This window comes from Oryza sativa, chromosome 10 (genome assembly GCF_034140825.1).
Source record: "Oryza sativa Japonica Group chromosome 10, ASM3414082v1".
NCBI lineage: Eukaryota > Viridiplantae > Streptophyta > Magnoliopsida > Poales > Poaceae > Oryza > Oryza sativa.
The window spans coordinates 19010375-19128168 of record NC_089044.1 but is presented as its reverse complement, the minus strand read 5'-3'; the positions used below and the strand labels follow the sequence as shown (position 1 = coordinate 19128168).

The following is a 117794-nucleotide window of genomic DNA, read 5'->3' as shown; positions in this document are numbered from 1 at the left end:
CTTGTCGGGGTTGGCACTAGAGAGTGGAACGATCTTGATGGCGCCGTCTGGTTTCGGCGTCTTGTTTGTTTTGGTCACTTTCTTGGGTGGCTCAGTCGTGGCGGGTGGGCTGGGCGTTTGCTCGACCATGTCGAGGCTCCGCTTGTCGCATTGCACCGCCAGCTTTGCGTTCCCCTGAATAGTGATTGTTCCCTTCGATCCCGGCATCTTAAGCACTTGATATGCGTAGTGAGATGCGGCTATGAACTTCGCAAGTGCAGTTCTCCTGATGATGGTGTTGTAAGCTGTATCGAATTCAGCAACATCAAAGGTGATCTGTTCTGTTCGGAAGTTGTTGGCTTGGCCGAAAGTCACGGGCAACGTAATCTTGCCCAAAGGTCTGGACGATGATTGGGGAGTAATTCCATGGAAGGGTTGATCAGTTGGTGTCAACTCGCTTTGCGGAATTCCCATCGCGTCCAAAGTGCTGGCGAAAAGAAGATTAATTGAGCTGCCACCGTCAATGAGAACTTGCACTACCTTGATGTTCCGAATAGTGGGTTCGACCATGATCGGATATCATCCTGGGATAACGGCGGTCTTGGGGTGGTCTTCTTCCGAGAACTCTATCTTCTGCTCAGACCACTTCATCTTGGGTGCAGCCCCCTGCCATGTCAAGTAGACTTCACGTTCCACTTTCTTGTATTCTCGCTTGGAGGAATACGTTGTGGAACCGCTGAAGATGTGTGAGACGTGGAAGTCGTAGTCTGGATACGCTGAGTCCAGTTCGTGAGGAGCCGTCTCTTCGTTCTTCTCGACAACGCGTACTCGCTTGCCTTTTTCAAATGCCATGTGCTTCTCGAGCGACTTTTTGAAAACAAGGCAATCTTCCAGAGAATGTCTGTCCGTCTTATGTATGGGACACCATGATTTCTTTGTGTTGCTGCTTTGTGGGTCTGGGCGTTTGGGAGGGTTCGCGTATTCTGCTGCGAGGACTTCCGCTTGAGCTTTCCTTTTCCCATTTTTGCGATTTTTCTTCTTGCTTGACTCAGATGTGTCCGTGGCTGGTTTCTTCTCTCCCCCGGTCTTCGGCTTATCGTTCTTGCGTCTTAGCGCATCATTAGCATGGGCGCATTGCTCAACGATCTCGAATAATCTCCGAGTGGTTGTGATGCGTCTTGTCGCCAACTCCTGGGTAGTGTAGCGATCTCTGACACCGGATTTGAAGGCGCGAATTACAGAAGCGTCGGTGATTTCGGGAATTGTGTTTCTGCACTCGTTGAAATGTCGAACATATTCCCTCAATGATTCACCCGAGTTCTGTGTCAATGCGTGTAGGTCGTCTTCGATCGCGTGGCGCTTGTATGTTCCTTGGAAATTGGCGATGAATTGTTGCCACAGGTCTGCCCACGAAGAGATTGAGTAGGGAGGAAGATGCATCAGCCATGAACGCGCAGAACCCTTCAACGCGGTTGGTAAATAGTTCGCTAACGCGTTGTCGTCTGCTCCGGCAGCATAGAGTACTGTGGAGTAGACTTGAAGGAACTCCTCTGGGTCGGTGCTCCCATCATACTTTTTTATTGCTCCGGGTCGGAATCTCTCAGGCCATCGGACATCACGTAGGGAACGACCGAAAGCCCTACACCCAGTGTTGGGGGCGGTGGGTTGTCGGCGGTCGTGTGTCCTTCGTGGATGTCTGTCTGACGATGAGGAGGACGCGGATGATGACGATGACGATGGGTCGCTTGGTTCCGGCGTACGATTACGAGGATGACGACCTGGATCTCGAGAATCCTGTCGTCGTCTTCCGCTGTTGTCTCGGCGCCGGTCTCCATCATCGTCGTCGATACGGCGGCAGCCATGACCAGTATTGTCTGGCACCCGTCGTTCGCGATCGTTGTGATCATGGTGGTTGTCGTGGTCCCAGTCCTCGTTTGAGCGGTCTCCTCGATTGCCGTTATCATGGCGCCGTGAAGAGACATGATGCCGAGAGCGATTCACATTGTCTCATGTGCGTCGTGCTTCTCGACGGCCGTTGATTTGATCTTGAAGATCGCCAGTGCCGCGAGGTGGAGGGGTAGCTCGTTGAGGTGATTCCCTCCGTTCCGGATCTTCACCATTGGCCTCGCCAGTTGGTGGCTGCTCCTGGTGTGCTGCGGTAGCGGCTTCTTCAAACGCGTTGCTGAGGTTAGTCACCGATTCTCGTAGTCATTCTGTCCAACGCTCGAGGTCATCGTTCAGAACGGGATCGTAAGGAGTTTCCCTTAGTATCGCTTGAACGGCCCTGATGTGCTGGGCTGGAGTAGTCGATTGATTCCCCGCTTCTGCGTTGGCGTGCGCTGACGTGCCAACGTCATCGATAGCCAATACCTCCCGCGGCGCGCTCGTTGTCGATGACCCATAGTCCTCGAGGAGATGTAAGACCGATGGTTCGTGAGGATCGATATCGATTACCCCAACGAATCGATCTGAAGTTGGAGTCGCTCCTTGTTCCTTGCCGTTATCCCTGATGGGGACATATGACTTAGGAGACGGAGCTTTCATGGCGCCGAGAAAGACTTTGCAGCTCGAGAGGTCGTGATTCTTTGTCTTGTGAATAGGACAATAGACATCCCGAGTTGGAGAAGTACGCTGAATTCCACGTTCTTTGCAGGTGCGAATTTCAGCACGGACGTTGAGGAAAACCCAGCAATCTTGCAGAGTGTGTTTCTTGGTTTTGTGGATAGGACACCAAGACCTTGTGGCTTCGGAAGTCATCTTTGTCGGCTCGTGGTTCATGTCGGAAGGACAAGGTTTGGCCGTATCAGAATCCTTCTCGAGCTTGGATGTCGTCGATATTCCGTTCTCCGTCTCGACGGGAGGATTTTTCGACATGGAATCGCCTTGGTTCGTAGCCACTGCGTTCTCGTCTCCGGTCATTGGAGGACTGGTTGAGATCGGCATCGTGGTGTAAACCGGGAAGACGATTTCGCCGACTTGAGTCGATGCCAGCATTGTTGAAGCAGGGAGTACTTGGCTGAGGCTGGTGCTGACGTTGTTGTCGACGAAGCTGGATGACATAGTAGTAGAACCTTGAGTACCAAGGCCCCCTACCTGGCGCGCCACTGTCGACGGGTGATACCCGTAGACCGGATATAGAGGGTATTGGGGTACGTTGGTACAAGGATCTACGTAGTACGACATCAAGCAAACAAAAGACAAGAATTATACTGGTTCAGGCCCCTTGATAGGTAATAGCCCTAATCCAGTTGATGTGGGATTATATGGTAGAAAACACAGGTTATAAAGGGAACAAGGGAACTTGTCGGATCCGGCGAGATTGTAATCGAGTTGTTTCGACTAGCTCTCGATGACTTGGCTCCTCATAAGCTCTGGCTTCATAGGCTGTGTAGGTTGTGTTGGCTCTGAGATTCGATACCTAAACCCTCCCCGGGGGGTCCCTTTTATATCGCAGATCTGGAGGTCTCCACGTAGAACTCGGAGGTATCAGACCCTATACAATACGCCAACAACCCAGTTCTGCCCGAGTAGGATTCTTCCTGTCTGTAGATTCCGTGAAAGGTTTCCTTAGAATATACAGGAAATATCCGCATGCGCGTGGGTATGCCATATCGATATGTAACATATATCGAAGGGTAAAGGGTATGCCTAACCCGTAACCCTGACATATTTGTCTTGTGTTGAAAATGTTATTACTTTTTTCTGTAGTTTGACTTTGACCAAAATTAAAACAACTTATAATCTGAAACAGAGAGAGTACATACAAACATATATATTAGCAGATCCAATAGGTTTATTGTACTTCAAATATTTTTGTTACAAATTTATCCTCTCATATCTTCACATCACTAATTTTTTTGCACGGGATAAATCTAAAAAAAAGTAAAGCATGAAAACCTATTCATATGCTAGCATATATAGTATAGAATTGATCAAATATTGTATTTTTATGTTATTGGCGTATTCAATATACACTGAGGTCAAACCAGGGGCAAATGGGTCATTTTCATGCCTATGTCCACGTTGGCAAGGTGACATATCCTTCCAGATATGCAAAATGGCAATTTGTAAAGATTCTCTCTCTCTCTCTCTAATGGCGTTTCTGTAGGTTCATTTGGAAGAATGACATCTCACAAGTGGTAGTCCGTAAAAGTGCCAAATAGTTAAATTTCCCGTTGGAAATCAGGATAACTCACAAAGGGGTCAAGAATTCAGAATCCCATAGGGCTAGGCCATTAAGACGATGGATTTTTATTTTATTTTTTATAGGGTTGAGACGGTGGATTAAAAGATACGTTTGTCCATGACCCGATTAGGCACGGCTATGACCTGATTAGGCACGGTTCACAGAATGGGTCGTGTTGTGCCGACCCACATGCTGAGGCTGGAGCCCAGGCACGGTCCAATGAGATGTAAGGTCGTGTCGTGTCAACCTAGTATAGTTGGGGTACGTGGGTTGTGTGGTGGCCCGTAACCCAAATTCGATATATACTAAGAAAAAATAACATGAATAGAATTTGTTGCATCCTGCCGCACAAACTTCAGTGAAGCTCTAGCGAGGTCCTTCGCTCACCATTATCGCATTCCTCTTCCACCTCATCAAGCACTGTTGTGGCCCTTCGTTTTTTACTTCCTCCACTCCAAAGCCAGTGAGCCCTCAACGACCGACACACTCAGAATGGGGCGCCACTACGCCGCCGTGCAGGCCTACATCGATGAGCGCCCATCATTGCTTCCCCTGCCCCCAAGGCCCTAGCTTCCTCGATTCTTCCCTTCTTCTTTCCTCCTAGCTCTTGCTCGGATGGTAGTTGCTCAACGGGCAGTTGTTGGCCGGTGCCGGTCAACGGTTGCCACCATGCCACACGGGGTAGGCCGTGTTGTGCCATTCCATGGCTATGTCATGCACTTGTTGTGTTGGCACACGATGCTAAGGTGGCGGCCCAAGAACCACTTGCCACTCCTGTGTCATGAACTGTACCATACATGCCAAGGTCGATAAGAAAGACTTGGCCCATTTGACAACCTATACGAGGATTTAGCAAACTCATATCCATTCTTTTGTTTGTACAGATGAGATCAATCAAGATACCCCATCGTATCTAATTAACTTGATTAGTATAGAATTAAAGGGGAACTACTTTTTTTAATATGTTCCCTTCCATAACAAGGATTACACTCCAGCCAACCAAAAAAAGAATGCACTCTTTTACTAAAAAATGTGCAAGCACAACATAATCTAGACAACATATGCATTTTCCTTTTGTTTTTATTAGATCAATTTCAAGTAGGGTTGGCCGAGACAAAAATTTTCAATATGCAAAATGAGGATAAACTGATCTCATGGATATACACATCTATGTTACTTATCTCATTGTTGAAAATAAAAATATTTTCTCACTAAATCAACACTGATTAGGAGAAATTAATCTCAGCTGGTAGAAACAAAGGGATGGTTGACATTTTTCAACTACGTCGGGTGGTTTTAGCATCAACTTTAGGGGATCCACATCCCACGAGGAGTCGGAATTGACCTCGAGCAGATGAGGAAATATCCTCGTTTCACCCTCTTTTTGGTCATGTTGAGCCCATGGATGCGCCTTACCGCGTATAGCGAAGCCTTAACAACCACAACAGGTAAAGTACTACCCCCAAATCATCGACATGATAAAGAAAGACATGACCAGGCAACAGTGATCTCCATTTTACAAAAGCCAACATCAAGCTCAACACAGCTTTCACCGACCTCCTCAGGCACGAACCTTATCTCAGCTTCCATCTTACTACAAATATTACTACCATCAAATGTCACCACAGAAACTTCCAGCTCCCCCTCAAACTCAACAGAAACCACACGCCGCGAGAGCCCTACCACGCCATCGGCATCAACACGCATCTTCCTCCTCTTATCTCCAGAATCAAGCAACAAAACTCCATTGTGTTTCAGGCTGGAGGTACAGGCAGTAAACCGAGCTGAAGAACCATCTTCTTCTGGCCATGACCCATCAACGATACGCGCCTTGATCGTGGCCTCCACGGAGCGAACGACATAGCCAAACGTCAGCTCCAGCGTGCTAAGCTTGCTGGTGTACTCTCTAGTAATCAGGCATGTTTCCCTAGGGCGGTTGACATCGGTGAGCGGTACAGTGAAAAAGCTTAAATCTTCATCCTCTGATTCAGTAGAGCCCTTGACTCTTAGCACAGCCTCAAGGTAGACAGGATCACACACCACAACAGCACGGGTAGGGCCTGTCAGTAGTAGATATGGATCCTACAACATGCAGAACCACTAGTTTACTGCTGTAAAATATTGTGTAAAATATTCATTGAAGTAGCATGAGTTGCATATCCGAATGGTGGGAAATGCGAAGAAATTAACTGGTGGCAAATGAAAAGAAATTAACTTGTGGTGAGCACAGTTTGCCAAGGGCCAATAAATTGAAATGGGCCAGCAAAAGTGTGGGAAATATTTCAGAGACCTTGAAGCTGAGAAACCAATGTACATTACATTCAGAAATCTGAAGAAGATGTGGTAAACATTGAGCGGTGTAATGAAGAAAACCGCAAAACTGAATACAAGTACTAAGTGTAACTAATAAATGGTGTGAGCTGCATAATAGAAATGAGACAAACAGGAGGTCTGCCTGACCTGTGCCTCGTGTCTATGCCCTATGGGGGGAAACGCTAAAGGCCTAGAATTCTAAAGGCCACATTCAGAGTTTAGCAAAAGTTGGGAATTCCAAGCCCAGTTAGCTCTTGATTCTCTTGTGCGGACATGGTACTAAAAAGATGAATAAAATCACTAAGTTGACAAATTCAAATTCAACTTGTACATTGACAAATAGAATACAACACTACAGTTTATGAATGAACCACTCAACTGCAATTGACAGATGCTTGTACGGGATGTTATTTCCACATTGATTTCTTCTATATATATGCTACTTCCTCGTACTCAGAAATGTTTGTTGAAATTTTATATATAAACCAAAAATATGCATTCATGTAAGTACCTTCAAAAACTCTAGTTATTTACATGCTTTTGATTTGTTATGGCATGTTTTCCATGGGTGCTAGGGATAAACTTGTTCATCAAGCTGAATTTCAGATCTAATTATTCAGATATGTAATGAACGTGACAGTTCTTCACCTAGGCACCACGGCAATGGCAATATAAAGGAAATACAGAACATGGTCACCATGTATAATACACTACTCCGTATCTTCTAAAAGCCTATTAAGGTGGTAACCAATAAACCTACATGGAGTAACTAGTGTCATTTGATCTGGAGAAACAAGGGCAGTAATAATATTTTTTTTTACCAAGAGATAGCACCAAGTAAGGACATACATAACTTAGATGGTAATGATGATTAATGAATAACGGGAATCAAGTGGATGAACCTCTTGGGTGAGGGTTTGGCAGTCATCCCTAGTGCGGTCGAAGACCATATTGCGATTGTGATCAATTGTGTCCCGTGCAGCAATGAGACCAAACACATGGATCGGCCACTGTAAGCCCCGCCTTAATTCTTTGATTTTTACACAGAAGATCTGCAGCGTATATTGTTCAGATGCATCGAATGGCACAGGCTCAGCCGTATATCGCATAGGTGGGATAGACGCTACATACATGTAAAAAATCAAAATTTGAGTATTTATATGAATATAAAGATTGCACTTAATTGTTCATACAGTACGAAGAACAAAAATTCCACAGGCCAGTACAATGCACTAGATTATGCAATCAATTTGATAATGGAGTATCAATCAATATCAGTACAATTGAATCGAAACATTCCTACATAGTCATAAGGATCTAGGAGGTGGTCCTGGCCTCCTGGGACCACCCAAATAATCTTAACCCGATGTATATATATACATACGTAAGAAAAACTTTTGAAAAAAGAAAAACAAAACCCCTTTATTAATATAAGATGCACATTTGATCAATTTATACTTCTAACTTTGTTATATTTAGAATATTTTTAAAAACTATACAAGTGGATTATCTATATATAAAAATCCTAGATACGTGACATAGATATAGACGCGATGGAAATCAAGATCGAATAGTGAGTTAGTGACTGACTGGATTTGTCGAAGGGGCCGTAGGCTCTTGCATAGATGCGTTCCCAGCTCTCGCGATAGTGGCGGGCGTCGACGGCCAGCTCGTCGGACCAGTCGACGTCGGGATGCTCCGCGACCTTCCTCTCGTACTCCTCCTTGAACCTGGCGAACCACTCCGCCCTCACCTTCTGCCAATCCGACGCCGCATCGGCAGCGGCGGATGCGGATCTAACATGGGACATGGGGATCCGATTGAACCCCCCAAACTTTTGGGGGAGAACACACAAACTGTTGTTAGTATTAATGTTAATGGCAAATTTCTACTACAACAGACGCTAGGGTTAAGATTAACACAATCAAATTCGCAAAAAAAAAAAAAGTGCGTGGGTAGAGAGAGAGATGAGGAAGAGGATGTCCGAAACGAGGGATGGGGATGCTCACCAGGATTCGGCGGAAGCAGCAGCAGGACGAGCGACGGCGCCCCGGATCGCTCGCGGGGAGGATGGGATCGGCGACGAGCGAGCCGGCGAACTCACGATGAGGAGTCGGAGTTGGCGGGGAGGGGACGGGGAGATACTATACCCGAACGAGGGACGTGGGTCCTCTCTGCACCGATTTTTTTTTTTACTATTTGACCTTTTTTAAACAATTTTTTCCATTATATTTATACTTATTAGCTAAATTTTGAATTTTCAACCTTAAATTTAAAAATGATTTTAAGGTTTTTTCAGACTTTGCTTTTAGATCACTAAGAACACGTATATAAAAGTTTTATTCACAAATTATTTTTTCGTTCACAAATATGTCGTTTGGCTTATTTCACGATGGTGGCTTTATTTTAAAAATAAATCCCATCGAGAACTTTGATAAAAAATTGGCACTGACAATGACACTATTGAGTCTAAGGTAAACCCTTCCTTTGCTATATGGTGAATCATAAGTGTTGCTGCACTAACATGGTGAATGAGGTCAGGGCGATGGTATTTGACGTTGGCCTTGTATTCTTCAAGAAAATCATAATAGTCAATAATAAAAATGTGTTGAGAGTGGTGGGACGGTGTTGTTGCCATGCTAAGGACTTGGATTTGATCCCTGCAAACAACAATGCTGCATATGTTAGAGCTCTAACCATTGAAAAATGCAAAAAGAGAAAAGAAAGGGATAAAAAAAAAACTCACCTAGTATTTGAACTCAAGGTTGTTGGGCCAACCAATACAAATTTGGTTGTGTTTAGTTGGATCCAAAGTTTGGATTTTGGTTGAAATTGAAGATGATGTGACTGAAAAGTTGTGTGTGTATGATAGGTTGATGTGATGGAAAAGTACTGAAATTTGGATCCAAACTTTAGATCAGCCAAAGTTATTTCTCGGCATATATGGGGTCAGCACCAATGGTTGTGGCGTTGACCTCCTTGCCATGTTAGCGCACCAACACTCTTCATCGTGGCAACGGTCCGTGCTGAAGTGGATGGCATTGAGGTGGCAGGTCTTGTGCTAAGGTCTAGGTCCATTTTTCTAAAGATTGTGATGGTATAAATTTCTAAAATACGTTTGTAAGAATGGCCAAATAGTTAAAATTTTCCCTCTGTGTGCTAAGGTCTTAGTCCTAACGCGAGGTGCTAACATCAACATGCTAGTGATGCAGTATTATACATTTGTCATTTGTAGAGTGAATATATCACGGTGCACATCTAATTATTCTTTTCTTTTTTTAAGTATGGATAGAAATCCGGTCTTATACATGGTTAAAAGTTACGAGAGCTAGGTTTCATAACTAAGGACCATAAGAAAAAGAAAAAAATCAAATAACCCCCTATAAGCCACTAATCTTTAAAATCTCCCCTTACAACTTATCTCCGTGCAAAACATCTCTTATTCCATTTTCTCTTCCAACTAACCCCTGTCTACTTTTTAGTGATTTCTATCGCTTTAGTCTTCATCGATACATGATGCACTACCGTAAACATATCCGAATCTTTACCATATGTAAATAAACAAAACAAATTAATTCAGAAGCAACCACCAAATTAATTACCCTCGTCAATAAACTTACTAAGCAGAATATATACAGTAGTGAGGTCGCAAAATACATCACATGCTCAAATCAGGATTCAAGGACATGAGTGACCAGAAGACAGTGACTTCCAGTTTACGAAAGCCAACATCAAGCTCGGCCTTGCTTTCACCATCGTCCTAGGTGTGAACTTTTCCTCAGCTTCCATATAATTACAATTAGATCCAAATGCCGCAACAGAAACCTCCAATTCCCCCTCAAATTCAACAGAAACAACACGCCTTGACAGCTCTATCATGCCATCGGCAGTGACAGACATCTTCTTCATCTCATCTCCAGAATCAAGCAGTAAGACTCTATAATCCTTCAGGCTGGAGGTATGTGCAGTAATCCGAGCTGAAAAACCTTCTTCTGGCCATGACCCGTCAATGACTCGCACGTTGATCGTCGCCTCCACGGAGCGTACAATGTAGCCAAATGTCAGCTCCAGTGTGCTAAGCTTGCTTGTGTACTCTTTGTTAATCAAGTGTGTTCCACTAATGTTAGAGATACGAGTGAGCTGCACGGCAAGAAAGCTTAAATCTTTATCCTCGGATTCGATCGAACCCTTCACTTTCAGCGCAACCTCAAAGTCCACAGGATCAACCACCACAACCGCCCGGGTAGGACCTGTCAACAGTAAATATGGAACCTGCAGAATGCAATGATGTAACATTGTCCAGTAAGACATGAGTATGTAAAATAGTAGTATTAGTAAGGGGATTCATGCTATCAATCTATGTTGATAAAAGGGGAGTTTGTAAATCAATATGTTATCCGAATTTCATTAAGGGGAACTGCATAGAAGTAGCATGAATTGCACAATACAATTATTTCTCTCTTTATTTGTTCCCGATACATCATAACATACTTTCACAAACTCCAATGCAATCTATTTTCACAAACTCCAATGCAATCTATTTTTATGTTTGAACATATATATTAATAATAGACATGATCTAAGAAACAACATGATCTCGTTGTATATGGATGTCTCTAATCAAAACACAGCTATAAATTTTGGTTATACGCCATGTTCAGGCGTAATTAACCTCATGTTTCACGATTTACAAGTTGATTACTTGATTAGTATCTGGACAAAAAGTAAGTACCGCCACCAAACATAGGCAACCTTTGTTTCAAAGTTAGTATTTATGTTTTATCTGGATTACATTTTTTATCGAATATATTCTGCTTTCAAATTTAATACTCCGGGCACACACACACGACACATCCAACATCTTGTAGTACTAGTAGTACTAATTCAGTTGAATTTTGAAATGTGCCCTCACGCCACTTGATTTAGCTGAGCAACTGCAGGGTTTTTTTTTTTTGTTTTTTTTAGAGGGGGGGGGGCTCTTGTATAAGCACAATTTTACAAAGAGCCAAAAATTTGAGTTAGACCAGCAAGAGCGTTATAATATTTCAGAAACCTTGAGATTGAAGAAACCAATGTAGATAACATTTAGAAATCTAAAGACAGTGTGGTAAACATTGAGCGGTGTCATAAGAAAAACAGTACTATGAAAAATAAGTACTAAATGCAACTAATAAATGGTGGGAGGTGCATAACAGAAATGAAAGGCAAAGCAGACTCACAACGTGAGCCTGACACGTCTCTGTCTATTTAGGGCCTCATCGGTTGGCCAAAAACTGATTATAAGCCGTAAGAGTTTATTAGCGATCAAAAAATAATTTATGTGGAAAACTTTTATATATGTGTACTTGGCGACTTAAAAGCCAATGCTGAAAAAGAAACTACATTGAAAACATCTTAAAATCAACTTTGAAATTAAGTTTTAAAATTTAAATTTTGGCTTGGTTTAATCTTTTTAGGGCAACCGATGGGCTCTTATCGTGCGGCACACACAAAGGGCACAATAAGAGTTCAGTAGAAGTTGGAAACTCTCCCAGACCCAGTTATCTTGATTACCTTTTTGCTGACATGGCAGTCGATAATCTAAATAAATTCAACTTGTACATTGACAAATAAAAGACAAACACAGTTTCTGACTACACCAATCATTTGCATTTAGCAGATGCTTGTACAGAATGTTTTTTTATACGCCGTCAGAAATATTCACTGAAATTTCATATAAAGGGAAAAAAATGCCTAATGTACATACCTATGAAAATTCTAGTTATTTATATGCCTTTGATTTGTTATGGCATGTTTTCCATGGCTAAAGGTTAGGGATAAACTTGGTCGTCGTCAAGCTGAATTACAACAGAACAAATTATTCTCATATTGTGACATGTAATGAACATGACAATTCTTCACTCAGGGACCATGGCAATGGCATTGCGAGAGGAAAAAAAAAACAGTCAGATCACAATATATACTGCACTATCTTCAAGAAGCTTATTATGGTGATAATCGATAAACAGCTATAACTAATATCATTTGATATGGAGAAATTAATAAGAGGACACACCACCTACTTGCATTGATGATGAATGAATAACGGGGATCAAACAAGTGAAGGAATGAACCTCTTGGGTGAGGAGTTGGCAGTCATCCCTCGTGCGGTTGAAGATAATATTGCGGTTGTGGTCAATTACGTCCCGTGCAGCAACGAGACCAAACACATGGATCGGCCACTGTAAGCCCCGTCTTAATTCTCTGATTTTTACACAAAAGATCTGCACTGCATCATGTTCGGATGCGTAATCCGGCCCAGGATCAGCCGTAGTATAGCGCATCGGTGGGATAGGCGCTGCATATATATGTAACAATCGTAAGCATCAATATTTCTAAAAGAAAAAAACAATTGTAACCATCAAGAATTCATATCACATATAGAAAAGATTGCGATTGTACAGTGCAGTAGAGGATACAATTAACAACTAATGGAGCATGGATCAACAATTGAATTCCACTGAGATAGATTTTCGACACAATTAAACAGATGATAAAGGGGATTAATGGAGATCGATCAATAACTGAATTCAACTGAGATAGATTTTCGACACAATTAAACAGATGAAAAGGGATGAAAAGGGGATTAATGGAGCATCGATCAATAACTGAATTCAACTGAGATAGATTTTCGACACAATTAAACAGATGAAAAGGGGATCAAGATCGACTAGTGACTGACTGATTTTGTCGAAGGAGCCGTAGGCTTGGCTCCAGACGTAGTCCCAATCCTTGCGATACGAGCTCGCGTCGATGGCCAGCGAGTCGGACCAGTCGACGTCGGGATGCTCCGCGACCTTCCTCTCGAACTCCTCCTTGAGCTTGGCGAACCACGCCGCCGACCGCTGCTTGAAGCGCGACACCGCCTCGGGGTCTCGCTTCTTCCGGCTCGGCTCTCCTCCGCCTCCTTCGATCTCCCCTGATTCGCGCTCTCTCTTCGTCCCGGACTCGTCGTCGTCCTCCTCCCTCGTCTCGATCCCCGCCTCCTCCTGCACCTTGTCCTTCTCCATCTAGCACGGCGAGATGCCGCCGCCGCCGCCGCCGTCACACCAAATCGAACGCGAGGGAAGTTTTTGCGGGGAGTGCCTTTTCGTTTCCTTTTCTTTTTTCCTTTTTTTTAAGAGGAGAGCCCATTGGTTCATGGGAATTTTGAGAATACAGTACCACCCAATACACACTGCTTCAAGGATTAATCGTCCAATTCGCACTGCTTTCAGAATATACTACTGGAGTACGAATTTTCTTCGTTCCATACCACTCCGTCCACCGAAGACGCGTCGTCAGTTCACCCCTCTCGCACCGTTTGCCCGCACACATCTGGCCGCCAACGAGCTCGTCCTTCCCCATGCCGGCGAGCTCGTCCTCCCCACACCAGCGAGCTCCTCCTACCCCAGCTCGTCCTTCCTGCCAGCGAGCTTGTCCTCCCCCACACCAGCGAGCTTTTCTTTGCGAACGACGGCGAGCTCTTCCTTCCCCATGCCGCCCCGAGCCGTCGCCACACCGGGCTGCCGCCACCGTGCCCCGAGCCGTCGCCGGTCCAACCTCCGCCACCGCGGCCTCGAGCTCATATAGAGCTCAGCCGCCGGAGCTCGACGCCCTCCATCCTTCACCGCCGCTCCTCTCACCTCCAGCCCTCCATCGCATGCGCTGATGGCGGCGACGGACGGTCGACAGCGCGGCTGACGCGGGCAGCGACGAACGGTCGACGGCGGGGCTGACGCGGGCGGCGACGGACGGGCGACGGCAGGGCTGACGCGGGCGCGAGCGGTGGCGGACTGACGGCGGCGGCGCCGGGAGGACGGAGAGAACGACGGCGTGACTGACGCTAGGGGACGGAGTGGCGTGGAACGAAGAAAATTCACACTCCATTAGTGTATTCTGAAAGTAGTATGAATTGGGTGATAAATCCTAGAAGCAGTGTATATTCGGTGTTATATTCTGGAAATTCTCATTGGTTCATTGGTAGTAGTTTTAGTGCCGGTTTGTCAAATTTTTTTGTATTCCCTCGTTCTAGCTCAATTGCTCAGAAGTGCCATCGAAGTTAACGAAATCAAAACAAGAGAATGGGAATGGTTAATAGGTACTTCCTCCATTTCATATTATAAGATTTTTTAGCATTGTCTATATTCATATATATGTTAATGAATCTAGGCATGTATGAATGTAGACAATGCTAGAAAGTCTTATAACCTGAAACGGAGGGAGTACTCGAGAGAAAATTAGGATCAATATTTTGCAAATTACCCACGACCCAGCTTTTTCTTCTCCAACTTCGAAGACCTCAACTAACGGTAATGTAGTTATGGTTTAGGTTCTAGAGGGGGGGGGAGAGAAAACAGGGAGGAGATCGTCAAGTTTAGATTAATGGTTGTGTGAAGTGGTGGCCCATCAGTGGACGGTGAACATAGACGGGTGGCGAGGCGGTGCCGAAGCCATGGGGTGGAGGCCTCGCTGGCGCCAATGACGTCTTTCACCACACCAACGAGGTCGGGTGGCAGCGATCCCGTCGTGATGACGATGGGAGTGAGGAGGGATGGGTTAGGTTTAGGTGTGTATATTGCATAAATCTTAAAGAAATGTAATGCTTTAAAATTATGTAGACTTTCTGTCAAATGCTATATATAGACCGTATATTAAAGAATACTCCATGTATGAATTAGGAGCAAAGAAAAATACTCATATTCCTATATGACGATGACATGTGGGTTTTTTTTTCTATTTTTCTATAGTTTTGTTATTATTTACTATTATTAATCATTATCCATGTACATTAATATTTCCTATTTTATTTTTATAATTTTTATTATGCCTATGATTTTAATTTTCAAAATCATTATCCATGTAATGATTTTGAAAGTAAAAATATTATATTGAACTATGGATGAAAATCAAATCATTTTTTTTGGACAACTGTACCAAACAGGACCTAAATAGTTTTTTTTTATTTTTTTATATGTGTCATTCGTTTTGCAATAAATAGATCTACCAAATTTAAGAATTGTATTGTATAACCTTATTTCATAGGGTGTCAACGATTGGAAAAATTCCTAAAAAGGTAGAGCCTGTTTGTAAGAGCTCCGACTCCTGCATTTAGCTATAGGAGTTAGGTCTGGAATAAAGTTGTGGAGTATCCTAAACACAGTTCCACCTCTCTAATTTATTTTGTGAGAGTGCTCCACCCAGCTCCGCTTCTATTTTAAGTATAAGTGAAACTGTTTGGTTGAGCTCCAGCTCCAGAAAAGGTGGAGGTAGAGCTAGAGCTGTGCCAAATAGGCACTTAGAGTGCCTATGACATCCCATCATCTTCTTTTCACATTCCTATAATTTGGAAATCTTATGACTGAATAAAACCCTAAGTAGTTTTGCAATAAACAGAATTAATATCACTTGAATTCAATTCAACATAGAACTAATATCACTTGAGATTTTTGGTTGTACTAAACAGCTAACACGTAAAACGAGAAAACTCAGTACGTCATGATTATTTAAGTATTAATTATTATAAATTATAAAATAGATTTATTTATTTTTTAAAGGAACTTCACATCATATAGTAGTTCGGGAAGCATGCTCACATAATACATTGAAGCCAAAACGCTCAAAAGAACTCAATCTAAGCCGAATTTGTTCTAAATAAATTTAAGTTTAAGTAGTTCTTAACTTGCAATGCATAAAGTTAACAAAGATTGTTTTGTGATAATATTAAATATCATAGCTCATTATGTTACTTCTGGTGATACATGTTCATCTAAGTTCAAGTTCTACACTTGGCACCTGCTCGTATTTATGACTACTCCCTCTATCCCACAAAATGTCCAACCCTAGCTTCCCAAGATGAATATAAGGGGATAGATAAAAAACCAAAATACCTCCAATTAATAGCAAAGTTATATTAATGGGTGGGTAGATGAGAGGTATTGAAGAGATAAAACTTATCGATTTATGGACCGATAGTAAGTAAGAAGGTAGAAGTTGGCTTTTTAAACAAATTTTAAACTCTAGAGGTTGATTTATTTTGGGATGGATGGTACTTATTAGTGGTGGACGCTTATTCGTAGACAACGAGATATCGTGGTGACTTTATCAATTTTAAGTTATTTCAGTTTATGTTTTTGTGTACATTTATATAAATGAGTGCGCGTGTGTATATTTTATATTGTACTGGAAAAATTGCCCGTGCATTGCAACGGGTGGAGACTATTTTAATCTTATTATTATTCAGTGTGAGAATTCGCTTGGATATATATTTTTCAAGAAAATCATGTCAAGTTAGCATGCGGGTTTTTTTTCCAGGAGATTTCTTATACGACTCCTTCTGTATTTCCAAAAGCGAATGAACTTAAAACCCGACTCAAATACGGATTTGTATTTCTAAAAGCGAACGAATTGTATTTTCCAATATGGTTAAAAGTTGATTCATACACGGATGACGTACAAAAGTACCGGTAAAAACATCTTTAATTTTTATAATAGTATATAGAAGAGATAGATATTAGTAAAAAAAAAAGTATCAATATTGAGTCGTGTGATAACAAGGCTTCTTCTACTAGTTGCCGTAGTACAAGTGTACAATGGTGAATCCCAAATGGAGCAGTGTTCTAGACTTATCCCAGCAACAATTACCAAACCTCCACGCGTATTAGTATTACTCCCGAGCTTAATCCCGATTTGCCCCCATAGTCCCGGCGCTTAATAAAAGCGTGGAGAAACTAAAGGGGAAAAAAAAAAAGAGGAGGCGAGACCTAATTTCCCAAAGAAAAAAAAAGAAAAACAAAATCCCATCTCCCACCGCCGCCGCAGCCCACCACCAGCCGCCGCCTCGGCCGCGAGATCGCCGGCCGCCGCCATGTCGAATCCGGCCGCCTACTACGCCGCCGTCGCGCGGAAGCAGTACTTCTGCTACCAATGCAACCGCACCGTCCTCCTCCCGGCCTCCGCCGCCGCCGCCGGGGCGCTCTCCTGCCCGGAGTGCCGCGGGGATTTCATCGAGGAGGTCAACGTCCCCGCCCCCGCCATCATCCCCTTCCCCTTCGCCTTCCCCCCGATGATGCCCACCGCCACCTCCGCCTCCGCCGCCGCCGCCGCCGCGGCCTCGCCGACCCAGTCCTCCTCCTCGTCCGCCGCCACGTCGCCATCCAGCGACCTCTCCGCCTTCCTCAACAGCATGCTCGGCCCGCTCAACCTCCGCACCGACGAGCGGATGCCGGGAACCACCTCCGCCGCGGGCACGGCGACCCCCGAGGACGAGCCCGACGGGTTCGACGCGGTCACGTTCTTCCAGAACTACCTCCAGAATCTCATGGACGGCGGCGCCAACATCCAGGTCCTCCTCGACGACGCCAGCGTCGGCCTCGCCCCCGGCATCGGCCGCGTCGGCGGCGCCAGCTTCGGGGACTACTTCGTCGGCCCGGGCCTGGAGCAGCTCATCGAGCAGCTCACCGAGAACGACCCGAACCGCTACGGCACGCCGCCGGCGGCCAAGTCGGCTCTCTCCACGCTCCCCGATGTCGTCGTGACCGACGCCATGGTCGCCGCGGCGGATGGCGCCGAGTGCGCCGTCTGCAAGGAGGATTTCTCGCCTGGGGAAGGGGCCAAGCAGATGCCCTGCAAGCACATTTACCACGCCGACTGCATCATGCCATGGCTGGATCTCCACAATTCATGCCCCATATGCCGCTTTGAGCTGCCTACTGATGACCCTGATTACGAGGGGCGTAAGAAATCAAACCCACAGCCAACTGCTGGCGTTGATGCCGGAGCTGCATCTGGGAGTTCTACTGCTGCTGAGGAGCGAGAGGAGAGTGGGGAGAGTGCGAGGTTGGTCGAACGGCGGTTTAACGTGTCGCTGCCATGGCCTTTTAGTGGATTGGGATCGCAAACGCCGCAGCAGGATGGGAGCAATGGGGGCGCTGGTGCCAGTGGCTCGAAGGATGGAGGCGCATCCAGTGACAAAAAATAAGCATAAATGTGCGATTGATTGGAGGTATTCACAGTTATTTGTATTTTACACAACTTATTTAGTAGATTTGAACCTTCTCTGAACTGTTCATTATTGCCTTTCAAGCTCATGCTATCAATCTCTGCTTGGACCATAGAAACTAGTGAATTTTTTCTTAACACATGAAGGGAAGGAATCATCCAAAATTGTTGAAACTGTGGTAAAACGCTATGGCATTTTGTTATCCTAAATGGTTCAGTATTGGCAGCTTGATTGTTCACTACCAATTTTAGGCATATCTCATTTGCGTCTGATCTAGTTATCTTCCATTGTTGTGAATGACAAGCTTTTTCAGATTTATGCGAAGTTTGAGCAATTCATATTCAACATTAGATAGTTTCAACTATTAAATGGATGCATTTCTGGGATATGTTTGTCATGAGACACCAATACAACTTGTGGAGGTTTATTATTTAGGCTGAAACATTCGATAACATATTTCCCAAGAAAAAATAGGAATGCAACAGTGAAAAAAAACACGTATCACCTGCATACCTAATTCCACTAGTTTCGTGGAAGCTAACATGGTGGCTATCTGAGCAAGGATCCTGTCATTGTGAATAGCTAACAGAACGCAGGGCCTTAAATTTTTGGTTGATATTTTTATCCTCAAATTACATTATCATGTCTGGTCCTTCATTTTAAGCACTGAACACAGAAGAACTTACATATAGATCTAACTTGCTGAACAATCTAATAGATATCCATCTGCTTCCAATTATCTCTTGTTAATCTCTTTGGTTTACTATGGTTTATGCTTCACCATGTTCTTTAATTTGGCGTGCAATGCCATTTCAAGTTAAGACTAAAGAATGCTAACAAGTGTTAAGCTTTTGCTAGTTTCGTTGGCTAAATTTTACCTGAGCAATTAGTTCCATTCATGATTCTTAAACTTGATAAATTTGTTAAGTATCCTGCAGCTGTTACTTTTATTGCTAAAATTAAAAAGTCCAATTTGCGAAAGTTCATAGCCTATTGATAGACTTGTTTGGAGCAGTAAATGGATTATCCATCTATGAGCACCCAACTTGCATTTTTCATAGCTCTGGCATACCCATATGATCAACATGTTTGTATAGCTGAATATTACCTCCTTTCCTAGTATTGAATCTACATTTGGATCGACTTACATCCCTGTTTCGATGTAAGTCCTTGCACTCTTGGTTTCACTTCTGTTATGTTTCCAGTTGTAAATCTTATTTTCGCTAAGACAATAAGATGGTAAATAGATTAACGTGCCTTTATTTTCAACAAAGGGTGGTTATATGTTCAAATTAGTTTCTCCAAGGTTTCTCTATTATTCTGTTGTGTCTGATCCATCGTCTAGCTCTTCATAATTGCTCTTGTTTTGTTCCTTAGATTAAAGGAATAAGTGGTGCTTTAATTGTTGAAAAACAGTTGCATATTTTGTGTCATCTCTGCTGCATATTTCATCAAGTTCCAGTAATAAATGGCAACTTCTGAACTTCAAACTGCATGACACAACTTCATTCTCCTTGGGCCGGATTTTTGTGGGAATTATTTGTTTGACTCTATTATTTTTCTACTGGTTCTAGTTTTGTTTATTTGTTGATGGCACTGATGGTTGGTTCTGAACCAAAGTTCATCTTTTTTAATTCTTGGTGTGCATTGATGGTTGATTCTGGAAACGAAAGTTCATGCTTTGTTAGTCTTGTTTACTTCTTGATGTGCACTGATGGTTAATTCTGAACCAAAGTCCATGCAGTTTGGTGAGACTAGTCAGACATTTTGCTTTCTTCAACTATCTTGTTCCCTCATCCTTTCTGCATGCTGTACCCAATAAATTATCTGATGATATAGCTTTTGGCCTAACCTTATGCTTTTAAAATTTTGAGGATGTTTACTGTCTTCTAGTACTTCACAAATTTGAGGATGTTCCTCAAACCATGTTGATAATTACAACAACAAAAAAAACCTATAGATTTCTGGAGCAACACTCTACATCTGGTTTTCTCCGATAGACTATTTTAGAATAAGCAAACCAGTGAAAGGTTCAACTTATGTTACCTCCTGCAGTTCACCATTTGTTCAATATCTGCTTTCATGGTGTGTACCAACCACTAACAGAAGTACTCATTTATCTGCAGGTTTTCCTCTTGGATCTGGCGTTCAAAGGTCTACAATATTTATGTGTCGCTGCCACTTATATACTATAGACATCAAAAGACCAAAGAAATTTACAGTCTTTTTATCCGCTGGAACAATTGTTCATTCTTGTTCTCGCTGCCCGTTAGGTCATGTACACAAGGCACGGAAACTGCCGAGGCAGGAAACGTGCGTTGGGAGTTTGAGACTTTTATGTGTAGATTTGTTAATTAAATTCATCAAAGTACCAAACTTGGAGCATTCCTGCGTCTGCTGTATGTTGTCTCTTCAGGAGCCTTCTCATCTGCTGTTCTGGATGCGTTGACAGGGTACCACTGTTTCTGCTGAGGTACATGTACACTAGGTTTCAGGTAATTCACCTTATGGATTAGTGGTGAGCTTTTTTGCTGCCAATGCAGCTGAGTAGAAGCTGCAGGGCCTTCTCCACAGGCATGAGCAGTGTGGATCCCATGGATGTGTGTATGTTAGGTCTTCTCTTTGATCTCTGGGTAATTGAATTGATTCTTCTGAAAATACTATAAAATTCTAGGTTTTAGGGACAGAAGGTCGACCTGACCTTAGCGCTCTCGTGGGTAAAACTTGAAGACCTTTTTGACAGGTAGGAATTTGACAGGATTTTTACATCAGCTAGTTGAATTTCTACAAAAAGCATTCAAAATAATTCGTTCCGAAAGAGGAGCCTGAGATCGTTACAAGGCACTAATATTCCCTGAATCCTGTTAAAACCGAACTAATTTTTGTGTAATCCATGCAAAATTTGGGCTCTTATAACCGGTGTATCAGTGTGAAAATTGCTCGGATTCTGGGCTTGTACGCAAGCTCATCCAACATGTGGTAGTAACTCCAAAATTTGGGCAGGAAAAGAACTGCCTATGATACACGATTCACATCTCACACCCCCCTTCCATGTCAACCAACTTACAGTCATCGACTCCAGAAAACGTTTACATAGATGATAGAAGGCAATCATCCAGAAGATAGCCAAAAATGCAGCATATGCGATTGATTTCTCTGGTCTTCCAACAAAGGGTCAGGTAGAGGACATGTTCTGTGGTGATTTTCCTGGGTTTCATCTGCGGCCGGTAAGCATGGTGTGAATCGAACTACCAGCAGCTGCCTTCTTCTTTGGCTGAAACTCCAATCATCACAAGGTTAAATAAAACATACACATGACAAATGGAGATTGGGTATGCAGGGTGACAGTAAACAAGGCACCTTTGCATTGTTGAAGAGGTCCTCTGCAATGGCTTCCATTTGCCTCCGCTTCTTCTCCTCTCGCATGAAGTCAGTTACCGTTCCACGCTCGTAATCAGATTCTCTGAAGAAAGGGGACCAAACTCAGTGAGCTTTCAGTGGCAAACTAGTGATAAAAGCTTTGAATTTTTTTTTACCTGTATGGTTCTCGTGAATACGGGATTAGGTCCTTGAAGCTGTTTCCAGACACTGCTCCTCTCTAAAAAGTTGGAAGGCCCCATAGTTAATGTTCTGCCATTCAGTTGTTTGTGCATAAAGGATATTGCACGAAAAAGGTATATAGAATATTACCTTTCTAAAGCGTTTGAAGTTAATGCCACCAGTTTCTATGGATTCGGCACGAGCTGACTGAAGGATGCTTTTCACAACCAGATTCTGGGTATATATAACATGACAAGTCTCATCTCTGCTGTCCAAAGTTTCATCCTTTGGCACCTTGGTCATAACAGGAATGTCCTCGCCTTCAACTTTGAAACCACGCATTGTTGCTGTTTTCTCTATGACCTTGACATCCTCCTCCATAGGTTTCACAATCTCATCTTTCTCCTGGTCACTGTGAAGATTAATGCTGGTCTTTGCTTCCACCAAATTTACAGCATCTTCTTCAGATATAGCAACGACTTCCTTTTTATCATCAGAAATATGCTCAATGTGATGTTCAGACTTGCTAGCAGCAACAGTATGATCAGAAGTTGCAGTATCAATTTCTACATCAGAGTCCACCACAATAGTCTCATCCGTCGAATTTGAGGATGCAACAATGTCTGTCAGAAACAAAATTGAAGGAACATAAATTAATATACTTGGTGTTACACATGTAGTCATAAAGCAAAGACACCAAAGAACTCTTAAGGTCAAAGAAAATGTAAATCTGGTAGCAAATATATATCATGATTGTTAGTACTTACAAGCTGGCGGTTCAATGGCAGTTGCTTCTAAGTGACCAGATAAAATAGCAGCAAAGAGCTTTACATCGGTGATCTTGGACAAAGGAAATAGCCCGCGTATCTTACTGAATTCCAAAGGAGATTTTGCAGGAACAAGAAGAATATCTTTATCATTTTCACCAGCTCCAGAGTCCTGTCAATTTCTTGTTTTAAGTATTGCATCCATCCATCTATACCTCCTATAAAATAATTGTGCACAACTACTTCTAACAAGATAAAACTATCATGTTAAAGGTAGCATTGGATACTACACTAAACTCTGTAAGCATAGCCTATTAGGAAGAGCTGACTGCACATTTTCCAAGCATTCTAGAGACCACATTCACAACATAAATTTCAGCAGAATTTACCTGGCTGTTTGCACAAAACTCATCAACGTGCAGATATTTTGCTCCAGTAGATTCCAGTAAAGCATGTAGTTTGTCTCCAAATTTATACTGCACTCAAATAGTTTTATTCAACAGTGAAACCTAATCACATCACTTCATTTTATTATATTCTATAAACACGCATCACCTTTTCTGATGACCCCAAGATAAAAGTATAGCCTGCAAGGCAGCTCTCTATGAGCTTGATCTCCACCACCTGTATCTCCATCCCATCAAGGGTCAACTTTGGAATATACCTGTGTTATGGAGCAACCAAAACTTCATCAAAAAATCTACAGAAACTGCAATATCAGGTTTGAAAAGTTGTTCGCAACTTACTGTGTAGAAGAAGGCATTTCGGTGTGTATGTTCTTTTCAGCCATCACCTAAAACAGCTCAAAATAATCAGAATTCAAACTGACATGAAATAAGTGTTTGATGGCATATCTTATCAAGAATTAAAAGTGCATTGGAGCTAACAGGCACAACTACAATAAGGAAAAAGAATACCTTAAACCAGTCTCCCAGGACGATCTGCTTTTTCGCCAAAACCGCATCTAGGAGCTCAGGTGTCAATGAACATGACTCGTCAACAAGGACATGAGTGCATTCATCACTCCACTTCCGAGTAGCATATGCACCTTTGGAAGAAAAAAGAGAAAATCATTAAATTGGCAGAGATCACCAGATTATGAGAACTCAGTAGCCACTCTCAGTAAAAACGCTTCAGACAAAAAACTACATTTGAGTGGACCAACAACACTAACCAATATTAGAATAGAAGTACAGATTGCCACTAACCAATGGATGTCATTACTGCCTGCAAACATGGACTAATCCTCCCTGACTTTTTTCCATGAAAAAAGACTACTATGGGGACAAATGACAACCTGCCAAACATACAAATAGAAATAAGCACTATTTATGCATCTAACTTTCCAACTGCAGGATTACAAAGATACATACGAATTAAACAGAAATGCCAGTTCAAAAATAATGACATGTATTGATAAAATGACAAGCATCTATTACACAGCGATATGTTTGATAAACAATTATGCAATTAGCATACGGATGCCATATTTCCTTTTATGCTGACCTGAAGGTTGCATTGCCAGTTCCAAAAGTTACAGTATCCCCATCAGCAAGCATTGCATCTTCATCTTTATGAAGGCGACTACCCTGTGTTCCCTGTACCTTGTTGAAAAATGTCCCATACTTTGAGCGGTCAACTACACGGACATAGGAAGGGTTAGCTGGTGCGCCAGATTGTGGATCCCAGGCCACCATCTTTTCAACCACAATCTCTGCATGGACTCGCGATATCGATGTGTCCGTTTGAACAATGACATCGCAATCTACCACAGAAAAATCAGCACCATCAATCTATAACTCCATAGACACACAAAGGGCAATCAATCACAAAGCCATAAACTTGCTAGTGAAATATTTGCCATCATATTATTGCACTATCAATTATAGGACATGTCCAAATCGAGGAACTACGGAATTTACTGAAATGAAGTTCTTGACATTTTGCTGGTTCAGGAAACAGCAAACATAAACAGCCTTTTGCCTAGTACCGGTTTCAGACAAGTGGAGAACAAATATAACACTAACTAAAACTATAGGGATCAGCTTTTCTCAGCACTAAAACAGATTACAGAACTAACCCTCCCCACTACCACATTAACTGATTAAACGGCACAAGAAACTCAGGGAGGGGAGGAAAGAGATGGACCTTTGCGGCCGACCTTGTACGTCCCGGCGGCGAAGATGTAGCACCTCTGCGCCCCTGCAAAAAATCCAAAGAAAGCACTCAACCAACCAACCAACCAACGACGCGAAACCTTCGAGAGACATCGGCGGCGGAGTGAGGGGGTGGGTGGCGCACCGCGCACTGTGTCGACGGGGGTCAGCGCCCACACCATCTCGTACACTTCCTCCCCTTCCTCTCCTCTCCTCTCCCGAGGCCTCCTCGCTCTCGCTTCCCCGTCCGCCGGAGCGAGGCGAAGCGGCGGTGGTGCGGCTCGACGGCGAGGGTGGAACGGCGAGGGAGTAGACGAGGAGGAGTCACCGCTGCCAGGTGGGCCAGGTAGCCCAGCTTTACTCTTGGGCTCGGCCCATTAGGATGTCATTTTCTTTCTTTCTTTGCCACTTGCCATAGATTGAGCAGTTTAAGATTTTGGGATAAAACAAGTTGAAATTATAAATTTGTAAAGTTTGTGATATTGTATATATTTTTTTAGGGATACACAGAAAAATCATTTATATTTAGGGACGGACGTGATAAGTATTTATAGGTATTGATTCTAATGCACAGTAATTTTATCATTTTTAGCTAATCAGGTGCTTAGAAAGAAACCCAGCCTATTCAAAATTTAAAATTTAACCAATAATGTTACTGAAAACGAATTTTTTTTCTTTACCTTTGATATTTGCTAAACAATCTAAATTCTCTTTATCTAGTATTCTAGTTGAACCTACTCACCTAGGTTAAAGTCATAGAGACTTGACATAATTGCTCGCATTTACGGTTAATTATTCTTTCAGATGTAGGTATTGATAATGAGGTGTTTATTGTGATTTCGTCAATCTCAAAATATATCAGCCTAATATTTCAGAGATATGTTTATATGGGAAGGTGTACAGACGTTATGAGCATGTATGTTTATATTGTATCTTTTTTTTTTAAAAAAAAGAGTGATTGTATTTACCGATGAAGTGAGTAGAGTATAGCCGTACATTGTGTTTGATCATGAAAATTCGTAAAGTAAAACCACCCAAGCGACAAAAGATACCCGCTTTAATCCCATTTTTCAAAGAAAATAATACTCCATACTGTACAACAAAAAGGTAATCCATAAAGCCAATATATTTCATTTCTCATTTCCCATCCACTACGTGGCTACGTCATCATCTGCCATTTTTCTTCCAGCTTTTTTTTTGCTTCAAAGTTTTTTTTTTTTTTTGTTGCTTGGTTTAATCGGAGAAGCCAAGCAAGCTGGCCTTGAAGGCGCGAATCCTCCTGAGGCACCTCTCCGCCCGCTCGATGGCCATCTCCGCGCTGTCCTTCCCCGCTGCCGCCGCCGCGCTCCTCCTCCGCTTCCCCTCCTGCTCGCCGCCGGCGCCGCCGTTGCCGCCGCACCTCCTCTTCTTCCGGCTCGACGACTCTGCACGCCGCAGCAAGAAACGGTCTCATCGTCATGTCGTGACCTGATGGTGGTCGATCATGTCGTCGAACACCTAGAAGAAGAGGCAGACCTTGGGTGGAGACGATGCGAAGAACCGAATCGGATTGGGAGGAGGAGGAGGTGACGGTGGCGTCGCTGTGCGGCGAGACGAACGGCGTGGCGGCGGCGGCGGCGGCGGGGTCGGCGATGAGGCGCTTGAGCTCGGCCTTGAGCGGGCCGAAGCGCCCCGGGTGCGCCGCTTCCAGCTTCTCCAGCTCCTCCCCCGCCACCTCCGCCATCCACCCCCACTCTCCCTCCCCCTCCGCCGCCGCCGCCATCGCCACCGCCCTCCTCGCCTCGCCTGGCTCTGCAGGCTGCAGCGCTGGGCTGGGCTGGGCTGGGAGGCTGGGAAGCGCGCGGGTTCTTGTGTTGGGCGCGGCGCGGCGCGGCGCGGAGCGGGAGAGGAGAGGGAAAGACCGGAGCCGAGGCGCGCGCACTGCGCACTGGCGGTGGCGGCCTCGATTCCCGCGGCTTTTGGTCTGTGTCGTGTTGCTTCTTTCGTGGCATGGCAATGGCATTTGCATGGGTGTCGCGCGAGGCGAGGGTTGCATTGCTCTCAGGTTTCCTTTACCGCCGGGGTACGTTAATATAAATACCGCGGTAACCTCCTTAAATTTAAATAAATTTAAAAAATAATTTAATTTTTTGATAAATTTTACACGGTTTTTTACGGTTACCGTGGTTGGTATCCGCGCTTACCGTCAGGACGCGGTAACCCTGCTCCGACGGTTTTGGAAACCCTGGGTGCTGCACCGCACTACTCCAGTGTAGTGCGCCACCACACTGCACATCTGCACCAAGCTCGGGAAACGGTATCGAGATTGGCTCGCCGCTGCACCCAAGATCATTTACTCCTCTGTCCCGGAAAGAAGCAGCAGCAGAAGGGTGTGGTGAGCTATACTGGCTCTGTAGTACTACTGGATACTGTATCGCTTGGTCAAAGACAACTCACGAGATGTCAAGTTAAAGATGTGCCATACCACTTTTTTTAAAAAAATTTAAATAATACTTTTTTTTTGTTTCATAATGTAAAATTTTCTAGTATTATTTATATTCATATAGATATTAATAAAGCTAAAAAGTATAAAATGGAGGGGTAGATGTGATGGTTTGATTTCAAGTCAATTTTCGGTAATACTACCTCCGTTCTAATATAATGCTACAAATCTGGATAGTATATGATGCGTTCACAACTTGACATCCAATACTTGAGACGGAGGGGTACTTGGGTGAATGCATGCTGCAGGTGCAAGCCACGTCAATCACAACCACCGTCAATTCCATCCCTGATTCATTCACGGAATGGTACGACGCAAGTTTTAAAAAAATTTTGAAACAAATTTCAGAAGTTCCTTTTTTACGAAAACCAATTTTATATTTTTTTTGGTAGTATATTTCAGTTACTCCATCTGTTTTGAAATATTTTAATGGGAATTGAGAAAGTATGTGTATTTGAATTCTTGAATTTTGTGATTACTGTTGATAGAGAAGGTAGATTGAGAAATTAAATAGGAAATTGTTGTGATTTCTTAGGATGAGAGGTAGCTAAAGAAATAGCTACATTTAAGATAATTTAAAATTTTAGGACTGATTGAGGGAGTACGCTACTTCAGATAGGTGAGTCTAATGTGCGCACGTACTGCACGATAGGATCTAATATGAGTGTAACCTACCGGAGATTACAAAAAAGAAAGTAGTTGTGCGAGACAGCAGCTTACAAACGTTGTAGCCCATATGTATAATCACAATCCGAGTCTAAAATCAGTCCACGTGTTGATGTGTAGGCCGACGAACGCCTGGCCGGATCATTTATATGCAAACATTCAGTCCGTGTAAAGTTGCAACCACTAGCTTCAAGCATAATGAGCAATTTATTGTCCCAGATATTTATATGTAGTAATTTTATACATACAAACTCTACACATAAAAACTTTATACACATGAATTTTATACATAAAAAATATACACACAAACTTTATACAAATAAATTTTATAATTTAAACCTTTATACTAGCTTTATTTTTAAAACTTTATGCATATAAACTTCCTATGTAGAAATATTCCAGTACCTAAACTTTGTGCAAAATGAATTTGGAGTATATTTTAAAAATAATATGTTAACAAAACAATATAGCGTCTATACTATTGTTTAAGCTGTTTTTAAGAGAGGATTGAAGAATAGTGAGATATTACCTAAAATAAGGTGTGACGTTTGCGCATGATTTATTAAGTATAAATTATTTCATTTTTTTAAAAAAAGAGCGAATATGACTTTTTAAAATAATTTCATGTGCTAATTCGGTCCCAAAAGTCCTAAAATAAATTAATCTATTATGAGATATAACATATCATATCATAGTATTACGAATTTAAATAGATATACTTGCTTAGATTCATGTGATATATCATTTGTCTAAATTTATAGTATTAAACTTATAATATTAAGATATACATATCTCGTATTAAATTAACTTATTTTATAATGGAGGGAGATTAATGGGAAACGCACGCGCGAAAAACGTCTACGAAGGGAAAGAGTGATTTTGAATGCTTTACTAGTTCTTATCCGGTGATCCGTGATTGTAGAGAAAAAAAAACCGAGGTATGTGTGACAGGAAGTTAAGAGCACCCGCAGTGGTAAAGTAAGGTGCTCTCTATAATAAAACATGTACATCTCAGCAATAGACTGGATTAATAGTAAACCATCTCAATAGTATGTCTACATGGGTATCTACAGTTCTCTAATCCATTGCCTCGTTTTTCTCTATAGACTATCTCTTAGTAGATAGTTTTGCTCTCTTTCTTCATTTAATCTCTTCCAAGTAGAAAAATATGTTAACATGTATTTTTGTAGAGAGCCTATAGATAATCATTATGGGTGCCCTAAGAACAGTACAACCGGTTGCCCTAAACTTATATACTGATCGTGTCACGACTCACGACGACCGCGTCTCTGCCGCTGCCATACGACAACTCGCCATGTCCGGCGGCGGCTGCACGCGCGGCGCGAAGCCGCCGCGTCGCGTCGACCCCAACATCAGCCGGCCACCAGCCCGCGCCGCCGTCCTCCCCACGCACACCGTCTCGCCCGGCGACGGCGCGACCGCATCAAGCCACCTCTCCATGGCGCCGGTCGTAGCGATCGTGCTGTGTACCCTGGTCACCATCGCCGCCATCCTCTTCCTCAGCTTCTTCGGCTCATGGATGGGCCCCGTCGTCTCCATCGACGGCGTCACCGCCACGGGGCTCGACGCCGCCGGCGCCGCTGGGAACGCCACCACCACCACCATCTCCCCGTCCTTCGACGTCGCCGTGCGGGTCAAGATGCAGCGTTTCCACCTCGCGCCCGGAGGCGTACGCGAGGGGCTCCGTCGCCGTGTCGTGCGCGGGGGGCGCGGTCACCGCGCGCGGCGAGCTCCCGGACTTCCTGCTCTACGTCACCTCGCCGTCCGTGGTGTCGGCGACGGCGCGCGCCGCGCCGCCCACCACCGCGCTGTCCGCCGGCGCGCGCGGCCGCCTCGCCGGCGAGCTGCGGCGCGGGGAGGTGTGGCTGGACGTGTCCGTGTCGTACCGGAGATCGGAAGACGACCCTGGCTCGATGCTGAGCAACGGGTTTCGCGCAATGTGCGCCGCCACGGCGTCGCTCGGCCATGGGAATTCAACGGCGACAGCGGTGGCGGCGGCGGCGGCGGCGGCGTGCACCGTCGTGAAGCAGTAGCCAAACCTAGTCATTACTACAAATCTAGATGATGCCTGTAGATACTGTGATATTAATCGGGTAGATTAGCCATACTTATCGGTAGCAATAGCATCGTGTACATAATTTTTTTGTGAGAATTCGGCAATGTAGCAATAGCATTATGTCGAATTGTCGATGAATCTTTGGTGAGAATTCGGCAATGTGCGATTTGCTCGTGGACATTAGTTCATGCTTATTTTTTCTTGTGTCATCGAAGAAGCTTTCTCTATCAATTTAGGAGATAAAACATAGTATACCTGAAGGACGCGACTATAACGAGAGTGCTAGCTGGATAGTGCTAAAAAGATACACCATTCTTTCAAAAAAAAAGCTACTAGTACACTCAATATCTATGTATTTTTTTTCCTTCTTAGAGAAGTTTCTCTTAAATTACTTATCTGATTATGCCGTTGTGTTCGTTACAATTAAATCTTTGCAACAAGATCTCACATGATTATATTTTGATGAAAAATCACAAATTACTTTTATGATATGTCTAAATTATTTTTAGATTTCACTAAATTACTTCTTAAACTATAAAAGTAAATTCAGTAAGTCTAAAAGTAATATATATATATATATATATATATATATATATATATATATATATATATATATATATATATATATATATATATATATATATATATATATATATATATATATATATATATATATATATATATATATATTATAGAAGTAACTTAGAACAAAATGAAAGTAACTTTGGCATGTTATTTAAAGTAAATCCGTTGTAGAGATAAAAACATGACTCTATCTGGAAATTAAATTAATCAGCACAAATTATGGAATTAACTAAAAAGTCATATTTATCCCTACAACGAATTTACTTCTAATATCATGATAAAGTTACTTCCGTTTTGTGTTAAGTTACTTTTATAATATATGTAAATTACTTTTAGACTTTATTGAATTTAATTTTATATATCTAAGAAGTAATTTAGTCAAATCTAAAAGTAACTTTTATATATATATATATATATATATATATATATATATATATATATATATATATATATATATATGATAAAAGTAATTTACAAATATAAATATTTTTTCATCGTAACATAATCATGTAAGATCTTGTTGTGAAGATTTAATTGTAACGAACACAATGGTGTAATCGGATTGTAGATCGGATAAGTAATTTGAGAGGAAACTTTATTTGAATAGGAAAAAGACACCCACATGAACTTTATTTGAAAGGAAAAAGACACCCACGTGGATGGACATCATGACGACGTGCACAGTTAGATGGCTCTGAGATGCGTCGCGCTATAGAGCTAAACCGAGAGCGATCTCGAAATAGATTTCGCGATACCTAAAGGATGACAACAATATATCATGTGTACACAAGTTTTGCGTGCATACAAACGGTACACACAAATCAAACAAATATCACCAAAATTCTATAAAAAGGGCGCATACTTCCAATAGTTCTCTTAGCTATTATGTAAGTAAATTTGGTGACATAGAAGAGAGAGAGGGGAGGAAAGGAAAACATCAAATTTAGTGTACTCTTAGCATTTACTAAAGGTTCTCCTCCTATACTCTGTTCCATTCGCTTTGTCTTTTTGCTATCTTTGTACATACATTTATTCCTTCTTAATACAAAGATGCGCTCCTTACGTATTCCCATATTTTATTGCAGGGAAGGAAGAAGAAAAGAAAATAGGTGTAAAACGAAATTATTTTGGTGCATTTATAGTTATAAGAAACCTCGTTGTCTCAATTGTATAAGGATGGTTTTTAAGTCACATTACTATTACTAACATATCCTACCAGGACTCTATTTTATGATATATCTTACTAGAAAACTCTTATATAGAATATGCATAGCGTCGTAGGAAAAGCACAGCCGGTAGCCCTAAGCAAGCCGATCGTGTCAGGACGTGCGCGTACTTCTCCGTCGCTGTTACGCCGATTAGCGCCATGACCGTCAGCGGCGGCGGCGGGCGGCACCGACAGCATGCGCGGCGCGAATCCGCCTCGCGTCGACCCCAACGTCCGGCCAGCCAAGGCCAGCCAAGGCGAATCCAATTCTGCCACATGCTACACTGCTGACTTCAAACGACCGCCGAATCTGCATACGACCTCCGTTTTCGGCACATGAGTACTTGATGGAAAGCTCTCGGAGCCCTCTTTCCAACGGATCCAGCCTCATCTCCGAATTCCATCTCGTGTGGCCGGAATCACACGCACAAGGTGCTGCGTCATCTATAATGGGCCTATGGGCTTGTAACTTCATTTGGGATCCCGGCCTAGGTGGGGCCCATGTGGGGTGCGCCCCAACCAGGTGGAGCACGACCCTAGTCACCCCTAGGTCATCCTCCCACCCCTATTTATATAGCTAGGTACCCCGATCAACGAAAGCTCTGATACCACCTGATGAACTCTGAGTTCCTCTCGACACTCAAGGCTGTTGTTGGCCCGATTTTTCGGTGAGTTGTGATAACTACGATTTGAGAGAAACGTTGACGATCCGACTACAACCGTACATGGGCCCATTGGGTGGGAGGACGATCTAGGGGTACCTAGGGTCGTGCTCCACTTGGCTGGGGAGCACCCCACATGGGCCCCACCTGGGCCGGGATCCCAAATGAAGTTACAAGCCCATAGGCCCATTATAGGTGACGCAGCACCTTGTGCGTGTGATTCCGGCCAAGTGTAGCAGGTGGCCAAATTGGATTCGGTACTTGGAGGACTCGAACTTGATATCTTGTTGTTCATCCATGATGTGAGCAACGGATGTATCCGTAGTAGCCATGGTCACATCATGCCGGCGACGTCGCGGCCGCGCCAAACACGAGCTCCGTGGAACGCGGGGTGACCGTGCTGTTGTCCGTGGCCTTCGTCGTCGCCGTCTTCGGCGTCTTGCTGTTCGGGGTCTGGATGAACCCCATCGTTTCCATCGACGGCGTCTCCGCCACGGGGCTCGACGCCGCCGCCGGGAAGAACGCCTCCGCCGCCACCACCGTCTCCCCGTCGTTCGACGTCGCCGTGCGGCTCAGGCGGAGGTGGTTCCGCCTCCTCCCGGACACGTACACGAACGGCACCGTCTCCGTGTCGTTCGCCGGCGCCGGGGGCGCGGCCGTCGCGCGCGGCGCGCTCCGGGACGTCACGCTGACCGCGTTCTCCCCGTCCGTGGTGTCGGCGACGGCGCGCGCCCCGCCCACCGCCCTTCTCGCCGCCGGCGAGCTGCGGCGCGGCGGGGAGGTTCGCCTCGACGTGACGGTGTCGTACGACAGATCGCAAGTGCACGAGCCCTACTCGCCGCTCAGCCATGGGTTCCGTGCCATGTGCGCCGCGACGGCGCTCGGCGGAGGGAACTCGACGGCGGCGGCGTCGTGCACCGTCGTGAGGATACCCAGCCCTAACGACCTCTCGTGGTTCCAATAACGACTATAATTACAATGTAATTATAACTACTAGTTACAGTATAATCATAATGTAATCACACAATTATAGTTGCAAGTGATCTGGTAGATTAGCCATGCATACTAATCAGTAGCGATAGCATCATCTGGATGAATTTTTGGCGAGAATTCGGTAACATGCGCGGTTTGCTCATGGAGATGTTCGTCCAATTCTTAGTTAAAGTAAATTTCACAATTCTTAGTCCATATCATTAATTCATCATCTTTGGATTTTACTTCGGATTCGTCGTACACTTCAGCGTCAGCTCCGGCGAACCACCGATGCCTGAGCGCGGCGGCGGCGGTCAGCCTCTCGCCGGGATCGAACGTGAGAAGCCCCCTCAGGACGTCGAACCCGTCCCGCGACAGCAACTTCTTCCAAACCACTCGTTTTCTCAGTCAAGTACTCACGTTCCATAAAAATAAACTAAAATTTAAAATTTTGACAATCTATCCAGATTTTATCAGTTTACCGGCGTATCCAGATTTTATCAGTTTACTCGGTTTATCAGTCAAGATAAAGAAATAAGGTAAAATTTAAAATTTTGACAAAATTTATCCAGAGTTTTCTTGTCTTTTATGGGTCTACCGGAGATACTAACTCGTGAGTGGTATCGGGATTGTGAACCTTGTTATTACATTCCAATTCCTCGAGGACAAAACAGTACAAACAATGAGTGAGACAGGCAGAGATATGAGAGCGCCTGAAGATGAATTCTGTCGACGACGAAAAAATCGACATATGTTCAAGCAAACAAGAATTGCTATGATAAAATGAAGAGAATCACAGCGTGGCAAACGCCTATAATACAAGTTCACTCATCTAAACCACCTCTCTCAGAACATAACTGCAAACGTCCATGCACCATCTTCAGATTTAACTGCGGGCGATGGTAACAAACCTATTGATACAAAAGGGCCAAAGTTTTTGAACCAAATGACATTAGCATTCCAGGATTTACAGTGACTGCATGTGTACTTGTCCATATTCATTTAAACAACTCGTTACTACCCCATGTCGTCACTGCTGGAACGAAATGGAGTACGAGCCTGTGTTTGGGTCTTTAACAGCTTTGAAATTGTCGACGCTCATCCCAAAGCGCCCGAGCACAGAATTCCCCAGATCTTTGAGCTTTCCTGCAACAGAGAAAGATATTCACAAATTGAGATACAGAAAAGGTTTTTCACTAGGTCAAGAGTTATACAGAAGCTTTGCATGGCTCAGGATATCATAACACATCTTTTCTGACCAAACGTTATATAAACAATTTAGAACTTCATTATGTTGCTTGCACATACTATACCAGTGCACTCCATATAATCAACCAGGTAAAACTAGTTTGGATGAACTGGAACTAACTAGCACAATTAGAAAAAGAAAATGAAAGATGGATTTACATAAAGGTTGCCTGAGTACAGCAACACAGACTACACCGAAATCATAGGAGTAAATGCACACAGTACTCTGAAATTTGAGAAGAAACTATTACCGATCATCTCTTCCTTCATCTTTTCCCTTTTCTCAGCTGCCAGTGGCTCCAGTCGGAACAGTGATCTCTTAGCTTGTTCATTTGAAGGATCCAGCTCAATAATTTTTTTCATATCTGAGATGAGGATTACACCCAGCACAAGAGGACTTAAACAATATGGCATCGGAGCTAAATACTCACAGGTAATAGTAATAATAATAGTGTGAAATAGTCTCTAAATCTAAAGCACGTTATGAGAATAATATCTAACCAGCAATAGCTTCATCATAGTGTTCAAGCTTTTCATGTGCTTCTCCCCTCCGGAGCAAGGCTTTCAAGTATGAAGGATTCAGCTCAAGTGCTTTGGTGCATTCTTTGATTGTTTCATCATATTTGCCCTAAATTACAGGGTGTTAGCATTGTGGTTTTATTATAATATGATATTACTCAAACAAAACAACTGGAGAAAAATAATCTGCTGATAAAGAAAATAAAATGCCATTAAAGTAAAACTAAAGAAATAATGGTTGATTTCAACTACCAAACACCAGAAAAAAAAAAGGCCTAGCCTAGCATTTTATCCAGGCATAACTCTCTATTATACTTTGGAAGCAAGTTTATACAAGGAATAAAGAAATAGGCATGTAGCCACTGTACATTAAGAAGGATAACTGGTTTTTAGGAGAAATCTATAGTTAAAGGGGTAAATATACTGATGGTAGGGGACTAGGGGTAACATATTAATGAAATAAGCACATCTACCATGATCCTGTTGCGAATTCACATAAGGAAAATTATTACTGATGACAACCAAATGGAAATCATCTATTTCCTCCATATTTAAAGACCAATAGAAAGGCTTACCAACTTCAAGAAGCATACAGCACGATTTGAATGACATGCGGAGCGTATGTCTTCGGCAGATTCCAGCTCAGCAGCAATTTGCAAAGCTGTCTCATATTGCGACAATGCCCTCTCATATTCTCCAGCACCAAAAAACTTGTTCCCTTCTGCCTTTGCATCATTTGCTTGGCTTCTAGCTTTCTACAGGAAGTAGGAAGCACAATCATTTATCAGAATGCAATAAGCTTATAAATCTCTTCACCAACATACAAGTTATATCTAATCCCAACCATGTCAACAAGGTCCAAACAATAACGTCCATTTAGAAACTATAAACTGGTGAATCTAATTACTGTTTAGCATGTAGCGGCTAGCAGCTAGAACTAGACTGCTAATCTATCATAACAACAAATTTTAGTTGTCGGTTTGGTGCTAGTACCTAGCTTTGTATTTGTCAAGGGTCAGAACCAGGTGATACTTGTGTTGCAAAAAGGATAACTGCTATGGAAACTGGGACAGCAAGTGAAGCATCAAGCACTAGTTCTACCTAGCACATAATACTACCACACGACTTCTTAAGCACCAACTTTGTGTTATCTCATATGCATATGAACAATTGCAGTTAAACCGCCCTGATTGCAACTGTTCCAAACTAGAGAATGAGAGAACAAAATAATCACCTAATAAGACCTTAAGATCACAGAATCACGCCATCGTAGAAACAAGGAGGTTTTTACCTGTGTGCCATTAAAAAAGATAACCCCTGCCCCTGTGCCACTAAAAAGTTCGAGCCTCCCTCTATGCCATCGTCGAACTTTATCGCGCCCTTCACACCACTCCGTTCGTTTTTGGTCCTAACGGTGTGTGACCGCGCAGCCAAATGACTTATTTGCCCTTAGAGAGATAGGGGAGAGTGTGAAATGGGGCTAGATGAGAATCGGATTCCTCCTCCACCGCCATGGATTCGCCGTCGCCGGCTCGCCGCCGCAGCCAACGGCGAGCGCTTCGAGCTTCGCCGCAACGGGGGCGACCCCAGGGAGTCCCTCCTCGAGTTCCTCCGCTCCCGCACCCGGTTCACCGGTGCCAAGCTCGGCTGTGGCGAAGGCAAGGCAACACAAACCATCTCCCCTTCCTCCTCGGCTGCTTTGCTTCCGTTCGATCGGCTTCGGCGAGCGAGCTTGATGGTTTCTCGGTTTTGGTATTTTTACAGGTGGTTGCGGGCGTGCGTGGTGGTGGTCTCAGCGTACGACGCGGAGGTCGACGAGGTGACGCACGCGGCGGTCAACTCGTGCCTCACGCTGGTGCACGGCCTCCACCACTGCGCGGTGACAACCACCGAGGGGCTCGGGAGCAGCCGGCGTGGGAAACAAATTGCTTCGATTAGTACTTCATCACGCATGAAATCGACAGGAAACTGGATGGATTAATTGGATTGAAACAAACAACAATCAAACTCTGAATGGATGTTCAATCCAAGCTGAACGAGCGGGAGGAAGAGCTAATAGGGAAGAAGAACGAAATATCTTCAATTCGATTCGATTCGAACCGCAATGCAATGGAGGGAGATTGATTGTTGTTTGGGGCCGCCGCGGAGGGCTTCTCGAGGCTCACGGCGGCCGAGGCGGAGCGCGCGGTGGCCGGGAACCTGTGCCGCTGCACGAGGTCAACGGGAGAGCTTCACGGTGACCGCCGCGAGCAAGAGCTTCGCCGCCATCGTCGCCCGTCGCCGCAAATCGGGAGCAGCCGCGGTGGCAATGTTGGTGAAGTGGAGGCGAGGAAGAGGGCGTGCAGCCGTTGCCAACCCGTACCCCTCCACGCCCTCTTTCGGCGGCTGCGACGGCGCCGTGGGTCCGATGCTCGGCGGCTGCGACGGCGCCGTTCTCTCTCTGCGCGGCTTGACCGCCGTGCTGGCTCGCCTTTCATCCTGTGCGCACGACCGTGCTGCCATGCCGCCGCACTCAACTGCGTCGGCCGCCGCCGCGTCGCCTTCGCGCTCTCTCTCTGTGGCGCACTTGAGGCAAGCAGAGACTAGAAGGGCAAGAGCGACATTTTTTCTGCATGGGCCCACATGTCAAAGCTGCCAAACGGTTAAACCCAAACAGAATAGCGACGGAGTGGTGTGGAGGGCGCGATAAAGTTCGACGATGACATAGAGGGAGGCTCGAACTTTTTAGTGGCACAGAGGCAGGGGTCATCTTTTTTAATGGCACGCAGGTAAAAACCTCATAAACAAGAGAGCCAGCTACGAAAATGCATATTAATAACTGCACAAAGTAACAGATTGGCCGAAAATAGAAATTCTCTCCGCAAGGATATGAAAGGAATTAGCACTAAACAACCTCATTAGACCATAGCCCATTTACTAACCCTTGCACCGTACTCTAGTAGTCTAGTTGTTCACATCATTAACTCTAAAGAAGCTAAAATGAAGAAGTGGGGGTACATCCCTATCCACAACCAAACCTGCCCTAAACCCAAGTGTACCAGTGGAATTCTCGGCAGTAATCAGAAATTTTCCAATCTATTCTTCCATCTCAACTCCCCCAGATAGAGGGAAAAAAATCGATCCCCACAAAACCCTCGGTGACTAATAGAAGTTACTGCTGCTACCATCGGAACCCCAGATTTCCCTAAGATTTAGGTACAGCAGTTCGGGGCAACAGCGAGAACGGAGATAGGGAGGGGGATCGAGTGGACGGGACGCCCCAAGGCACTACCTCCCGGAGCTGCTCGTCGGTCAGCGCGTCCTCGAAGGCCTCCTCCTCGTCTTCCCCATCCGCCCTCGCCGCCTCCCCTCCGGCCGCACCACCCGCCGCCTGCTCCTCGGCAGCCGGCTCCTCTGCCGCCGCCGGCGTCTCCTCGACCTCCGGCTCCTGCTCGATCACCACCATCACAGCCCCTGCTCGCCGCCTCGCGGGGTTTAACGCGGCGAGCACCAAGACAAGCTCCCTCAGCGACCGACGCGTCGCCGGGGGAGGAGGAGGAGAGGGGGGCAACGCGGCGGCGCGGTCGAGCTCGACGGCGAGGAGGCGGCGGCGGCGGGGGATTCGATTCGATCGATCGATCGGCTCGGGGTCCCACCGACACGAGGAGGCTTCTGGAGAAGTAGGCCAGTCTAGAAGGACGGACACTGACAGGTGGGGCCCAAGTGTAAAACCGTCTTTGCAAGTGGACCAGGCCCAGGAAGCGAATGATAGAGAGATAATAGTTTACTTGGGCCTTTCCACACAAGTCAGCTCGGCCTATTACTGTGAGGAAAAAGTACACCCAAGGTCCCTTAACTTGTCCTCGAGATACAAAATCGTCCTCAAATCGCAAAACCAGATATCCCGCGTCCCTTAACTAATCAAAACCGGTCATAAAAAGTCCCTCGGTGGTTTTGACACTGGTTTTAGCCTACGTGGCGGCTGAGTCAGCGTGGGACCCACGTGAGCCCCACATGTCAGCGTAATCCACGTTTCACCCTCCTCTTTCTCCTCTTCTCTCTTTCTAGGCGAGGCAAAGCGGCGGGAGGCCAGCAGGTGAGGCGGGAGAGAGGAGGGCGGCAGCGCCGCAATGGGGGCCGGCGGTGCAACGGCGGCCGGCGCCTGGCGGCGGAAGCTGCAGCTGGGAAACACGACGACGAGGGAGAAGGGGAGCACGGCGGCAGCCTCGATTCGTTCCGACTCCCTCCCATCGCCGTCTTTTCCTTTTCCTCCAAATCCAACCCCCTCCTACCCCTTCTCCGGCGCGGCGGCGGCGGTGACGACACCAGAGGGCGGAGGCGCCGACGCTCCCTCGGCTCGCCAAATGGTAACCCAGCCATTCCTCTCTTCCTCCCTCCTGCTTCTGTTCTGAATGAAAAAAAAATCAAAAAACACGATCAATCTGCAGCTATGGGCAACCTGGGGGGCGGCGCCGAAGCGCACGCGCGTCTTCTCGCTCACCGACGACGTCCTTGTTTAAGGTGGAAAATAACGTCTACGAGGTCGGTGCCGCGCCGCACACCGCGCGTCCGCCGTTGCGATATGCCGGAGTGACCTCCTCCAATTTTCCTGCATATAAGAAGCAATCGATAGAGATAAACTTGATTTATTATTGTTCGTTTTGTTGCTGGGCCATAGTCCAGTGACAATAATTTAACTTGTTCCTATATTGCCGGGTTTGGAACTGCCTTTGCATGGTGCATGCACGCATGAAGTGACAAGCTAGCTAGCCTCCACACCGTCGCTGCCGCCGCCAGCAGCTCACTCGATTCCTCGCGCGCAATCCTGATGCCGCAGTGGTCAACCCCGCCGTGGTGCTCGTCCTTTCCGCCGCCGACCTCCGCGCTATCGGCATCTCTGCCCTGTGAGGAGGTCGCCGCCGGCCTCCCCGCCCCCCTTGCTTGCCCTACCTCCTCCCTCGACAGCGGCCTGCCTTCGCGCCTGCGGCCTCTGCAACGGCAGGCGAGAGCGGTGGCGGAGCGGCGGCGGCAGCGCGTCGCCAGTCGCTAGCCGCCGCCGTCGTGTCGCCCGTCGCCGGCCGCTGACGCCCTCGTCCTCTCCTACCTCGCCCCGCCGAAGGCAGTAGCCACCGACGTCCTCCCCAGCTGCCTAGTGCCTACCCAGACGAGAAGAGTGAGAGAGGGAGGAGAAAGGGAGAGGAGGGGAGAGGATATGACGTGGCCAGCTGACATGTGGGGCCCACATGGGTCCCACGCTGACTCAGCCGCCACGTCGGATAAAATTGGGTTGAAAACCACCAAGGGACCTTGGGTGACTGATTTTATATAGCTGAGGGACCCCACATATCTGGTTTTACGGTTCGAGGATGTTTTTTTATCCCGATGACAAGTTGAGGGACCTTTGGTGTACTTTTTCCTTACCGTGAAATTGTGAATGATCCTGAAAAATAAACAGGAAGTGCAGTTCACTTTAGGTACCTCAAACGGGTGATACCCCTCTTCATTTAGTTCAAGCTACGCCCTGGACACCCTGACAAGAATGGTCGTCTTCTTCGTTTTGGTCGTCTCCCTTCGCCATCCTCCACGGCTCAAGCGTGTCCTTTCCCACCAGCGCGTGCACGCGGCACAGAGCATGCTCTGGAGCTCAACGATGCAAGTCTGCGCGGCACAACTTCCTCCAGTTTCATAATTCAGCAGACTCCCTCCGTACTCAAATGAAGTAATTTAGGATAATATTTAAGTCAAGCATTGAAAATATAAATCATGAATAACTCTCAAGTTGTTAAGTTTGAAAATATAAAACTTATATGAATAGATTTGTCTTGAAAAAAACTTTCATAAAAGTTTTCATAAAACTTTTCATATATCACTTTTCAATAAATATTTTTGGAAAAAGTACGAATTATCTCCCCGAACTATCGCGGTTGAGTGAATTACCCCCTGAACTCGAAAACCAGATATTACTCACCCCGAACTTTTTATAACGGCCGAATTACCCCCTCGACCAAATCCAGAGCGGTTTTATCCTACGTATGGCGTACGCGTGACAATCCAGTCAGTCTTTCCTTTTAAAATAATAGTGGGACCCACATGCCGCGCAACCGGAAAAAAATTTGGTGCAGACCTGATGCAAAGGTCCTCGTCTACAGCCCCGTCCCCGATGGCCAACACGTGTACACGTTGCGGATCCAACGATAGGCCTGGGAATTGGGCCTAAGCTGAGCGAGCCGTGCGCGATCCTCGTCGCAGTTGTTTGGAGCCGAGCTGTCTCCCGTCGGCTTCATGATCCCCTTCCTCATTGTCTCTGCCGCATGTCCCTCCGTCTCTCGTCACCAAGCGCCGCCGTATTCCTTGTTCTCCGCCGTCTTTGCCTCCCTCGGATGCCGTGTCCGTCCGCTGCGAAGAGGGGTTGGCCGCGTTGGGGAGGAGGATCGCTGTAGTCGGGGACCTCGGTCTAAGTCTAACATTCAGTTGTCGAGCGTCTGAGTTAAATTCTTGATCTCGAATTCTCGATGTCCGTCAAGCCAGTCAACCGCGCGCCCGCGCCGCCCTCTATGACCATATAAGCAAATCATGCATGGAAATTAAAACCGAAACATTCGAACTCATCGATCATCAACATTCAACAACCGTACGCCTAAATCAAAGTGGCCACTCTGCTTGCGTCGATTACTAACAGCCGGCCGGCCAGATCACCGGTGATTAGCTTAAATACTTGTTGCCAAGGATGATGTGGAACTAGACAATGGTTGCTCCTCCTCAAAGGAGCAGCAGCCAAGCTTGAATGTTTGATTTCCGGCCTGAGGTCCATTGTAGCCGGCAGCTAGCTCTCACCACACCGCGTTAGTGCTGCATAAAGAGGAAGAAAGTTCGCGATGGCATTCTTTGGAAAGAGCTTCTCACCCTCCTCCAGCGGCCATGATCTTCAGCGCTCCTCCCCAATACGAGGAAAGCCTCCCGGCAGCTGGATCACGAGGAAGGCGGGTCGAGGCCATAGAAAACAAGGAAGTCGGGAGGAACGCGGCTGTTACGGCGGGAGCAGCGGCAGCAGTAGCTGACGCGGAAGGGGATCGTGGAGCCAACGAGAAGCGGCTCGGCTCCAGCCGGGTGTGAGTGCGATGAGGACCTCACGGGCCTCACACCTAGGTCTATCGTTAGATCCGTAACATGCACACGTGTCGTCCATCGAGGACGGGGCTGCAGAGGAGGACTTTTGCATCAGGTCTGCACCAATTTTTTTTCCGGCGCAACCGCGCAAGGCGTGCACGGCGAAGGCGGACCGGACCGGCCGGTGGCGGATGCGGATGCGGAGCTCGCCTGGGTGGTCGATGGCGGAGACGGGGCTCTCCTGGGCGTTAGGCGGCCAGTGGCGGAGCAGGCGGCGGCGGCAGCTGAGGCGGAGCTCGCTCGGGCGGCTACGGTGGCGGCGTCCCCATGGCAGCCACGGCGGCCGTGGCGTTGAGGAGACAGAGCTCACCCGGGCAGCCATGGCGCGGCATCCCCATGGCAGCCACGGCAGTGTTGAGGAGATGGAGCTCGAGCTCGCCCGGGCAGCCACGGCGCGGCGTCCCCATGGCTAATAAGTAACAATCACCTTAGGAGTCGTGGTGCGGGAGATGATGAGGATGACGGTGACCAGTAGCTAGCCAGCCATTTTTCTATTTAAAACGGAAATCTCAGAGAGCTAATAAAAGTGTAAAATATCAATCAAGCATTAGAATCCATTCGATTAGTTTGCTTTGTTTAATTTTACAGCACATTCAGGCAACAGGGGTGGACGACGATGGTGGATGACGATCGAAGATGCGTGGAGATGGAGACAGGCAGGAAACAGGGGTGGTCGATCGATATGATGAAGAATTAATTAGTAGAGCTTGACGCCGACGTAGTTGCCGGGCGGCCAGTAGCTGCAGACCATGATGGTGTCGCCGGAGGTGCAGACGACGCGACCGCCGCCGCCGCCGGTGGTGTTCTTCCAGACGACGGCGGTGTAGTGGGTGCACATCGTGCCGCCCTTGTAGCTGTTGGATTTGTAGTCGTAGCTGCGGACAACTCTGGATCTGAGGCCGCCCGGTCCGCCTCAGCCACATCACTGCCATGGGGACGCCGCGCCGTGGCTGCCTGGGCGAGCTCCGTCTCCTCAACGCCGCCGTGGTTTCCGTGGGGATGCCGCGCGCCATGGCTGCCCGGGTGAGCTCTGTCTCCTCAACGCCGCCATGGGGACGCCGCCGCCGTACCCGCCCGAGCGAGCTCCGCCACAGCTGCTGCCGCCGCCCGCTCCGCCACTGGCCGCCTGCCGCCCGGGAGAGCCCCGTCTCCGCCGTCGACCGCCCAGGCGAGCTCCACCTCCGCATCCGCCACGGGGCGCCTTGCGCAGTTGCGCCCGAGAGTGAGAGAGAGCGAGAGAAGAGAGAGAGAGAGGAAAAGGGGAAGAGAAGGCATGACATGTGGGTCCCACCATTATTTTAAAAGGATATGCTGGCTGAATTACCACGCGTGCGCCACGTAGGACAAAACCGCTCTGGATTCGGTTGAGGGGGGTAATTCGTCCGGTATAAAAAGTTCGGGGTGAATGATATCTGGTTTCGAGTTCAGGGGGTAATTCGGTCGACCGCAATAGTTTGGGGGGATAATTCGTACTTTTTCCAATATTTTTATAGAAACAAGAAGTCAAAGTTGTGTTTTGGAGACCGTGTCGCTGTCCAAAACAACTTCCTTTACAAGTATGGAGGGAATATCTTTGATTGATTTCTTATTATAATATAAAACTAGCAAAAGTGCCCGTGCGTTACACCGGGTGATTACAGAGTGTGTATATTGACCAAAAGTGTTGTTTGGTTTAGCAAAAGTGCCCGTGCGTTGCACGGGAAGCTTACATATCAGAAAAATATGCAATTAATTAAAATACAAATTCGCTGAAATATTTGGTACTTTTAAGTAGATATATGTGTGTAATTAATAAATTTACAAATAAAGCAAGTGTGAGAAATAAAATGACATGGTTAAATTTAATTTTATTAAATTCTCCATGATTAGTTATGCTCTTTGGAATTTTATTGGAATTTTCAGAGCTTAATTGCTAATTTTATTAATACAAACATCATTTAACAATTATTTAATTGAAAAAAGAAAGAAAATACTTCCTTTTATGTTTGCTTCGAAATAAACATATTCAATATAACTATAATTGTAATGCTTCTGAAAAAATGAGCACTAAAAATGAACTTATTCTCTTTTTTTCGGCCCAAAGGATCTAAAATAGACTTATTTCCGACCGTTGCCATCGGCCCACGGTCTTTTGCGCACGCGCGGGCGCACTTTTACTCCCCAGGCCGCAACCTGGGCTTGGGCCGGAAAAGTGGCCTCACTCTCGATCCCTCTTGGGTCGATTTCGGTTCGGACGACACCAGCCGTCCGATCTCTAGGGTTTTGATTGGATGGCCAAGCGTCGATATCGGGGAAACAAAACCCCCTCCCTCTCAGCCGCCGAAACCCTAGCCCATTTCCCTTCCTCCCGTCTCACTTCGCCGCCTTCCCCTCCGCGCCCCGAGCGGCGGCGGCGCTGCCCCTACCACCGACGGCGGCACCCTCCCCCACCACCGGCGGCGGATCTAGCGGGAGGGGAGGCACCCCACGAGCGGCGGCGACGGCGCCCCTCCTCCCGCGAGCGGCGGAGCCCTCCCCCACCACCGGAGAGCGCCCTCCGCCACTGCCGCCGGCGGATCTAGTGGGAGGGGAGGCGGCGGCGGCGGCGACCCCCTTCGATCTAATTTTTTATTTTTATTTATATATATGTGTGTGTACATGCATCATGCTATCTTTAATTATATTTGTGTGATTGAACTCCAATTGTGATTTTTTTCCGGGGTTTGATTGGATTCGGATTGGGATTTTGGGGGGAGAGGGGGGGGGCCGACGAAGCGGGACGAAAATAGATGTGACGACCAGAAAAATACGAATATTTATATTAGTTATAGATAAGTAAATATTTAATTTTATTAAATTATTTTTTAGACTAACCTATACATCATGTTGTAGTGTCTTTAAAGTCTTTAAACTAAATACTTTAGAAAATACTTTACAAATATTGATATTTAAAGGTATAATTATTAGACCTCAACCTTATCCAAAATGTTAAAACTTATAAGACTGGAAAGAGTATTGATAATTAATGGATGATTGGTATCCACACCAATCAACTTGTCATTGATGTACCAATTGACATGTAAATTATGTTCCGACACTCGAGTTTCGAACAATATTACAGTTTTTAGTCAACAACACCCCACCACAACTCCATAAGCTTACAGCTCTTGTACTAAGGGCCACTCAACGGCAGCGTGGGGCAAAATATAGCTTAGTAACGGTATTTAGTGGAGTAGTCCTTGGGAGCAATCACCAAACCACGCCCTTTGCGAGCACCTCTGTAGACGGTCTCCACAATGTCGATGAACTCCTGCTTGTCCTTCAAGGCCCAGTTGATCTTGTTGTTGTTTCCTGTCCCCAGATCAATCATGATGTGCTTGTTGCGGAAGAAGAACATCACCGTCGACGGATCATACAGCTCGTACATGGTGTTGAAGTCTGGAACCTCGGTGATGTCGACCAGGTAGATGACCGCAAAGTTCTTTATGGTCTCAGCTACTGCCGCTAGCACCTCATCCATCTAAAACATACACAAGTAGGGATTCAGAATCAGTTTAAATTGATGAAGCAAAACATGTTCATGATGTGGAAATATTTTGCATAAAGTATTGAAAATTTTAAAACTAAAGCTACTGTATCGGAAAGGAAAAATAGCATACATTACGCGAAGGTGCAATACCTAATGGCAACCTTTACTTCAATTTCATCGCTCAACTTCCTCAATAGAATGGTGAGCAAAGGTGCCATACCTAATGGCTACCTTTACTTCAATTTCAACAATCAATTCATGCTATCTTCACCTGTTGATCAGGTTGTAAGTAATCTAGCCCTTGTATTTGATCTATGAAATCAAAAGCTTTACACTCCCAAAAAAACAGCCAGTTCTGTTCCAACTTCAGACGGACATCATCATAAGGATATGGCAATCAGATTGTAAGTTATCAAGGTATCTTGTATTAAATGAAAAAGTTTCATACTCCAAGATAACAGAATCATAATATACTCTACTTCTGTTCCAACTTTGGACAGATTATCATCATAAGAAATTTAGGATATGACATTCCGAAGACAAAATAACGGTAGTTTCATCACCACGCTATTAGAACAGATTATCATCATAAGGAATTTCGGATATGTTCCCATTATTACTTGGCAAAACAACTAGCCTGCCCCTAAACTTGTGGTGTGGTGTCACTTAGGTCCGTGAACTTAAAAATTGCATGTTTAGGTCCGTGAATTTGGTTTAATGTACCACTCCCGGTCCAATCGTTCTTTCACCATGTTTGACCGCCAACGTAGCATGCCACGTAGGCAACACTTTTATACTCAGCTCCCTCCACATATACCTTCGCACATAACTTGCCCTGACCAGTGCATTTCAACCCAAATCCCCCCAAATATCCCTAAATCTGCTAGGGTTTCGACGGTGAGGTTAGCGGAAGGTGATCGAGAGGTAGCGGCTGTGGCGGCCTCGGCGGTGAGATTAGCGGCAGGAGGCAGCACAGTGCAGCGGGGTTAGCGGTGGCACAGTGCGGCCGGATTAGCGGCGGGAGGCAGCGCAATGCGTCTTGCCGTCTTGCATGCTACGCATCCCATGGATTCTCCAAGCTCGTCCCCATCTTGAAGTCGCCACAAGAAGGTGTTGTTGATCAAGTGCCCGTTGCGCAAGGATAAGGTCAATTTGGAGCGCAAAGTAATGGCAATTGCTAATCGGAATTACATTTTCTATACATGCAAGGAGAAGAATGAGAGGGAAGAATAATTTGAGAATTTTTTTGGGATTCTGTGTCACTATATAGCTACAAAGAGATATATGCGACGTGTTGTGATGTGGAGGAGGCTGAGAGCAAAAGTGTTGCCTACGTAGCATGCCACGTTGGCGGTCAAACACAGTCAAAGGACGTTTGGACCGAAATGGTACAGTAAACCAAGTTCACGGACCTAAACGTGCAATTTTCAAGTTCACGGACCTAAGTGACACCGCCACACAAGTTTAGGGACCGGCTATGTATTTTACTCTTTCACTTATTTGTACCATTGCTTTTATATATCGCAAAAATAATCATCAGTTGAGCTTACTAGCTAACACGATTAGCTGACGATAGACAATAATATACTCTAATCAGCTAAATTCTTAACCTATCTCAGTTATTAGTATTATTCAGTTATTTGTAAAAAAAAAATCATCAATTGAGCTTACTAGCTAACATGATTAGCTGACGACACACAATTTACATACTCTAAATCAGCTAAATTCCTACCGTTGTCAAATACACGGATAATTCTCGCCACAAGATCCTAAACCTCGCAAAGCTATCCAAATCGTCTCCGCAACAAATCTGCCGAACCCAACATCCACACAAATCACTCCCAACAACAACCCCCCCCCCCAAAAAAAAAAAATCGCAAATTCATCCGCAAGCAGGCACAGCAACCGCAACCAAACAGAACGCACGGAATCGAAGGATCGACGAAAGCCAAGAAGATAGGGTTTACCTGCATGCACGTCTCGTCCCAGTCGTGGCCGAAGCGGATGATGACGAGGCGCTCCTCCTCCGCGAGGATGGCCTGGTCCACCGCCCACCCCGAGTGCAGATGCGGCAGAAGGTACGACATCTCCGCCTCGCCGCCGCCGCCGCAAGCTGCTGCTTCTTCCTCCGCTTCGGCGACTCGCTGATGGATTCACGAGGAGATAGTTTGGGGGAAACGGAATGGGGAAAGAGGCCGCGACAGTGGTTGAAACGGAACCGCCTCGAAGACCACGGAAAGTTCTGGTAGGACTCGTATTGGGCCGGATCGGGCCGTGGGGGAACGGATTTTTGGGCTTTCTAGCCCAGTTTAAGTGGCCCTGTGGGCTTGAAGGCCCAAACCTTCTAGACTTGCAAACAATGGTGGAAAAAGTCCACTTAGACTCCCTTAATCGCAGGCCGAATCTAATTCGTACCCCTCAACCAGAAAACCGGACAGAACGACCCTCCGAACTATTGAAACCAGTGCAATTTGACTCCCTCACTGGTTTCGGGGGGTGGTTTTGCTGACGTGGCGCTGATGTAGCGGTGTTGACCCGGTCTTCGTCCCACGTGGCGCTTACGTGGGATTAGAATTAAAAAAATATCTGTGAGACCCATATGTCATTCAAAAAAAAAAACATAATGGGACCCACTGACATGTGGAGCCCACATGTCATCCTTTCTCCTCCCTCTCTCTCCCTTCTCTCTTTTTTCTCTCCCCCTTTTCTCTTCCCTTTCAGACGCCACGACGGCGCCGGCGCCGGCGGCCTCGTCGTCACCGGAGCTGGAGGCCCCCTCCTCCTCCTCCTCCTCCTCCTCCGCCAAGAGGCGCTTCTCGTCGTTGGAGTCGTCGGAGTTGTAGTCGTGGACGCGCTTGCAGAGCAGCTTGAAGATCCGCGACGGCAACGACCTCGCGGCCGCCCGCGACGGGAGAGAGAGAGGGAGGGAGAGAAGCGAGCCGGAGAGGGAGAGAGAGGCCACCCCGCGCGGCGCGCGCCCCTCGCCGTCGTCCACCCCGTGCGCCCTCGCCGTGGTGGAGGAGCCGTCGGCCACACCGCGCGCCGTCGGCGGCCCCGCGACGATCCGTGATGGCGACATCCTCGCGCCCGGGGTGGGGGACGGGGAGGGGTCGTCGGCACCGCCGTCCAGCTGTGACATGGCATGGATCGCCATCGACGTCGCCGTCGTCGGAGAGAGGGGAAGGGGGAAGAAACGTTGGGGAGAGGAGGACCATGTGGGCCCCACAGTCAGTGGGTCCTTGTATTTTTTGGTGTGTGAATGACAAGTGGGTCCCACACATCTATTTTTAATTCTAATATTACATAGGCACCATGTCAACGTCACGTGTGAAGAAGACCCAGTCAACACTGCCACGTAAGTGCCACGTCAGCGAAACCACCCTCCAAAACCACTAAGGGAGTCAAATTATATCGGTTTCAATATTTCGGGGAGTCATTCTATCCGGTTTTGTGGTTAAGGGGCACGAATTAGATTCGGCCGACTTTTAAGGGAGTCAAAATGGACTTTTTCCAACAATGGTAGAGCTAGCCGGGTCCAAAGTGAAAGGAAAAAGTACACCCAAGGTCCCTCAACTTGTCATCGAGTTACAAAATCGTCCCCTAATCGCAAAACCAGATACCGGGCATCCCTCAATAAACAAAACCGTTCGTTTTAGGTCCTTCGGTGGTTTTGACCCTAATTTTGTCCGACGTGGTGGCTGAATCAGTGTGGGACTCACGTGGGCCCCACATGTCAGACTATCCCCGTCAGCCTCCTCCTCCCTCTCTCTCTCTCCCCTCTTCTCTCCCTTCCTCCTCTCTATCAACTCTTCTCCTCTCTGGGACTTGGGCAGGCACGCCACGCACGATGGCGTCGAGCCCGGGGGCGGACCAGGGAGAGGCGACAAGCTCGACCTCGGCGACGGCCACGCGGTCGACCCTGGCCAGGAAGGACCCCGGCACGCCGCTGTCGCTCCGCCGGCCGCCGGCCACCGCGCCGCTCCGCCGCGCTCCTCCCCAGCGGAGGCGAGCTTCGCCTCCGTCTCCGGGTTCCGGCGGCCGGAGTGACGGCGCCCCTCCCAGGCTAGGTTCGGCTCCGGTCTCTGCGTGACTGCGTCACTACGCGCCGCGGCCGTAGCGATCGAGAAGGTTATCCTGCTTCTTCTTCCCCAATCCTGTCGCGGCATTTAAATCAGATGAGCTATGTAGTCCTCGAGTCCCCAGTTCCCCATCTAGCAGTTACTGTCAACCATGCGCCCATGCCGAGAGATTCGTGGTGGGGGGTGGGGGGGGGGGGGGGACGTTGGAACTGAAGCGTGTGATCCGGAGGATTTCTTGGTTTTCTCTTGACACGAGAAAATTTAACTGTGTAATCTGAACCTTTGTGTTGGAATTGATCAGCAAATTAACCGATGCAAATTAATCGACGTCGTCCTCGGCCGGCCGCAGCGGCGCCGCCTCCGCCTGCGCCGGGATGAGGCGTAGGAGGTCAATGAAGATGGCCCGAGGAGGTGGGTGAGTGCGCGGCGGCCGACGGAGTGGAGTGGAGCAGGAGTGGGCAGCCGGCGGAGCGGAGCGCCGACGGCGGCAGGCAAGCGCGCGGCTGGCGGAGCAGAGCAGCAGCGGCAGGCGAGCGAGCGGCCGCGAGCCGACCGCCGAATCTTCTCCTCTCCCTCGTCGCCCCGCCGACCTCCTCTCGACCCGCCGGCCTCCTCCCTTCTCCAGCGTCGCCACCGTCACCGCCGCCGTGTCACCTGTCGCCGACGCCCGTTCGTCTCCGCGTTCGTCGTCGGGGCCGTCGTGCTCATCGCCGCGCCGTTCACCGTCCGTCCCGCATCGTACACCCGCGACATCGGGCGCGCCGTTGCCGAGCGCGAGGAGCGTGGCGGCGGCCATGGACAGGGAGAGGCGGAGGCGGCCCGCGAGGCGGGAGACCGCCGGGGAAGAAGTGGGACCCCGCGGCGGCGGCGAGGATGCAGTCTGCAGAAGTGGAGGACGAGTGCGAGCCCCGAAGGGAGGCGCGGCGCGGTAGGGAGAGAGGAGGGGAAATAGAAGGTGATGACGTGGCCACGCTGATATGTGGGGTCATGTTGACTCAGCCGCCACGTAGGATGAAACCGGGTCAAAACCATCAAAGTACCTAAAACGAACGGTTTTGTAAATTAAGGGATGTCGTGTATCTGGTTTTGCGGTTGGGGGGCGATTTTGTAACTCGATGACAAGTTGAGGGACCTTCGGTGTACTTTTTCCAAAGTGAAATGATCGGTTTAAGGGTGGTCCGAACTAAAAGGAATAAGTTCATTTAAGGTCCCTTAACTTGATCCCTTGGTAGTATTATTTCCAGTTTTGACTGACGTGAATTATTAGACTAAGTCTTCGTCCCATGTGGTAATGACATGACACTTACGTAACGGTTTGATCCGAAAAAAATAAAAGGGCAAAATTGAAATCTAAAAAAAATTAAAACAAAATATTCGAGGCTCATATATCATTAAAAAAAATAAAAAATAGTGGGACCTGCATGTTAGTGGTCCCACTTCGTCCACTTACCCCTCTATCTCTATTTGCTCTCTGCCAACGAGCCGAAGTCAACCAAGCACGTGTGGAGAGGGAGGAGGCACGGAGGCTAGCGAGCGGGACAGTAAAACTTATTCTGAGGTAAAACTTTGGTAATTAAAGATGGCCTGTATTACAATCCACTCTTGATTTTGGTTGCAAGTGTGCATAGCTTGTCATTTTGTGACATGGGAATAGTCGAGTAGATATCTTTGAAAAAAATGCAGAATGCATGAGGCGAAACCAACGCTTTGTAAAATGGCTTTAAAATATATTCATCTATGGTTACTCTCAACTTTGAGCAGTCGTTATTACTAGCTTCATTGTGGGGTTTTAGAGTTCCCTGGTAGGCATCTCCCTCTCCCTCCTTCTCTCACTACCATTTCACCTCATTAATTTCCTACCCCCAGTGTGATTCTTCCTAGCCGTGATCAAAGTTTAAACATAATAATTGATTTGCAGCTACCATAAGAACAGAACGACAGTTCTCTTGCAACTCCAGGTCAATTAATTCCCTAAATCATTTTTCAGTTCCTAATTAACCAAAAATCTGAATACTCCCATTTCAGAGAGAAGTGCTCTCTATGATCATGGCGGCGCCATTGCCGGATGCTGTGAAAGAGGAAGACGAAGGCAACATGGACAGCTTCCAGTCAGGCCAGACGATCATCGGGCAAGACGACTTCATGGCCATCTTCAGGAACGACAAGCCCCTCTGCGAGCTTCTGATGAAGATCGGCCAGCGAACTTCCGGCAGCAGCGGTGCCAAGCCGGCTGCTCCTCCTCCGGTGAGAGTACTGAATCAGCTTCACTTTAATAATCCTGTATCAATTTTGTTCAGATTCGTGTGGATTAATCTGGATTCTTTTATGCTTATTTACCGAATTATTGTGGTAGATTATTTGCCCCACGATTAATTTTATTCTCATTAATTCATGTGGATTTTTTTCATGAGGATGTTCTTTACCTTATTCACTGGATTATTGTCACGATTATGTGCTCCACACTTCTTCTTAAACAATGTTCTTCTACTTAGGGCATCACCAATATATATGACAAAGTGATCCATATAGATGGGACCCACATAAATAGTTTATTCATATGGTAATGTCCACAATGTATAGATACAAGGTATCATTAGAAGAAGAGAGAGAAGTAGAGATAGATAATATAATTTATTCCATATGGGTATCTTTTGCTATTTTTTCTATATGGACTAGTTGCACAATGGTAATAGGTGGCTGAATGTAATATTCTATTGCTTATGGACTACTTTTACACCACATTGTGGATGCCCTAATAGCATTGTTTAGACCACTTGTTCAAATTTGATAAGTTAACTTATTTATAATAAGTAGATAATCTATAACTATAATATGATGAATAATCTGTAGGTTTGAGTGTAGCGACAAGGATATTATTGCTCCATTTGGTATGCTTAGACGTGGCAATTACTAATTAGTTAGTGTTAGTGCCTTCTGTTAGTTGAGTGGTAGTGCTGTTTTCTCTTAAACAATAATCAGCACTTTAATTTTAATGGGAACTAATAAGATAGTAGAAGAAATCTCTCTTCAACCTTTTTGTGAAAAAAAAAATTCTATATTAACCTCTCTAAGCTCCTGTTAGCTTCTGGAAATACAATTCTGAGTTGATCTTTTGTTGCCATGAACCATATAAATCTGCACTCGCATTGAACTTCATGCAGAGCTTGACTTCTTAATGCTCTGAGACATTTCTTTTAAGATAAAGAGTCCTTTGAGAATGAAATGAAAATTACTAGCGCATCATAAAAGTTCTATATTGCAAAGGCGACCGTAAATTTTGTCAACATTGTGACTTCTCGACGATAATTTCGCGAGAATTTTGATATACGAAAAAAATAATGAAGTTATTTATTCCTTTACGCATACAGGATTTTGTTGTGCGTTTCAAATATGTCGTTACTTCAATTGATGGTTTCTGTTGAGCACATGCCACTTTATTTGCAATTTAGTCTTTCTGTTCCACCTGCCACCTGCGACAGGAAACATCTACACCAACAACAATGTGGCAAAATGCTTAGTCCCAACCCCCAAATATTTGGAAAACAGTATTAGTTTGTTCAAATATCAAATCTGCTGCATAGTTAAATAGTAAGTGGACTGTTTAGCTACTTAACTTAACTGTAGTCGCTTAATTTCAATGTTGAATATGAAACCCAAATCTTCCCATCTGTGTACAATTAAGTAGCTGACTAGAGAAGACAAGCCTAAGCCATTAAAAATGTAGTTAGGATACTACATAATAATTTTGGGGGTCCAATAATTAATCCAAATACATCTTTTCATTCCTTAATCACTTTTCTGTACCATAAATGGACAGAAAAAAAAAGGCATGCTTTTATCATGCTAGGGAGAACCCTGTCTCTTGCATAGCAACAAGCCACCAACTAAGAACTTAAAATGTCACGAACTAGCTTACTTCTTGTAGATTGTTCATTTGCACGGCCTAATCCCCGATGAGCTGTGCAAAATAGACCATCGTCCTGCATTATCAGATTTTCTGTCGGTATGCTAATCCCTCCACGCTAAAAAGTCAATTTACAATAATGCCTCCATTATGTTTCGCTAAGTTTGATTTAGATTAATGAGTGGATTATATCACGAATTATCGATTTGATTTTAAGAATAAATTAAATAGTTTAAAATATAAAGTTATTAGAAGCAATACGATATAAGGATTTTTTTTAGAAAATATATTTTTGAAGAGTAAAATAAAATATATTTTAATAATCCGATGAATAAATTGAAGAGAGCATGGCCTAATCACCGTAAACTTTCCTTAAAGAAACTTAGTTGTCATATAGTAGTACCTCTTAACAAATATATAATAATACATTAAATGCATACATCAAAATATAGGAATCTAATTATGAGCAATGCCAATACTATTGGTAACCGAATTTGTTTATTCCAGTTCTTGTTGTGGATATTTTTTTTCACAAACACGCAAAAAGATTACATGTCAATATATTAGAAAAAAATAGTTTTTATTACACAACGCAATTGGCCAGACATGCCTATCTCAGGGAAAGAAAGAAAAAAACAAAAAGCTGCAGCTAGGAAAAAGAAAATATTATAATTCAATTCTTATCCTTCCGAGTTTTTGTTTATTGTGGATATATTAGCTTTGGACTTAAATTTTGCAAGATGCTAGAATCTTATCATACCAATTTTCGTTAACTTTTTTATAGAAAAAATTCTAATTAATTTGATCAACATTTGAGAAATGAGAATTAAAATGATGCAGTAAAAATCCAGTTGGCCAGTAATTAATTAACTCATGTATCATTTTTTCCCCTTACTTCCTCAGGCGCAGCAGCAGCAGCAGCAGCCACCTCCACCGGCGCAGCATGGCGCATGCGTGAAGAGGCCGGCGATCGGGCCGCCTCCGGGGTTCGCCGGCGTCCGCCAGCCACCGCAGAAGCAGCAGCAGCTGCCACCACCACCACGGCGGAGGGCGCAGCAGCAGCCGGCGAGCGCCGCCGCCCATCACCGCAACCCGAACCGCCACCACCTGTCCGGCGTCGCCGCGCCGCCCGCGGCGGCGGCAAACGCCCTGTCGATCATGAGGAAGGCGGCGGCCGCCGGCGGTGGCGGCGCCGCCCTGTACTGCGGCGTGTGCAACGTGAAGTGCATGACGCGGTTCAACCTGAGGGAGCACGAGGCCGGGAGGAAGCACCGGGACAAGGTGGCCAGCAACGCCGGCGAGAAGAACGTCCGGTGCCAGCTCTGCGACGTGCTGCTCGCCAGCGAGCTCAACGTCGCGCAGCACTACGCCGGCAAGCAGCACCTCCACCGGCTCCGCCTCAGCCGCGGCCGCGGCGGCGGCGGCGGCGGCGGCAATGGCGCCACGGGCGCCGGAGCAGCCTAAGTGTGATTTCCACAAAGGCAAAAAAGAACCGCACAGGTTTTCGGTTTAATCATATGAATTTGCCCTCATTTATGAATTTGGTGCAAATTTGTACTTTTAATATTACTACTGCTGCTTAGCTACTTCGATATATATTTATATGCTGATGAAACAATTAAGCGCTCCTGCTATATTTGAACTGTAATTTAACTAGAAGGAGACATTAGCCTTATCCCTTATTATGTATGAATTCTGAACCTGAAATTTGGTTGTGTAATAAATTATGTCTGCGACTCTGTTTTATGCTCTCTGTCTTCATTCTCCGAGCCGTTTCTTTGATCTCACCAAGTTAAATATGTACATGGTTCTTCTATGACTGTCTTCTTTGTCATCCTGCACTATGGGGACTATTATGTTTCCTTAGTATATCATGCACTAATAAACAATAATTAAGATGGTTATTCTGGCATAGGGACCATTACAGAGTAGTGAAGGATGGCATCATTCCCTTCTAATTGCACCTATATCACAAATTATGATTAAATATATGTATGTTATACTGATGAACCTGCAGACTTGCAGGGTACAATTTTGTTTAGAAGAGATTATAAGCTGTCATTTTCAGAAGACAACCAGCCCTAACTACCACGGGTCGAATGCATGGAACAAAAATGTGGGTGCATTGCAGATCTTGCAGGTGGACCAAATGCCAGTGCCCCTACCTAACAAGAATTCTTCTGGTCAAGGGAAACACATAAACAGTTAACCCCAGCTTCAGGTGATCGACTTCTTTTCTGTCAGTAATTTGACCCAGTTTCTCTGATGTCAATTAACTAAGGCAAAATTTGCTACAGGACACCCAAAAACACGTAATTAGCTGAGGGACACCGAGAAAACGTGAAACTGCCCCAGGACACTACAAAATTTGTGAAATTTGCCGTAGGACACCAAGCTCATTATTTTATTTTTTTCCGGCTGAAAGTGACGAGTATTTTTTCAAAATGCCCAGATTGCCCCCGCGTCCCAATCTATGCCGACGCGCAGTCCGGTGGAACCAAACTCGGTCGCACGGTTGGATGGAGGAGCGATTTCGCAATCAAGAACCTGGCGCGGCTTCATCGCCGGCCGCGACGCGCTGCTCTCGCCGCCGAGGAGGCCCATCTCCACGTTGCGGTCGGCCTGCGCCGGCACCGGCGCCGGCGCCGGCGGGGGCGTCGCGCCGGTGAGCAGTATCTGGATGAGCACGAGCCGCGTGGCTTCGGCGGTGACAGCGACGAGCTGCAGCATGACGCCGAACGCGTCGAACCGCGCCTCGCCGTAGGCGGCGACGGCGATGCCCGCGGAGATGCCGAGCATGTTGAGCATGGAGGCGTGGTGGAAGGAGTCGGTGCGGAACGCGATGGCGAGGCAGTAGACGACGACGGGCATGAGCGCCTTGAGCATCTGGATGAAGGAGACGGAGAGGTAGATGTATGCGGAGTTGGAGAACCAGAGCGACAGCGCGTAGAGCACGCCCGATGGGCACGACGGAGGCGGCGTAGAGGCTGGGCGTCATGGGCGGCGACGTCGGCTCGGCGACAACGCGGAGGACGCGGACGAGCACCACAGCGAGGGAAGCGCAAAACACCATGTGGACCATGGTGAGCGATATGGGGAATGGCCAGTTGTACATCGTGGGATCGAGGATGTACTTGTTGTACATGATCACCGAGATGCTGAATGTGATCCACACGCTCACGTACGCGTAGGACAGAAGCAGCGACTTGAGCACGGATGGCGCCGGCGTCGGAGAAGAAGACAACGACGACACAACGTCCATGGCCGTGGCGAGTGCAGGGGGCTTGGTAGGAGAGGATTGATGTGGCTTGAGAGGTGTGATGCCGGCGCCGGCGGGGGCGTCGCGCTGCTGCATCCCAGCAACTGGAGAGAGGACCAGACGCTGCTGCAGCCCAACAACTGGAGAGATGAGCAGACAAGTTAGACGGCGTACGTCGTCGCCGGAGAGAGGAGCGAGAGCTGCAGGCTGCAGCTTGCCGGTGATCTCCAGCCAGCACATGTCCAAGAGCTCCGCCACCTCAGGAACCTGATGACGGCGGCGACTCCGGCGATGGGTCCCACCGACGGCTGCACGCGGCGGACTCTCCGGCGGCGAGCTTCGTGATGCCTTCCGTCGAGTGGTGTGTGGCGACTGAGTTTGGGACGCGGGGTAATCTAGACATTTTGAAAAAATACTCGCCACTTTCACCCAGAAAATGATAAAATAATGAGCTCAGTGTTCTACGGCAAATTTCACAAATTTTGCAGTGTCCTGGAACAGTTCCACGTTTTCTTAGTGTCTCTCAGCTAATTACGTATTTTTTTGACGCCTGTAGCAAATTTTGCCATTAACTAAGTCCCTTGATGATCTCACCGAGGTATCCAGCTAGCTGCAGCTTAGAAGCTACTAGCACAAAATGACCCAACGAACTAGAAAACCAGCAACAGTGACGGGCTACTACCACTGATACAATAATAATTAGGCGAGCTCGACCAAATTAAAGCAAAGGTGGAATTCAGCGAGGTTGAATTGGGAAAGTAACAAGCTCTTACACATGGAAAGAAACAGGGGAGAGAGGATTTCCCCTCGAATAACCTTTTTCTCTTAAATTCATTGTAAATAGTTATGAAAAATTCTTTTAAAAAAATAACAACGTAGAGTAAAGTAGGAGTAACATATACCACCTCACAAAAATCATATTAAAATTCAATCAAATTATCGAGAAACGAAAAAGACATTCAAAATTTTACAGTATAGTGGGAAGGACGCCACAAGTTGCATTGTTCAATGTCGCGAAAAAAGAAAAGATGTGACTACACTGCCTGAAATGAAGGTGGCCACCATGGCGAGAACGATTGCCTACAAGGACCGAGAGACCGAGACCCTTGATTTCACAAACGAAAATGACAAATTCAAAAATTATGGTTAACTGATAAGGACGCCACATGTTGCAATATTGCCCAATACCACCATGAGAAAGTTGTGAATACACGCTGTCTAGATGAAGGGTAATTTTACCATCCTTAAAAAGATACCGGGAGGTACCATATTTACTAGTGTAAAATTTGATACCACTATATACTAAGTATTTTAAGATAACAAAATTTCTAGCGTAAAATCCTGGGTACCTCCAGATACTTTCTTAAGGATTATAAAATTTCTCTTAAATGGAGGAGGCTACCACGGCGAGAACGATTGCCTACTAGAGGGCCGACTCAGAGAGAGCAACCTTGACTGGTGCAGGAGAGAGGACGCGCCACCGGAATGAGGCGCGCCACGGTGAGGATGACGACGGCGAGCGTACGGTGCATGAGATCCGACATCGTATCAATGAGCAGGAGATAGAGGGTGAGGAATGCACAGCTGGGATCGATGAGGGGGGTGCACCACGGGCGTAATGCAAGGACGACAATTAACGGACAATGGCTGATGGTGGACAGTGAGAACGGGAACTTGATCAAATGGTTTAATTGAAAAAAATGTTTTCATTCTTTGCCTTCCCCACATGAGAATCTGTGTACTTTTTTTTTAAAAAAAAACTTTTGGGAGAGTATAGAAACATACCGGGAATGCAATTTCGTTCCAAAATTTTCGAAATTTCGCCTCCACAAATTAACACATATCTCGCCCAAAGTTTTTTTTTTGTGTGTTTTTAATGATTTTGGTCAAAATTTGTTGAATTTTGAAATAATTTTGTTCAAAAAAGTTCTGAAATTGCCGAAATTTTAGAAAGATCTGTGACCAACGAAATTCCGAAAATTTGTTGAAAAATAAAAGTGTAAAAACTGCATAGAAGCGCTGCATTTTGCCAAGTATTACTTGACTAGATATACCCCCATATTGTGCAACAATTATCTTTATCTGTACATACTACTAAGCAGTCGTATACATACGACGTTGTGTGGTTACATGTTATGGAGCTACTAATGCAACAAGATGGGGGGATACCTTGCATGATTTCTAATGGTGTCATTTTCGGTTTTGTATTAAAATATTTTTTCAGAAATATTGGTAGCTAGCAGCTCTACCTAGCTATTTAATAAGGAAGCAAATCAACGTTACTACTATTATGGTGTTAATCATCCTCAAAATGAAACGAACCCTAGTTTAGTATACTGTAGCTCGTGTGAAAAAAAAAGCATTCTTCCTCTGCATCTTAACTTTGTCGGATAGAGTGGTATTATAGCTCGTTTGACAAAAGAGAATTCTTCTTCTACATCTCAACTTCGTTGGATAGAGCGGTATTGTAGCTCGTTTGACAAAAGAGCATTCTTTCTCTATATCTTAACTTCGTTGGATAGAGTGGTATTGTAGCTCGTTTGACAAAAGGAGCTTTGTCCTATATAATCTACATTGCAATAAATTGGATAGAGTGGCACTTGCTAAAGGTTACATTAGAGCAAGCAATGCTGTCCTGGATGGAGAAAACAACATACTCATATTAATGTCCTGCTACTCTCTCTAACCGTCCTACGGACTTCTATGCTTTTTTCTAAGTACATTAGAGAGAAAGAATATGATACTATTGATAAAATTAGAGATGATTGAAGAATAATATTTCTACAGGACTACTGGCCGCCAACTACCTCTGACATTTAATTGAATAGAGCGGTAGTTGGCGGCGAGTAGTACCGTAAAAATATTAATATTTTTGAAACAGTAGAAGTCCTTAAATTTAAGGATATATATGATATCTCTTTCTTTCCATTACCCACATTTGCTTGCGTCTCCCTCGTGGTGTTGCATGCTATTAATTGACAGAGTAATGTCGTTTTGTGGCAGTGGCAGTGTGCAATGTTTATCCACGTATGTATGCCAAAGCCCACATGGACCCTGATGGCAAAAGAGATTAAATGCATTCGCTAAACTAAACAGGTTTATTGACATCTCAGTAAGCAGTTGACAGAGATTACGTGTGTGGCCATCATCTGATTACAGGATCATTATCAGCTGTAAATATGTAATGGTCTTATCCTTTGGCACAATCAATGCAAAGAACCTATATTAGTGGTTCGCCAATGTACATGATTTTTTCTTTCTTTCGTTTACCTTCATTTTTTTACTTGTCATTCAGTGCATCGACATAATCTCTAATGCATATCTCACCATTACCTTTTCTAATTATATATTTATAAAACTCATAAAAAATATAACAATATGAAAAATATTTTTCATGATAAATCTGCAGATACCATTTTTATGTATTAAATCCTAATGTTTCTGCTAATGATTTATAGAACTTCAAGATTTGACTGCACAGATTCTAGGACGCCATCCTTTTACAATAATGCAAATAGCAGTGTTCAGTAAATGAATTCAATGATACCCAAGTTTTTTTTTTCTGGGCAGGGCTCTCTCTTATGAATGTGTAAGAATCCCTTTTCAGATTTATTAGTTCCTTTTTACCAGGCATAAAAAAAGATCATATCATTGTCAGCATGAGTAATAAAATTACATATGTCACTTTAAATCAACTAAGTTATAAATTTAAATTTTGGCTACGGCAGATAAGCTAGCTGATAGCCTACCTTATTCGGATTAAATCATGGAGATGGTTATTTTGTCAAGGGAATAATAAAAAGGTAGTTAAGTATGTTATCTTCCCTTCTAATTGCACCTGCTAATCGAGTCACATATTACGATTAAATTTGAAGTACATGTCACAGTGATATAGCTACAGTGTTTTCTGACGAACCACCAATCTCGATACAGGGTAGTACAGACAAGGCATTTTTTTTTTCGATAATGACCAGAGGATACATGGGTACAAATTAAGTACAAACACAAAATGTTGTGGGTACAGCTTCAGATCTGCAGGTACCTAGCTAATACTACTAGTGTTCATCAAATGATTTCAAACATACCAAAGTTGTATGATGGTGTTTTCAGTGTGAACCTTTTTCTTGGGTCGATGTATTTATATCTTTTTTTATTAATGAAATAGAACAGAGTTTCTGCATTTGTTTTAAAAAATAAAATTAAATACACACACATTGTTAGCATGTGTGTTAGCATTAGGATTAAATCATTCAAAGATGGTTATTCTGCCATGGGAATCATAAAAACTGGGGTAGTTAAGGATGTCATTTTCTCTTGTAATTGCACCTGCTGATCTAGCCACGAATTACGATTAAATGTAAAGTGCGTGTCACACACACTGATTAAGCTACAGTGTTTTCTGACAAACCACCAATCTCTAATCCACCAGACAATGCATTTTCTTTCGATAATGACCAGAGAATGCATGGGTACAATAACAAAAATGTGGGTGCAACAGCAGATTTCTGCAGGTAGACCAAATGCTAGTAGTTGCATTTACCTAATAAGAATTGTTCAGTTCAACATAAACCCAGAAACACATAACCCAGATCTAGGAGATCCAGTCTTGTTAGAATTCAGTCAGTTTCTGTCAGGTTAACTCTCTTCATTGTCTCATCAAGGTCCCTAGCTGCAACTTGGGAGCATGCACTAACTGATACAACGAACTGAAAACCGGCAACAGCTAGCGATGGGCCACCCACACACCACTGGAGAAAACGGAAAAAATAAGGCAAAATAAAAGGAGAGAGATGATTGATTTGAACAAAGAAAAGAGCCAAAGATGAATCTCAAGAAGGTTGCAATGAAGAAAAAAGAAAAAAAAAATGGTTGTTTTACTGTGTAGCGTTGCAAAATCATCAGCATGGAAAAAATCAGTAGGATAATTTCGGTGTTAGCATTTAGTACTCATTCCGTCTCAAAATATAAAAAAATATATGTATTTAACGCTAATGATTTTCTTTCAATCAACTCAGTGCTTACATTTTAAATTTGCCCAATTGGCCGAAAATATATGGATTTCTATATCTTGGAATCAGCGTCTCAAAAATACTTACTCCTATATCGTAGTAAATTTTTTAATCTTAAGACGAAGAAGTTTTTCCATGGTACTCCATTGTGCAGAAGTGGTGACGTGTTTGAATGGTTGGTAACCAATCCCTCACTTAAAATAAACCATTTGGTCCTTTAACTCTACAAAGGGAAAGGGAGTGAGGACCAATAGAGGTCAGGCAACCCAAAGCTGCGTGCTTAATTATACGGCTTTTAATTGATCCGCCAACGCTCAACGCACGCTGCTAATGACAGATGCGTCACGCGTATATGTAGAAGGAAATGGATTTCAGTCCCTGAGTTAATTATAAAAAATATAGATAATTAATTAGATGATAAAGATTGTTGCCCTCCATTATATGCAAGATAAAATTCAACTCTATAAGGGGAAAAAATTGTAAGCAACTCATTGTGAATACGACTACACATTTTGTAATCTGATGTTATTTTTTTTCCTCTATGTTTAAATATTCTATTTGATCTCGCATGTCTGTGAAAGTGTATGTGACACTTTAATTAAATCATCTGTGCTTTGTATGTATTTCTCAATAAAAAAAGCTATAACTATTTCATCCGAATGCAAAAAAGTAAAAAAAATATCACACATATCAAGGAGAGGAGTGCTATGCAAAAAAAAAATTGTACTAACAAAAATCTTAACCATTTAATAAAATCAATAGGCGGTTAAAGAAAAAGCAAGAAGCACGTAATCATAGCTTTAAAAAATTAGTAAAAATTTAGTTTAAAAAAATTAGTACTTATAGCCACGCTCTTACTTAAAATATACAGATTTTCACATAGATCTTATGAGCTGCTACCTCTATCCTTATGACGCGTTTGGTTAGGGGGAATGGGAGCTTGAGGGATTGGGACTGGGACTTCTACATTTTCAATATCTGGGTAGGTGCATGTAATTGAGAGAAATTTTCTTCTAAGTATATGACACGATAAATCTAAACAGTACATTATCACTTAAAATTCAATTCCTTCCATACTCTCCATGATTCTCATCTCTACTACTAAACAACGGTCTGGGAGTAAAAATAAAACTCCCGTAACTAATCCCTGTGTATTTAAAACCTTGCCCTCTTCTAATAGAATGACGTGCAATTCTTTTACGCGTTCATGAAAAAATAATCAATCCGTTCCCCGACTCGTTTATTTAAACTCCCAATCTCCTTTTCATCTCTTGCTAAACAGATCGTAATTAAAGGATTTTACCCACATAGTCTGAGCTACTCCATCCGTCCCCTTAATATAAGGGATCTGATATTTTGTTTTCACTGTTTGACCACTCATTTTATTTAAAAAATTTGTGCAAATATAAAAAACGAAAATTGTGCTTAAAATACTTTAGATAATAAAGTAAGTCGCAAATAAAATAAATAATAATTTTAATTTTTTTTAAATAAGATACATGGTCAAATAGTAACAGTAAAATATAAAAAAATCATTTGTATTAGAGTACAGAGCGAGTAGTAACTATCACGATGAGGAGAGAAAGAAACGACTGCGCTCCCTCATCAACCTTGCCAAGAAAATGGCGCCTTCTTTTCCTCCAGCCAACGATCTGGTTGATCAGCGACCATCGCCGACCCTTGGTTTTTCCCCCGGAGTCGCCAAGTTGCCCACGTATTTGGCGTACGGGGAAAACCGGGAGCCCCCGGATCGATCGGTGATCGGTGTGGTAGTTGCGTTTGGCCACCGGCCGTCCGTCTCGCGAACGCGCGCGCGCGCGGGATCCCAGCTGCAGGGGGGAGAATGCGGCTCGATCGGCCGGATCGCGTGCAAGCGTGCCGCTGCATCTTGCGAAAAAAAAAGAAAGAAAAGCATATGGGTGTTGAATGTTGTCAACGGCAGGTTGCATTTGCGCGCCGCTTGTTTTTACCCAACCCAAGAAAGAAAATGGTGTCGCCAATAGATGCTAATTAATGCCCTGCTTAAGGTCATGTGTTTGGCATAGCTCTATGGAGTACCTCGTATCTAGTTAGCTGGGTTAGAAGTTTGAGAATAATTACTCCGTCCAATTTTTTTTAAAGATAACTTTTACAAATGAATTTGGACAAACATATTATGTTATATTTATCCAGATTTGTACCTAGAAGTTGATTTATTTTACCGAGAGTGTACATTATATTGGTTTAAAGTTTTCTATTTCATTTAAAGTATGAATAAAATGGTTCATCCAAATATTATTATAGTGTAATAACATCTCCATAGAGATCAGCTAGGAATGTTTTTAAGAAACCTTGGATTCGGAGCTATGTCAAACTGATTTGATGTGAATTTCTTTTATTCCAATTGAACATAAGTAAAATAGTTTGTATTTCACGAGAATTATAAAAAACACGTTTTTCGATAGAAATTTAGTGAGACTAAGTGTATATTTAGAGATGGACTGAAATATTTTTGAGCGTATATTATATAATGAGGTGTACCACTAAGTGTGTACGTGTATAGTGGGGCGTGTGGTTGTACAATTTTCATGTTATTTGGAAAAATAGCCTTATTCGACACTTTGTTTTGTGTATATATGTACATGTATAGGCGTATTATTAGATTCCGGGTACGAAGTAGTAGTGTGCATGCGTGCAGTGGTATACTGAAGTGGAAACGCACCTCTACGTGAATGTGATGTAGGTTATTGTCCTGGGTGAGATATGATGGTTACTGATAGCATTATACTGGAATTAATAAAAATGACCCAAGAAATTAAGTACTAGTACTTGGGAGTAAGATACCGACGTTCGTACGAAATTACAAACAAAAAGAATTAGTTTCTAAGCACAAGGAGTAGATTTCAAAGCCTTGAGGCACAAGATTCAGGTCTCTACAAATAAATTTCATAATCTACTCGGTTTAGTTGTTTATCTCAACCCTTTTAGCTCACCAAATCAAACGGCCACCTGTACCCTACGTGCCACTCCTCCCCCACCTATATATCAACGCCCCCTAAACCCCTCAAAATATTCATCACTCGATCGATCTCCTCACTTCACACACAAGCTCAAGCTCAAGCTCAAGCTAAGCTTAAGCTTAAGCTAAGCTTCACGCACCACGATCTCGCGAACGCCATGAGCGCCACCATGGACGCGGTCATGCCGGGCGCCGCCGGCGCGCACAACGCGACGGCGGCGGCGGCGGCGGGGCGGCGCGGCGGCGGCATCGTCGCCGGGATGATGGCGTTACCGGAGGTGCAGACGGTGGAGCTGCTGGTGGCGGTGTCGATCTTCGTGGCGATCCACTCGCTGCGGCAGCGGCGGTCGCAGGGGCTCCCGTCGTGGCCGCTCGTCGGCATGCTGCCGTCGCTGCTCCTCGGCCTCCGCGGCGACATGTACGAGTGGCTCACCGGCGTCCTCGCGTCGCGCGGCGGCACGTTCACGTTCCATGGGCCATGGCTCACCAACCTCCACTGCGTCGTCACCTCCGACCCGAGGAACCTGGAGCACATGCTCAAGACCAAGTTCGGGAGCTTCCCCAAGGGCCCCTACTTCCGCGACACAGTGCGCGACCTCCTCGGCGACGGCATCTTCGGCGCCGACGACGAGGTGTGGCGGCGGCAGCGGAAGGCGGCGAGCCTCGAGTTCCACTCGGCCGAGTTCCGGGCGCTCACGGCGAGCTCGCTGGTGGAGCTCGTGCACCGGCGGCTGCTCCGGGTGCTCGGCGACGCGGAGGAGGCCGGCGACGCCGTCGACCTCCAGGACGTGCTCCTCCGCCTCACGTTCGACAACGTGTGCATGATCGCGTTCGGCGTCGACCCGGGCTGCCTCCGCCCGGGGCTCCCGGAGATCCCGTTCGCCAAGGCGTTCGAGGACGCCACCGAGGCGACCATCGTGCGGTTCGTCACGCCGACCGCCGTGTGGCGCGCCATGCGCGCGCTCGGCGTCGGGCACGAGCGCGTGCTCCAGCGCTCGCTCGCCGGCGTCGACAGGTTCGCCTACGACGTCATCCGCCAGCGCAAGGAGGAGGTCGCCGCCGGCGGCGGCGGCGGCGGCGGGGGGCGGTCCGACCTCCTCACCATCTTCACCAAGATGCGCGACGCCGACACCGGCGCCGCCGCCTACTCCGACAAGTTCCTCCGCGACATCTGCGTCAACTTCATCCTCGCCGGCCGCGACACCTCGTCGGTGGCGCTCGCCTGGTTCTTCTGGCTGCTCAACAAGAACCCCGCCGTCGAGGCCAAGATCCTCGAGGAGATCGACGACATCGTCGCGGCGCGGAGGAGCTCGCCGCCGGCGCCGGCGGTGGCCGCGAACGGCGCCGACGAAGACGACCTCGTGTTCCACCCGGAGGAGGTGAAGAAAATGGAGTACCTCCACGCCGCGCTTTCCGAGGCGCTCCGCCTCTACCCGTCCGTACCCGTAGACCACAAAGAGGTACGTATATACGTTTTTTCAATACTTTTTTAATACTCTCATAAAAGATGAAAAATAAATCTCCCGTCTCTGCACTTATACACTATACATATAATACGCTGAGAGAAATATGTGTGTGTGTATGATATTATCTCCGTTCTAAAATAGAGTAATTTTTTATTATGAATCTTGATAGATATTCTGTATTTATAGTTAGAAATGTTTACTTTAAAAAATGAGGGGAGTAGAGGAGAGAAAGAAAAGACATGAAGTGCGTATGCATGTCATGGTGAGCATGAATGTGTCGTGTCCGAAAGATTGTGTTTTGTATTGTCGTTTGGTAGAGCTAGCTCATCCAAATAATGCCAAGTTCTTCCCAAAATGCGTGAGTGATATAACTACATCTGCATGAAGAGTTGGTAGCCGGCAGCTCCTAGCTAGCACAGTACCATCACTAGTAGTACCACATGAAACAAACAGCTATTAGTAGTACGGATTAACGTACTCATCAGTTTGCACAGTAGTCTTCATGAGAATATGTTGTTTTAGGCATCAACGTGGTTTTTAGAATGGTAACTTTAATTTGACAAGTAATTTCTAGTGCAAAATAGTTACAAAAACAAAAATTTTACTCCCTCCGGTTTCCATTGTTTGACGTTGGTTCATCGACGGAGGTAGTAATTTATAGTGCAAAATAGTTGGAAGACAAAAATTACAGTTTTTAAGTTAAGACATGGCAAAATGGCATGTCTCCATGAGGAGAGGAATCAAGGAAATCAAGGTTGTGAGTACCAGTACCTCTGGAAAACAGTACACAAGCACTAACCAATTAGTAGCGGTTTTTATCGACGAATTGTTCATAAATTCCAATATTTACCGTTTACCAGTTACAGCTGGTAACCAGTTTTTAAACTCAAATATCAGGATTCAAACTTTTATTGGAGAAAATACCAGTTATCAGTTTTTTACCTGCGAAAAGGTTGAACCCAAATTTTTACCACTTACCACCGGTAACCGGTCTGGATTCATTCAAACTTTTGGCATGGCTGATATGTGAACTTTTATGGATGTAGCATATATGTAATTTTTTATGGATCTAGCATATAAAAAAATATTACCAAATCCACACGACATAACAAGAAAAAAAAATACAGTTCATACAATTTCAAATTCGAATTCTAAATTGTAGGTTTCAATTCAAATTGTTCTGACCGGTATGCCGGTTACTGGTAGCCAGCTCAGGAGTGAGATTTGCACATTGGAGGAAATAGTGGAGTAGATGTAAAGAACAAAAGGACAATTGACTAGTAATTTATAGTTAAGTTCTCCATCTAGAGCCCAGTTCTTAAAATCAATGGTAGTAAAGCATTTACAAATTACAAGGAAGTTACTACTGCAGTGCTAGGCTGTAGATATTGAGGTTGAGTGTTACTGAAGTTGATGAACCAGCTGACCCCTGCACAGAAGTCATGATGCATGCGCAGTTGAGCATGCAGGCTCAACAAGCATTGGACCTTGCATCTTGAAGTTGATGTGCCATATTAAAAAAAGAAGAAGAGAATGCATAGGTTGCAAGTTGGCCATCTACTACATGTTTTTGGATATCTTGGTGAAGACTTATGAAACTCTTCTTCAGCATGATAGAGACATGTTGAAGACAGTTCCAGATGTAGTTGCACCAATGCATCTGTTTTTAGTTTACATGTAGGTTTGCAAAGTGGATTGACAACAAAAGGGTACTCTTTATCTTGATTAATGGTTATACAGATCCTAAAAGTACAACTTATAACTTACTGCCGGATCAGATAATTTCAAACATCTTTTGCATCAGATCACCTACCAAACTATCAGGCCAGAGGAAATCAATAGTAGCAAATTAAATCCAATGACAACCTATTTGTCAGCAAATTAAATCCTCCTTTAAGTTTTGAGCCATAAAGATTGTGACACCCAATTTTTTTTAAGAAAAAAAAAACAGATGAGCTAATCTTCAGGCTTAACATTTCTCATGGCCTGTTGTCAGGTTGTGGAGGACGAGGTGTTCCCGGACGGGACGGTGCTGAAGAAGGGGACAAAGGTGATCTATGCCATGTACACCATGGGCAGGATGGAGAGCATCTGGGGGGAGGACTGCAGGGAGTACAAGCCGGAGAGGTGGCTCAGAGACGGCCGCTTCATGGGCGAATCGGCCTACAAGTTCACCGCCTTCAACGGCGGCCCTCGTCTGTGCCTCGGCAAGGACTTCGCCTACTACCAGATGAAGTTTGCCGCGGCCTCCATCCTCCGCCGTTACCACGTCCGCGTCGTCGACGGCCACCCAGTGGCGCCCAAGATGGCGCTCACCATGTACATGAAGCATGGGCTCAAGGTGAAGCTGACCAAGAGGGACAAGAGCAAGCTTTGAAACCAAGTTGTTAAACAGCTTTGGCAATAAGGCTCATGGTTTGGGGAAAAAAAAGTATGGAGGACATGATGGAAGCAATGGTGGCTTCCAGATGTGGTCGGTGAAGCAGATGATGCGTGTGCACTGTGCAAAGCTTTCTTCTGCATTTGTTTCTTCATTTGAAGTTTGCTGTTATGTACTAGTATTTGATCTGTTTCCTTTTTGTCCAAATAGCAATATGTACTGTAGCCAAGTGTGGTGCCTATAGAATTTAATGTATATGCGTGTGAGGAATACTTTAAGATGATATTACTAATAATTTTTAGCAAGGCTGTTTCAACACAATAACTGCAAGATGTGATGGTTTTGCTGCCGATCAAATGTACATCAATCACAGGTGCTCCAGAAAAAAATCAGAGTTCAGGCAAAGTACCTGTTGAGGAGCATTATTCAGTGGTTTGGCCACTCAAGTGTGCTTTATCCCTCGTTTTTTTGCATGGCTTAACATATCAGCAACAAAACATGCTAATGTCACCAAGTAGACGACTAGCAATATGAGTTGTTGTTGGTTGGCCAACTTCAAGCTATGCCACAGACCAACAGCCCATAACCTGGTTGGTCAACTTCAAGCTCTGCCACTCCACTCTTCATAGAATTCAGCCACAAAGTCCTCCATGAACTTGTGCCTTTTCTCTGCTCTCTTTTTCCCGGCCTATGCACAAAGTGAAATGGTGTCAACGCCAAAGGAAGAGATAATGGGATTCTACAAGGAATGTTTGTACTAGGTAAATTGGAGTACATGGTATTAAGATGCATGCTCAATAATTTGAATAAAGTAAAGACAATGAGTGATTATTAGCCCATCAGAAGGTATAATAGGAATCTCCAGGGAGTATTGATGACTAGTACACAGAATCCACTTTTCATACACTTCGCCAATGTACAGATGCATGCTAAATCAGAAGATATACCATGAGCATCAGTAAGCAGAATTTTCTTTCATGTACTTAACACGTGTAAATTGATGAAGATAAGACCCAACATAGATCTACTACTCTTAGTACTGAGTTCAATAGGTCCAAATATTTAATGCTTTCTCCATAGGCTTCAACTAGGACAGCGGTAAGAACACATGTCTACATAACTCATCACCTACCTCTGTCTTCATCATGTCCTTCAACTTAAATAGCTTCTCATGGAAATGATTAATTGATGTCTGTTTTTCATCCTTGGACATGTATTTCTCCTTTGACAAATTATCACGCGGCAGTATCTTAGGATCATGCAATGTGTTTTTCTTGCTCCCACCATACGTAAAACATCTTGCAATACCTGCAGGTGTTTTAGGGAAAGATTCGAACACAGAGCATTTATTCATACTACATGAGACCAAAAAAGGCAGTCAAAGCATATGCATTTCTCAATTGAAACAGACATAGTAGGATTCCCATTAGCCCATTACCCATATCAGCATACGTTGGAAGACACTTGGACCTGGACAGGACAGGGTAGACAGTACAATCTTGCAAACTAACAGTACATGATGTTTTCTTATTTTTATCTCTCCCTATTTCTTGCTCGTCTACAATTTCAGGGGATCATTGCTACCTAAAAATTTCCTCCCTATATCCTGCCTTTGTGTGGTATCAGTAATTTCAATTCAGCTTCATATGACAAGGGGGTAAAGTGCAATTAGCATATGAACGCATATGAAGCAAGTTAAGAGGTACAGTAACTTATAAACTCATGATATTTGGAAACAACTGCTGAGATAAGTAAGAGCATAAGACTCAGGACAATAAAACATATGTGACAGTCCTATTAAAACCAAGAAAAAGATTGTGGCGTACTTCTATCAGTAGAGGAAGAAATAATGATATATGTGCGCTAGTCAATATTGAAAAACTAAATGATGAGGCAAAGTGGCAAACACTTGATAAATTTATGCCATCAGAGTCCAAAGGAAGAAGGGGAAAAAACAAGATGGTGCATGGAAAAGATTTTGCATAACCAGTGCAACATTTACTGCATCCTAATTGTTGAAGGAAACTTTGTTTGAGTAGAGCTGATAAAGAAACTTCGGTTATGCAGTACTTGCCAATTGCACCAATTGCATCAAGACGATCTGCATCTTGTACAATTGCAAACTCAAGAGTAGGCTCAACAACAGACTTCTTTGAAACTTCATTTTTGAATCCTGCACATAAGATTTGAGATGTTATAACGTATGCATTGCATAACTAGGGATACACTAAGAACTACTTATGGCCTTCATATGATACAACATTATCATAATGGGATTGTACTACAGGAAAAAAAACGGATTTTATAAACTATAAGATTTATATGGCTTTGAAGTTCGATGAACAATTAAGTAAGCTCAAGCCAGCTGCTGTTTGCCAAATAGTTTCATCCACAGATTCATAAACATGAAGAACTCACCCATCCCCTTAATGATCGCCACAATTTCCTCCCTCTGGCCCTGCTCCAGTTCCACCTCTTCAAGAAACCTCTCCACGATGCTCATATCCTCAGCATTGTCCCTATCCACTCACCCAACAAACATTTTTTCAAAAAACTAAACAGGCAGAAAAGCTGCCAATTATATTTCAACAAGCAGAGTAAAAATCCAAACGGGTTACAAGAAAATAAAAACAACACCATGACGAAGGAAGTCTTGCCATACTCCTCGACACGGAACATCAACGCAGCCGCATGAAATCAACACTACACCATCTCATTCTCAACTCTTAAGAGACCAACACCCCATCCCGCACGCGAACGAGAGACTCCCCTGACTTTGTGCGGTTTGCATTTTACAGTTGTGGAACTGACATGTGAGCCATCGCGAAAAAGTGGGGCCCACATGTCAGTGGCACAACTGCAGATTTCACAAAGTCAGGGGATCTGTTTCCTCCCACCCACACACTACCGTCCCCATGAATGCCTGGCATTGCCACCGCCGCATCAACCCTATGGCGTCCAAGCACCTCAGGCACGAGCTATAGAGGCCCTCTTTGTTTAGGCTTATAAGCCAACTTATAAGCCGAAAAGTTTAAGCCTAAACAAATAAGCAGCTTTTTCAATTGGCTTTTTTGAAGCCATAAGTCACTCAAGCCAAAAGCTAGGTTGGAGAAGTTTTTTTTAGCTTATGTGAGATAGATGTATGACTCCACCACTAAACTTAGGACATTAAATCCACCGACTTAAAAATCATATAAACCAATAAGCTGACTTAAAAGTCAGCCAATAAGCCTAAGCCTAAACAAAGAGGGCCTACGAGCAAGGGGAGGAAGAACTGGGAGGGGGCCGAGAGCAAGGGCCGGCAATGGCAGCAGCAGAACAAGGCCATCGCCCCACTGCGAACGGGGCCGCAGCCCGCCGTCGACGAGGAAGCGTGCAGCCCGAGCCGCTCGCCGTTGCCAACGAGCGGCCGCCGCCGTCCAGCACAGATCCAGCCCCAATCTGCTGCCGGAGCCCCCAACGTGTTCGAGTTGGGGGCGGAAGGGAAAGCAAGTAAACAAAAAAGAAAAAACACCGCCGCAGCCGCCGCCGCAGCATTCCTCGCGATCATCGTGCTTACTGAATTACAAATCAACGAGCAACGGGGGAAGTATCCTCACTTGGTGTACTTGTAATCACCTGCAAGAACCGAATTAGCAAAAAAAAAAAAAACATGGCATCTTCTCTCCCCCACACAAAACCAATGAAATCAAAAACATCATCAACTTACCGATGTCATGCAGGAGCGCGGCTATCTCCACCTGCAGCAATCAATCAACCACAAAGTCTATCACAACAAAATCTAAAAGAGAGAAAACGGATAAAGCGAGGAGGAGGAAGCGGCGGGTTACGATGAGGAGGCGGTCGGGGGAGGAGGAGAGGCCGAGCTCGGCGGCGAGGGAGAGCGCGAGGTCGCGGACGCGGAGGGCGTGGGCGGCGTCGTGGGAGGCGTCGCGCCCCGCCATCTCCCTCTCCGCAAGCTCCTCCGCCGCCCGCACCGCCGCCGCCGCCATTTCAGATTCCGAAACCTTCGAATTGGAATCGAGGCCTCCGAACAGAACACGTCATAGTGGACGCAGCAGTTACCGTCTCAATTCCAGAACTACACTTTATTACGGCTGCGTGTGGTTTGTGCCCATCTACGCCAAGCTGGCTACATCTTGTGCATCCAAAATATAAAAACCGTCACCAACCACAGCAACCAAAAGAAAACATAGGTAAGTTTTTGTGGTTGCATATCTAATTCATGTGGAATAAGTAAACATTTAGAACATATATGCAGGTTGCATTCAGAATTTTACAAAACTATCCACCGTCACTAATATCTGTGCCAAATCATGCCAGAGAGACCAGCTATAAAACAAATGGTTAATTAGATCCATGCCATTGCAAATATGTCGATCTAGATAATGTCACTACTATTCACGATATCGGCTACGCGCCACTTGAATTTGAGGAAATTGAAACCATGCCACTCTGTTACGAAATCTGTAAAAAATCTCCGTTAGCCTCAACTGCACATAGGATCTAGCTGTCAGTTCCATCTTGTTCACCATTCTTCCCTCTCTTCTCTTTTCCCTACCTTTCTCTAGTCTCTCTCTCTCCGGCGCCGTCGTTGACCACCTCGCCGACATCATCCTCCACCACCATCACTGCCACCGTCGTCTACCACCTCCACGGTGGGAGGGCTCGAGAGCCACCGCCGTTGCTGCCGCCGTCGTCAACCTCCTCCAATCCACAACGGGAGGGCTCGGGAGCCACCGCCGTTGTCAACCCCACCGTCATCGTCACTGCCATCTTCGACCTCCTCCCATCCAAGGCGGGAGAGCTCGAGAGCCACCGCCGTCGCTCGTTGACCTCCAACCATCCGGGTGGGCTCGGGAGCCACCGCCGTTGTCGACCTCACCGTCGTCGTCGCCGCCATCTTTGACCTCCTCCCATCCATGGCGGAATGGCTCGAGAGCCACCGCCGTCGCTCGTCGACATCCTCTCATCCTCGGCGGGTGGGCTCGGGAGCTACTATCGTCGTCGCCATCGTCTTCGACTTTCTCCCATCCGCGGTGGTAGAGCTCGGGAGCCGTCGACCTCCCATCAGCGGCAATCCGCCATCATCAGCCTCCTTCGCTCATCCTCCTCCCTTGCCAACGCCCTCCTCGTTGTCAGTCACATTTGAAAACAAGATGAAGATAGGATAGAGAGAAGAGGGGAGGATAGAGGAAGAAGATTGTACTGACTTATGTATCATGGTTATGGATACCATATACCCAATAGTAGTCGACAGTGGCATGCCAGGTAGAGGAAATTTGGTGCTTCAAAGTTTAAACGAGATGGGTTCAAGAGATGGATTCTCCGACAACCTCTATAAGTGTTTGTATATGCAATATTTATCTATTGATCCTCTTTTCTAATATCGCCATGTCTTGAAGTCGATCCTTTCGTCCCTTTACGCTGTTCTGAATGCGTATTAACTAAGCCGTGTAATCGGAAATTGGCTTTACCAACTTCACGATTGGGGGCTAGGATTTCGTCAACTTCAGCTTGGTTTGTTATAAGATTTAAGTTGCCTTTGTGGAAAAACGACTTTTCCATAAAGATAGCTGGGAGCTAGGAAGGGTACCATACTCCAATTGCTGAGGGCAGATTTAGAGAGAATACTCTTTTATTGTCACATGTAAATTCAATTTATTTTCAATTTTTAAATTCATATTATATTGTGTTACCCTTGAGTGCTCGCTTGGAGACCATTTGTATCTAACAATCTGTTCTGAGTATTGATTTCAGAAAAGTCATATTTCAGGGTTTTGTCGCAGATTATACAATTACTCGATTACTCGAGAATGGTTGGTGGAGTTCGACGAAGATTACGGAATGTAGCGATGGTGTACCCGCCGAGATAAAAATTCTTGACTTCAACCCAAATTCTCGATTACGGCGAGACAAGAAATTTAGTCGCACACTCTGTATCTTCTCGATCGTCCGAGAATGGTTAAGCGAGCATTGTGACTGTTGTTCGAAGGTCTTCGGTTGAGAACATTAACTCGTTCATATGCGTTGCCGCCAAAATTTTCTCAGGCTCGTTTATGGTAGTTGTTTAGACACAATTCAAATTCACTTATGAACTGTTGATCTTGTTTCAATGATGCTGAGTACTCCATGTCTTCTCAATTATTATCGAGAACGACCAAGTGAGCATGACAACTTTGACAGGAAAACGCGGATGACAAACATGAATTCATTTGAGTTGAAGTCAGGGGCTATTGTCATGGTTATGAATACCACATACCCAATAGTAATAGACTAAGTTTCAGTGGCACCCAGCTGATATCGCGAAGCATTTTTTTAATATGGCAAAATTGCAATGGCATGGATCTAATTAACCCTAAAACAAAATGCTACACAAATACTTTTAGAGTTACTTCTAATACCGTGAAAAAATATTCCCATACTTTTAGTACTGGAAATAGTTACTTCTATTTTTCAAAGGTACTTTGTATGTACACATGATTATTTTTTAAAAAAAATAATATAGTGATTACTTCAAATAAAAACTATCCAAGTTTGCATCTTCTCTACATTTGCATGTTAATTTAATTTACTTCACATAGTTTTTGTTATTTTAAGTCATCCACTGAGATGCCCCTGATTTTTTACTCTAATTTTACGCAAGTATACAACACAAACAGTCAAACTATATATAGGAGGTGCGGCCGTTGGCGCGCCTCAGCATCCTCAATTCTTGATGCGACGATCGATCATATTTTCCAGATAATGAAGGTAACTTCCGATACAAATACCATCATTTTCAAAAAGAAAAAGATACAAATGCCAATGATAGCTACAAGGACGCGGTGAATCCATCCAACGAACATAGCTTGCAGAAAAAGTTAATCAAGAGCAAATTTTGTCAAGCAAATTGACCTCGTTTTTTTCCCATCAAAAAAATCGACCCCATTTACAAATTTTACTAGGTAAAAGCAATTTTATCATAAGCCATGACGAATTAATTAATTGGCGTGTGCCGTTCGTTTGTTGCTAGTCGTCGTCGTTAATCCGATGCAGATAATCCCGTTCAATTCCTCAACTAATCCGACAGTTAATTAACGGGATGCACCATGTCGGAGAAGCTGCTCCAACCAATGGATTAATTTAATCGGGGCATTAGTTAATCATTTTCTTGGTCCAAATCCGCCTTATTAATATCGATCGATGGATAGTGGCTCAGCTCGGAGATTCGGCAGCAGCTAGCTGCCTGATCGATCGATCGTCGTCGTCTTCATCTCCGGCGAGCTAGCTGAGCTGAACTGAGCTTCGCCGCGGCGGCGCGCGCATGAAGGAAGAGCCAGGCGGCGGCGGCGGCGGCCGACGGCGACGCTGGTTCGCCGTACTGCTGTGCTTCGGAGGAGACGGTAACGACAAGGATGAGGCGGCGGGGAGGCCGCCGCGGAGGAGGAAGCGCACCGTGCCGGTGGACGGCGCCGGAGACGACGACGGGGCGGTTTCCTCGGCGGGATCGGCTGAGCGGGAGATGAGGCGCGGCGAACGGCGGCCTCGCCGCCGGCGAGGCGGCTGCGGCTTCTTGCTGCCGCTGTCGTCGTGCGTGCCTGGACTACTCAAGGTGTGTGCATGCATCGATCATATCATGCTTTATTGTACACGATTTTCAGTTCAACACGTACATTAATCGCGTGGATTAATTGCGTCATTGTGAGAGATTTTTTTTGTAATTTCATCGTCTGAGAAATTCGCATTTGATTTGACACGTTAAAAATGGTGTCACAGCGTAATGTCAGGAGAAACAGCAACAGCAGCAACGACGTCCATGGCGGGCAGCGGCAGCAGCACGAGCCCACCGCGCCGCCACTGCCGCGACCGGCCGAGCTGCCGCCGCCACCGCCACCGCCTCGACGACGCCACGACGTCGTCGCTCCGGCCACGACGCGCGGCGCCGGCGCCGGCGCCGGCGCCATCGCCGACGCCGAGACGGCCGAATCAAAAGGCGACGTCGTCGTCGTGGCGAGCTCGCGCGAACGCGCGAGCAGCTGCGGCCACGGCGAGTTCGGGCCGGCGATGGGGGTGTGCGTGGTGGCGGCGGTGTCGATGGCGGGGCTGCTCGGCGGCCGGCTCTGGGCCGTCGTCTGCGTGTGCGCGTGGCTCGCCGCGGTGTACGGGCTCCAGCTCAATCGGCGCCGGGCGAAGCCGCCGCCGGCGGCTGACGGCGGAGGCGAGGAGGTCGTCGGCGACGTGAACTCGAAGGATTACAAGAAGCTGGTTGTGCTCAAGGGGCTTCTCCAGCGTGATCGCAGATAGCTACGAACTACACGTTATTAGCAGCTAATTATTTCATTCTTCGTTACTGGTTGTGATTATATTTACAAATGAGAATCAAAATGTTCAGAAATATGAACAAAACGGAGAGAGAAAAAAACAAGTGAATTAGTGAGCTCATCTTTGATTATTATTTTTTTCAACTGCGTTTGTTCTTCTTTACCGTGCAGTCCAAACAACGAAATTTCTATGCGATTGTATGGTAGTTACCATCAAATCATCACAGGTTAATTTAACCCAAGTCCTTTTCACCAACCACTTAATTGATATCACGAACAGTTCAAATTCTTCTGTCAAAATGCCTGCCTAATTCCTCGCATTTTTTTTTAAAAAAAAAACCTAATTCATGCACATTTTGCTTGCGTCGACCCAGCTGTACATAACATCAAAATCGTTCACTCTCACTGAGCAGTAGTGCCACATATATATATTTCCAAATTAAAATAAGCATTAAGCTATCATCACTATCAGAATCACGAAGATGAAGACAAGCAGCGGATGAACAACCACATCACATGCATGGGCGTATTTAAACTGCACCTAATTACTACTAATCAGTTCACTGTTTCGTCAGCGCTAGATAGCTCGCTGTGCCGTACACTGATAGTTCTTCTCGTTGTGTCGCTGTTAATTAATTATCTGGATTGGATGGGCTGCTTCTTCGGCTTCGGCCAACTGACAAAGTAAAACCACGAGCGAGCATGGATGCACATGATGATTAATTATCAGATTATATATATATGGTCTGTACACATGGGAGGATTAGTACCAAATCATGATTAATTCTCTGTTAAGGAAGTATATTACAGTCAAATGCAGAGCCAATCGTGTGCTGAGATGTTAAAAAATGAAGAAGAGAAAAGGAATAGTATGAGATCATCCATTGAGTCAAGGGGAAGCTGCAGGATAAGTATTGGAGATGGAATTGCTTTGTCCCCAAGGGAAGAGAAGTCTTTCATATGAAGGTCCATGAGGGTAGAAGTTTCTAACACTGTAGAGCAAATTAAGGTTGTGTTTAGATTCCAACTTTTTTTTCTCCAAACTTCCAACTTTTCCGTCACATCAAATGTTTAAATACATACAGCTTTAAATATGGAAGAAAAAAACCAATTACATAGTTTGCATATAAATTGCTTGATGAATCTTTTGAGTCTAATTACGCCATGATTAGCCATAAGTGCTATAATAGCTCATATTTGCTAATGACAGAATAATTAGGCTCAAAAAATTCGTCCACAATTTACAGTCCAAATATGTAATTTGTTTTGTTATTAGTGTATGTTTAATACTTTAAATGTGTGTCCGTATACGTCAAAAAATTTTGGCATCGAACTAAACACGGCCTAAGGTGAGTTGACCAGCTATAGCTTCGGATTTTCTTCTTCCATAATCTTTTTTTGAAGGAGACCATATGCTCGCCCTCCAAAACCCAATATGTCCGCCCTTCAAAACCGTGCAGTTCTGTCCAGCCGACAAGCAGATTAAACATACGAACACAGCTCTTATATGTCACACGTAACTAAATCCTAATTGGTATAGGATACCACATATTTAATTGGTACAGGATACCAAATATTGTTTTCTACTGTAGTGCTCTAATTATCACGAATTGAACTGTTGATATTGACCCAAAGTCGCATCATTATAACTTGTAACTCTTGACTTTTACTCTTTAAGTTAGGGTAAAATAAGGGAGTAAATTTCACAAAACTACAAGTACTTTGTTCAAATTATCATAAAATTACAGATTTAACATGATGTATCATAAAACTATAGATTTAACACTAATTTTATTACAAAACCACATACTTAAAGTAAAATATCGCAAAACTATAGGTTTAGTAATAAAATTATCATAAAACTACATGTTTAACATCAGTTTAATCATAAAACTTGGAGATTTACAACTCAAACATTAGTGAAAGAATTTAAACCCCAAAATATGTAATTTTATGATAATTTTATTAGTAAATATGTAGTTTTGGGATACTTAATCTTAAACATGTAGTTTTGGAATAAATTTGTTGCTAATATATGACCCTAAATATGTAGTTTTGCGATAATTTAGTCAAAGTATAGTAGTTTTGTTAAATTTACTTTAAAAAAAACTTGGGTTGGGGCGCCCAGGGAGATCTGAAATTTCATAAGGAAAATTTGAAATTGAAATTTCTTGGTAATTTTTTTAGAAAAGACAAAATTTCGCCCAAAGTATTTTTTAAAAAAATAACACTAGAATGGATAACAGGAAATTACCTGGTTTGGAGCGTGGGCGGGGAAGATTGACAGTTGTGTCCCTGCCAACTGCCCTATGCAGTTAAAGTTATTTCTGATCGAGGAGGCTGGAAAATCTGAAATTTCAAACCAAAATATTGAATCTTGGTTATAATTTCTGTGAACTTTTGAGGGTATTTTGGTATCAGGTAGGCTTTGCTATGCCTGTGTTCCTTTTCTCGGCTATGGAAACATGGTTGGCACATCACAAATGGATGTTATGCATCGTAAAAACATCGATAAGGCGCACATGAAGGGTTTGACACGGTGATCATCCTAGCAACTTGGGACATTTGGAAAGAATGTAACATTTGGAGAGACAGCTCGCGACGCGGTGGAAGAGACTATACTCTATCACTCAGCCAGAGCGCCGATATAGCGCAACCACCGTGGCTAAAAGTCACTTGAATTGGATGACGCGAGAATATAGACTTGGCTGTGTCCGGATGCTTGAGTTCCCAACTCTAACAGTGCGCACGGAAAACGGAGCGGTCCATTAGCACATGATTAATTAAGTATTAGTTATTTTTTTAAAAAAATGGATCAATATGATTTTTTTAAGCAACTTACGTATAGAAACTTTTTTTTAAAAAAACGCACCATTTAATAGTTTGAAAAGCATGCGCGCAGAAAATAAAAGGAGAGTGTTGAAAACTTAGAGTTCCGAATACAGCCTTACCAAAGCCACCTTCATCCCTTCCTCTTTTCCGCTTTGTTATCTTTGTTCTCTTTTTTTTTTGTTGTTGTTTCTGAGTTCAAGTGATGTATAAACTTTCCAATCTTAATACAAAACACATAAGCCTTATACATATTTCTAAAAAGAATCATCATATATTCCTTGAGTGCAATATTGTCATTTCAATAATATAAACAATGTAATACGAGGAATATCCTTGAATTGTTAATGCCAGTTGTATTTTAAATACATACGAAATTCCGACAAGTAAAAGTGTTATTCAAGAATAGATAAACTTGTGATATTCCGTAATATATTGATCCATTGGTGGTGTTTATTGTATTCCATATGTCCATAGGTACGTTATAGTACTACGAAAGCTAGCTCATGTGTAAGCCGGTCAGCCCCTGTTTTCAACATGGCAAGCATTTGCAGACGGATGTCCTCCCAAGTTTTTAATCAGAATGTTGACAAAGAAGAATCTTGTATGACACGATCGATGTCTGATATATTTTCTCTCTTTTTTGAAAAAAAAAATCCTATCCTGGTCCTAAATAAACAATTTTTTTGTCAAGGCCTTATAAACGTAGGACATCAAAAATATTTGTACGAAAGACAAACTTATTACTGCAAAAATCCTACAAAATATAATGTATGCATTCCAACTTCCAAGTAATTTTGTCCTTGATAAGATCTCCAGAAGAATAACTTCAGGCCCATTTTCAGCATTTTGTCTATATTTTTCACGCTTATAGAAATACTTTTTTAAAAAAAATCAGTTCTAAACTATTTGTAAAGTTTATTTCTCAAACAATTAATTCATTACATTAATAAATAAATAACGGGATTGCTATATAGCATTCGAATGAAATTTGTAGATGAAATCATACAGATTTTGGACCATTGGATCCATGCCAAGATTCTTCTTAATAATCCAAAAGAAATTTGTTTCGCAATTCTTAACAAGTTTGTTGCAAGCTAGCGCGCATATCGCATATCCCCCTCCTCACTGGCGCCAGTAGCACGCGGTGGCTTCAAAGTTGGTCAGAGTCTCCCGCGATTCTAATTTGTTTAGCCTTTAAAAAAAAGGAAGATTTAAATTTGTTTAGTCTTCTCCTCCTCCAAAAACCCAGAAAAAACCTTCGCTTTCTCGCCTTAAATTATCGTATTGAAAACTGCTAGTACTAGCTTGTATACCTCTGCTCCTCGACGTGCCGAGACGGTCGCCTCCACGAGTCGCCGGTCGTGACGCGCGACGCCCAAATCAAGCGACGCCGCGCGCGAGCGCCTCCCAGAGAAATCCATTCCTTCCTCGATCGATCGATCGATCTGCCGCCGGCCGGAGGATCGCCGGGATCGCGAGTGTACGTTACACAGTTAGTTTGGTGGCATGCTGCCGCGGCGTCGGATGATGCCGCCGCGGCGCGCCGGGCGGCGGCGGCGGTGATCGCGATCACCACACCGCGTGGTGCGCGGCGCGGCGCGGTCGGGACGCCGCGATGCGCGCTGACGAGGATCGTCATGGTGGGCGACGTCGGGGAGACAACGAGTACGGCGGCGGCGGCGGCGGCGGGCAGGAGGAGGGCGGCGCAGGCGGCTGCTGCTCGTGCCTGCCACCGTTCTGCGGCGTGTGGGGCTCCAGGACGAAGCCGCGGCGGCGCCGGCGAAGGTTCAGGTTCAGGTTAAGGCTCATCAGGCTATCGTGGTTCTTCTCCTGGCCATGGCGGAAGAACAGCGGCAATAAGAAGAAGAAGACGACGGCGACGGCGACGAAGGAAGCGAAGGGGATGAAGAAGCGGATGCTACTCCTCCTCTCCTCGTCATCGTCGTCGGCGGCGTCGCCGCCGTCGCCGGCCAAGAAAGCGCTCGCCGCCGCCGCGTCCGTCTCGGCGGCGGCAGCCGGCAGCTTACTACTCCCCAAGGTACGCGCACACCCACGTCGTCAAACCAAAACATTACATTCGCCATGGTTTTCTCCAAAAAAACCATTCGCCATGGCCACGATCTCGAGCAGCTTGTGTATGTGGTGATCGATCATTAGCGTAAAATTTTCTGATCATTAGCGTGAATTTTTCTTACCTGCATAGCTTCGTCGACACGTTAATGTCGCAGTTCATTAGTGGGTAATTGCGTGGTTAGTAGTAGTAGTAACCGGGTAATAGTTAGTTAGTTAAACTGGCGGGAGACTAACGACGATGGGGATGCAGTGGGGCCCACCACGGCCACAGCCTGCGTGCTTGACCCACCAAACGCAGCCGGCGCGTGGAAGAAGCCGAAGGAAACTAGTCGCTGTTGTTGTTGCGAGGTTTTGGGCTGTGACATTCGGAGAAAAAATAACTCAAATTTGACTATAATATATAGCTGGTCACGTCACGTGTGTTGAAAAAAAGGAATAAAAGTTGAATTGTTTTTCATAGTCTTACGAGATTATTTTGAAAAAAAAAACTCGGGGATTTTAACTTTTCTGTTTACACATGGCATTCATGCAGCAATAGTGTACCTTGTGATTGTGTCAATGTCAGCTTCTGTTTAACCGTTTGTATCATTGTCGTTCATGCCATGCTGTCTCTTGCTGTTAAGATCTTTGTCATTCACTGAAACACTGAATATTAGTAGAGAAAATATTTTCATATTAAGTTCAATTTTATTTAGATTATTGAGTGGTTTATTGCTATGGATTATCTACTAAAATATAATGATAATTTAAATATTTTAATAAATAAACTTAATAGATAGCTTAATGTAAAATATTTTTACTACATTATTTTTTAAAAATATATTTTTTCAACGTGGGAAGCAAATAATCAGTTTCAATAGTATACTAGCGAATAAGGTGAAAAAGAACAATGATCGATGCAGGTCAAGTAGTAGCAAATCCATGATGAGTTCTGGAGTTTGGCGGTCCTACACCCCTACCATGATGGGCCAAATTTAATATTGTATCTCGTTGGAAATCTGGCTGGAATTGAAGCCTTTTCACCATTCAAAAACAAATTTTAAATTCTCGTTTTTCAAAAGCAGATTTTTAAATTATTGTGACACCATCAGCGCATCACACCCGCTGATTCACTAGCTGAGCTTATCTCAGGCAGCAGCAGCCAGCAGGTAGCTCAACTCCTGTGGCTAACTTTCTCCTAGTGCATTACATTTCGTCGAATAATTCGCGTGCAATCCTTGTCGTCATCGATGGCTCGTCGCCGTGATCCGCAGGTGGGCAGCTTCGCCGCCGACGGCGGCAAGAAGCAGAGGAAAAGCGGAAGCAAGTCGCTGCCGCAGCAGACGGTCACCGGCGGCGGCGGCGGCGGCGGCGGCGGCGACGCTGCAGCACCGGCCAAAGAGACGGCGCCGCCTGCCTGGCAACCGTGCCCGAGGCCGGCGCCCGGCGAGCTGGCCGGCGTGAAGAGAGCTCCGTCGAGAAGGCACGGCTCGTTCCGGCGCGAGCCGGGCGGCGGCGGCGGCGGCGGGGGCGGGCTGTGGACGATGGCGACCACGCTGGGAGTGATCGTGTTCTTCGGCCGCGTCACCGCGGTGGCCTTCCTCTGCTCGTGCCTGTACGCCGCGCGGTTCGTCCGGGCGCAGGCCGCCGCCGCCGCCGCTGCCAAGGGCAAAGGCAGCGGCGGGAGTGGGAGGTTCGGCGAGCCGGCGGCGGAGGAGAGGCCGGCGGTGGTGGAGGTGTGCACGGAGGAGCACAAGAAGAAGGTGGTGATGGAAGGTTTGCTGGACAGAGGCGGCAAGAGGCTCTCCTCCCGGTTTTTGTAAATAATCATCATCACCGGCCGTTGATGTTGTAAATGATTTTTCTTTTTTTTTGTCCCTTTTTGTATGGCTTCTTTGTTTTGTTTTTTTTTCTTTCTTGGTTAAATTGCTATATGTGACAAGAGAAATTGGGTATACTAGGGAAAGAAGAGAAGAAAAATGATTGAGTTCGGTTTTGGTTAATTATGGTTTGAATTGCTTGCATTTGTGATAGGAGTACAGAGATCTTTTAGGGTTAATTTCTACTGGAAAAACACCTTTGACGTAGCGGTAAGAGTCATTAGTGCATTCATCACGCTATTTATTCATATCACACTAGTTCAAATGTACTGGCAGTTGTACTTGTAGATGCGAGTACGCTCACGATAGAAATGTTATGAGATTCACAGGTTTGTGAGTTTGTCCCAGACTCGCATATCTCCGTATGTTGGCTATGTACTTACATACACACGCGTGTATCGTGATCAATAAAATCGGGGGGAAAATATGCTAAGATGACGGTGGCTTCAAAACCTGTCATTTTCAGCATATAACTCTGGCAAAAATTTTCATTTATGAAACTACGGTGAACTCCGGCGAGGAACAAACAAAACCAAACTAGACTACTAAAGCCTGAAGCCTACCGTACAGGACTACTCCCTTCGCTGGCTTTTTCACATTTTGGTTCTTTTGAAAAACTTATTTCGCATACAGACCCCTAAAAAAACTTATCCCAGAAATGATCCTTTTTGGGACGTCAGAGTGGCTAGCGTCGTCGTGCAACTGGACGGCGCCAGCCTCTCTGGCGCCGTCCCCCTGCCGACGTGGCAGGGCGATGCTGAGGTGGCTAGGGGGAGCGCGCCAGAGTGGCTGGCACCGCCCCAGGGAGGAGGGCGCCAGCATGGCTGGCGTCGCCCCCCTCCCCACCCCTCACCTCCATTCATGTTTCTCTGTATGGAGTTGCAACGGTGTCATTTTTTTTATTTTTTCGGATGTTTTTTCACACTTAGGATCACGATACAGCCAACCACAAAAAAAATTTAAACTCGAACTACCACTTAGCTAAGTCTGAAAATAGCTAACATACCGCTTAATTAGTCTACTTTGCACCTTCAGTAAAATTAGACCATAACTCCTTTAGTAAAACCCTTTGATCAGCATGTTAAACATAGGAGAGATCCTTTAGTAAATTAGACTATATGAAATTACTTAATCTAATTCAAAATATAACCACATGAAATGATAGCCATAAGTTAAACAGTATAGAGAGATGCAATTTTTTATTTTTATTTCATTTTTTTGATATTTTTTCACACTTAGGAGAACATAGGAACCAACCATATAAAAAATAAACTCAAACGGACAAAATATGTGACTCGTAGAATTTTCCAAAACTCTACCGAAACAGACAAAATATGCCATTTATTGAAATAGGCGTAACTTTCTCATACGGACTCGGAATCAGGCAAATAATATATCCACGGATATCTACAGAAAAAGTTACACCCGATTCTCCCCGCTTTGCCGGGTTCAGCGATATTACAACCTCCAAATTCCACTTGCAAGATTGTGTTTTCGAGAAGAGAAGTTTTTCGGTAGAGCTTTGAAAAATTCCACAGGCCACATATTTCGTCTGTTTGAGTTTATTTTTTATATGGTTGGTTCTTGTGAGTTCCTAAGTGTGAAAAAAATATCAAAAAAATAAAATAAAAATAAAAAAGTTGCACATATCTCTCTGCACTAGTTCGGAGAGAGAGGAGAGGAGAGAAAAAATTCTACAGGTCACATATTACGTCCATTTGAGTTTATTTTTTCTATGGTTGGTTCTTATGTTCCCTAAGCGTGAAAAAAAATATCAAAAAAATAAAAGAAAAATAAAAAATTTCGGGGGGGGGGGGGCGCCAGCCACTCTGGCGCGCTCCCCCTAGTCACCTCAGCATCGCCCCGCCACGTCGGCAGGGGGACGGCGCCAAAGAGGTTGGCGCCGTTGGACGATGGCGCCAGCCACTCTGGCGCCCCAAAAAGGACCATTTCTGGGATAAGTTTTTTCAGGGGTCTATTTGCAAAATAAGTTTTTCAAAAGGACCAAAATGTGAAAAATCCAGACTCCCTTCGTTTCAAGTTATAAGACAATCGAAGTCAAACTGTTTTAAGTTTGACTAAGTTTATAGACAAATATAGTAATATTTATACTACTAAATTAGTTTCATTAAATAAATAATTCAATATATTTTCATAATAAGTTTGTCTTGATTTGAAAATATTTTTTTCTACAAACTTGGTCAAACTAAAAGCTAGGATGGACAGAAAAAAACCGAACCAAAAAGATCGAAACCGAGACCGAAAAATTCAGTCATCAATTCGGTCCTAGGTAGTGAAAGACCGAATTTTGTCTAAATGCAACCTACAATCCACTAGTTCAATAGGATTAAACTCTAATTTTCACATCCCTACTTCTTCTAGGTATGCAACCTAATAAGAATCTTTACTCATAAGTGCTTACGATTTTTTTGGGTGATTTTTGTATTGAAAATTTCCATTATTTCTTTGCATATATGAAAATGTTGTTGAATTTCGGTCAGGACCGAGACCGAATTTGTCGGTCCTGATATTTTTACGTTGAAATTCGGTCTTCACTTTTCAAATACCGAAAGACCGAAGACCAAAATTTTCGGTCAGACCGAATGCGCACCTATACTAAAAGCAGTTTGACTTTGACCAAAGTCAAAACATCTTATAACTTGAAACGGAGGGAGTAGTATTTTGCCCAAGGATGAATTTTGCCCCCCATATTTGAATTAAAAAATATATATAGTGTCAACTTTTGCAGAACATTTTATCTTCATATCCATTAAGTGTACTATTTAGACTACCAAGTGCTTTCTCTAAGACGTATCTTTAATCTCTCCAAACACTGAAGCACAATAAAACATATATAGAGAGAGCACCTCGGAAACCTTGAAGTTGGATAAGAGAAAAGTAGCCAGGTATGTCCCTGAATCTTGGGGCGATACATCGTGGAATATTGGAAACTCGACAACAATGTATCCAGGTAATGCAAGGTAGTATACCATAGGGATCTTCTTCCCCAAAATAACATAGGATCAGTGACAGTCTGGAGCATCGAGCTTTTCAGAAATATTTTCGTCGCATCTCACTTTGGGAGGGAAGTAGCTCGCATTAGCTAGTCGCAATCGTTAACTGGCATATTGGCCCATGTCTCAATGATGCTTTGCTAAGTCTTGCATATACAGATCTTGAGTTCTTGAAGCTTGTGAAGCATCATCAAGGATGCTGAATCCTGAGCACTCTTTTTGTCAGTACGTCGCTCACCTTGAAATGTAATGGTTGTTGCGTCAGGTATGTGCAAGGTGATTGTCGAAACAAAGCTATTGAAGTTTGTTGTTGTCGCCCCATCCATAACAATAGGAGTCCTGTTGCAGCAACCACGTGCATCAATCAAGACATCATGAAGATCGTTTGAGTTTATTCAAGTTTTGCATTTCTTGAAAGAATTTCTTGGTATTCCTGTACATACCTGAACCTTTGTTCCACAAATTCGAATTCTGGCATTGGCCACTGCAAAATCTTGCATAGCTTGAAAAGCGCACTTCGAGGTCCACCTTTCTCCATTTTGAGTGGAAGCACAACTGAAAACATTTCGAATGGCATATGGTTTCAGTAGAATTTACCTAAATTTTAGTACTTCCTGTTTGACAGGTGCAAGCCAGCAAGCAACAATTGAACCAAAAGACAATAAATAATGCGCAAACCTTCTTTCTTTACTGAGGAAAGACCTTCTAGGATATGATAGTCATTCAAATCAGAATAACTGAGTTGTGTTCCTGACTACACAACATCAAATATATTATTCAGAATAAGTTCAATACTTTGATAAGGCGTTTGGTGGAGTGCTGTCTAGAATCTTACACTTGTCAAGTCAAACTGAAGATCTGAAGTCACGATATCCAGCTGTTTAGCCTTGGACAAACATTGTTTAATTGAAAGACCCTGTTGCTGCTTCAAAATCGAACATCAGTTTGTAGGATAAATAAGCATCTATTTTCAAACTAGCAATATGAACACCTCAAGGCTCAAGGTGTACTTGGGCTGCCATTCAACCGGCCAATCAATTACACTACGAGGCACTAGCCAACCCCATATGTGTGTACACTTTTTGTTTCTTCTTACAAATTCTTACCTTAAGATCTGCCAAAATACGAGATGCTGCTTTTGCCTTTGCCCTCTTTTTGTTTCTGTCATGCCCTTGTGCTACCAGCAGCTCATCTCGTAGTTGCAGTGACATCTCTATAATTACTTCTTCTCCTTTACTGGTGCATTTTGAATTTAAGAAGCAACCAATGTGACTGCATAGCTCCAGCAACTCACGGTAAGGTGGCAATGCAAGCTTATCAGGTGTAATCAGTGGAGAAAGCAATGGCTCGAAAATCTCCCAAACCATGTCAACATTAAAATCGGTGTCTATAAATACTGCACCAGCGATGCTTTCCATAATGTCACCAAGAACCTGTAAAACACAGAACAAAATTAGGTTGATAACATGTAATCATAATATTGTCTGGTGATACACTCCGCAAAGCTAAGTATTGAGAATTAGACATTAAAGAGAGAGAGAAAACACATAACTTGAAACTAGGCTATCAAGACTATGAACAAAGAATACTGCATCTAACCTTAGGTACTTTACATGTAGTATGTTGAAGGAATTCACTCTCTTTCCCTTGACACTCCAAATTTGACCTGACATATTCAGTAATTTGCTCCAAAAGTATTCCGGATCCATGTTGTAGATGACTGTGAATGTTGTTTCTTACAACTGCTTGTGCAAAATTCTCATTACTAACCAAAGCGGAGCGTAAATCCGTTAATTCTCCAGGATCAACATCAGTATGAGTAGCATAGAGATGACGTGTAAGAAGTAGATCCAGCACAGAATCACCAAGAAATTCAAGACGCTGAATAGAAAGCAGATAAGAAAAAAAAAAGAGGGGGGCACAAAACTTTTGATTCTAACACAAAACATAATTACTCTGTTGCACTAACCTGGTAACAGTAATCAACACCTAATTCCTGCAGAGATGGATGAGTTATGGCTTCCAAAAGAAGGCCCTTGACTGAGAAGTTGTACTTCAGTTTTGCTTCCAGTTCCTCAATGTCATTTATTTTTGATAAGGAGCATAAATGAGATGCATTGAACTTCACTTCCTGCAATAGCTTCATATCACATTTGATATCGATTCCAAACCACCTCATAACCCAAAGTGCAGCAGCAATGCCACCACCAACATAATATGCTCCAACCAGTGCTTCAACACAATCAGATATTGTTTTTGAGCACATCCACCTATGACCTCTGTCACATGGTTTTCCCACAAAAAAAGATGGGTCATCTCGGATATACCTTCTATGAGAAGGAACAAATGCAGTCTCGATTCCACAGTTACAAGGAAAAGGGCGCAACGATATCTGTCCAGGAGCAACCCAACGCCGTGGGTCAAAAGCATTATCACGTACATAACCCTGAAAGTATGATAAAAAAAAATCTGTAAACATAAGCAAAGCTCACAAAAAAAAGCACAAGAATTAGAAAATATTCTTGAATATATATATTGCCCAAGCCTATGATGTGACTATGAAACTAAAGATTGATAGAACAGTAAGTAAAGCATAGGCATTCAAAGAAAGTTATGAAAGGAACAATGTGAAAGGAGCAATCATGGCAAACATATGACCACCAGTGCATTTATGCAAAAATCAAAGCTAAAAATAGAAGCAAATACTTGCTACACAATGTGCATATACAATCCGTAGTCTCTCATGCTCAAGTAGGTGAATTGCCCATACCAAATTAAGTAACTTAAAAAATTTATTTGTACAACAACAGAAATATTGCAAACTTCAGGAAGTTGAAACCATGTAAATGCATTTAGGGGTGTAAATCATCTACCTGCAACGACCGCCATATTCCATGTTTATGAAGTGTAGCATTGCAGACAGCCTTGGATCTCATATCAGAGAGCTGACCTTCATGTTTCATAGGATACCTTAGGAAAAGGTCACATCCTACCACATACTTTAGCACGGAGTCTCCTAACAGCTCTAAACGCTCCAGAGAAAATGTCTCACAGCATCTTAAAGTTGTTATAGCTTCCAAAATCTAACATGAAAAATATACCAAATTATTGATAAATGCATAGTCATCCTTAGCAAATAAAAATGTTGAAAGAGAACAAACCAAAGTGACTGGTATGTGTTGATTGTAACCAATTTCTCTGCGAAGCTGGCTGGCTAGCATAAGTGACTGAAGCCGATGTATTACAGAAGGGAGTAAATAAAATGACTTCAGAATATCAGTTGTTACATCGAGATGGATAAGTAGTTCAGGTGGAACCCGAGCATGAATTTGTTCTTTTTCCATGAGCAGAGGTTTGCCAGTGGAGCCATCTGCCATAGGTCATATGGAATTTCATGTCAAATAAGACCCAAAGTACTGTACCTGCTATCTTGCATATCATTATACTAGAAGTGAAGATATGCTGAGTGTGGCGCAGGCTCGCAGCTGTATCTTGCATTTTTTTCTCTTGAATGCACAGGAGAACTGCTCATCATTATATTGAGAAGGAAAAGAAAAAGGTCCCAATGGACTACAACACCAAGAGACCACCAAAAACACACACCCCCAAAAGGGAACTAACACACTGAAATCTACAAAAAAATCAACAGCAAACGACCACTGTTACGATGGTACAGGTGTCAAGGCCATAAGATGCTAAGCCCTTTTGTGCCAGCCACGCTATATTGGCCGTGTGCATTCACCTTATGATGCAGAGGCCGGGCGCTGCCCATTATCTAAAAAAAAAACCACTAGAGCCATTGATTCAGTCCTGTTGCTTGGGATACAGTAATAATAAGGGTGGACAGTCATATTGATTTGCAGTTCTCGAAATAGTAAGAGGCCTACAAATTTAGTGTACTTTCGGACAAAGGGTAACAAAAGAAGGACTCTACTGCTCTATGAGGTGGATTGATGATGCAAAAGAAAAGGTATATGCTGGAAAAGAAATGTGGCTCAACTGCATGAATGGATGAATGCAATAGTTCCACTATCAATAATTAGTATGCATTAATCAAATTGTGTGCAGAAAATAAAGTAATTAAGGACTCCTATTGCTGGTTTTGACACAATGACACTACATCGATTTATTAAGGAAATTACCCTGCTCATGTAGAAAGCAAATATAGTTTATTACAAAGTTCCTGTTGGGATACCAGCATAACCTGAAGCGCACACAAAAGGAAATGGAAAAATAAAGGAGAGGATTCCATGTTTTGTGTCATGTACTATAATTTATTTGATAATTTTTTAGTAGTACCATATGGTTGTATTAAGAAAACACAAAAAAGTAGTATTAAATTTGTTTCTTTGCCATCTTTTTTTTTCTCAAACAGTTTCTTTGCTATCTCATTGAACTGATTCATCTATCCAAAATAATACAGGTGGCCAAACATGTTAAATTAAGTCAACATCAAGAATATAATGTTAGCATTCAAGCCTTTTTTCGGATAGATTTTTTCACTTAAGTTATTCCAACTGCTGGCCATGTAGTTCCTGGCCAAAAGAGGGTGAGCATAGAACAGCATGTTGGAGTAACAATCACTAGTGTATGTCAATAAATGAAAAGTTGAGGTCTAGTATTTAACCAAAACTAAAGATAAAAGACACAATTTGTGCTCTTATCCCAATGAAATTTGCAAGGCATGGATATCAGGTGCAGTGAGCCCACACTCAGCTAAAACTTTCCATTAACAGAGGTAAAGGTTACTAGAGTAGGGTGTGTATCCAGTACCTAGATACTTCAATTTTGAAAAGAGAAGATTGTGTGCATTGTGGCTTTGCTTTAACAGCAATAGTGGTTGTTCTGGATGTTGAATAATAATACCATACCTACAATGAAGTGAAGAAAGAAAGTTCATCAGGACACATACAAGAGCAGAGCAGTACTAGAAATAAATATATATATAAAAAAGAGGAAGTACTTTTGATGGTAATAGTCCACAAATGAAGTAAAAGGTGAGGCTTTCCCCTTACACATCTCATCAAACGAGTCCTCTGCAGTTGTGTCTAAGATCAAATCAAGAACAGTGTATATCCTTCCTGTATGCAGTGATAGCACGACTGAATCTTTGATGCTGGAACAATGAAGAGACTTATTGGCCAGATGAATAATTTCTTCTTGGCCCCCTCTTCTTTTTTGTGGAATACAATTTACAGGAATGACATTTTCATCTCCTTGATACGAACTCCACAACTGCTCAACTGCACCAGCACAAGATTCAATTGCTTCCCAGTGTATGCTTAGGTCATCCTGGATATATGAAGAATCCCTCAAAGGTAAAAGCAAGTACATGCTTTCCGTGTTCCACTGTATTTCATGACCCTTTTTGAAAATAAAATCCCTTTGTGCTCCACTTTTTCGAGAACCATGAAATAATCTACCAAAGATTCCATTGAAAAAGAATTCTTGGAACAATTTCCCTTTACCTAACTGAAGAAACAAGAAAGATGAGTCACAGATATAAAAACTATATGGAATTTTAGCAACGAGAATGTCAATAAGCCACTAATTCTTGAACTACCTGCTTTTTGTTTAGTTGAACTTTTCCGCGAGGAGTTACAGTGGTGTAGACCATTTTATTAGGGATCAGGAACAGATCCATTTTTGAGGGTGCCACATCATCATCAAGTTCTGGTTCCATTAAGAGAACAAACCCAGCATAGTTTTCACCCTCTTGGTCACAAAGAAAATCAATTCTGTAAGTATTCAGTGTAATATTTTCACTGTCATGAATCCAAGTTCCTGATAAAGCAAGAACACATGTAGTACCATGAAGCTCCTTCCTTTTAGTTGTTCCTGCAAAAATAGGAAAGAGAATGGAAAATTAGTGATCATGTACAATAGGAGAAACACTCATATCTGTTGGAAAATTTCAATATATGGGAAGATTAGGGTTGCTGTTTAAAACTTTCAATTGCCATACTACAGTATGCGGGAACCTCTCAAACAAATGATAAAGTAACAAAATGAAGGGAGAGTAACTACGTAATTGCAAGATCAACAGAGTTCAAGCATCAGGAGGTATTTGCTCCAACAAACATGTCCAAAAATAAAACACCATATGTGTAGAGTATCTCTATAAATAGCTACATTGCAAAGGAAACGTAAAGAGACAGCCGAGGTAGTTCTAGTTTTACAATTTTCAGTGTTGTATGGCAACCCAGATCTGTTCTGAAGAACCATAGTATTGTACTATTGTATAGTTTATAAAATATACCAGTGCTACAGCGTAGAAAAATATATGAAGTGATGGGTGTATCCAAGAAATATAATATAAGCAAAACTGCAACATTACACTCATACCTGGTCCAGATATGCATTTTTCATCTGCTGTAGTGAAATCTGTATCCATAGGTTCTTCAGTCAAAGGTACAAGATGATCATTAAGTTCTCCCAGTTGATGCAATTTCTTGCAGGCCTCTAGGGATACAAGCTGCTTGGATAAATTACTTGAACTGCTTAAAGGGCCAACTATACTTTGAAATGCTGCATTTCGAGGTAGCGTCAATGTGCATTTGAATAATCCATCTTCAATGGTCACCTCAAAGGAAGGCTTTGGCATGAAATACCTGCAGAAGGATGTTACCATGAAGTACCACTTTAATGAAATGGAACTAGGACAGCAAATCATGCCTAGGGAAGTAGCAGGGATGTTTTTTTGTCTATGTGTGATTTGAATCTAACCAGCTATCCATGCATCTGGTGTCAAGCAGTATATCAATAAATCTTAAGGATACCATCAATGATTCATGCATAAGTTGCAATGTTAATCAGCAGGAAAGGAAGAAGAGATACTCACTGAAGCACAAGCAACTCATAAAACAACGAGAGTTATAAATACTAGAGTGTTAAGTGTACCTATCTTTAGGAAGCTTCTCACAGTATTTACGAATTAGGTTGACACAGCAATCTGCGGTTATAGTTGCTCCAGTTGACTGAACTTGGTAGGTGTACATCCCTTGGATAGACAAGTCATAGGATAAAGCATTGGGGTGTCTATAGAGTGCACAGTTTTTAACATAGTAACCAGTCTGTATCATACGAAATATGTGTTCTTGCTGCTGCAAGTTTCCCCTGAAAATCCATATATGAAAGATCAACAAGCGAAAAAAATGGCATAAAAATTTATGCCAATTATTAAACACGGGCATACTTTTTTTCTACTGAGATAGGTAGGATTAAGCAATTTTGGGCCTAGGAGCTCAGACTGTTCACAAATACATAATTGCGTAGCTTGGATCTAACTTATACACATAAAATGTGGAAAATGAATTTAGGTTAGAAAAAATTGACTATCTCTGTCACAGGGTAACTTAATTTCAAGTGTGATGATTCACCTCTCAATCATAAGAATAAATTCCGAGTTGTTCCTTCTAGCACGACCACGAGATTGGACATAGCTACAAACAGTTCTGGGTAGGTCGAAGCGTATCACACAAGAACAGTTAGGTACATCGACGCCCTCTTCAGTCACATCTGTTGTAAAAAGCAAGTTCACCTAGAAATTGATGTGAAGTTAATGTAACATTTGAAAGACTGTTTGAATCAAATTTACAATAGCATCTCATACCTTTCCAGCTCGGAACAAATCCAAAGTAAATCTCTGAACTGCTGGACTCAGAGCATCTTTTGATGTACTCCCTCCAGTCAAGTAAGAAATTGAAAAACAAGAGAAGTTAACAATTCCTCTCATAAACCTTTCGACGGCTTTAGCTGTTATAATTCTGTCTACGAAAATTAGGCAAAGCACTTCATTTGATGACCTGTAGAGAAAACACATGGCTGTATTATTTTTGGCCAACAAAAGACCAAAAGTAGGTGAAACTAAACATCTTGAGTAGAATACTAGGGTATTACCCAAACGATTTGAAGATGTTGATTAGCGTATTCACTTTTGAAGAAATGTATCCCCTTTTAGTTAATTCCTCAGAACCAGATTCTGATTTCATTAGTTCACCATATCCTGTCATGCAATTGCATCAGCAGAATTAGAGAAGGCAACTATCAATGCACGAAAGTAGAAAAAGGAACACATACAGAGAAACAATAGCTGTGGCACAGAGACTACCAACTGCAATCTAAGTGGCTATAGAGGTTAGAGTCAATCTCCTCTGTCTTTTTGGTTGAGTGCTTCTAACTACCTACTGGAAACTGCTTCAAAGCTCACTTCTTTTTTGCCAAACCGGCAGAAGCCCGCTGACCAGATCTTATCATAAGGGGCAAAGATTAACGTCAAAGGTGATAGCCCTCTCAGCTAGCAGCCAACTCCACAAATTAGCTAGCAGCACCCAGCGAACTACATCAACTTCATAGTTCACTTCTATAGAGCATGCAAATTAGGAGGGTGTGTAGAAGCATGTGTTTCTCTTCTTATTCTGAGAATAACGTACAAAAAACAGACAACTAAACTAATAAGATTCAGGGAATCTTTTACTGGAGGGCATAAGCTAAACAGAAAGAACATAATGCAATCCTAGTTGGATTTGCAAATTGTGTCATTACCTAATCCATACAGATAAAAGAAAGATACTCACTGCATCATTTTTGCTTATGCAGTTAATTCAAGATAACAACTAAAGGGTGCACTATACCTTGTGGAAGAATTTCCTCTATTAGACTTAAAGCTTCTTTAAAATAAGACATATGTAAGCACAAGCTAGCTTTAGAAAAAATGCAGTCTTCAGAATCACATAATGGCTTAACGCTTTCAATATGTATTTTGACTACCTGTTAAGAAAACAATTTAAGTTAGTATAAGCATTTTACACTATACTTGAAGTCCTTATGGATAACAGGTTTTTTAGTACCAATACACCGTTTCCACTTCCAGAAAAGAACAAAGCACTCTTTCATAACAGAAGACAAACAGTTGCAGCACACGTGATGTTACGGAAAAATAATGGCAAAGATACTATAGCTGTCACAGGCAAGGTCATGCAAAGCAGCTTATGTTCTTAGGTACTTGAACTTGTGCCAATCTTTACTAGTTAAAGTGAATGGTTCCTATGAAAAGAATTCACCAAATATTCTTTTGATTTATCAGTTCGGCATGCGCAATATTTTATATATTTGCAAAAAGGTTAAAAATCATTTCAATAAGACTGGAATTTATGTAGGTATAACTAGTAAACAAACAAGGCCGATATGAAATGTCAAAGTTATGTGACTCTTCAGAAAAGTTTTCTTTACATAGAACTGATTATATAATACTGATTGGATAATGCAATACCTCAGAGGTGATAATTGGACCAAGATCGTTTAGGCTGTACAATATTTTCCCATGGTATCTGGACAAGCTCTTTCTTGAAGTCTCTAGGATATTATCGGTGTCTTTAAATTTATTAGATGGCGATTCTTGAAGACCAACCAACAAAGAATCAAACTGCCCAACAGTACAAAATTTAAACAAATATACATGCAAAAAGAAAGTTACAGGGAGCTGTAGGTTTTGGTACTCCAAATTATATATGTATTTTAATAATAAGCTCAAATGTATTTCAGTTAAATCACCTCATCAGAAAATATCTGAAGCTTTGATTTCAGATTATCAAAATCAACCATGTAAGCATCATAGTATTTGTTCACAATTGTTGTAGGAGGGGAAAAGCTCTCAAGCTCATTTCGATCTTCTACGATGTATATCTGCAATAGCATGTAACATATGACAGGCTATTTGTTACTGGAAAGTTGTTTTCTTAAAATTCAATAAATCCAAAGCTTGTCAGCTTGAGATAACCTTGGCATCCAAGGTTAGTTCTAGTTGAGAAATGTGTGCTTCACAATTGTGTAGTGTGGAAGCACCTGAAAAAATGGAGGGTTGTAATAGATTATGAGCCAGCAAATCCGAACAATATTAGAAATTCATAATTTCAATGAAATTATTCTACAACAGGAAACTGTTTCAATTTAATGAACTGATTGAATGTGCTCTCCAGTAATATGAGTAGAAGCATTGAATAGATTAAATTGGGACAACCTTTTCTTTAAAAAAATATACATGAGTATGTGTATCATTTCATTAAGAAGGAATAAAAACGGGGAAGAGACTAGAATGCCTTTCTCCCCAAAAACACCTACGAAAAAACTACTTACAAAACAAAAGGCTCACACGACCTAACCTTACCCAACCAGGGTAAGCGACCCTCTAAGGAACTCGCCTTTTAGTGGACAACTAAGTCAAACACGCAAACTGTGATGCCCAATCATCAAAATTTGAAATAGGATGCAATCTACAGTTGGCAGGCAGAGAGGTATTCCATGTAGAATTATGAAGCAAGAGAAAGAATCATACTTCCAGAAATGTATTGTCTTGTTATGAAGAAGGCAAAAGCACTCAAATACATCACATGAGTTTTTGACAGTACATGGCAGTTGGGGCATTCTTCAAAAAGGAAGATAATAACAGTCACACGACATGCTTATTTTAATAACAAAGCTAAAACACATTTTCTGAAACTATTGATCAATGAAATATACACAGGGTTAAAAGCACGTGACTATTTTCGTTACAAAAAAGCACATGATTGTCGTGTGTAGAATTCTTGCCTTTAGTAGCAACGGGGGAGGCTGTCATTCCAAATACATCTGGCCTCCACTGAGACCCAAAATAAAATTCCTTTGGAACTCAAGAGAGACATAAAACAAAAGCAAATTTGCCATGTCAGATTATTAAAACAAATACTGTTATCCTAAGCAACTTTCTGTAATAACAAAAACTGCAAGCCAAAGCTTATCTACCAATGTTGTCAAAGCAAAAGACAGATCCCCAAATTTCTATTACCTTCATTATTCGTGCATATGGATGGCTTCCACAAGCACGATGACATTCATCAAATATTAGCAAGCTCACTGCACTCATTGTCAGAAAAGCATGCCGCAGAGCATCCAACAGTATCTGTGGCGTCATAACAACGATCTGAAACACAAAAGGCATGCATCGCTCAAATGTCAGCGTAAACACGTATTTCCGATCCAAGTTAGCAATGGCATGCGTAAGCCCAATTCAGTAGCTGTAATTAAGTCCGATAGGTACTAACATAGCAAGGATCTAAGAAATTGAACCCCAAAGTTACAGAACTTCAGCTACTTTGAACAAAGTGGCGTAGGACTGCAATATCCCTCAGATTCAGACCAGCATCTCAATCTAGGAAATGACAACACATGAAAGAAAATTCATCTTGAACCAGAGTGCTAAATCAGCTAGTATTTCATATGCACGCCCCTTCAGAAAACATCAAGTTGATGACTCTCAAATTTATTAATGGGTAGGCTGGTAGCAACCTCAGCCTGCATCTGGCTTCAGTTGGTGGGCACGCCAAATGTGCCAATTCACAGTACATCGCAATCAAGCAAATCGCTGCCTCAAGCATAGCGCAGGAGCAGGTTCAGTAAACCCGGGCGCTTACCTCATTTCTCCCAACTTCCTCCTTCCAATGATCGGCGCCCCATTCGCCAACCCGCGATGCTCCAGAGCACATCATCACGTCGAGGTCAGTGTACTCACGAATCACCTCGAATTGCTACAGCACAAATGCAGAGCAACCAGCTCCCGATCAGAACACATCGTCCACACTCCATTTGTTCACATGTTGATGAAAAAAAAAAAGAAAAAGCAACCTGATGGACGAGGTGCACGGTGGGCGCGAGGAACACCACGATCCGCCGCGGCGCCTCCCCGGCGCGCACCCGGCGTGCGTGCTCGCGCGCGAGCATGACGGCGACCATGGTCTTCCCGGACCCCGTGTCGAGCACCGCGATGGTGTTCCCCCGCAGCGCCGCCTCGAACACCTCCACCTGGTACCTGCACGCACGCACGCACGCAGGCGGCGCCAACGAGGAGAGCAGCCAACATCAGCTAAGCTGCACTGACCAACTGGCTAGTGCGAGGGGTGGTATCAGCAGTCGGTCGAGACCCCCTCGGGCGGAGCTGCCTGTGGGGGCGGCAAGGCGGCGGCAGCGGAGGCGGGGGCGGGAGGACGGCAGCCTCGTCGTCGGCCATGGCGGCGGCGGCGGCGTTGGGAGGGTTCGGTGGTGGGGAGGCGCATGACGAGGTGGGTATAAATCGGCGGCGTGGCGGAGGTGAGTGGGAGAAGGCGAAGTGCGTGAGGCGGCGGTGAGAGGAGGCGGAGGAGAGTTGGTTGGCGCGGTGGAGGGCAGCGGCGGCCGTTGCAGAGATGTGAGGCGAGAGGCCGACATGTGGGCCCGTCATGTCAGAGGGCCGTTGCAGATCTTCTTCTCCCTGCTTTGGCTGGCCTGGTATACTGAAACTTTTCGCATGCAATATCATGCATTCATGCCCATTTGATGAATGAATCTCTCTATAGCATTTATATTCTTTTTTTTTTGTCTTTTCTAGAGAAGAAAAACTTGTTTGAAATTTTTTAGAGATTGTTTGCATTTCACTACGATGAACTGACAAAAATAACTGTCAGGTTGTTCTCTGAAAAGAACACAGATTGTAGGTGGAGTACATGTAATTGCAATGGCAACTGGCAAGCAACACAGTGGGAAAAGAGATTATAATTGAGCCACCAAGGCCAAAAAAGTAAAGAACAAAAACAAATCTCATTTGGAAGGTAAATAATGACGATACTTTTCTATATCAGCGAAGTTCTCACACATACAACATATATAGCCGCCTTTCGATCCCTACATTTATCTGCATTTGTGTACAAAAGAATACCCTCAGTATCCAAGGCTCTGTGTCATCTATAACTTAACTGAAGAAACTGATGCTGCTACTCGTTGCAACATCTCCAATATAACAAGGGAACCATAAAACAGAAGCTAATCTCTGAACCATCTCTGTGTTTGATCTTCCTGAGTTGTGCTCCAGCCACCCAGGAAGAAGTAACCAAGGTCCACAAGGTCCTCTGCTCTGCTTCCAACTCTCAGAAGAGCTGTTGTCAACCGAAGCTCCTCCGGGGGGTGCTTACAGGGCCTTGCTTTAGAACAGGAGTTGTGCAAAACCAAGAGACTATAAGCTACTAATCTCGAGCCGCCTTGTTTCTCCAAGCAGCGATTGGCTTTGGAATGTTGTCAAAAAGAGGGAGGGGAAGAGGGAGAGTGAAAGCGTCTGGTTTTAAGGTCCACTTGCTTGTCGACCATATGGAGGAACTGGTGCTGCTGCTGTTGCTCTCTGGCTCTTGGAACTCCGGAGTGCTCGACGATTTCCTTACAGCATGCAACCCATCACCGAAAGAAGGCTCCGCCAATGCAATGAGATTCTGCTGGCTCTTGTTCAAATCTTGTCGACTGCCCGACTTAGGCCTCAACGCCAGGCCTTTCCCAGCCCTTGCTAGGACAGCACTACTACCATTTTCTTCCCTAGGTAACAACTCACCATCAGCTTTCTGGCGTCGCCTTATCAACTTTTCGCTGTCGCCATTCTCCTCAGTCTCGCCATTCAGAAGAGAAGAACCTATTGCAAGACTTCTAGTTTTCCTATGTTGAAAAGGGAATGGGTCGGAATCTGGCGGCTCTCCAAACCATGGGTCATCATCCAAGAAAACAGATTTTCCTTTTCTATATACTGCCATTTCTGTGCCTTCATGTGTCGTATCCTTCTTTGGAGGTGGTGTGAGACCATAGTACCCCTGCAGAAGGCTCATGGCTGGTGAAGCCTTGTGCTTTGGTGTTCTCAAAACTGAATCCAATATATCATCATGAAGGCGACGTGGAGGAGTACATTCCCTGAAATAATATCATATTGTTATAACTGATAATGCATATAAGAGCTAGAGAAATGTCTGCTTATCCAAGAGCAACCATAGCAGGTAATTAGCCTATAGTATGGTACAAATGTTATTTTATCGACTTGGGAGGGCCATATGGCCCAGTGTGGCCTAAATAAGGCTCTCCCCCTGAGCACAAGATGATTAGGACCTAGTTGCAGGTTTGGCTGAAATGTGTTCTCTTTACCATATTCTCTACATTTTAATGCTCTTCATTCATTCCTGCCCTAGCTTATCTTATGTTCTGAGCTATAACTATGGTCACTCAATGGATGTTATACAGGAAATAATAGCGGAAGGTGAACAATCGCAAAAGAACAAACAGAGAACATACTATTAGCCATGTATTTGGAGCCCAAAGCCAAAATCCCAAGTCATATAACCACCTAATTAATTAACTGCCCTCTGCACATCATAGAGAGAAATTGGCTACAGACAAATTCATAACTACCAAACTCCATGTAAATCTATAAAAGATATAGCACTGTGCTGTGACGCGCCAATGCTGATAAGTGAGGACAACTCCACAACGGACAATGCTAAGTCCAGCATTTTGCTGGCGATGGGAGCAAAGTGATGTCATGATTTTTAACTACCTGTCATCACCCTCATATGAACCGTTCTGCTGGTAAGTCGACGGAGGATGCCTCCCGGGGAGCGGAATCCGCAGCGTCTTGTGCGCAAACATCTGGAGGTCAGTTGATAGGCCATTCAGCCTCTTGATGTCCGCTACCTACAACACCACCACAAAAACAATGCGCAAACCATTCCAAAATCATTTCCCAATCAATATAGAGCTAAACGGCATACTACTACCTAAAACAGCTAGAAGTTAAGGACTGTTATTTTATATCTTCTCTAATGGAGTATTCCAATATGGAGCAGTGAAAAAAAAAGGCCCTAAAAAAAATTCAGTGTACTCCCGTCGCATTACCTCGACGCCGTACTTGATAGCGATCCCGGCGAGGGTGTCGAGCTTGCCCACCCGGTGGAGCATGTACTGCCCGCACGACGACATCGGCGGCGCCGTGGACGACGAGGGGGACCCGGACTGCTCGGCGGCTATGGTGATGGCCACGTCGGCGGCGGCGGCGAAGGCGGCCGCCTCCTCGATCTCGCCGGGGCGGCGGGCCACGCCGTCGAACAAGAACCCATTGGCGAAGGCGTGGTCGTCTTTGGGCAAATGGGGGCGGCTCATGACATGCGGAGGCGCCCCCGGGGAAGGGGTGGGAGATCTGGGAGCGGGCGGCGCCGATTCGGGGCGGGGCCGCCCCGGATTCGCCGTCCCCGGCGGCGGGTTCCGGTGGCCGCGTGGGCGGCGGGAGAGAGGCGGTGACGGAATCAGCGGAAGGAGAGAGAGAGGAGAAGGGGAGGAGAGAGAAAGAGGAGGAGGGGGGAGGGGAGAGAGAGAGAGAGCTCGCACGGTGGTGTTTGGTTTTGTTTGACGCGGCTCGGAGAAGAACGGACGCGAGAAACGTGGCGCAAGGGAGACTCTCGCTCGCGTCCACCTCCATCTCTCTCCCTCTTCTTCAAACTAGCTGTTGGTATTTTTAATATGATTTTACTTAAAATTTATTAATTTATTAAATAGTTATCTCGTTGTTTTGAGACTTTAAAGACCAAACCTTATCATCCCCTTGTTTCTAATTTTATAATTTTTAAAAATCACATCAATTGCTATCATTTACTTATGTCATATCCTTCTTTATTTGCTGGCTCGATCTACATGGTTTTTATTCATTCTCTTTGGAAACCTTTAAAAATTAGATCTTATACTTTTTAGAGTTTATTGTCCTCATGGGTTTCGTTTTTATAATTTCTAGAAGTCCCAACAAACACTGTCATTATACTCCTCTATGGCATCTCCATTGCCTCTTCTCTTTATTGTCATTGATATTTTCAAAATCGAACATAATTATTGTTAGGGTTCATTTTTTACTTTCTAGAAGTTCCGACAAAACGTCAGTGGTTTTGTTAGCATACTCCTCTACGGCTTGCCCACTGCCTTCCTTCTTTATTGTCATTGAGATTTTAAAATCAAACATGATTATCATTGGAGTTTATTTGTTTTTTACTTTTTAGAAGTGCGAACCTTTTAAAATTGAACCTTATAGTTTTTATAATTTATTGTCTCGTTGGATTTCGTTTTTGATAGTTTTTAGAAATCCCGTCAAATGTTGTCACTATACTCCTCTACGACCCGTCCACCCCCTACTCTTTATTATTATTGGGATTCTAAAAATCGAACATACACATCTTTGGAATTTATTTTTTACTTCCTAAAAGTCCCACCAACAATCGGCGGCGCTAGCATTATACTCTTGTACGACCCGCCCGCTGTCTCTCCTTTTTGTTGTCATTAAGATTTTAAAAATCAAATTGATTATTATTAGGGTTTATTTTTTTTAATTTCTAGAAGTCCTACCAACCGCCTTGACCGGTTGCTTCACGACCTGCCCGTCATCCTTCCTTTTAATCGTCATTAGGATTCTATCTGGTGTTTTATTAATAGTTTTTAGATGTTCCATCAACCGCCGCCACTCTACTCCTTTATAGGCCTTTTACTTAATTAATCTCCTCATGTGTTTGAGATGGTCTTTTCTTTCAATAGTTTTTATTTTTTATCACCAATTTAGTTATTTATAAAATTATTTATAAATTATATTTCTAGTTGAAATCTTTTTTTTCTTTTTCTAATTTCAGATTTTATTTTATTTTTTATTTCGAATTTTAACTAATATATCGTATTGTGTTCTTTTAATTTATTTTTTATTTTCAATTTCAGTCGTTTCGAAATTGTATTCCTACTTGAACTCTCTTTTTTTAGTTTATCCAATTTTGGATTTTATTTTATTTTTCATTCTAAATTTTAATTAATCTCGTATTAGGTTTTTATATGGACTCTATTTCAAAATTGTATTCCTATTCGAACTATATTTTTTATTTTTCTAACAATTTTGGAATTTACTTTATTTTTTTATTTCAAATTTTAATTAATCTTGTATTGGTTCTTATATGGACTCTTCTTCTAAAATTTCTTATTTTTAATTCCGAATTTTAGTTATTTTAAAATTATATTCCTACTTGGACTCTCATTTTTTTCTCCGATTAATGTGGGAATTTCTAACCTCCACGGCGAACGTATGCCACCTTTCAAAGCTGATTTAATAATATGTTTTTCTAATTTCTTGTTTTATTTTATTTTTATTTTAAATTTTAATTAAGAAACGGGGTGATAGAATCATACACATCTAATCATATTCAATGGTGTTATTCTGATTTGATTTCCACAGTCAAGTTGTGTCACTTTGCAATTAGAATTATCATGTTGTTGTTAAATCCATACACACGTCGATTCGTATCTGACTCGGTCTGCCATTATAACCAATATGTCCGTCTCTAATTCACCTTACGTAAACAGACTATAATTTCTTAATTTTTTCTATGGACTCTTATTATATCTCAGCCGCTAAAATCTAAAGGGACCACAATATAACGGTCGTATTTTTTCTTTTTCTCCGATTAATGTGGAAATTTCTAACCTCTACAGCGAACGTGGTGTCTCCTTTTCGAGCTGTCTTAATACTATAATAGATAGATGTTTGGCAATAGATTTTATTTATTTCGATTTGTCAAGAATCTACGCAAATCCAGCTGAAATGAGGAGTACAAGGTAGTAGTAATATTTTATTTGAAAATTAGTAATATTATCATTGCTTAGCATTCAATTTCTTCTAAAATTGAATACCACCGATTCAATGGAACCAGTATGTTTCTCCGTTGGAAGAAAATAATTAAGTATGCCTATCTTTGAAACGCTAGAATTGTTCTATGTCTTTTTATTTTTCTCTAGTCCTAATTAAATAGAAGCATGAATTGCTTCTCATGTTTGCTCGATACATGTAGTCGACGGTTCATATTTTGTTCTTATGTGAACCTTTTTAGAAAAAAAAAATGATACTATACAGCAACATAACAATCTCATTAGCTATCTATTTCATTAGTTCTCTATTGTACGGTAGTACAGTAGGTGTCATACGAGCCAGTAACATATATGCTTCAGAATAAATGAGTCTATACGTTAGTTGTTATGGCAATGTGCATATGGTACAGAATATGCGTTCCCTCAATTGCGAATTTAGCTCCTGGGTAGGTTAGTGACAGCTCAGGCTTTGTCGATGTCGTCTCCACTACCGATAACCGTTGACACCTAACAAAACTAGTTAAATCACAAAAAACATTATTAGTTGCATGAACACTATGGTGTCGTTAGCTCCACCACTATTTATCCCCTTATCTGTACGGTAGAGGATATGTGTCCCTTATGACCTTATCCGTATGATGCGGTTCTTGGTTGGGCAGGAATACGGCCATGGTTCTTGGTTCCAGGAGCTCCTCCATGGAATACGGCCATGGTTCTTGGTTCCAGGAGCTCCTCCATGGAATACGGCCACCCAGCTTCCTCCTCCATGACGCTGACGTGGCATCCGAAGGTGAGGCACTAGGCAGTCATCGTTGATGAGCTCCGACTCCGAGCTCTCCATCTTCTCCCTCTCGATGAACCTCTCGTCCCCCCATGACTTGTTCACCGAGAAGTCGTTGGGGGTGGTGATGGTGTAGGACGGCTTCGGGCTTCGGCTGCCGGCGGCGGTTGAGGCAGAAGGTGTGGCCTGCACCACCACCGGCTCGGCGGTGGTGGCGGACTCGTCGCCGTCGTCGAGCGAGAGGTGGAAGGAGATGAAGTCGGTGTTGCTGGGAGACCGGGCCTCTCGGCGCGTAGCAGATGCGCCAGGCGCGGCAGGCCGCCGACGCGGAACGGGCGGGAGGAGATGGGCTGGCAGCTCCCATTAAATGGGCGTGGGCCGGTGGGACGGAGGCCGGTCGCCGGCGGCCTCGCCCTCCCCTCCCCCAGATCCGGCCGGAGGGGAAGCGGCGGGATGGGTGGCCGGCCGGCGGCGGGATGGGAGGCCGCTTGGTGAGTCGATTTTTTTTGTTTTTTTGATTTTTTTTTATTTGTGGTTTAGATGTTTTGCTCTGTGAATGAATCTATGGATCGATGTTAATGAATCTGTGATGTTATAAATGAGTATGTGACTCGATGTTGTCAATGAACCCGCGAATCAATATTGTGAACATATTTGTGATGTTGTGAATGAATATGTGAATGGATATTGTGAATGAATTTGTGATGAATATGTGAATCGTGCTGTGGAGTTGTGACGTGGATTTGGGGTTTGATTTGACGATATGCATACCACTCGATTCGGGAGAAAATAAAAAAGAAAGCTACCCTCTCTTTAGTTCCGGTTGATAACACCAACCAGGACTTAAATATCCCTCTTTTTACTCTTAGTTGGCGGGGCTAAAGATCGATCTTTAGTCCCGATTTTTTCACCCGGGACTAAGGTCTTCTTTGTTTAGGTTTAGGCTTATTGGCTTAGACTTTTAAGTCAGCTTATTGGTTTATATGATTTATAAGCTAGTGAATTTAATGTCCTAAGTTTAGTGGTGGAGTCATACATATATCTCATATAAGCCAAAAAAGCCTCTCCAACCTATCTTTTGACTTAATAGTGTAAGAGCGGCTTATGGCTTTAAAAAACCAAACGAAAAGGCTGCTTGTTTGTTTAGGCTTAGACTTTTTGGCTTATAAGTTGGCTTATAAGCCTAAACAAAGAGGACCTAAATATAGCGATCTTTAGTCCAAGTTTAAAAACCGAGACTACAGGGGGTTACAAACCGGGACTAAAAAGCAGTTCTCCACCTGTGCCTCCGTAACGCTGACATGGCATCCGAAGGAGGCAGTCGTCGTTGATGAGCTCTGACTCCGAGCTCTCCAGCTTCCCCCTCTCGTAGTCGTACCCCCGTCACCTGTTCACCGAGAAGTCGTTGGTGGTGGTGGTGATGGTGTAGGACGGCACCGGCTGCCGACGGCCGGCGGTCGAGGAGGCAGAAGGTGGCCTGCGCCACCACCGGCTCGGCGGTGGTGGCGGACTCGTCGCCGTTGTCGAGCGAGAGGTGGAAGGAGATGAAGTCGGTGTTGCTGGGAGACCGGCCTCTCGGCGCGGCGCGGATGCGCCAGGCGCGGCCGGCCGCCGACGCGGAACGGGCGGGAGGAGATGGGATGGGCTGGCAGCTGGCTCGCCTGCACGTTCAGGGTGCCGGAGTACCCGTCGATCCTGAGCAAGTGGCAGCCTCTCGCGGCGGAGGCCCCGGCCGCCGCGATCGGCGGGAGCGTCGCCGTCGGCGGCATGGTCGGTCGGTCGGCGCGAGCCACAACTTGCGGCTCTGGTCGGGTTTCCTTCCGTTTTGTAGTTGTTTTGCTCGTTAGTTTTACGGTTTCAGGAGCGTTTGGTCTCAGAAGAAAGAAAATCCTTTGCTAGCTCCGAACTTGCCAGCAACAATGAACTTTGTAGCTGTGAGTGGAAAGAATGGGAATACTTGCCCGGAAAAGGGCCCTGGTACACAAAGGCCTGGTTTAGTTGGGGAGAAATTTTAGATTTGGTTGTCACATTAAATATTTGAATATACGGACACGCATTTGATTAAATATAGTCTAATAACAAAATAAATTACAGATTTCAACAGAAAACTGCGAGACAAATTTATTAAGTATAATTAATCCGTCATTACTAAATGTTTACTGTAACACCACATTGTCAAATCATGATGCAATTAGACTTAAAAAATCCGTCTCACAATTTACACGCAAACTGTAATTTTTTTTTCTCCACATTTAATACTCCATGTATGTGTCCAAACATTTGATGTGATTGGTGAAAAGTTTTTTTTTTGGAAACTAAACAAGGCCAAAGTTCAACAAAATTCATGCTGAGTTATATATATACACACAGCAGTTATCCCCCCTGCTACTGGTTGGATTTACAAAACACGAAGTGCCCGTTATTACCACCGGTTGAATTATTTGATCACACTGGCCAAAACTGTTCCTACTTATATTTCACGTACAATTGTTCCTGTGTGATATGGCTCGAAAAAGCAACAGTTGAAACCCTGGAATAATTCTAGCTTTTCATTTTGGAGCTTTCAACCTACTTTTCTTTCTTACTAAACTATCTTGGACCTGGCCTCCAACTCCAAACCGGGTTGGTGAGCTGAAAGGAAATGGAACAACGAGTTCACTCTTCATATCTTCCTTTGTGCGAGTTCTTTCCTTAAAAGTGGCATCTTCCAGTGAGATTGGAGATGCCGCCGCTCAAGTCCTCATTCCACTGGATTCTCTCCAAAGAAAAGGAATGTGATGTTGCGCAATTCTTCCCAACTGTATTTTTTAACGAAGACGATTATGTACATTCTGTTATGTACATCGACATGCAAGATTGTGGAATGGCCTGCTATAAAAAAGCAACAAATCCACTTTTTAGTTCTTGCTAAAGATCAGACTGATTGCAAAGCATTTTAGTATCTTACGAACAAAATTGCAGACATCACACAAAAAAACATGATGAAGCAGGCGTAAAGTAGGGTTGGAATAATAGCAGTTGCTAGCTGCTCAACAATAAACGAGATAAGTTAGTTATGTTCACCGCAGAAGAATCATGTATTCACGTATTTGAATGGCATTAAAATACTCCATGCATGATCATACTAACCAGTCAAGGAAACAGAGCAAGTCCTCGGTGCTCATACGAACATACAGCTAACTATAATAAGTAAAATGGGACAGAAAGTTATGGTTCAAACCGTCCAACTAACATGTGCCTGCTGGGCCCTCTCCCCTCTACATGTAGTATGACATGCAGTGCACCCATCCTAAATGCTTAATTCCAATATTCTTTGGTATATCAACATCAGTTTGCCAGAGCGTCTCAAGATCGAACCTAATCAGATTCCCGGCAACGACTATAGTAACTGGCTAATTTCAAAAGTCAGGAAAGACATGCAGAAAATACAACGCGGGACATGCTTCTCAACTCGCAACTTTCATGGGTCGGTCTATTCATGCTCACTGCTCATCCAAACCTAGCATAGAGCACACACTTTGTTCTCACTATATGTAGGCTAACAGAATCATGGTGGCCACATCAGGAGTAAAAAATGCTTCAATAGCATCCCAAAAAAGAGTAGTGTTCTTCTATTTGTTACTAGTGTCATACTATTTGTAACTAGTTTTGGCACCAATTCTGCATGCATAATTAAACATAGCAAGTGCAATATGGTGCGAGAATAGAACATATGAAGATTACTTCAGCACAATAACAGCTGGGCCACACAAAGACAAAATTCATTTACCTTCAACTGATTCTCTGAAACTAATCAGGAAGCTTCAACCGCCTAAAGAATTCAAAAAGATGAAAGTTTGATGTCCAGTAAAAGAAAGCTATCACAGGACCATCTCTGATGAACTGCAAATTCACAAACAAAACCTGTTAAAAAAAAGTATCTCGTGAATATACAAGGAAATGTGCATTATATGAATAGTTTTCAACCTTTCCATCTAGTATCAAAAGCTCGCCATCAACCCAACGAGGGTTTTGGAAACCTGGATCTGCAATTCTCCTTTCCCCTTTGTACCTAGCAACCTATATACAATATAGCAGTCAAGTTCACTATTGAAAAGAAAAAATAACTAAAACTACGAGAGAGAAAAAAGTACCACTCCAAGTTCTCTAGGGATGATTCCCTTATGTGGAAGCTGATAATGTTTGCCAACCTTTGCACGGAAGACAACCTGACATGGAGACTGTATAAGATAAACCTAAATTGTAGTGCTCACCAGAAAAACAGGATATCAATATTTAGGCTGCACCAACTAGTCACGATTTGTAAACTTGAAATAGCCACCTCAAGACACAACAAACACAAAAGGAGATGTGCTTCCATGGTTCTGCAAATAGCATGTTGCACAGCACCAAACAAGGATGGATAGGACCTACTTACCCCTTGTTGGTGCTTTAGGATATGTGCAAGTGCTTGAGAGTGAAAAATGCCATAAGGGAATTCACAAGATTGTCAAGAAATAGTATAATGATTGCACTTCTTAGCAGAAAACTATTTTGTGAAAAGTCAATATGTATTTTATTTCTTCAACAAGTGGGAAGAACAAAAACAAGGGAATACATATTACTTACAGTACTTGTTAGTTTTGTATGGCTACAAGAGTTGAAGGCATAATACCTGACCCGCTGGCACAAGGTTGTCACCGGTCAACTTTACAGCCTCAACATACTCATAGAACTGTAGGTCCCTGTGCTCTTCAGATGAATCATCCTCTCGCCATTGACCAAATTTTCGTTGTAAGCTAAGAATTTCTGAGTCAAAACCTGATGCCGTCATGTATAAACCTGCCAAGGAGAGATGCCTAATCAGCTAATACCAGCAATAAGGAAAAGTTTGTGGCTAAATGAGAACAATTATACCACTAAAATCCTAAGTGAAAAATATCATTTTCAACGTACCAGTAAGAGGATCTGAGGAGACAGGTATCTGAATACGGCTGAAGTGAGTAACTCCGTACAATTTTTGCTGAACCTTATTATTGTGTTGCTTGATGCCAAGTTGTAGTACCTGCATAAGATAAATTAAAATGGCACCATGAAAAAGACAAACTCAGTCAATTTGAAAAATCCATGCTTTTCTTTAGTCTACAAAATTTATTTACTTCAAGCTGAATTAGACAATATGCCTTTCCTTAGTCTACAAAATTTATTCAAATCTTGTTGAACAGGGGATATGCTTGCATTGATAAGCAAATAAAAGCAGAAAAAAAATGTGAAGATTAGATAATTTGACATTTAACAGTCAGCTGAAAAAAAGATACTATAAACACCCTGAAGAAGAATAATTGGCAGAGACAAAAAGGTTTTGTGAATTTAACAAACAGTAATTCACAAAAAAAAAACTGGCAATTCAGGAACAAAATCAGAGAGTTCATAGGCCATAAATCGACAATCAATCAATCTTTTATTCAAATTAAGACAAATGCAGGATATCAAAAGCAAACATAAAACAGTACGGCAGCATAATACTTACCGATAATTTTCTGTTGCTGCCTACTAACTTTACACGGTCAAATTGGAGATCATCATCATCCTGCTGAGCAGTTCGGAGTCCAACTTTTTCTTTGGAAATCCCCTGAACTTTTTCCACATCTTGCCTTTTACTATATTGTTCAGTATAGAACGAAAATGAAAAACGGTCTCTTCTTTCTAATCTAGCTGGCATTCGTTCAAAGGCTTTTGTGGATGATGGAGACATAAAATCCTTGTCGTCCTCTGTGATAAAATCAATTGATATTAAGGCTTCAATATCACTTTCATCGCCAGATTCATCAACATTATCTTCTGCAGAAGCTGCTTCTGCTTCTTCAACGTTATCTCCATCACCAATGTCCTCTGATGATTCAATTTCATCCTCAGGATTATCATTTTCATCATCTTCATCCGACATCTGATCAAAAATTTTGATTATATAGTCCTGATTAACATTTTCCATGGGCACCACTTTTAGTATTTTAACCCTGGGAACTGGAGTTGAATCGCTTGGCAAGTTTTTGAAACCAGCTGGACCAGCAGAAATATCACTATCATCACTATTTTGATCATCCATGTTTACACCTTCATTGTGATCCTCATGTTTAGCTCCAAATGAACTGCTAGATATGTTTATACTATCCATGCCTAGTTTCTCTCTCAACGTATTTGACAACTGCTGAGAATCACTGTCATCTGGTTTCAGATGCACTGCCTGTAAACAAGAATACCATTTTGTCAAAAGATGAGAAGAACAACAATATGCAAGTAGTTTGCTTAGCAGTTCTGATAACTTTGCACAGGTTATTAGATTAAAAAAAGATGTCAGTTATTTCTATCAAAATTACACCAAATAGAGAAGTCATATAACCATGCATGTCAAACCCATTTGTAGGTTATAATATTTGTGATGTTCAACTTCAATGTACACTGTATTTTGGTACTTCACAAAAAGAAAAGGATTTGTGCCATAATCTGCTAATTTGTGATCAAGAGGAAAAAAACTAAAGCTCAATAATGTTGGTATAAAAGGAACTGTTGGCTCAAATATATAAAAAAATGCAAATACAGGATTTGTAACCACAATGGTTGTAACTATAAAAGGAAATCATAATTTTCCATGTGAAATATTAAAATATCATTGTTCCACTGTAATGAAAAATGGAATAGGGGAGTGCCCTGATGTTTCTTTAAAAAAGCAAATTTGGGATAGCCTAGGTGGACATGCAATCTTTTCTCTTTTTTTTCCTTTGATGATGTGCATTCATCTATTACTATATTTCCTAAAGGTGAGTGAATTCCTTATTCAAAATGTAGAAAAATGCAGGTCAATATGACACTTCCAGATGCCATTACCATTTTTTTAGAGAGAAGACTCAGCCTTTACCATATTTATAATGTAATTTCCACATTAAAGAAATAAAGGATGTCATTGTGAGTTTACAGGGAGTGCATGAAAAAACAATAAATGCGTGTTCAACTTATTCAATTGGTAACAAAAAGAACTATTCCTATGATTCCAGGCATATTTTTTTCATTGGAATTTAATTTAGCGCACCTGCAGATTGTACCCTCCATTGGCCTCAGCAAAGTAAATTTCAAATATGGGGAAACCAGGGCCATCTGAATTCAGCTGCCTGAACAAGAGAAAATTAAAGGCTCAACTAGCAAGTAGAGCAAATATTTTATCAATGCTAATATGCAACCATTTCCATGATGGCATCAGCTTGATCAATGCAAGCATTCGTTAGTAGCTATTAGCTAACCCTTCATACCCTATTGGATTTTCTTCCCATCAACAATGGGATAATCATAATGGAATGAAACAAGAATCCCAACTGTTTCATGAACACAACGTGAACACGGATGCACAAAAATCTTGACTGAAAATGCCTCTGTAATAGAACAGGTGAAAAAACTAAATTGCCCATGAGGCAGTTATCCTCGTATCGGACATGTAATTAAGAATGCAGATAATAATGATAAAAAATGACAACTATTACCTGGTATCGTAACTTTTCGCCACATATCGACCATGTTCAGCACTTATACGAATTATAAGACCATATGGATCAGACAAATTTCCAGAAATCCCAGACCACCATCCCAACTGCAGGTGCTTTAAAGGATCAGTTGATGGCATTCTTTTGTGCAGATGGAAAGAAGAAAAAGAAAACATAGAAATGGATAAGCATGCACTACAGAACATAAGGGCAAAAAAATAGAACACTTACAGAACACTTAAATACTACATGCATACAGCTGAACCTTCATAACAGCACACTTATATTTTATGTTTATTATTATTCCTTCCTCATCACACCACGCATTCTAAAAACAGAAGTGGTTCAGGTCTTGAGGAGCCTGAGGATAGATTCTCCTGATCGAGCATAGGTGCCATGCTCGGTCTCAAACAAGTTCTAACTGTGGCATTCACCAGACAAACAACATAGGCCACAAGACATCAAAGTAGAAATTACAGTGTGGACTTGCACAACCTCTAAACCATTCATTTAAAATTATTATTATATGTATAGTATGAGCCTTAATGCCACCGTCAGGATAAGTAACTAAAATGGTCAAATTTTGCTTGAAATATAATTTAATTATCATGCTTGCTTGCTTAAAACACGAGAGGAATCAAATTGTTATTCTTATGCTGTAATAACAGGGAAACATCTATACTCTTTTTAAAAGCCTCTAGTGATGGTGGCAGTGAATCTGCCATTGTTTTTGCAGTTTTTACAAATTTCCCCCTGATATTTTCTAATATAGTGGAATAGTCCAACATTTGGTTCAAACAAGTGATACTAAGATATTTGAATAAAAAAATATTTAGCTATGACATATTATGATTTTTTTCTTCTGTCCTGTAGCAAAGCTTGGGCATTTTGCTAGTAGATTTAGTGTACATACAGCAAGCCATTGCTAGAATGCTAGAAATGACTCGAAATGGTTACATATAATAATTTTAAATGAATAGGAACCTCTCAGGCTAATGCTTGAGCAGTTGAGCTAAATTAACTTGAATCCATTGTACCTATTCTGATTTACTGGTCTGTTTTCTCTCTAATACCTGGTCCAGAATTATTAACTCGAATGGCAACAGGTACATAATAGGTATTTCATAATTGCATGCATATAATATAGCGATACAAAAGAAACATAAGTAAAAACTTTGCGATACTAACCAATCCTGCGCCAGCATGATCTCTAATATAAGTTGCATCCATGTAGCGCTCCTCTTCTATTGCACTCTGCATGCCAAAAAGATTAGAAAAGAGTTTCAATTATCTTGTAATTATCAAATATGTTCCCACTATTTTGGCCATGGAAAATAATTTGGATTCATTGCTCTACCTACAAAAGCAATTTATTTACATCCTTCTGTTATCAGTAGAAGTTAGACATCTTTTGCTGAATAATACAGTGGGTACAAATATGTTAGCTTGGGGAAATTTGGGGTGCAAGACTACGTTGTTCTTCCATAAATTGGTTATTTCAGCTAGTACCAAACTTGTTAGTTATTATTTATTATTTTCCATCAAATCAACAATAGTGCTAGCCATTAGTCCTCTTATAAGCTTGTATAGGATCAACTGTGCACCATTTTAGCAAAGATCAAAAGTGCCATTTGCTGTTTATGCAATTAAAAAAGAGATACTCCTTACATTTAAGTCAGAAATTGCTCTGCCCACAGTATCGTTTTTTGATGTAGCCGCAATAGCCAACTTCAGTTTGTGAGCACTCCTGAAGTCCTCTCTATAAACAGCAGTCCGTAGTTGTAGCTGAAATGCAATATACAACAATCAGGAAATATGTGATGGTGTAACACAAAAACATTGGGGAGAAAAACATGTATGAACAAAAGCACACAATTGATATGGTGAATCTGCCTCATACACAACTAAGTTCCATCTGCTATGTTTGAGGAGGTTATACCGTTATATCCAGATATTATGCATCTAACAGACTCCCTCCATCCCAAAATATAGCAATGTCCAGATTCGTTGTACTAGGATATGTCCCATCCAGTCCTAAGTCGCTATATTTTGGGACGGAGGGAGTACTTGGTTTCAAACAATTCTAGATATCACCAAACTGTCATGTTTGACAATTTAAAACTAAATTGTCAGACATTTAAAATGTATAAGCACCACTGAACTGAGGAGATAAGTTTGTAACTGGCTCTCTTCCTGATATTGGAATGGATTAGCTTCAGTAATGGTCAATGTTGAATTATGCAACTTAATAGTAGCTCCAGAGGAAACTTGTAAGGCTATGTTCAGCATAAGGAGAACGGGAACTTGTCTACTTTGCCTACATACAAAGTCTAACTCACAGTACAAAGCACATTTTCTGAGCACATCAAACCATATAGCCTTAACAAAAGAAGGCTTTAGCTTCCATAATGCAAGCCTCTAGGGACATATTGTTTACACTATGCTAAGGTTCCTCAGGTTACTTGTAGATAACATGGACAGCAAATAGAAATATCGATACCATCGTGAAGTCCACCAGCACACCCTCCTATAACTAAGTTTAATTCACGGTAGTTTCCAGATGAACAAAATCCACGACCAGTCCACAGTCACACATGCTCAGCCCCATCTTTTTGCTTATGCTTATGCTTATGCTTATCGGCCAAAATTTGAATTTTCAACTTTAAATTTGAAGTTGATTTTGAGGTTTTTTTCATCGAAGTTTATTTTTCAGACTTTGCTTTTAGGTCGCTAAGAGTACGTATATAAAAGTTTTATTCACAAATTATTTTCCATTTGTAAATATGCCGTTTGGCTTATTCCTAGAATAAGCCAACCGACGGAGCCGGATATTGGTCCAGGAATTAAACAGATGCATTTCTACAAGTACACGTCTGGAGCTCGATGTTACATAAAAACGTAAATTTTCTGCTGGAATCAACAAATTTGAAACTTATGGTTAAGAGCACGTGATTTGTAAATGACATGAATTGATTGAATTAATCTCCGTGCGAGAGATATACCTGCAGCTCATCGACGAGGCGCTCGCTCTCTTCGATTAGCGCGAAGTGCTGCTTCCACCTCTCCCAGCTCCACTTCCCCTCTTCCTCCTCCACCTCGCCCCTAACCTGCTCTTCGCGACGACTCTCAACCCTCTTCCCGAGCCCAGCATCCTTCCCGGCAGGCGCCAAGGGCCAGTGGCTGCCGACGTACTCGCTCCACCGCCGCACGGCGCCCTGGAACGCGTCGTGGAACAGCGCGTCCCAGCCCCTCCGCCGCTCGCCGCTGCCGGCGTCCGCGTCGTCGGGGCTCCGCACGCCGCCTCCACCGCCGCCGCACCGCACCACGGACGAAACGCGGCGGCGTGGTGCCGGTGCGGGCGCGGCGCCCGCAAGCCGGCGCACGCGCAGCCGCTCCCCGCGCCGCGCCGCGAGGAACAACCTGCTGCCGCTGCCGCTGCTAGGGTTCGGGCTCGGATCCCACCTCCGCGACATCGACGCGGAGGAGGACGACGACGAGCAGCAGGAGGACGACACGGCGCCGGCGGGGAGCGGCGCGCGCGGCGCCGTGGAGACGGCCGCCGCCATGGCGAGGCGCGGCGGAGGCGGAGGCGACGCGCTCGTGCGTTTCGCTCGCGTCGATGGCTTGGCCGCCACGCGAATTTTTCGGGTTTGGATTGGACTCGTGCTTCGCCTCTGCTCCTTCGCTCTCCTCTCCTCGCCTCTCCTCCTGTGGATTGGAACGAAAAGAGGGGAAGAGATGATAAGAGTCGCGAAGTCGCGGGCGGGGAGAGCAGGAGGGGATCTGTGACGGGGGAGACCATGACAGGTGGGCCCCACCACCGGACACCTGTGCTTTGGGGCTTTGGGCCCGTGCGTTCGTGGCTGTGGGGGTTTCTGCGGCGTGCGATTTTTGTTGTTTTTTTTTTCTCTCTTTTTTGGAATACCTTGCTTGGGTCGTCGGAAACGCGGGGGGCCACGAGAAAAGGTTCGGCGCCAACGGCGTGGGTGCAGCACACCGGACGATGGCTTGTGGTGTCTGACTGTCTGCAAGGAGGGGGTACGTGTGCAAGTAGGGCCCACGTGTAAGAAATGTTATGGAGTGAGATGATATGTGGGACCTTCTCGCTCTATGCAATGTGGTGTGATGTACTGTTTGTTGACTTACACATCAACTGACACATGAAGAACCCTCGAACACGTGGATGAAAGCTTTTGCTTCCCTGAATCCTCTCGAGCACTCCATCACTTGACCTGACGAATGTCGATCACATGGCTTAAAGCTCTCTTCGAGATTGAACAATCATGAGACAACCTTTATCCATCTCTTTGATGTTATCATTATCAATTTTATCATCGTGATGTATCCATGTTTACTCACTCTGTTCCACATATATTCAGCGCACAGTGTGAAACAAATGAAGTAAAACCAACCAACTCATCTTTCGTCGTATTTCAATCGCAATGGACATTCACAAGCAACATAAGCAAGATGATTCTTGCTAAACAACACAACCTTTCATCGTTCGCGAAACACACGACCTTTCATGGATGGTACGAATCAACTTGACAAATGCTTAATAAATGGGCATCAACGTTGAGCAGTGCAACGTGACAACACCAATGGCGTTGGCGTTATTTCCCTCGCCCCTGGGTGAAAGCTAAGTCACTAACATGAAGAGGAACGACGTTAATATCCTTGCGCTGAGGATCTATTTGTGTGCCAATGACATTGTCGCCGAGGACTTATTTGTAAATATTTTTTATTACAAATATGACCTTTTTCAAAAAATGCAAATATGTCCTCCCCTTCAAATTAGTTGACTTAGCTTTCATCG

General features: G+C 43.8%; 14 protein-coding genes, 1 long non-coding RNA gene and 2 pseudogenes across 22 annotated transcripts; 6 read left to right on the top strand and 11 right to left on the bottom strand.

Moving 5' to 3' along the window:
* Positions 1 to 5285: 5285 nt before the first annotated feature.
* On the bottom strand, positions 5286 to 8593 carry LOC4348954 (uncharacterized). Of its 2 annotated transcripts, none has more exons than XM_066304937.1 (4): positions 8488 to 8593; positions 8069 to 8334; positions 7381 to 7601; positions 5286 to 6247 (listed from the first exon to the last, which is right to left on the bottom strand). In XM_066304937.1, the coding sequence occupies exons 2-4, from the start codon at positions 8286 to 8288 to the stop codon at positions 5633 to 5635; spliced, it is 1056 nt and encodes a 351-aa protein (XP_066161034.1). In that variant the 5' UTR covers positions 8289 to 8334; positions 8488 to 8593; the 3' UTR covers positions 5286 to 5632. The 2 variants fall into 2 exon arrangements, with proteins under 2 accessions (XP_066161034.1, XP_015612803.1); XM_015757317.3 differs by having other exon boundaries at positions 8069 to 8312.
* A 1456-nt stretch (positions 8594 to 10049) lies between these two features.
* LOC4348953 (uncharacterized) lies at positions 10050 to 13609 on the bottom strand (annotated as a pseudogene). Its single transcript, XR_001540345.3, has 3 exons — positions 13200 to 13609; positions 12592 to 12815; positions 10050 to 10750 (listed from the first exon to the last, which is right to left on the bottom strand). The product of XR_001540345.3 is annotated as an uncharacterized protein (transcript).
* A 3680-nt stretch (positions 13610 to 17289) lies between these two features.
* LOC4348952 (E3 ubiquitin-protein ligase RING1-like) lies at positions 17290 to 21151 on the top strand. The gene is made up of 2 exons (NM_001423070.1): positions 17290 to 18500; positions 20624 to 21151. Exon 1 carries the CDS (start codon positions 17364 to 17366, stop codon positions 18474 to 18476), a length of 1113 nt encoding a protein of 370 aa, NP_001409999.1. The 5' UTR covers positions 17290 to 17363; the 3' UTR covers positions 18477 to 18500; positions 20624 to 21151.
* Positions 21152 to 21398: 247 nt separating this feature from the next.
* On the bottom strand, positions 21399 to 25289 carry LOC4348951 (nijmegen breakage syndrome 1 protein-like). 2 transcript variants are annotated; one of them, XM_066304443.1, is made up of 13 exons: positions 25106 to 25289; positions 24953 to 25006; positions 24311 to 24443; positions 24013 to 24101; positions 23722 to 23852; positions 23551 to 23597; positions 23360 to 23468; positions 23194 to 23280; positions 22805 to 22976; positions 22188 to 22660; positions 22034 to 22095; positions 21858 to 21960; positions 21399 to 21771 (listed from the first exon to the last, which is right to left on the bottom strand). In XM_066304443.1, the coding sequence occupies exons 1-13, from the start codon at positions 25140 to 25142 to the stop codon at positions 21712 to 21714; spliced, it is 1557 nt and encodes a 518-aa protein (XP_066160540.1). In that variant the 5' UTR covers positions 25143 to 25289; the 3' UTR covers positions 21399 to 21711. The 2 variants fall into 2 exon arrangements, with proteins under 2 accessions (XP_066160540.1, NP_001409998.1); NM_001423069.1 differs by having other exon boundaries at positions 21403 to 21771; positions 24311 to 24569.
* Positions 25290 to 26083: 794 nt separating this feature from the next.
* Positions 26084 to 26935, bottom strand: LOC9271698 (uncharacterized). Its single transcript, XM_015758557.3, has 2 exons — positions 26476 to 26935; positions 26084 to 26384 (listed from the first exon to the last, which is right to left on the bottom strand). The coding sequence occupies exons 1-2, from the start codon at positions 26720 to 26722 to the stop codon at positions 26194 to 26196; spliced, it is 438 nt and encodes a 145-aa protein (XP_015614043.3). The 5' UTR covers positions 26723 to 26935; the 3' UTR covers positions 26084 to 26193.
* A 7428-nt stretch (positions 26936 to 34363) lies between these two features.
* LOC4348950 (uncharacterized) lies at positions 34364 to 39057 on the bottom strand. Its single transcript, XM_015757370.2, has 5 exons — positions 38650 to 39057; positions 35954 to 36133; positions 35361 to 35487; positions 35111 to 35224; positions 34364 to 34757 (listed from the first exon to the last, which is right to left on the bottom strand). The coding sequence occupies exons 1-5, from the start codon at positions 38821 to 38823 to the stop codon at positions 34642 to 34644; spliced, it is 711 nt and encodes a 236-aa protein (XP_015612856.1). The 5' UTR covers positions 38824 to 39057; the 3' UTR covers positions 34364 to 34641.
* Positions 39058 to 45518: 6461 nt separating this feature from the next.
* On the bottom strand, positions 45519 to 48211 carry LOC4348949 (thioredoxin-like protein YLS8). Its single transcript, XM_015757335.3, has 2 exons — positions 48000 to 48211; positions 45519 to 46023 (listed from the first exon to the last, which is right to left on the bottom strand). The coding sequence occupies exons 1-2, from the start codon at positions 48117 to 48119 to the stop codon at positions 45715 to 45717; spliced, it is 429 nt and encodes a 142-aa protein (XP_015612821.1). The 5' UTR covers positions 48120 to 48211; the 3' UTR covers positions 45519 to 45714.
* Positions 48212 to 49852: 1641 nt separating this feature from the next.
* LOC4348948 (uncharacterized) lies at positions 49853 to 55768 on the top strand. Of its 2 annotated transcripts, XM_066304971.1 has the most exons (4): positions 49853 to 50160; positions 51600 to 51669; positions 52137 to 52355; positions 54919 to 55768. In XM_066304971.1, the coding sequence occupies exons 3-4, from the start codon at positions 52152 to 52154 to the stop codon at positions 55477 to 55479; spliced, it is 765 nt and encodes a 254-aa protein (XP_066161068.1). In that variant the 5' UTR covers positions 49853 to 50160; positions 51600 to 51669; positions 52137 to 52151; the 3' UTR covers positions 55480 to 55768. The 2 variants fall into 2 exon arrangements, with proteins under 2 accessions (XP_066161068.1, XP_015613143.1); XM_015757657.3 differs by lacking the exon at positions 51600 to 51669.
* A 365-nt stretch (positions 55769 to 56133) lies between these two features.
* Positions 56134 to 57651, bottom strand: LOC107277677 (probable sugar phosphate/phosphate translocator At4g32390; annotated as a pseudogene).
* Positions 57652 to 65333: 7682 nt separating this feature from the next.
* Positions 65334 to 69432, top strand: LOC4348947 (cytochrome P450 86B1). Its single transcript, XM_015758873.3, has 2 exons — positions 65334 to 66741; positions 68744 to 69432. The coding sequence occupies exons 1-2, from the start codon at positions 65440 to 65442 to the stop codon at positions 69122 to 69124; spliced, it is 1683 nt and encodes a 560-aa protein (XP_015614359.1). The 5' UTR covers positions 65334 to 65439; the 3' UTR covers positions 69125 to 69432.
* LOC4348946 (uncharacterized) lies at positions 68443 to 73190 on the bottom strand. 3 transcript variants are annotated; one of them, XR_001540727.3, is made up of 8 exons: positions 72958 to 73190; positions 72837 to 72867; positions 72727 to 72745; positions 71546 to 71646; positions 71202 to 71300; positions 70260 to 70435; positions 69537 to 69815; positions 68443 to 69365 (listed from the first exon to the last, which is right to left on the bottom strand). XR_001540727.3 is itself a non-coding variant. In XM_015758874.3 (7 exons), exons 1-7 carry the CDS (start codon positions 73117 to 73119, stop codon positions 69729 to 69731), a joined length of 675 nt encoding a protein of 224 aa, XP_015614360.1. In that variant the 5' UTR covers positions 73120 to 73190; the 3' UTR covers positions 69438 to 69728. The 3 variants fall into 3 exon arrangements, 1 of the variants encoding a protein (XP_015614360.1); XR_010737166.1 differs by having other exon boundaries at positions 68443 to 69094; XM_015758874.3 differs by lacking the exon at positions 68443 to 69365 and having other exon boundaries at positions 69438 to 69815.
* A 3128-nt stretch (positions 73191 to 76318) lies between these two features.
* Positions 76319 to 77644, top strand: LOC4348945 (uncharacterized). Its single transcript, XM_026020970.2, has 2 exons — positions 76319 to 76721; positions 76886 to 77644. Exons 1-2 carry the CDS (start codon positions 76434 to 76436, stop codon positions 77411 to 77413), a joined length of 816 nt encoding a protein of 271 aa, XP_025876755.1. The 5' UTR covers positions 76319 to 76433; the 3' UTR covers positions 77414 to 77644.
* A 3920-nt stretch (positions 77645 to 81564) lies between these two features.
* On the top strand, positions 81565 to 84534 carry LOC9268956 (uncharacterized). The gene is made up of 2 exons (XM_015757671.3): positions 81565 to 82300; positions 83589 to 84534. Exons 1-2 carry the CDS (start codon positions 81878 to 81880, stop codon positions 84135 to 84137), a joined length of 972 nt encoding a protein of 323 aa, XP_015613157.1. The 5' UTR covers positions 81565 to 81877; the 3' UTR covers positions 84138 to 84534.
* Positions 84535 to 87062: 2528 nt separating this feature from the next.
* Positions 87063 to 99493, bottom strand: LOC4348944 (endoribonuclease Dicer homolog 3b). The gene is made up of 26 exons (XM_015757500.3): positions 99163 to 99493; positions 98867 to 99050; positions 98656 to 98769; positions 98031 to 98165; positions 97796 to 97865; positions 96987 to 97051; positions 96761 to 96892; positions 96480 to 96632; positions 95842 to 95977; positions 95108 to 95213; positions 94821 to 95013; positions 94588 to 94748; positions 94109 to 94324; positions 93554 to 93819; positions 92772 to 93046; positions 92172 to 92680; positions 91982 to 92079; positions 90370 to 90578; positions 90082 to 90291; positions 89178 to 89654; positions 88808 to 89089; positions 88315 to 88641; positions 88044 to 88133; positions 87887 to 87962; positions 87652 to 87763; positions 87063 to 87547 (listed from the first exon to the last, which is right to left on the bottom strand). The coding sequence occupies exons 1-26, from the start codon at positions 99456 to 99458 to the stop codon at positions 87349 to 87351; spliced, it is 5091 nt and encodes a 1696-aa protein (XP_015612986.3). The 5' UTR covers positions 99459 to 99493; the 3' UTR covers positions 87063 to 87348.
* Positions 99494 to 99817: 324 nt separating this feature from the next.
* On the bottom strand, positions 99818 to 102337 carry LOC4348943 (uncharacterized). Its single transcript, XM_015757417.3, has 3 exons — positions 101918 to 102337; positions 101580 to 101716; positions 99818 to 100942 (listed from the first exon to the last, which is right to left on the bottom strand). Exons 1-3 carry the CDS (start codon positions 102179 to 102181, stop codon positions 100237 to 100239), a joined length of 1107 nt encoding a protein of 368 aa, XP_015612903.1. The 5' UTR covers positions 102182 to 102337; the 3' UTR covers positions 99818 to 100236.
* Positions 102338 to 105296: 2959 nt separating this feature from the next.
* On the top strand, positions 105297 to 106118 carry LOC9268716 (uncharacterized). Its single transcript, XR_003238856.2, has 2 exons — positions 105297 to 105476; positions 105604 to 106118. It is a non-coding gene; the product is annotated as an uncharacterized lncRNA (long non-coding RNA).
* A 1596-nt stretch (positions 106119 to 107714) lies between these two features.
* On the bottom strand, positions 107715 to 116726 carry LOC4348941 (protein EXECUTER 1, chloroplastic-like). 2 transcript variants are annotated; one of them, NM_001423068.1, is made up of 12 exons: positions 115981 to 116726; positions 114647 to 114763; positions 114167 to 114232; positions 112979 to 113085; positions 112534 to 112612; positions 110977 to 111690; positions 110403 to 110511; positions 110122 to 110288; positions 109601 to 109675; positions 109434 to 109526; positions 109237 to 109349; positions 107715 to 108338 (listed from the first exon to the last, which is right to left on the bottom strand). In NM_001423068.1, exons 1-11 carry the CDS (start codon positions 116542 to 116544, stop codon positions 109257 to 109259), a joined length of 2184 nt encoding a protein of 727 aa, NP_001409997.1. In that variant the 5' UTR covers positions 116545 to 116726; the 3' UTR covers positions 107715 to 108338; positions 109237 to 109256. The 2 variants fall into 2 exon arrangements, with proteins under 2 accessions (NP_001409997.1, XP_066160539.1); XM_066304442.1 differs by having other exon boundaries at positions 107799 to 108335; positions 115981 to 116690.
* Between the last annotated feature and the right edge of the window lie 1068 nt (positions 116727 to 117794).

Bases quoted from the DNA above. Each gene is read 5' to 3' on its own strand.
- LOC4348954 (XM_066304937.1), bottom strand. From the start codon at position 8,288: ATGTCCCATGTTAGATCCGCATCCGCCGCTGCCGATGCGGCGTCGGAT. The intron at 7,602-8,068 runs GTCAGTCACTAA...ACATGTATGTAG, and splicing joins CGGCCCCTTCGACAAATCCA to CGTCTATCCCACCTATGCGA. The intron at 6,248-7,380 runs GTTCATCCACTT...TGCATGTTGTAG, and splicing joins GCCAAACCCTCACCCAAGAG to GATCCATATCTACTACTGAC.
- LOC4348952 (NM_001423070.1), top strand. From the start codon at position 17,364: ATGTCGAATCCGGCCGCCTACTACGCCGCCGTCGCGCGGAAGCAGTAC.
- LOC4348951 (NM_001423069.1), bottom strand. From the start codon at position 25,142: ATGGTGTGGGCGCTGACCCCCGTCGACACAGTGCGCG. The intron at 25,007-25,105 runs GTGCGCCACCCA...GATTTTTTGCAG, and splicing joins CCCCGTCGACACAGTGCGCG to GGGCGCAGAGGTGCTACATC. The intron at 21,961-22,033 runs GTAAAAAAAAAT...CCCTTTCTTCAG, and splicing joins TATTCACGAGAACCATACAG to AGAATCTGATTACGAGCGTG.
- LOC9271698 (XM_015758557.3), bottom strand. From the start codon at position 26,722: ATGGCGGCGGCGGCGGAGGGGGAGGGAGAGTGGGGGTGGATGGCGGAG. The intron at 26,385-26,475 runs GTCTGCCTCTTC...TGCGGCGTGCAG, and splicing joins TCGCATCGTCTCCACCCAAG to AGTCGTCGAGCCGGAAGAAG.
- LOC4348950 (XM_015757370.2), bottom strand. From the start codon at position 38,823: ATGGTGGTGATCGAGCAGGAGCCGGAGGTCGAGGAGACGCCGGCGGCG. The intron at 35,488-35,953 runs GTAAGCCTTTCT...CCTGTAATTTAG, and splicing joins CTGTATGCTTCTTGAAGTTG to GGCAAATATGATGAAACAAT. The intron at 35,225-35,360 runs GTTAGATATTAT...TCCTCATCTCAG, and splicing joins CTATGATGAAGCTATTGCTG to ATATGAAAAAAATTATTGAG.
- LOC4348949 (XM_015757335.3), bottom strand. From the start codon at position 48,119: ATGTCGTACCTTCTGCCGCATCTGCACTCGGGGTGGGCGGTGGACCAG. The intron at 46,024-47,999 runs GTAAACCCTATC...TGTATGTTTTAG, and splicing joins GGGACGAGACGTGCATGCAG to ATGGATGAGGTGCTAGCGGC.
- LOC4348948 (XM_015757657.3), top strand. From the start codon at position 52,152: ATGATCATGGCGGCGCCATTGCCGGATGCTGTGAAAGAGGAAGACGAA. The intron at 52,356-54,918 runs GTGAGAGTACTG...TTACTTCCTCAG, and splicing joins AGCCGGCTGCTCCTCCTCCG to GCGCAGCAGCAGCAGCAGCA.
- LOC4348947 (XM_015758873.3), top strand. From the start codon at position 65,440: ATGAGCGCCACCATGGACGCGGTCATGCCGGGCGCCGCCGGCGCGCAC. The intron at 66,742-68,743 runs GTACGTATATAC...GCCTGTTGTCAG, and splicing joins TACCCGTAGACCACAAAGAG to GTTGTGGAGGACGAGGTGTT.
- LOC4348946 (XM_015758874.3), bottom strand. From the start codon at position 73,119: ATGGCGGCGGCGGCGGTGCGGGCGGCGGAGGAGCTTGCGGAGAGGGAG. The intron at 71,301-71,545 runs GTGAGTTCTTCA...TCTTATGTGCAG, and splicing joins GGCGATCATTAAGGGGATGG to GATTCAAAAATGAAGTTTCA. The intron at 70,436-71,201 runs GCAAGTACTGCA...AAACACCTGCAG, and splicing joins TGATGCAATTGGTGCAATTG to GTATTGCAAGATGTTTTACG.
- LOC4348945 (XM_026020970.2), top strand. From the start codon at position 76,434: ATGAAGGAAGAGCCAGGCGGCGGCGGCGGCGGCCGACGGCGACGCTGG. The intron at 76,722-76,885 runs GTGTGTGCATGC...ATGGTGTCACAG, and splicing joins GCGTGCCTGGACTACTCAAG to CGTAATGTCAGGAGAAACAG.
- LOC9268956 (XM_015757671.3), top strand. From the start codon at position 81,878: ATGCGCGCTGACGAGGATCGTCATGGTGGGCGACGTCGGGGAGACAAC. The intron at 82,301-83,588 runs GTACGCGCACAC...CGTGATCCGCAG, and splicing joins GCAGCTTACTACTCCCCAAG to GTGGGCAGCTTCGCCGCCGA.
- LOC4348944 (XM_015757500.3), bottom strand. From the start codon at position 99,458: ATGACGGGCCCACATGTCGGCCTCTCGCCTCACATCTCTGCAACGGCC. The intron at 92,681-92,771 runs GTAGTTCAAGAA...TTGTTTCTTCAG, and splicing joins TTCAACTAAACAAAAAGCAG to TTAGGTAAAGGGAAATTGTT. The intron at 90,292-90,369 runs GTTTGTTCTCTT...TTTTCATGTTAG, and splicing joins AACACATACCAGTCACTTTG to ATTTTGGAAGCTATAACAAC.
- LOC4348943 (XM_015757417.3), bottom strand. From the start codon at position 102,181: ATGAGCCGCCCCCATTTGCCCAAAGACGACCACGCCTTCGCCAATGGG. The intron at 101,717-101,917 runs GTAATGCGACGG...GTGGTGTTGTAG, and splicing joins CTATCAAGTACGGCGTCGAG to GTAGCGGACATCAAGAGGCT. The intron at 100,943-101,579 runs GTAGTTAAAAAT...ATATTATTTCAG, and splicing joins TCATATGAGGGTGATGACAG to GGAATGTACTCCTCCACGTC.
- LOC4348941 (NM_001423068.1), bottom strand. From the start codon at position 116,544: ATGGCGGCGGCCGTCTCCACGGCGCCGCGCGCGCCGCTCCCCGCCGGC. The intron at 114,764-115,980 runs GTATATCTCTCG...ATTGCATTTCAG, and splicing joins GCCTCGTCGATGAGCTGCAG to CTACAACTACGGACTGCTGT. The intron at 109,676-110,121 runs GTATTATGCCTT...TCTCCATGTCAG, and splicing joins ACCTTGTGCCAGCGGGTCAG to GTTGTCTTCCGTGCAAAGGT.